Source organism: Hordeum vulgare, chromosome 1H (assembly GCF_904849725.1).
Source record: "Hordeum vulgare subsp. vulgare chromosome 1H, MorexV3_pseudomolecules_assembly, whole genome shotgun sequence".
In the NCBI taxonomy this organism is placed as follows: Eukaryota; Viridiplantae; Streptophyta; class Magnoliopsida; order Poales; family Poaceae; genus Hordeum; species Hordeum vulgare.
In genome coordinates, this window is record NC_058518.1 from 472704207 (window position 1) to 472848385 (window position 144179).

The window sequence follows — 144179 nt, forward strand, 5'->3', positions numbered from 1 at the left end:
CCCAAAGAGCCTCTTTGATCTCTTCCAAGCTAAAAGGCCGAGAAAGTTCCAAGGCTTCAGTGTGATTAATGGAAATTGGAAAGAGGAAGCTCTGGAGATCAAAAGGAGTTGAGACAGTAGGGCACACACCGACAAGATTTTTGAAGAAATCTAAGAGAACGGTCTCCTTGTCATGGTGCGCCCTGAACGTAGTTCCATTGTCTTCAAGGGATTTAATTTATTTCTTGTGATAGCATGCTGAAGCACAAATGTGAAGGTAGGCCGAATTTTCTCACCTAAAATGTAGTCTTTTAGCTTTGCCTATTGCCGCCAGTGCACGGAGATGGTAGCATTATGCCGGTGAAGCGAAATTTTTACCGCGGCCCTAAGCTCAGATTCCAGAGGAGACAACGGTCGCGATTCCTCGAGCTTATCAAGAAAATTGATAGTAGCATGGCAATTAAGCACGATTATCTTGGGGGAGCGGTGGTTTGACTCCCATTTTTTTTTCCATGTTACGAGTGCACTTAATCTTAAGAGAAAGCGTGCCGGCAGAGCCAAGATTGGTAGGACGCTGACCCACACTTGTCCAATTTGCTGCCACCCAATCTTTAAAAAGAGGAATGTCAAGGAGGGAGCGATCCAGACAGAAGACCTAATACTTAGGGATTGATGTGGCAGCCGTTAATCGAATTGGGACGTGGTCAGAGGTTGTCGTGGTGACCAAAGAAATCGAGGTATCCGGAAACTTAGTGACCCAGTCGACGTTGGCGAGCACTCGGTCCAAACAGACAAGAGTGGGGACGTTCTGCTAGTTCGACCATGTGAAACGTCGATCGAGCAAAGGGAGGTCTTGCATCTGCAGGGCATGGATGGTAGAGGAGAACAAGTTTGCCTTGATCATGTTAAAGTGGGGAGTAGATTTGTCACGTGGTCGAAGTGTGATGTTGAAATCCCCAATGATCACCCAAGGGGCGGGGATCTTAGGCTTTAGATCGACAAGCGATTGCAAGAAATCCTGCTTGGACGTGTGATCACATGGTCCATAGACATTGATAATCGCAAAAGAGAGATCGTCTGCTCGAGCCTCAAACCAACAAGTGAGGACAAAGGAGTTTCCCAGCATTTGAGTGCAAGCAGTGAACTTGTCATCCCATGCCGTGACGATTCCGTCGGCGGATTCGATGGCGGGAATAAAGTGGAAGTTTCGAAGACTCGAAGGGAGGAAGGAGATACCTTTGAGCTGCGAGATATATTGAAGTTTTGATTCCTGAAGACAAATTACGGAGATCAGGGATGATGTTAGAGCAACCTTAACATCGGTGCACTTTTTGTGTCTACCTAAACCTCGAACATTCCACGAAGTAATAGTAATTTCTCTAATCATGGGAAACAAGGCCAAACAATAGAGCTCGACATGCAATGGCAGCCACAGTGATACGTTGGAACAGTCGAGTACATTAATAAGGGTGGAACAACAATAAGAGAAATGTAGAGAAACACAGGAAAAGAAGGACACCAGACGTGGGGTTGACGATGGTAGGTGGGACTGCATGCAAGCGGCGCGTCCTACATTGTAATATGCAGCTAAAATTGTGGTTGCAGATACAATCCGAGACATAGCCAAGTAGGGAGTTGCGCCGCCAACAAGTAGGGCCTCGAGGGTCTTCACACATCATCACCAGATGACACCATGTTGAGGTCTAGCTCGGAGATGCCACAGGCCACAGCAAGCTGCATAGCATCCTTACGCGGCAACGGTGGGGCACCCTCAGCGGCGATCTCCATGAGTTCCACCGTCGGGAGTAGCATCTCGGAGCATGGAGCAGCCTTCTTCTTGCCCTCAAGCTTCTGCTCCTTCAGGAGTGTTGCCTTCTCCAGCACCGTCATGCAGTTGGTATTAGCTAATAACCTAGCGTGACAGGTCGCCAGGGCTCATAGTTTTTGAATGTTACTACAACTGCAGGTGTAGTGTTAGTTTCGTCAGTTAGAGTGGTTCTCGCGTTTCTGTTTGACAGCGCCTGAGGACGCGACATGTGTGATCCCGAGGCCCTTAGTTCGCGGCATGAGCACGCCCATGATCGTGGGATGGCATGATCCAGTAGTGGGGGTTGTTCCTGATCCGTTTTTCCCGTTCAACAAGTGAATAAGAAGAAAGAAGCAGAAAAACAGCAGGTGATTGCGCTGCACAAAAACCCATCGTCTACCTCGAGCTCATGTCGCCATAGCCAGTAGTTCCTTGGTTTGGGAGGGATAAGAGATAACAATTAGCATCAGAGCAAGGCTTCGATCTTGGGAATGGCAGGCCCAGACGACTCTGGTGGTAGCAAGTCGCCGGCCACTCCGCGGGCACGGGTCTCCGACGGCAAGCTTGCCGTGGCTGAGAGGTCTACGGCGCGGATGGCTCGGGACATCGGCAGTGCGGCATGGCCGCAGCTGACTCGGACCAACTACACCGACTGGGCCGTCCTCATGCAGGTCATGATGGAGGGGCGACACCTATGGGACGTTGTGCAAACAGGCACGGCAGAGCGGAGCGATGATCGGCTCGCGCTCGAGGCGATCCTGCGCGGGGTGCCACCAGAAATGGCACCCACTCTCGCCGGCAAGGCCACGACAAATGAGGCATGGGATGCACTAAAGACGATGCGTCTCGGAGTGGCGCGCGTACGCGAGGCGAAACTCGCGACCATCACCAAGCAGTACAACGACATCCGTTTCGCCGACGGCGAGACCATTGACGATTTCGCCATGCGGATCACGAACATGGTGGCTCAGATGGCGCAGCTCGGGGAAATCGTTCAGGAGAAGCGAATCGTCAGCAAGTTCCTCTCCTTTGTCACTAAGAGGTACTCACAAATCACACTATCAATCGAGACTCTTGTTGATCTGGACACACTCTCCATGGAAGAGCTCACTGGGCGGCTGAGGGCTGCCGAGGAGAGGTACGACATCGACCAGGTGGAGACAGGTGTTGGGCGTCTCCTGCTCACGGCGGAGGTGTGGAACGCACGCCAACACCAAAACGAGAACGACGGATCCGGGGGGAGCGGCTTCGGGTCAGGGCGCGGCAGTGGACGCCGTGGGCGATGCCGCGGACGAGGTAGTGGACGCGGCTCCAACAGTCGTGCAAAGCCTACAAATCAGTGCCGTCACTGCAACAAGTACGGGCACTGGGCACGCGAGTGCAGGACCCGCATTCGCGAGGATTGCGCGCAGGCGAACCTCGTCGAACAAGGTGGGCACGCCACAGGCGGGCATGATGACGACCCGACGCTCCTGATGGCGGTGATCGCCGCGACCCCGACACAGATCATGGGGGAGCGCGTCATGCTCAACGATGAGCGTGCAGAGGCGAACCTGGGCGCCGAGGAGGCGCCGTGCGACGGTCACTCATTCTTGGACACCGGTGCATCCAACCACATGATCGGCGATCGGTCTGTGTTCGCGGGGCTGGACGAGGGCGTCACGGGCAGCGTCAAGTTCGGGGATGGCTCCAGCGTGGCTATTCGGGGCCGCGACACGGTCACGTTTACCGTGCACAGCGGCGACCACCGTGCCCTGATACGTCTCCATCGTATCTACTTTTCCAAACTCTTTTGCCCTTGTTTTGGACTCTAACTTGCATGATTTGAATGGAACTAACCCGGACTAACGTTGTTTTCAGCAGAATTGCCATGGTGTTGTTTTTGTGCAGAAATGAAAGTTCTCGGAACGTCCTGAAAATTTACGGAGAATATTTCTGGAAAATATGAAAAATACCTGCGCAAAGATCCACCGGAGGGGACGGGCCAGTGGGCCACAAGCCCTGTCGCCGCGGCCCCCATGGCCGCGGCGACCAAACTTGTGGGGCCCACGTGGCTCTGCCGCCCCCAAACTCAGCTCTATTTATTCCCTTTCGTCCCGGAAAAAATCAGGAGAGAAGATTTCATCGCGTTTCACGATCCAGAGGCGCCGCCACATCCCGTTCTTCATCTGGAAGGCAGATCTGGAGTCCGTTTTGGGCTCCGGATCAAGGAGATCGTCGCCATCGTCATCATCAACCTTCTTCCCTCTCCAATTCCATGAAGCTCTTCATCGTTCGTGAGTAATCTATTCGTAGGCTCGCTGGGCGGTGATGAGTAGGATGAGATCTATCATGTAATCGAGTTAGTTTTGGCGGGGATTGATCCCTAGTATCCACTATGTTGTGAGATTGATGTTGCTACTGCTTTGCCATGCTTAATACTTGTCACTAGGGCCCGAGTGCCACGATTTCAGATCTGAAATTATTATGTTGTCACCAATATATGTGTGTTTTAGATCCGATCTTGCAAGTTGTAGTTACCTACTATGTGTTATGATCTTCAACCCCGGAGTGACAATAACCGGAACCACTCCCGGTGATGACCATAGTTTGAGGAGTTCATGTGTTCACCAAGTGCTAATGCGTTGTTCCGGTTCTTTATTAAAAGGAGAACCTTAATATCTCGTAGTATCCATTTGGACCCCGCTGCCACGGGAGGAATGGACAATAGATGTCATGCAAGTTCTTTTCCCTAAGCACGTATGACTACACACGGAATGCATGCGTACATCACATTGACGAACGGGAGCTAGCCACATATCTCTCCGTGTTATAACTGTTGCATGATGAATATCATCCGACGAATCACCAATCCGTTGCCTATGAGTTTGTCCCAGTGCTGTTGTTACTTGTTTTGCTCTGCTGCTGTTACTACTGTTGCTGCTACTGTTACTTGTTGCTACTGTTAGTTGCTTTTCCCTGCTGCTACTTGCTACTGCTGTTACTTACTACTGTTGCTACTCGCTACTGTTGTCACTACTGCTGTTCCTTGCCACTGATGTTACTCGTTACACTGCTGCTACCTGCTACAATACTTTTTCTTGCACTGTTGCCGGGAAAGAATATTTCCCGTCCACGGGCAACTTACTAGCGCCATTGATACAACCGTTAGGAATAGTCTGCCGTCAACAGATCCTTTCTGGCACCGTTGCTACCATACTACTTTGCTACTGATACTTTGGTTGCAGACACTAATCTTTCAGGTGTGGTTGAGCTGACACCTCAACTACTAATACTAGAGAATATTCTTTTCCTCCCGTTGTGCAAACCAACAAATTTGGGTTTAATACTCTACCCTCAAAAACTGCCGCGATCCCACGCGCTGGTGGGCTATTGCAAGATAATTTCTAATTGTTGAGCAACTGGAAGCAGCTCTTTTCTCGCTCCGTTGCCGTGGAGGCATCAAGTCAGGAATAGTTGCACGTCAACAGCATTTTTCTGGCACCATTGCCGAGGAGGTTAGCTATATTCTCTGAGTCACTTGGGATTTATATCTGCTGATCACTATGAAGAATCTAAAAGATCCAAGAACCAAAGTCTTGCCCTCAACTACGAGGGGAGGTAAGGAACTGCCATCTAGCTCTGCACTTGATTCACCTTCAGTTATGAGTAAGTTTGTGACACCACCTCCTGCTAGAAATCTTGATATGTCGCCTGTGCTTGATGATACTATGCCTGATACTGCTAGAGATGCTATGCCTGATACTGCTAGAGATGCTATGCCTGATACCGCTAGAGATACTATGTCTGATGATGCTAGAGATGCTATGCTTGATACTGCTTTGCCTGATGATGCTAGAGATGCTATTTTTCCTGATGATGCTATGCTTGATACTGCTAGAGATACTACTTTGCCTGATATGCCACTAGGGGTGTTCCTTAATGCTCATATTTCTAGAGTTACTCCCAATGCTCGTGATGCTTCTGAAACTGCCGATACTATTGAGATAGAACCTGCTTTTGCTCCTGCTAGATCTAGCTCTCCTAGATATGAATTGCCTGATATACCTAAGGGTTATGTTATGGAGGGAGAGATAGCTGAGGATTTTCTTGCGTGTAAGGATGCCTATGACGCTGAGAAATTACTTCTCATGTGGAAGGAAAAATCTCTGAAAGCTAGGATGAAATACGACCCGAAGTTTGCCACTTCACCTATCTTTATCACCGATGAGGATTATGAATTCTCTGTCGACCCTGAGATAATCTCTCTAGTCGAATCTGATCCTGTCCACGGTTATGAGTCTGAGACGGTTGTAGCCCATCTTACCAAACTATACGATATAGCCACCCTTTTCACTAGTGAGGAGAAGATCCGCTACTATTATATCCTTAAGTTGTTTCCTTTCTCTCTAAAGGATGACGCTAAACCTTGGTTCACTTCTCTTGCCCCTAGATGTGTGAGTAGTCCCCAGGAGATGGTCTATTACTTCTATGAGAAATATTTCCCTGCCCATAAGAAGCAAGCTGCACTGCAGGAAATATACAACTTTGCTCAACTCAAAGAAGAGAGTCTCCCACAAGCTTGGGGGAGGCTCATCCAGCTACAGAATGCTTTGCCTGATCACCCTCTTAAGAAGAACGAGATACTTGATATCTTCTATAACGGACTTACCGATGCTTCTAGAGACCACCTAGATAGTTGTGCCGGTTGTGTTTTTAGGGAACAAACTGTAGAACAAGCTGAGATCCTACTAAATAACATCTTGATCAACGATAATGCTTGGACTATTCCCGAACCACCTCCTAAGACAACTCCGAAGAAAAGAGGTATTCTATTCCTCAGTCCCAAAGATATGCAAGAAGCCAAGAAATCTATGCAAGAGAAAGGGTCTACCACCTATCGAAGAGATCCATGGTCTCGATAACCCGATAAAAGTAGTAGAAGTGAATTATCGGCGTAGGTTTGATGAGAGTGATATTCCTTTTGACAAACCTGCTAGCCTATGCTTTGAGGAATTTGATAACTTCGTTGCCAAACAACAGAGTTTCAATGATTATGTTAGCAGACAATTGGAACAAAGTACTCGTATGCTTAGTCATTTAAGTGTTTGTGTAGACAGAAATGTCAATGATCTGAAGCTTCTGAGTAAACATGCCTCTATGATTACTACTCAGGTAGAACAAGTACTTAAAGCTCAAAATGACTTGCTCAATGAATTAAATGACAACTCTGTCAGAGTCATTACTAGAGGAGGCAAAATGACTCAGGAACCTTTGTATCTTGAAGGCCATCCTAAGAGAATTGATCAAGATTCTCAAGGAATTAATGCTGACACACCCAGTCATTCTAAGAAGAAGAAGGATGATAGAAAACTACATGTCAGTTCACCAAATACTGTCACACCTGAAGAACCAAATGATATTTCTGCGTCTGATGCAGAAACACAATCTGGTGATGAACATGAACCTGGTGACAATATGGACAGCGATGTTCATAATAATGCTCAACCTAGCAATGATGAGGATGTGGAGATTGAACCTACGGTTAATCCTGATAACCCACAACCTAAGAGATACGATAAGAATGACTTCACTGCTAGGAAGCATGGTAAAGAAAGGGAGCCATGGGTTCAGAGACCTATGCCCTTTCCGCCTAAGCCATCCAAGAAAAAGGATAATGAGGATTTTGAGCGCTTTATTGAAATAATAAGACCCGTCTTTCTGGAGATGCGGTTAATTGATATGCTCAAAATGTCTCCATATGCCAAGCACATGAAAGATATCGTGACCAATAAGAGGAGGATACCTGAGGTTAAAATTTCCACCATGCTTGCCAATTATACTTTCAAAGGTGGAACTCCTAAGAAACTAGGTGATCCCGGTGTGCCCACTATACCTTGCTCCATTAAAGAAATCTACGTTAGAACTGCTTTATGAGACCTTGGAGCCGGTGTTAGTGTTATGCCTCTCTCTCTCTTTATCGTAGACTTGAACTGGATAAGTTGACACCCACTGAAATTTCTCTGCAAATGGCCGACAAATCAACTGCTTTCCCTGTCGGCATTTGCAAGGATGTGCCTGTTGTGGTTGCTAACACCACTATCTTAACAGACTTTGTTATCTTGGACATTCCCGAGGACGATGCCATGGCTGTCATCCTCGGAAGACCCTTTTTAAACACTGTAGGGGCTGTTATAGACTGCAACAAAGGCAATGTCACTTTCCATGTCAACGGTAATGAGCATACAATGCACTTTTCGAAGAAACGATATCAACTACATTGCATCAATGCTATCAAAAAAACTTCATCGGTTCTTATTGGGAGCTTTGAATGCCCTATTCCTCGTGTTAATATGAAGTATGATTTGCTTGTTGGGGAGATTCATATCCCCATTGAGGTGACTTAGTGGCTATTCGACAATTCGCCGTTTCCTTTTTGTGATTTGAAAAGGTTTTGTCATGAGGATTTGATCAACCCCACTGACGGATTTCTTTCGATGACCATGAGATGGATGAATCGAGGAGTCACAAACCTGTGTTTTAAGATTTCATTTTATGTTGCCTAGAAGAAAAATGATAGATTTAGTTTAGTTTTCCCTGTTTCCCGCTTTAGCGTCCCAGAGAAAAGTACCCCAAAAATAAAAGTTCTCCGATGGTCCTGAAAATCAAATATGATTTTTTCTAGATTTTTTGAAAAATATTGGGACTGAGAGCTGGCCTGGGGCCACACCAGTGGGCCACAAGCCCTGTCACCGCGGCCACCCCCCTGGCCGCGACAAGCAAGCTTGTGGGGCCCACAGGGACCCCCTCCACTCATTTCAGCTCCCATCCTCTTCTTCTACCTCCAGAAAAAAATCGTTTCGCAGCTCAAACCCGTGTTCTTGCTCATTTGGGTGTGATTTTCGATCTCCTTGCTCAAAGCACCATTCTCTGAACCATTTTGGGGAAATTACTCCTTGGTAAGTGACTCCTCCATTGGTCCAATTAGTTTCGACTGTAGTGCTTTATCCTTCGCGTATTCTTGCTACCTTGGTGACCGTGTTCTTGAGCTTGAAATGTTGATTTCAGCTGGTACCAAGTAGTTTTCGCGCGTGATACAGTCTCTAGGCACTAGTAGGAGTAGTTGCTACAAGGTGTGGTTGGTCTTTATTCACTTTTCTCTTGAACTTCAAAAATTTCAGCAAAAAGATATTATGTTCACGAGGAAGTTTCATGGTGGTTCCTCAAGTAAGAAGGGTCCCCGTATTTCTATTCGGGAGCCCGATCCTTATCAACTAAGGGACACACCGGTACAACCATGTGAATGGCCTTCCGATGAGTTCATGATCGAAGCAGGCTTCAAGGATGAGTTTGGTAGACTTGTCCGCAATGCCGGGTGATAACCCACAAGTATAGGGGATCAATTGTAGTCTTTCTTGATAAGTAAGAGTGTCGAACCCAACGAGGAGCTAAAGGTAGGACAAATATTCCCTCAAGTTCTATCGACCACCGATACAACTCTACGCACACTTTACGTTTGCTTTACCTAGAACAAGTATGAAACTAGAAGTACTTTGTAGGAGTGATAGGATAGGCTAGCAAGAAAGTAAAGAACACGTAAATAAAACTAGGGGCTGGTTAGATAAAGAAACAACTACGAGTGTCTAACGAGTGTGGAAAAGTGGTGGTAGGAGTTGCGGAATTGTCCCTAAGCAATTGACTACGTTACTAGATCGATATCAAGTATCATGTGGGAGAGGCCTCTGCTAGCATGTCATCCCTTACTTGGAATTCTATGCACTTATGATTGGAACTATTAGCAAGCATCCGTAACTACTAACGTTCATTAAGGTAAAACCCAACCATAGCAATAAGATATATTGGTCCCCCTTCAATCCCATATGCATCAATTTTTATGCTAGGTTTGAAGCTTCTGTCACTCTAGCCTGCCAATACATAGTCCTATCAACATACAACTAACCCTATGGTGTGATCCACGCGCGCGATCATATGATGGGCACCAAAGGACAACAACATAACCACAAGCAAATTAAACCAATCATAGCAATTCATCAATCACCGATAGGACAACGATAATCTACTCAGACATCCTAGGATAGCAACACATCATTGGATAATAATATGTAGCATAAAGCACCATGTTCAAGTAGAGGGTACAGCGGGTTGCGGGAGAGTGAACCGCTGAATATAGATGGGGGAAGATGATGGAGATGATGGTGAAGATGACAGAGGTGTTGGTGTAGATCGCCGTCACACGATGATGTTCCGGGCGGCGTTCGGGCGCCGCCGGGAGAGAGGGGGAGAGAGCCCCCCTCCTTCTTCTTCTTCCTTGACCTCCTTCCTAGATGGGAGAAGGGTTTTCCCTCTGGTCCATGGTCTCCATGGCGGCGGAGGGGCGAGAGCCCCTCCGAGATTGGATCTCTCTCTCTGTGTCCTTCTGTTTCTGCGCTCCCAGATTCTGCGTTTCATCGTTTCTTAAATTCCCGGAGATCCGTAACTCCGATTGGGCTGACATTTTAACACGATTTTCTTCCGGATATTATATTTCTTGCGGCGAAAGAAGGGCTCCAACCGCCTTAAGGAGTGGCCACAAGCCTGCCTGTCGTGGGCCCACCCCCTGGCCGCGGCGACAGGGCTTGTGGGCACTCCGTGCATCGCCTCGCGTTCATTCTTCTTCCCAAAAATCATAAATATTCCAAAAAAATCCCCATAAGTTTTTATTACGTTTGGACTTCGTTTGGTATGGATATTCTGCGAAACAAAAAACATGCAACAAACAGGAACTGGCACTGGGCACTAGATCAATATGTTAGTCCCAAAAATAGTATAAAAAGTTGCGAAAAGTATATGAAAGTTGTAGAATATTGGCATGAAACAATAAAAAATTATAGATACGACGGATATTTTTGTATTATTTTGTCATAAAGCTTTCAAAGAGCCAAATTATTTTGTCTTCTCCTTTGTGTTTGCTTGCAGATTCAGCTTAGTCCAATGCGCTTATTATCATTTTCATCGTTCGATCGTGCAAATGAAAGGCAATAATGATGATATATGATGTAGTGACTGAGACTGGAAAAGCTGGTATCAACTCTATCTATTTAGTTTTTGTAAATATGACTAGCTTGTCGTTCCAGATTCAGCTTTGTTGAGAGAGAACCATGTTTGCAATGACAACTTAGAGATCATAGTTTCTGATGCCATGCTTAATTAGCTAGGAGCTTATAATGGTTTGTATTGAATGCCAACATAGATTTTGAGATGACTATGATGTTGTATGATAGGATGGTATTCTCCTTTGAATGATTCCAGTGGCTTGACTTGGCGCATGTTCATGCATGTAGTTGAAACAAAATCAACATAGCCTCTATGATGTTCGTGTTCATGGTGATTTATATCCTGCTCATGCTTGCACTCAATGTTAGTCAAACTCATTGCATCTTGATGACTGTTGTCGCTCTCTAGATTGGCCGCTTCCCAGTCTTTTGCTAGCCTTCACTTGTACTAAGCGGAATACTGCTTGTGCATCCACTTCCATAAACCCAAAAGTTTTTCCATGAGAGTCCACCATACCTACCTATTTGCGGTATCTACCTGCCGTTCCAAGTAAATTTGCATGTGCCATTCTCTAAACCTTCAAGAAATAATCTGTTTTGCATGCCCGAACCGCTCATGTGGTGACAGGGGCTATTGGTATCTTCCATGTTAGGCGTGTTATCCTTGACATGTGTTTATTCACTGTCATTCACGAGAAAGGGGCCGGTAATTGGAATGCCCAGTTCCACGCGTAAATCGAAAACATAACTGTAAAATAAGACTCCCCCCGGATTGATGTTAGTATGGACGGTACCCGAGGATTCGGCTAGCCGTGGAGTGTGATTGATTGGTGGTGGGGTAGTTAAAACTTTACTTTTCTGTTTGGGAACCGCCTATAGCATGAGTAGCATGGAAGATATTGAGAACTCTTGGTCATTGCGTTGACAATAAAAGCATGCCACCCAAAATTATTATCTCTATTTTCAAAGCTTGAGCTCTGGCACCTCTGCAAATCAATGCTTCCCTCTGCGAAGGGCCTGTCTATTTATTTTCCTGTTGAGTCATCCTCTTCTTATAAAAGCACCAATTGGAGAGCACCTCTGTCATTTTTATGCTGTGCTTTTGATTGATATTGAGTATGACTATGACTGGATCTTCGTTGCTATGACTTACAATGTTTAGTCAACCCTTGATCTTTGAAAGTGCTCCGCATTTATGTTTTGCGGTCCCAGAAAGAGCTAGCGAGATACCACCTATTCATATTGCTTCATGCTTATTTTGATTGAATTGTTGGTATCTGAAACTCATTATTATTTGCTCGCTAGCTGATTATGCCATTGATATTAGTTTACCATGAGACCTTTGTGTCACTTGCTTATGTGGTTAACTTGTGATCTTGCTGAAATTCTGGTTATGAGTTAGACATAGTTTCAACAACAAGATCAAACAGAGTTTATCAAAGTTTTTCTTTCTCTTTCAGTTTGTCAACTGAGTTGCTTGAGGACAAGCAATGTTTTAAGCTTGGGGAGTTTGATACGGCTCCATCGTATCTACTTTTCCAAAATCTTTTGCCCTTGGTTTGGACTCTAACTTGCATGATTTGAATGGAACTAACCAGAATGATGCTGTTTTTAGCAGAATTGCCATGGTGTTGTTTTTGTGCAGAAATGAAAGTTCTCGGAACGTCCTGAAAATTTACGGAGAATATTTCTGGAAAATATGAAAAATACCTGCGCAAAGATCCACCGGAGGGGACGGGCCAGTGGTCCACAAGCCCTGTCGCCGCGGCCCCCCTGGCCGCGGCGACCAAGCTTGTGGGGCCCACGTGGCTCTGCCGCCCCCAAACTCAGCTCTATTTATTTCCTTTCGTCCCAGAAAAAATCAGGAGGGAAGATTTCATCGCGTTTCACGATCCAGAGGCGCCGCCACATCCCGTTCTTCATCTGGAGGGCAGATCTCGAGTCCGTTTTGGGCTCTGGATCAAGAAGATCGTCTCCATCATCATCATCATCAACCTTCTTCCCTCTCCAATTCCATGAAGCTCTTCATCGTTTGTGAGTAATCTATTCGTAGGCTCACTGGGCGGTGATGAGTAGGATGAGATCTATCATGTAGTCGAGTTAGTTTTGACGGGGATTGATCCCTAGTATCCACTATGTTCTGAGATTGATGTTGCTACTGCTTTGCGATGCTTGATACTTGTCACTAGGGCCCGAGTGCCATGATTTCAGATCTGAAATTATTATGTTGTCACCAATATATGTGTGTTTTAGATCCGATCTTGCAAGTTGTAGTTACCTACTATGTGTTATGATCCGGCAACCCCGGAGTGACAATAATCGGAACCACTCCCGGTGATGACCATAGTTTGAGGAGTTCATGTGTTCACCAAGTACTAATGCGTTGTTCTGGTTCTTTATTAAAGGGAGAACCTTAATATCCCGTAGTATCCATTTGGACCCCGCTGCCACGGGAGGGATGGACAATAGATGTCATGCAAGTTCTTTTCCCTAAGCACGTATGACTACACACGGAATGCATGCCTACATCACATTGACGAATGGGAGCTAGCCACATATCTCTCCGTCATGATGAATGTCATCCGACGAATCACCGATCCATTGCCTACGAGTTTGTCCCACTGCTGTTGTTACTTGTTTTGCTCTGTTGCTGTTACTATTGTTGCTGCCACTGTTACTTGCTGCTACTATTACTTGCTTTGCCCTACTGCTACTTGCTACTGCTGTTACTTGCTACTGTTGCTACTCGCTACTGCTGTCACTACTGCTATTCCTTGCCACTTCTGTTACTCGTTATGCTGCTTCTACCTGCTACAATACTTTTTCTGGCACCGTTGCTCGGAAAGAATATTTCCCGTCCACGGGCAACTTACTGGCGCCATTGATACAACCGTTAGGAATAGTCTGTCGTCAACAGATCGTTTCTGGCACCGTTGCTATCATACTACTTTGCTACTGATACTTTGCTTGCAGACACTAATCTTTCAGGTGTGGTTGAGCTGACGCCTCAACTGTTAATACTGGAGAATATTCTTTTCCTCCCGTCGTGCGAACCAACAAATTTGGGTTGAATAGTCTACCCTCAAAAACTGTCGCGATCCCACACGCTGGTGGGCTATTGCAAGACAATTTCTAATTGTTGAGCAACTAGAAGGAGCTCTTTTCTGGCTCCGTTGCCGTGGAGGCATCAAGTCAGGAATAGTTGCATGTCAACATGCCCTCACCGATGTGTACTACATCCTGTGCCTCAAGACGAGCATCATCAGTCTCGGACAGCTAGGCGAGCATGGCTGCACCACCAAGATCCACAACGGCGTCCTGACGATGTACGATCGCCGTTAGAACGAATTGGCCCAGGTACGCCGGAATGGCAGACGCTTGTATGTTGTGCGCCTCGACATTGCGCACCCTGTTTGTCTCGCAGCACACGGCGGCGATGAGGCGTGGAAGTGGCATGCCAAGTTTGGTCATCTGCACCTCGACGCGCTCCGGCACATGGGGCGTGCTGACATGGTGCTCGGGATGCCGCCGGTGGAATATAATGAGCAGATCTGCGATGCATGTTTGGTGGGGAAGCAACGGCGTGCTCCGTTCCCTTCTCAGGCGCGATACCGAGTGACTAGGCCGCTCGAGTTGGTTCACGCCGATCTCTGTGGGCCCATCGCTCTGGCCACTCCCGACGGCAAGCGCTATTTCATGCTCATTGTTGACGATCACAGCCGCTACATGTGGGCTATGATGCTGCCGGCAAAGGACGCTGTCGCGGCCAACATCAAACACTTTGTCGCCGCGGCTGAGGCAGAGCAGGGTGCAGGACTGCGTGTGTTCCGAATGGATCAGGGCGGCGAGTTCACATCCAGTGCGCTTGGAGAGTTCTTCGCAGACCAAGGCGTGCAGAGGCATGTGACGGCGCCCTACTCGCCGCAGCAGAACGGCGTGGTGGAACGGCGCAACCAGTCAGTCGTCGGCATGGCGAGGAGCATGCTCATGGCGAAGAACATGCCGAGTTGCTTCTGGGGGGAGGCCGTGGCGACTCCGGTGTTCATCCTCAAGAGATCCTACGCCCGCAGCATCGACGGAAAAACCCCGTGCGAGGCCTGGTACGGCAAGAAACCCGCCGTGCACTTCCTGCGTGTCTTCGGCTGCATCGCCTACGTCAAGAACACGCGGCCCGGGCTGAAAAAGCTCGACGACCGTAGCACAAAGATGGTCTTCATCGGCTATGAGGTGGGCTCAAAGGCGTACAGGGTGTACGACCCGCTCAACAAGCGCGTGTACGCCTCACGCGACGTGGTATTCGACGAGGGCGCGAGCTGGCACTGGGGTGCCATTGGCGAGCACACGGCGGAGCCGTTCGTCGTCCAGCACGAGCTCCCGCCCACCACTAGAGGGCGAGCGTGCACACCGCAGCAAACGAGCCGAGCGAGGACCAAGGAGGTGACCATGACACCGTGTTGGATTCACCAGCGATGCCCAATAACGAGACCGTGGCTACTTCTCCCGCCACGCCCCAGAGCGCGCCCACGTCCGGCTCTCCAGCAACACCGTGGACCGACGTGTCTACGGTCCCGGTCCCCTCGGACCGGTCGGGCAGCAGGACGCCTCCGGACGAGGCCCCAGAGGCGGTGGAGTTTGTCACACCATCCGTGATGTGGTACGACTTATACGCCGCCGCTGACGATCAGTTCGCGGGGCATCGCTTCCGCCGTCTTGCGGATGTGTACAGCGGCCCAGCCAAGTCGTTTGTGCCGACGGAGCGTCTGCTGGCTGAAGAGGAGCCAGCTACCTTTGCCGAAGTTTCGTCCCATGAGAGCTGGCGGAGCGCAATGCTGGAGGAGCTGGCATCCATCGAAGAGAACAGCACCTGGACGCTCACCGATTTGCCTGCAGGTCATACTGTCATCAGCCTAAAATGGGTGTTTAAGCTAAAGAAAGACGCCTCTGGCGTCATCGTCAAGCACAAAGCAAGACTTGTGGCAAGGAGCTTCGTGCAAAAGGAAGGTGTGGACTACGATGATGCGTTCGCGCCCGTGGCGAGGCTCGATTCAGTGCGCGTCATGGTGGGCACGGCAGCAGAACACGGCTGGGAGCTGCACCACCTCGATGTCAAGTCAGCGTTCCTCAACGGCAAGCTCAAGGAAGAAGTCTACGTCACCCAGCCACCAGGTTTCGCACGGAGAGGCGAGGAGCACAAGGTGTTCTGCCTTCACAAGGCGCTCTATGGGCTGCGGCACGCGCCGCGAGCTTGGAACAACAAGCTTGACTGCACCATGCAGCAACTTGGGTTCACAAGCTGTCCGTCAGAGCATGCCATGTATGCGCGAGGAAAGGGCCAAGCGCGGCTCCTGGTTGGTGTCTACGTCAACGATCTCGTCGTCATCATAGCCGACGCCGAGGCGATCCGAAACTTCAAGAAGGAGGTGATGGCCAGGTTTCACATGAGTGACCTCGGTCTACTTAGCTTTTACCTGAGCATAGAAGTGAAGCAGGGAGCTGGAGACATCACCCTGTCGCAGGCGGCGTACGCTGGGGAGCTGTTGGAACGAGCGGGCATGGCGGACTGCAACCCAACGAACGTGCCCATGGAGCCACGCCTCAAACTAAGCAAGGAGGGGCCAGAATCGCGTGTGGACGCCATGGACTACAGAAGCATCATCGGGGGACTCCACTACCTCACCCACACGCGGCCAGATATCACCTTTGCGGTGGGTTATCTGAGCCGGTTCAAGGAGGCACCGAACACGACGCATCTGGCCGCCGTCAAGCATCTCCTTCGCTACATCACCGGCACCCGCAGGTATGGGTATAAGTACATCAAGGGAGGAAATGGCGGTCTAGTTGGGTACAGTGACTCGGACATGGCCGGCGACATTGACGATCGCAAGAGCACATCCGGCAACATCTTCTTCCTCGGAGGAGCGCCGATCACTTGGCAATCGCAGAAACAGAAGATCGTCGTGCTTTCCTCATGAGAAACCGAGTACGTGGCCGCAACGACTGCGGCATGCCAGGGCGTCTAGCTGAGCAGGCTCTTCGAAGACTTGCTTGTGGAGGAGGCCGGCGCCATCACCATTTTCATCGACAACAAGTCGGCCATCCAGCTGTGCAAGAACCCCTTCTTCCACGACCGAAGCAAGCACATTGATGTGCGATACCACTTCATTCGAAGGTGCGTGGAGGAGGGGAAAATCAGAATCAAGCACATCGCTACCGACGATCAGCTCGCAGACATCTTCACAAAGTCACTTGGGCGCACGCGGTTCCTGGAGCTGCGCTCACGCATCGGCATGGTTGAGGTTTAGGTCTTCTATCACAACTAGCTTAGGGGGAGATTGTTAGCTAATAACCTAGCGTGACAGGTCGCCAGGGCTGATAGTTTTTGAATGTTACTACAGCTGCAGGTGTAGTGTTAGTTTTGTCAGTTTCGTCAGTTAGAGTGGTTCTCGTGTTTCTCTTAGACAGCGCCTGAGGACACGGCATGTGCGATCCCGAGGCCCTTAGTTCGCGGCATGAGCACGCCCATGATAGTGGGATGGCACGATCCGGTAGTGGGGGTTGTTCCTGATCCGTTTTCCCGTTCAACAAGTGAATAAGAAGAAGGAAGCAGAAAAGCAGCAGGTGATTGCGCTGCACAAAAACCCATCGTCTACCTCGAGCTCCTGTCGCCATAGCCAGTAGTTCCTCGGTTTGGGAGGGATAAGAGATAACAGTTGGGGGCCTCTCCTTGCATGATGTGGGCGTTGCGACGCGTGCAGAAGATTGATGGTGGGGCCGTGCGTGGAGGGAGCTCGGCGGTCTCGAGGGGGTGGTTTGCCGGGGTCGTCATTGTCCCCGAGATCGAGCAGCAACAGTTGTGGGGCTGGGAATGCAGGGATACCAGCGTCAAAGCGAGCCAAAATGTGTGTGACCTTATCCTCTGTGTCGCAGCCCGGAGTGAAATAGGTGTCGTGGAAGTCACGACAGATGACCTCGGCATGAGTGAAGGGAGCGTGCAATGGGCCGACCAAAGCCACCTGGTCGAGGAAGCCGATAGATCAAGCTGCCAAGTTGGCGACGACGATCTTTGATGGGCCCGCCGAGCTCATCGGGATGCGGTAGAAGTCGCGCTCACCATTTGCGCCATGGACACGCACATCATAGAACCCTTTGAATAGCTTGACCTGCACAGACTTGGGGCGCACCATGAGTGGGACGACGCACACCAGTGGCTTGTGGTTCGTCATCATGGTGAGGCCGCCAGGCAGCTGCACGACCCGGTCGTCATGGCCCTCATCATTTGATGGTGGTGGAGGGTCTCATAGGTTGGGGTCCATGCCGTCGGGGAAGTCAGAGGTCCCCCTATCCCGCCCAACCACTATTGTTATCGTCGTCGAAGTCTAGGCCCACGAAAACAGGGTCAGGCGAGAGCTCTTGGGAGTGCACGACGAGGACGGAAGCAATGGCACCAAGGCTGGAGAAGCCGTGGACGGGGATGGTGTGTGGCACATCGCTTAGGGTGCAAGTCTTGACGGAGATGAGGACGGCTGAGTAATCAACCCCGGTGAGGCAAACAGGGTCAATCGCAATGGGACAAGAAAAAGGAACAATGGAGTTTATGATAGTTGGAGTGAACCAATACTCAAGCAGGAAGTCTTCGATGTGGAGAGCGGAGACCGTGCCAAGGCGGAAGAGGAAACGATTCTCAGTGTCTTCATGACGAACAAGGCTAGCAACATTGATTGTGCAATTTAGAGGGCTGTTTAGTATGGATATCTCACGCTCATAGGCCGAGCCAAAGACGACCAAGCATGCCCCGTAGGAGGAGGCCCTAATGAGCATGGGTGAGTTTCCGGCCCCAGTATGAAGGGAGCGGCGGATGCAAGATTGCGGAGAGGGCTGAGGAGGGTTGACATGGGAAAAAGCAAGGTTTTGGAAGTGTTCCATGGGGGTGAACGGCATGAAGACATTGGAGAAATCATGGCGGTGCCTAGGGGGAAAGAGAGGAAATCATGACATGAAGACGTTTTTTGCATAGTCATGTTGTATTAAGTTGTTGTAGAAAAACCAAGTAATTAGTTGCCCCATTATCTTGTAGTTAATTTGTGGATATACATATTTTCGGTCAACTTTGATGTGACTGTGTTTCAAAACTAGTTTGAAGCAGCAAGAGTGAAGATGTAATGTGGATCTAAGAACTCAAGAGGGACTTGAAAGACCGCTTCTTTGTTCCCTCCACCCCTTCTCTACGTTCCTTGGAGATCATCCCATATATCCTCTCTCCCATCCCATCCCCCAATAAAAGTGTTCGGGACCACCTCATCAACCATCTTGTTCCAATACATACCTTACCCTAGAAAGTATCATGGGTCACTATTGAACGTGATAAACGTGCTGGATAAATTGGATATTCCGCACAATTTCACATGCCACTTCTAATGTCAGGGTTGCTAAAAGGAAAATTTGGGAAAAGGAACACCGCACTTCGTTTGTGAGTTGGGCGAGGAACCGATTGAGTAGTAGGATTGTTTTTCGTCATGCATGGTAGTTCAGGGGTTCGTCTTTGAAAGCACATGTTCTCCCTTGGTGGTTTTGATAATTCATGACAACATACATTATCTCTTGGATTAACACTTTTACCTAGTATATTTCGGGCATAGTCCACAGAGAGCCTTGGTTATAGGATTGTGAGGAGATTCCCCTTGATGCAAGAAAGGAATAGGATTGGCTCAAGCTTCAAGTAAGAAGACTCTACATTTTATATTTGTGAGAAATCACTTTGAGTCAATAGGACAGCCAATACTATTAAAAGGAGATGAGCTATTATGATGAATTGGTTGCTCAAGTTCTTAGAGGTAGCCAACAAAAATACTCAGCCATTCTCCCTCAAAATATCTCTATCCAAAGCCAAACCAGCAAAATTGGTGCCTCCAACAATGTCCACTCGACCCTACCGATTTTACATTTGATAGATCCTATGCCAAACCCTACCGTCTCGGTACCACCAACTTTCACATTGGTGCCACTGAGATTCAAGACCAACTCTCTGTTGAGAAGATTTCAAGAATCAGAATTTCCGAGTTTGAAATCGGTCTCACCGAGATTTGGAAACTGGTCTAGGTCATCGTATCGGTATCACCGAGCTTCATATATTGGTCTCACCGAGAATTCAAAGTTGCCACATTTAGTGTAACTTGATACGATCGAGAATATTTTCGGTGTCACTGAGTTGGGCAATAATGTTGTAACGGTTGGATTTTGGGGGATGCCTATATACACCCCCACCTACCTCTCATTCGAAGAGGAAGCACTTAGAACACACTTACACTTACCAGATCCATTTTTCTGACAGACAGCCACCTACTCATGTGTTGAGGTCAAGAGATTCCATTCCAATCATTTGAACCTTGATTTCTAGCCTCCCCAAGTTGCTTTCCACAAGATCAATCTCTCCTACCCCTGCCAAATCTGAAAGAGAGTGATTGAGTGTTGAGGAGATTATCTTTAGAAGCACAAGAGCAAGGAGTTCATAGTTCTACCAGATCTATTACCTTTTGGAGGGTGGTGCCTCCTAGACTGGTTAGATGTCGCTTGGGAGCCTCCTACTTTGTGTTGTGGTGTTGAACCAAGATGTTTGCAAGGGCAAGGAGATTGCTTACTTCATGAAGATCTACCATGAGTGAGGCTAGTCCTGTGTGGATGAAAGTGATGGTGGAATAGACAAGGTCGCTTCTTCATGGACCCCTTGTGGTGGAGCCCTCCATGGAATCCCACAGCCGTTATCCTCCGCGGGTTGAAGTTTCCACTAACATGGACGTACGATAGCGCCACCTATCGGAACCATGCCAAAAATTGTCGTGTCAACTTCTTTGCGTTTGATCTTCCTAAACTCTACTCCTTACTACATATGCAAAGTCTTTACTTTCCACTGCCATATTTGTTGACTAGCATGTGTAGGGTGCACTAGACTTGTTGGAAATGCTAAAATCTACCAACCACTAAAATTGGGAAAATGCTAGGATTTTAATTTATGCAAGTATTCTATTCACCCCCCGCCCCTTCTATCGATCCCACAATTAGTATCAGAGCAAGGTCTCCATAACCTTGGTTTAAATACCATTGGAGGAAGATGGATGTGCCTAGTTTGGGGAATATTAGTTGTAGAGTGCATGTTCTTGATGGGGAATATTATAAACGATGTAAAGATGAAATGCTTGGTATATTTGATGCATTCCATTTACGCAAGTATGTTGAATATCCCTATGAGACTCCCATTGATCCATCACATCCTTCCCATGATGAAGAACTTGATATGCTTGGTAATCTTAAAACTGTAAATTTAATCATTAGAGGACTGCCAAGAAATGTGCTTAATCAATTGCAAAATTTTGAGTGTGCTCACACTTTGTGGAAAAACTTAGAAAAAAGATATCCCGACTATTCACTGAAAAATCTTGAGATCATTTTCCATAAATGCATTGCCTTTCACAAAATGAAGTCAACTGGTCCTAATTTTGATGAATGCCTATTTGAGCTTCGAGACCTCATGCGTGCTAAAGGAGATGTCATCACCATTAACAATGTCATTGTTGCAGCTATTCGCATGCATAAACATGAACTTTGTCATAGTCAATTTTCTGATGAAATTCTTGTTTCTTATGACGAGGATATTTCGTCCGACGATGACAATATGGAGCATGGCTACTATAATGAAGATGAGGAGTTGACATCGAGTATGAGAAGACCATGAGGAACCTTAGTATTATGGCGAACCTTAAAGACTACATGGCCAGAGGAAAAGAGTGGATACTTGATAGTGGATGCACTGATCACATGACCGGAGATAAAGACATGTTCCCTCATATCACACCAAACCATGGAGCTCAAAGGTATGTGACTTTTGGAGATAACTCCAAGGGTAAGGTACTTGGTCTTGGTAAGGTGGCCATATCTCATGATAGTTCCATTCAAAATGTCATGCTTGTTGAATCCCTTGGCTACAATCTTCTTTGTGTATCTAGACTAGCAGACTTTAGTCTCAATGTGCTATTTATGGAAGTTGACTACCAAGTGTTTCGCCATGATAACTATAACATGGTCTTTACTGGCTATCGCAAGGGTGATCTATACATTGTCGATTTCACTAAAAAATCCAAAGCCCGTACATGTCTTATTGCAAAATCTTCTAAAGGTTGGTTATGGCATAGAAGGTTAGGACAGATAGGTATGCGTAACCTTGACAGGCTTATCAAAGGTGATCATATTCTTGGCGTTAGAGATGTTATCTTTGACAAAAATAGACGTTGTAGTGCTTGTCAAGCAAGAAAGCAAGTTGGTGGAAGTCATCCCGTGAAGAACATCATGACTACAAGAAGGCCACTAGAACTTCTTCACATGGATCTTTTTGGTCCCAATGCTTACAAGAGCCTCGGTGGAATTTATATGGTCTAGTTATTATTGATGATTTTTCTAGATTTACGTGGGTACTCTTTCTTGACGATAAGTCACAGGTACAAAATATCTTCAAGAACTTTGCCCGAAAAACCCAAAATCAATTCGAAGTGAAGGTCAAGAAAGTTTGGAGCGATAACGAAACAGAGTTCAAGAACACAAAAGAAGCCGCGGAACCAGCTTGTCACGCCATAAACCGACTCTACTTACACAAGCTTCTCGGTAAAACGGCAAACGACCTACTCACCGGTAACAAACCCCAAGTTGGATACTTTTGAGTATCCAGATCTAAGTGCTACATTCTTGATAAGCATAGTCGCAATAAATTTGCTCCTAAATCTCTTGAAGGTTTCCTACCCGGTTATGGATCGAACTCTCACACTTACCGTGTCTACAATAGCTTCACTTGAAAATTTGAAGAGATGGTAGATGTGAAGTTTGATGAATCTAATGGTTCGCAATTCAAACAAATGCCAAATGATGTAGGAGATAAGGAACCTTTGGAGGCCATCCAAGATCTACCTATCGGTAAGATTCGTCCCATGGAGGTGAAGGAAAGTACTTCATCAACTCAAGTGGAAGCTTCTACTTCGCGTCAAGGCAAACCAAAAAACGACATGGAGGCATCCACAAGCGATACACGACATGATGAAGAAGAGGAAGAAGTACATTGTGATGATCCACCTCAACCTTCCTCACCACCACCTCAAGGAGATGACACCGTCAATGACAATGAGCAAGAACATGATGATGAAGAATCTCCACCATCCAACAAGAAGAAGCTATCATGAGTTCGAGCAAGAGTGGACAAAGATCATCCGCTGAGTCAAATCTTCGGTGACATACAAACCGGGTGAATCACTCGCTCCATATCTCGTGTAGCTAACTTTTGTGAGCATTATTCATTTATCTTTAGCATTGAGCCTATGAAGGTTGAAAATCCCTTCAAGACCTGGATTGGGTGAATGCCGTGCACGAAGAGCTACGCAACTTTGAGATGAATCAAGTGTGGACACTTGTTGAAAAGCCCGAAGACGAGCACACATCATTGAAGATGGACAAGTTGTATGCAACAAGGCGCGTCTCATAGCCCAAGGATACATGCAAGTCGAATGTATGGACTATGGTGAGACTTATGCACCCGTTGCTAGACTTGATGCCATTCACATTCTTCTCAATTATGCCAATCACCATGATATTACTCTTTACCAAATGGATATAAAAAGTGCTTTTCTAAATGGTGAAATTCAAGAGGAGGTTTATGTCAAACAACCCCCCGGCTTTGTGAACCCCAAGAAACCTAATCATGTTTACAAACTTTGTAAAGCTTTATATGGTCTTAAACAAGCCCTTAGAGCTTGGTACAAATGCCTAACAAAGTTTCTTATAGAAAAGGGTTTTGAAATTGGTAAAATTGATGCAACCTTATTCACTAAAAGAGTTAGTGGAGAACTATTTTTGTGCCAAATATATATGGATGATATTATCTTTGGTTCTACTAACCCACATTTTAGTGAGAAATTTGGAAGGTTGATGTGAGAAAAATATGAGATGTCAATGATGTGCAAGATGAAATTCTTCCTTCGATTGTAAATCAAAAAATCGGGAGAAGGTACGTTTATCTGTCAAACCAAGTACACCAATGACTTAATCAGGAATTTCAACATGCAAGAGTGCAAAGGTATGATAACCCCCATGCCTACTAGTGGACATATTGACCTCACTAAGGATGACAAACCGGTTGATCAAAGGGTTTAACAATCAATGATCGGTTCATTGCTATATCTATGTGCCTCCCATCCTAACATCATGTTGAGTGTTTGCATGTGTGCCCAATACCAAGTGTCACCTAAAGAGTGTCATCTATTGGGTGTGAAAAGAATCGTGATATACCTGATACATACACCAAACTTTGGTGTATGGTATCCCACGGGATCTTCTTTTAATCTTGTTGGCTATTCCGATTCAAACTATGCCGGAGACAAGGTTGATGAAAATCCACCTGGGGTACATGTCAATTTCTTGGGAGATCTCTTGTGTCTTGGTAATCCAAGAAAGAAAACTTGGTATCTTTATCTACTGTTGAAGTGGAATATATAGCCGCGAGATTATGTTGTGCGCAATTACTATGGATGACTCAAACTCTTAAGGATTATGGAGTACATGTTAAAAATGTGCCATTATTGTGTGACAATGAAATTGCTATTAAAATTGCCTACAATCATGTGCAACATTCTCGAACAAAACATATTCAAGTGCGACATCATTTCATTTGTGATCATGTTGGTAAGGGAGATACAGATCTTAAGCATATTCGTACCAACAAACAATTAGCTGATATCTTTACCAAACAACTTGATGAGAAAGTATTTTGTCATTTGAGGAGTGAGTTGAACATCAGTGATGCTTCAAACTTGAGCTAGACTCACTCGGATGCATGCAAGGGCATGAGCTTGATTGACAATTCCTTGATGCCATTGATATGACACTATCTTATATCTTGGAAAACTATGCTCCCTTGTATAGTATCTAACCTTTTTGTAGATACTTGGATGAATACACCTCACAAGGCTACCACCAACTCACATCAAGAGAAATCTTTTCATGGTCAAGTATCAACAACCCCTTCTTCGGAGATGGAGGAAGAAGACAAAAAAAATCATATCCTTGACAACTATATGATAATGAAATTCACTCATGTCATTTGGATATATTATGTTCTTGCTTGCATGACTAACCATTAAAGGTGAAAAGAGAACCAAAACGACAAGGATAGCTCCCAACTCAAGGTGATCACCATCAACGTTGAGCATCCACGTCAAGTTCACCTACATGCCATGTCATCAACATCATTCGAAGGTATGTACTCATATACTTGATAAAGCTTTGCACCAAGTCATGATGTAAAGCAACTCAAGTCATATGAAGACATTAAAAAGCTTAATCAAAAAATGACAACCCCATTTTGCACTTAATGATGGGTATGACCTATGATCAAGCATTCTTGCTTGACTCCTCAAGTCAAATACTCTAATATAGGTGACATAGTCACCGCCCCACATCTAGATGGAGTTTCATGTATGGTTCACATTTGTCATTGCATGCTTTCGTGGAACCATTCAATCCTCATCTATATGTATGTATATATTTTCACAAAAAACAAAAAATAATTGGTGCTAATTTTAGTTTTCTACAATTGGTATGTTATAACAATATTTAGATTTTTTGGTAAAGGAGTTGATCTTCATTGCAACTCGGTTTCAACGATCTCGGAAACTCGGTCTAACCGATTTCTCCCAGAGGCCTGATATCATTCTCGGTTCTACCAAACCGTATTGCCTCGGTGACTCCAAAATTTACTACCGCTTATGCTTTTCAGATATTTTTTGGACTTTTGCCTTAGGGGAGAAAGATTATCAATTATCCCAAGTTACATTACCTCCTAAGATCTTATTGAACATTTTGGGAAACAATATTAGATTCAACATTATGTTCGAGGGGGAGAAATCGTGAGTGATCCCACAATATAAGAGCGAGAAACATCTAGGATCCCTAACACAAGGGAGATAGTTCAAGGAACTCTTATCTATTCTTAAGGGGGAGAAAAGTCAAATTCAAGGAACCCTTATCAAAAAGAGAAGAATCAAGGATCCCTTTTCTCTCAATGATCCCTTACTCTCTGACCTTTTGGAAATTAATGCCAAAGGGGGAGAAATATCAAAGCTTCCAACAAGCTTACACAAAAGGGGGAGAAATATCAAAAGGGGGGGATATATGTTCCTAAGGGAAGGTCTGCCTAAGGGGAGATGAACCTAAGGGGAGACATATCAAACCTTACATACTCAGGGGGAGCAACACCATTAAGGGGGAGGGAGATAAAATTATTTCTGATGGGAGTAAAACAATATCTACATTCTACCACTATCTTTGGATTGAACTTGTCTTACCCTACCTACTCCCAATATCTACATGCTATGATTCAGGGGGAGAGGTAACCTTACTTATTCATTCTTAAGGGAGAAAGTTCTAAATTCTCTTGGAGACATATCTATCATCAAATTAGATTTCTCATATGTCTTCAATATCTTGGTACCTTTTAAGCTCTTTGCGTCCTTACAATAGAGTACTCTTGTGTTATCTAACATTTGTTTTCCCAAGTGTACTCCTACTGCTAAGACGCTCAAGAACCTCAAGGTAAGTATATGCATTATATCCTTGTTCACGATGATCTCTTGTCTCTTGCACATATTGTCTGCAAGAGTGAGTCTTGAACATGGAAGTTCTTCATTCACATATGTTTGATGCATATAGCAAAGATTTATATGGCTTGTCTTGTCCTTCTACCATGTGTGTGCCCATGCAGTCCAAAGCAACTATCCTTTAAAAGGGATTGTGCACATCTAGGGGGTCTTGCACTAGTCATGTATCTTTCAAAGCTGTCATATTCTAGTGCTTATATTTATTTGAAGCTTTGATTGTATGTTGTCATCTGTTACCAAAAAAGGGGAGATTGAAAGCACATATGCTCCGTTGGTGGTTTTGATAATTCATGACAACATACATTGTCTCTTGGACTAAGACTTTTACCTAGTATATTTCACGCATAGTTCACAAAGAGCCTTGGCTATAGGATTATGAGGAGATTCCCCTTGATGCAAGAAAGGAATAGGATTGGCTCAAGCTTCAAGCAAGAAGACTCTACATTTTATATTTGTGAGAAATCACTTTGAGTCCATAGGAAAGCCAATACTATTAAAAGGGGACGAGGTATTATGATGAATTGGTCGCTCAAGTGCTTAGAGATAGCCACCAAAAAAACTCGGTCATTCTCCCACAAAATATCTTTGTTCAAAGCCAAACCGGCAAAATCGGTGCCACCAACAATTTCCACTCAGCCCTACCGATTTTACACTTGGCAAATCCTATGCCAAACCCTACCATCTCGGTACCACCAACTTTCACATTGGTGGCACCGAGATTCAGTGACCAACTTTCTGTTGAGAAGATTTGAAGGATTGGAATTTCCGAGTTTGAAATCGGTCTCACTGAGATTTGGAAACTGGTCTATGTCATCGTATAGGTACCACCGAGAATTCAAAAGTTGCCACATTTAGTGCAACTCGGTACCACCGAGATTCTTTTCATCGTCACCGAGTTGGGCAATAATGTTGTAACTGTTGGATTTTGGGGGATGGCTATATATACCCCTCCACCTACCTCTCATTCGTAGAGGAAGCACTCACAACACACTTACACTTGTTAAATCCATTTTTCTGAGAGATAACCACCTACTCATGTGTTCATATCAAGAGATTCCATTCCAATCATTTGAACCTTGATTTATAGCCTCCCCAAGTTGCTTTCCACAAGATCAATCTCTTCTACCCTTGCCAAATCTGAGAGAGAGTGATTGAGTATTGAGGAGACTATCTTTAGAAGCACAAGAGCAAGGAGTTCATTGTTCTACCGCATCTATTACCTTTTGGAGGGTGGTGCCTCCTAAATTAGTTAGATCTTGCTTGGGACTTGGGAGCCTCCTACTTCGTGTTGTGGAGTTGAACCAAGATGTTTGTAAGGGCAAGGAGATCGCCTACTTCGTGAAGATCTACTATGAGCGAGGCTAGTCCTGTGTGGACGACAGTCATGGTGGAATAGACAAGGTCGCTTATTCGTGAACCCCTTGTGGGTGGAGTCCTCCATGCACTCTCGCAGCCGTTACCCTCCGTGGATTAAAGTCTCCACTAACATGGACGTACGATAGTGCCACCTATCGGAACAATGCCAAAAATCGCCATGTCAACTTCTTTCCATTTAATCTTCCTAAACTCTACTCCTTACTACAGATGCAAATTCTTTACTTTCCGCTGCCATATTTGTTGACTAGCATGTGTAGGGTGCACTAGACTTGTTAGAAATGCTAAAATTTGCCAACCACTAAAGTTGGGAAAAGGCTAGGATTATAATTTATGCAAGTAGTCTATTCACCCCCCTCTAGACACCTCTTCTATCGATTCCATAGTCTTTGTCGAAGTAGAGGATTCTGTGAGATCTAGTGGTGCTCTTACCATAGTTACAATCTGTTAGAAATATGCCCTAGAGGCAATAATAAAATGTTTATCATCATATTTCCTTGTTCATGATAATCGTCTATTGTTCATGCTATAATTGTATTAACAAGAAACAGTAATACATGTGTGAATAAATAGATCACAATGTGTCCCTAGCAAGCCTCTAGTTGGCTAGCTCGTTGATCAATAGATGATCATGTTTTCCTGATCATGGGCATTAGATGTCATTGATAACGGGATCACATCATTGGGAGAATGATGTGATGGACAAGACCCAATCCTAATCATAACACTAGATCGTATTGTTTCTATGCTAAAGCTTTTCTAATGTCAAGTGTCTTTTCCTTCGATCGTGAGATTGTGCAACTCCCGAATACCGTAGGAGTGCTTTGTGTGTATCAAACGTCACAACGTAACTGGGTGACTATAAAGGTGCACTACGGGTACCTCCGAAAGTGTCTGTTAGGTTGGTACGAATCGAGATCGGGATTTGTCACTCCGTGTGACGGAGAGGTATCTCTCGGCCCACTTGGTAGAACATCATCATGAGCTCAATGTGACTAAGGAGTTAGTCATAGGATGACGTGCTACGGAATGAGTAAAGATACTTATCGGTAACGAGATTGAACAAGGTATAGGTATACCGACGATCGAATCTCACGCAAGTTCTATACCGACACACAAAGGGAATTGTATACGGGATTAAGTGAATCCTTGACATCGTGGTTCATCCGATGAGATCATCGTGGAACATGTGGGAGCCACCATGGGTATCTAGATCCCGCTGATGGTTATTGGACGGAGAGTGTCTCGGTCATGTCTGCGTGATTCCCGAACCCGTAGGGTCTACACACTTAAGGTTCGATGACGCTAGGGTTATAGGGAACTGTTATACGAGGTTACTGAAGGCTGTTCGGAGTCCCGGATGAGATCCCGGACATCACGAGGAGCTCCAGAATGGTCCGGAGGTAAAGATTGATATATGGGATGGATGGGTTTGGACGCCGGAAATGTTTCGGGCACCACCGGCAAAGTGTCGGGACCACCGGAAGGGGCCACAAGCCCCGGAGGGCTAAGTGGGCCAAGTGCGGGAGGGAACCAGCCGCTAGGTGGGATGGTGTGCCCCCCACACCCATCCCATGCGCACCAAAGAGGGAGGAAGGGGAAACCCTAGGCGCTGGTGGGCCTAAGGCCCACCTAGGGGTGCGCCCCCTCTCCCTGCCCTGGTCACCGCCCCCTCTCCCATCTGGGCTGCCGCACCACCTAGGGAGGGAACCCTAGGGGTGGCGCACCCCCTCCCCTCCTCCTATATATAGAGAGGGTTTTGGGGCTGTTTTAGACACGGTTTTCCACCTCTCTCGGCGCAGCCCTGTCTCTCTTCTTCCTCCTCTCCCACGGTGCTTGGCGAAGCCCTGCCGGGAGACCTCGTCTCTCCATCGACACCACGCCGTCGTTCGGCCGGAGATCTTCCACAACCTCTCCCTCCTCCTTGTTGGATCAAGGTGCGGGAGACGTCACCGGGTTGCACGTGTGTTGAACGCGGAGGTGCCGTGATTCGGCACTAGCTCAGAATCACACCACGATTTGAATCGCCGCGAGTACGACTCCATCAACCGCGTTCTAGCAACGCTTCCGCTTAGCGATCTTCAAAGGTATGAAGATGCACTCTCCCCTTTCTCGTTGCTGGTCTCTCCATAGGAAGATCTGAATATGGCATAGGAAAATTTTGAATTTATTCTACGTTCCCCAACAGTGGCATCTAAGCCAGGTTTTCTATGCGTAGATTCTATGCATGAGTAGAACACAAAAGGTTGTGGGCGATGATTTGTCAATTTCTTGCCGCTACTAGTCTTATTCTTTTCTAGCGGTATTGTGGGATGAAGCGGCCCGGACCGACCTTACACGTAAGCTTACGTGAGACTGGTTCCACCGACAAAATGCACACCGTGCATAAAGGTGGCTAGCGGGTGTCTCTCTCTCCCACTCTAGTCGGATTGGATTTGATGAAAAGGGTCCTTATGAAGGGTAAATAGCTTTGGCATATCATTGTTGTGGCTATCACGTAGGTAAGAAGGCGTTCTTGCTAGAAACCCAAATCAGCCACGTAAAACTTGCAACAACAATTAGAGGACGTCTAACTTGTTTTTGCAGGGTTTGACATGTGATGTGATATGGCCAAAGTTGTGATGTTGCATGTGTGATGTATGAGATGATCATGTTATTGTAATAGGGTTCACGACTTGCATGTCGATGAGTATGAAAAATGGCAGGAGCCATAGGAGTTGTCTTAATTTATTGTATGAGATGCAACACCATGTGTTAACTACTTTTACTTCATTGCTAACGGTTAGCTGTAGTAGTAGTGGTAGTAGCAGTTGGCGTGACGACTTCACGGAGACACGTTGATGGAGATCATGATGATGGAGATCATGGTGTCACGCCGGTGACAATGATGATCATGCGATGCCTGAAGATGGAGATCGAAAGAGCAAAGATGATAATGGCCATATCATGTCACTATATGATTGCATGTGATGTTTATCATGTTTTTCATCTTATTGCTTAGAACGACGGTAGCATAATAAGATGATCCCTCTTAAAATTTCGAGAACGTATTCCCCTAAGTGTCCACCGTTGCGAAGGATCGTTGTCTCGAAGCACCACGTGATGACCGGGTGTGATAGATTCTAACATTCGCATACAACGGGTGTAAGCCAGATTTACACACGCAAAACACTTAGGTTGACTCGACAAGCTTAGCATGTACAGACATGACCTCGAATACAAGAGACCGAAAGGTCGAACATGAATAGTATGGTTGAATACGATCAGCATGAAGTTGGTCACCATGACGACTAGTCCGTCTCACGTGATGATCGGACACGGGTTAGTCGACATGGATCATGTATCACTTAGATGACTAGAGGGATGTCGATTTAAGTGGGAGTTCATCAGATGAACTTAATTATCATGAACATAGTCAAATAGGTATTTGCAAATTATGAAAATTGCGCTATAGCTCTACGGTATTTGATATGTTCCTAGAGAAATCTTAGTTGCAAGATAGAAGTAGCAATTGTGCGGACTGGGTCCATTTGTTGGAATTATGCCCTAGAGGCAATAATAAATGTATAGTTATTATTATAATTCCTGTATCAAGATAATAGTTTATTATCCATGCTATAATTGTATTGAATGAAGACTCATTTACATGTGTGGATACATAGACAAAACACCGTCCCTAGCATGCCTCTAGTTGGCTAGCCAGTTGATCAATGATAGTCAGTGTCTTCTGATTATGAACAAGGTGTTGTTGCTTGATAACTGGATCACGTCATTGGGAGAATCACGTGATGGACTAGACCCAAACTAATAGACGTAGCATGTTGATCGTGTCATTTTGTTGCTACTGTTTTCTGCGTGTCAAGTATTTATTCCTATGACCATGAGATCATATAACTTATTGACAACGGAGGAATGCTTTGTGTGTATCAAACGTCGCAACGTAACTGGGTGACTATAAAGATGCTCTACAGGTATCTCCGAAGGTGTTAGTTGAGTTAGTATGGATCAAGACTGGGATTTGTCACTCCGTGTGACGGAGAGGTATCTCGGGGCCCACTCGGTAATGCAACATCACACACAAGCCTTGCAAGAAATGTAACTTAGTGTAAGTTGCGGGATCTTGTATTACGGAACGAGTAAAGAGACTTGCCGGTAAACGAGATTGAAATAGGTATGCGGATACCGACGATCGAATCTCGGGCAAGCAACATACCGAAGGACAAAGGGAATGACATACGGGATTATACGAATCATTGGCACTGAGGTTCAAACGATAAGACCTTCGTAGAATATGTAGGATCCAATATGGGCATCCAGGTCCCGCTATTGGATATTGACCGAGGAGTCTCTCGGGTCATGTCTACATAGTTCTCGAACCCGCAGGGTCTGCACACTTAAGGTTCGACGTTGTTTTATGCGTATTTGAGTTATATGGTTGGTTACCGAATGTTGTTCGGAGTCCCGGATGAGATCATGGACGTCACGAGGGTTTTCGGAATGGTCCGGAAACGAAGATTGATATATAGGATGACCTCGTTTGATTACCGGAAGGTTTTCGGAGTTACCGGGAATGTACCGGGAATGACGAATGGGTTCCGGGAGTTCACCGGGGGGGCAACCCACCCCGGGGAAGCCCATAGGCTTTGGGGAGACACATCAGCCCTTAGTGGGCTGGTGGGACAGCCCCAAAGGGGCCTATGCGCCAAGGATAAGAAATCAAAGGAAAAGAAAAAAAAGGGGGAGGAGGTGGGAAGGGAGGAGGACTCCCTCCCACCAAACCTAGTCCAACTCGGTTTGGGGGGGAGAGTCCTCCCCCTTGGCTCGGCCGACTCCTTGGGGGTCCTTGGACCCCAAGGCAAGGCCCCCACTCCCTCCTCCTATATATATGGAGCAATTAGGGCTGATTTGAGACGACTTTCTCACGGCTGCCCGACCACATACCTCTGCGGAGCTCAGGCGGAGCCCTGCTGAGACAAGGTCATCACCAACCTCCAGAGCGCCGTCACGCTGCCGGAGAACTCTTCTACCTCTCCGTCTCTCTTGCTGGATCAAGAAGGCCGAGATCATCATCGAGCTGTACGTGTGCTGAACGCGGAGGTGCCGTCCGTTCGGTACTAGATCGTAGGATTGATCGCGGGATTGTTCGCGGGGCGGATCGAGGGACGTGAGGACGTTCCACTACATCAACCGCGTTCTCTAACGCTTCTGCTGTACGGTCTACAAGGGTATGTAGATCACTCATCCCCTCTCGTAGATGGACATCACCATGATAGGTCTTCGTGCGCGTAGGAAAATTTTTGTTTCCCATGCGACGTTCCCCAACAGTGGTATCATGAGCTAGGTTCATGCGTAGATGTCTTCTTGAGTAGAACACAAAAGGTTTTGTGGGCGGTGATGTGCGCTTTGCTGCCCTCCTTAGTCTTTTCTTCATTCCGCGGTATTGTTGGATTGAAGCGGCTTGGACCAACATTACTCGTACGCTTACGAGAGACTGGTTTCATCGTTACGAGTAACCCCCTTTGCTCAAAGATGACTGGCAAGTGACGGTTTCTCCAACTTTAGTTGAATCGGATTTGACCAAGGAGGTCCTTGGATGAGGTTAAATAGCAACTCATATATCTCCGTTGTGGTGTTTGCGTAAGTAAGATGCGATCCTACTAGATACCCTTGGTCACCACGTAAAACATGCAACAACAAAATTAGAGGACGTCTAACTTGTTTTTGCAGGGTATGATTGTGATGTGATATGGCCAACGATGTGATGTGATATATTGGATGTATGAGATGATCATGTTGTAATAGAAATATCGACTTGCACGTCGATGGTACGGCAACCGGCAGGAGCCATAGGGTTGTATTTATACTAACGTTTGTGCTTGCAGATGCGTTTACTATTTTGCTAGGATGTAGCTTTAGTAGTAATAGCATAAGTAGCACGACAACCCCGATGGCAACACGTTGATGGATGATCATGGTGTGGCGCCGGTGACAAGAAGATCGTGCCGGTGCTTTGGTGATGGAGATCAAGAAGCACGTGATGATGGCCATATCATGTCACTTATGAATTGCATGTGATGTTAATCCTTTTATGCACCTTATTTTGCTTAGAACGACGGTAGCATTATGAGGTGATCTCTCACTAAAATTTCAAGACGAAATTGTGTTCTCCCCGACTGTGCACCGTTGCTACAGTTCGTCGTTTCGAGACACCACGTGATGATCGGGTGTGATAGACTCAACGTTCACATACAACGGGTGCAAAACAGTTGCGCACGCGGAACACTCGGGTTAAGCTTGACGAGCCTAGGATGTGCAGACATGGCCTCGGAACACATGAGACCGAAAGGTCGATCATGAATCATATAGTTGATATGATTAGCATAGGGATGCTTACCACTGAAACTACTCTCGACTCACGTGATGATCGGACTTGGGATAGTGTAAGTGGATCATGAACCACTCAAATGACTAGAGAGATGTACTTTTTGAGTGGGAGTTTAGCATATAATTTGATTAAGTTGAACTCTAATTATCTTGAATATAGTCTAAGTCCACTTTGAATATATTTGTGTTGTAGATCATGGCTCACGCGACAGTCATCCTGAATTTTAATACGTTCCTAGAGAAAGCTAAGTTGAAAGATGATAGAAGCAACTTTGTAGACTGGGCTCGTAATCTTAAGCTAATCTTACAAGATGGGAAGAAGGATTATGTCCTTAATGCTGCGCTAGGAGATGAACCACCCGCTACGGCTGATTAGGATGTTAAGAACGCTTGGTTAGCACGTAAGAAGGACTGCTCAATAGTTCAATGTGCAGTCTTGTATGGCTTAGAACCGGGACTTCAACGTCGCTTTGAGCGTCATGGAGCATTTGAGATGTTCCAGGAGTTGGAGTTTATCTTTCATAAGAACGCCCGGATCGAGAGGTATGAGACCTCCGATAAGTTCTATGCTTGCAAGATGGAGGAAAACTCGTGTGTCAGTGAACATGTGCTCAAAATGTCTGGGTACTCAAACCGTCTAGCTGAGCTGGGGATTGAACTCCCGCAAGAAGCTATCACTGACAGAATCCTTCAATCACTACCGCCAAGCTATAAAGGCTTTGTGTTGAACTACAACATGCAAGGGATGAACAAGTCTCCCGGCGAGTTGTTTGCGATGCTGAAAGTCGCAGAGTCTGAACTCCGTAAAGAGCATCAAGTGTTGATGTTGAGCAAGACCACTAGTTTCAAGAGAAACGGCAAAGGCAAGAAGGGCAATTCGAAGAAGAGCGGCAAGCCTGTTGCCAATCCGCCGAAGAAACCCAAGGCTGGATCTAAGCCTGAAACAGAGTGCTTCTATTGCAAGGGTACGGGTCACTCGAAGCGCAATTGCCCCAAGTATCTGGCAGATAAGAAGGCGGGCAAAGAAAAATCAGGTATATTTGATATACATGTTATTGATGTGTACTTAACCGGCTCTCGTAGTAGTGCCTGGGTATTTGATACCGGTTCTGCTGCTCACATTTGCAACTCGAAGCAGGAACTGCGGAATAGACGAAGGCTGGCGAAAGACGAAGTGACGATGCGCGTAGGAAACGGTTCAAAGGTTGATGCAATCGCCGTCGGCACAGTGTCACTTCAGCTACCATCGGGATTAGTGATGAACTTAAATCGTTGTTATTTAGTGCCTGCGTTGAGCATGAACATTATATCTGGATCTTGTTTATTGCGAGACGGTTACTCTTTTAAGTCTGAGAATAATGGTTGTTCAATTTCTATGAGTAACATCTTTTATGGTCATGCACCGAATGTGAGAGGATTGTTCATATTGAATCTTGATAGCGATACGCATATACATAACATTGAGACCAAAAGAGTTAGAGTAAACAATGATAGCACCATATTTTTGTGGCACTACCGCTTGGGTCATATTGGTGTAAAACGCATGAAGAAACTCCATCCTGATGGACTTTTGGAGTCACTTGACTTTGATTCACTTGACACGTGCGAACCATGCCTCATGGGCAAGATGACTAAAACTCCGTTCTCCGGAACAATGGAGCGTGCAAGTGACTTGTTGGAAATCATACATACCGATGTGTGTGGTCCAATGAGCGTAGAGGCACGCGGCGGATATCATTATTTTCTCACCTTCACTGACGATTTGAGTAGATATGGTTATGTCTACTTGATGAAGCACAAGTCTGAAACATTTGAAAAGTTCAAGCAATTTCAGAGTGAAGTGGAAAATCATCGTAACAAGAAGATCAAGTTCCTGTGGTCTGATCGTGGGCGTGAATATCTGAGTTTCGAGTTTGGTGCTCACTTAAGACAATGTGGAATTGTTTCGCAGTTAACACCGCCTGGAACACCACAGCGTAATGGTGTGTCCGAACGTCGTAATCGTACTTTGTTAGAGATGGTGCGATCTATAATGTCTCTTACTGATTTGCCGTTATCATTTTGGGGTTATGCATTAGAAACAGCTGCATTCACTTTAAATAGGGCACCATCAAAATCCGTTGAGACGACACCATACGAACTGTGGTATGGCAAAAGGCCAAAGTTGTCGTTTCTTAAAGTTTGGGGATGTGATGCTTATGTCAAAAAGCTTCAGCCTGAAAAGCTGGAACCCAAAGCGGAAAAATGCGTCTTCATAGGTTACCCAAAAGAGACAGTTGGGTACACCTTCTATCTCAAATCCGAGGGCAAAGTGTTTGTTGCTATGAACGGAACTTTTCTCGAGAAGGAGTTTCTCTCGAGAGAATTGAGTGGGAGGAAGATAGAACTTGACAAGGTTGTCGAACCTCTCATCCCTCTGGATGGTGGCGCAGGGCAAGGGGAAACCTCTGTCATTGCGACGCGGTTGAGGAGGAAGTTAATGATGATGATCATGAAACTCCAGTTCAAGTTTCTGTTGAACCACGTAGGTCGACGAGATCACGCGCTGCTCCAGAGTGGTATGGTAATCCCGTCTTATCAATCATGTTGTTAGACAACAATGAACCTGCAAATTATGAAGAAGCAATGGTGGGCCCAGATTCCAACAAATGGCTAGAAGCCATGAAATCCGAGATAGGATCCATGTATGAGAACAAAGTGTGGACTTTGGAGATACTACCTGAGGGCCGCAAGGCTATTCAGAACAAATGGATCTTTAAGAAGAAGACGGACGCTGACGGTAATGTGACCGTTTATAAAGCTCGACTTGTGGCAAAGGGTTTTTCACAAGTTCTAGGAATTGACTATGATGAGACTTTCTCTCCCGTGGCAATGCTTAAGTCCGTCAGAATCATGTTAGCAATAGCTGCATTTTTCGATTATGAAATCTAGCAGATGGATGTCAAAACGGCGTTCCTTAACGGTTTCCTTAAGGAAGAGTTGTATACGATGCAACCCGAAGGTTTTGTCGATCCTAAAAGTGCTAACAAGGTGTGCAAGCTCCAGCAATCCATTTATGTACTGGTGCAAGCATCTCGGAGTTCGAACAAACGCTTTGATGAGGTGATCAAAGCATTTGGGTTTATACAAGTGGTTGGAGAATCTTGTATTTACAAGAAAGTGAGTGGGAGCTCTGTGGCGTTTCTAATATTATATGTAGATGACATATTACTGATTGGAAACAACGTAGAGCTTTTGGAGAGCATAAAAGGTTACTTGAATAAAAGTTTCTCTATGAAGGACCTAGGAGAAGCTGCTTACATTCTAGGCATTAAGATCTATAGGGATAGATCAAAACGCCTGATAGGACTTTCACAAAGCACATACCTTGATAAAGTTTTGAAGAGGTTCAAAATGGAACAGTCCAAGAAAGGGTTCTTGCGAGTTTTACAAGGTACGAGATTGAGTAAGACTCAGTGCCCAGCAACTGATGAAGATAGAGAGCATATGCGCTCCGTCCCCTATGCTTCAGCCATAGGTTCTATCATGTATGCGATGCTGTGCACTAGACCGGATGTTAGCCTGGCCATAAGTATGGCAGGTAGGTTCCAGAGTAATCCAGGAGTGGATCACTGGACAGCGGTCAAGAATATCCGGAAGTACCTGAAAAGGACTAAGGAGATGTTTCTCGTGTATGGAGGTGACGAAGAGCTCGCCGTAAAAGGTTACGTCGATGCAAGCTTTGACACAGATCCGGACGACTCTAAGTCGCAAACCGGATACGTATTTATTCTTAATGGGGGTGCAGTAAGCTGGTGCAGTTCCAAGCAAAGCGTCGTAGCAGATTCTACATGTGAAGCGGAGTACATGGCTGCCTCGGAGGCGGCTAAGGAGGGTGTCTGGATGAAGCAGTTCATGACGGATCTTGGAGTGGTGCCAAGTGCACTGGATCCAATAACCTTGTTCTGTGACAACACTGGTGCCATTGCCTTAGCAAAGGAACCAAGGTTTCACAAGAAGACCAGACACATCAAACGACGCTTCAACCTCATCCGCGACTACGTCGAGGAGGAGGACGTAAATATATGCAAAGTGCACACGGATCTGAATGTAGCAGACCCGCTGACTAAACCTCTTCCACGGCCAAAACATGATCGACACCAGAACTGTATGGGTGTTAGATTTATTACAATGTAATTCACATGGTGATGTGAGGGCTAGATTATTGACTCTAGTGCAAGTGGGAGACTGTTGGAATTATGCCCTAGAGGCAATAATAAATGTATAGTTATTATTATAATTCCTGTATCAAGATAATAGTTTGTTATCCATGCTATAATTGTATTGAATGAAGACTCATTTACATGTGTGGATACATAGACAAAACACCGTCCCTAGCATGCCTCTAGTTGGCTAGCCAGTTGATCAATGATAGTCAGTGTCTTCTGATTATGAACAAGGTGTTGTTGCTTGATAACTGGATCACGTCATTGGGAGAATCACGTGATGGACTAGACCCAAACTAATAGACGTAGCATGTTGATCGTGTCATTTTGTTGCTACTGTTTTCTGCGTGTCAAGTATTTATTCCTATGACCATGAGATCATATAACTTACTGACACCGGAGGAATGCTTTGTGTGTATCAAACGTCGCAACGTAACTGGGTGACTATAAAAATGCTCTACAGGTATCTCCGAAGGTGTTAGTTGAGTTAGTATGGATCAAGACTGGGATTTGTCACTCCGTGTGACGGAGAGGTATCTCGGGGCCCACTCGGTAATACAACATCACACACAAGCCTTGCAAGCAACGTAACTTAGTGTAAGTTGCGGGATCTTGTATTACGGAACGAGTAAAGAGACTTGCCGGTAAACGAGATTGAAATAGGTATACGGATACTGACGATCGAATCTCGGGCAAGTAACATATCGAAGGACAAAGGGAATGACATACGGGATTATACGAATCCTTGGCACTGAGGTTCAAACGATAAGATGTTCGTAGAATATGTAGGATCCAATATGGGCATCCAGGTCCCGCTATTGGATATTGACCGAGGAGTCTCTCGGGTCATGTCTACATAGTTCTCGAACCCGCAGGGTCTGCACACTTAAGGTTCGACGTTGTTTTATGCGTATTTGAGTTATATGGTTGGTTACCGAATGTTGTTCGGAGTCCCGGATGAGATCACGGACGTCACGAGGGTTTCTGGAATGGTCCGGAAACGAAGATTGATATATAGGATGACCTCGTTTGATTACCGGAAGGTTTTCGGAGTTACCGGGAATGTACCGGGAATGACAAATGGGTTCTGGGAGTTCACCGGGGGGGCAACCCTCCCCGGGGAAGCCCATAGGCTTTGGGGAGACACACCAGCCCTTAGTGGGCTGGTGGGACAGCCCCAAAGGGGCCTATGCGCCAAGGATAAGAAATCAAAGGAAAAGAAAAAAAAGGGGGAGGAGGTGGGAAGGGAGGAGGACTCCCTCCCACCAAACCTAGTCCAACTCGGTTTGCGGGGGGAGAGTCCTCCCCCTTGGCTCGGCCGACTCCTTGGGGGTCCTTGGACCCCAAGGCAAGGCCCCCCCTCCCTCCTCCTATATATATGGAGCAATTAGGGCTGATTTGAGACGACTTTCTCACGGCTGCCCAACCACATACCTCCACAGTTTTTCCTCTAGATCGCGTTTCTGCGGAGCTCGGGCGGAGCCTTGCTGAGACAAGGTCATCACCAACCTCCGGAGCGCCGTCACGCTGTCGGAGAACTCTTCTACCTCTCCGTCTCTCTTGTTGGATCAAGAAGGCCGAGATCATCATCGAGCTGTACGTGTGCTGAACGCGGAGGTGCCGTCCGTTCGGTACTAGATCGTGGGATTGATCGCGGGATTGTTCGCGGGGCGGATCGAGGGACGTGAGGACGTTCCACTACATCAACCGCGTTCTCTAACGCTTCTGTTGTACGGTCTACAAGGGTATGTAGATCACTCATCCCCTCTCGTAGATGGACATCACCATGATAGGTCTTCGTGCGCGTAGGAAAATTTTTGTTTCCCATGCGACGTTCCCCAACACCATTAACTGAGGACTGTCCTCATTGCTATGCAGAAGGCTTATGTCTTTAATGCACCGCTCAGTGTGCTGAACCCCAAGCATGGTCTGTAGATGTTGCGAACATCCCACATACACCCTTTTGATAACTACATGATAGTTCATTGCATATTGCTTGAATGACTTAGAATTAAGGCATTAAAGACGTTTTGAATGTCGCGGGACATACGTGATGATCCAAGATATGAAATTGGGATTTCATGCTCGTGCCCTTGTTGAGAGGTATGAGACCTCCGACAAGATTCTTTGTCTGCAAAATAAAGGAGAAGAGCTCAATCATTGAGCATGTGCTCAGATTGTCTAAGTACTACAATCGCTTGAATCGAGTGGGAGTTGATCTTCCAGATGAGACAGTGATAGTTCTCAAAGTCACTGACAGCAAGCTACTAGAGCTTCGTGATGAACTATAACATGTCAAGGATGGCTATGATGATCCTTGAGCTATTAGCGATGTTTGACACCGCGAAAGTAGAAATAAAAAAGGGAGCATCAATTGTTGATGGTTTGTGAAACCACTAGTTTCAAGAAGGGAAAGGGCATGAAGGAATACTTCATTGAACGGCAAACCAGTTGTCGCTCTAGTGAAGAGACCCAAGGTTGAACCCAAACCCGAGACTAAGTGCTTCTGTAATAATGGGAACAATCACTGAAGAGAAACTACCCTAGACACTTGGTAGATGAGAAGGATGGCAAAGTCGACAAAAGTATATTGGATATACATGATATTGATGTGTACTTTACTAGTACTCCTAGTAGCACCAGGGTATAAGATACCGGTTCGGTCGCTAAGTGTTAGTAACTCGAAATAAAAGCTACGGAATAAACAGAGACTAGCTAAAGGCGAGGTGACGATGTGTGTTGGAAGTGTTTACAAGGTTGATATGATCACACATCGCACGCTCCCTCTACCATCGAGATTAGTGTTAAACCTAAATAATTGTTATTTGGTGTTTGCATTGAGCATAAACATGATTGGATTATGTTAATGGCAAATACGATTATTCATCTAAAGAGAATAATGGTTATTCTGTTTACTTGAATGATACCTTAAATGGTCTTGCACCTAGAATGAATGGTTTATTGAATCTCGATCGTAGTGATACACATGTTCATAATATTGTTGCCAAAATATACAAAGTAGTAATGATAGTACCACTTACTGGTGGCACTGTTGCTTGAGTCATATTGGTATAAAATGCAAGAAGAAGCTCCATGCTGATGGATCTTTGTACTCACTCATTTTGAAACGTTTGAGACATGCAAACCATGCATGTTGGTATAAACGCATGAAGAAACTCCATGCAAATGGATCGTTTGACTCACTTGATTTTGAATCACTTGAGACATGCAAATCATACCACATGGGCAAGATAACTAAAGACTTCTTTTTCCAGTGAGATGGAACTAGAATGTAACTTGTTGGAAGTAATACATTTTGATGTATGCAGTCCGATGAGTACTAAGGCACGCAGTGAATATCATTATGTTCATACTTCACAAATGATTTGAGTAGATACTAGTGTATTTACTTGATGAAACACAAGTTTGAATTATTGAAAAAGGTTCAAGTAATTTCAGAGTGAAGTTGAAGATCGTCATGACAAGAGGATAATATGTCTACAATGTGATCATGGAGATAATCATATATATCTGAGTTACGAGTTTGGTAAACTTTTAAGACATGGTGAAAATTGTTTCACGTGAAAAATGTTTCACAACTCATGCCACCTGGAACACCATAGTCTGATGGTGTGTCCGTATGTCATAATCGTGCAGTATTAGACATAGTGCAAAATATGATATTTCTTATCAAATTACCATTATCGTTTATGGGTTAGGCATTAGAGACAACCGCATTCACTTGAAATAGGGTACCACGTAATTCCGTTGAGATGACACTGTGTGAACTATGGTTTAGAGAAACCTAAGCTGTCATTTCTTAAAAGTTTGGGGCTGAGATGCTTATGTGAAAGAGTTTTCAGCCTGATAAGCTCGAACCCAAAGCGGATAAATGCATCTTCATAGGACACCCAAAACAGTTGGGTATACCTCCTATCTCAGATCCGGAAGCAAATGTGTTTGTTTCTTGAAACGGGTCCTTTCTCGAGGATAAATTTCTCTCAAAAGAATTGAGTGGGAGTTTTGGTGAAAACTTGATGAGGTTGTGTGAACCATCACTTCAACCAGTGTGTGTGTAGAAGGGCGCAGGAAGTTGTTACTCTGGCACCTACACCAATTGAAGTGGAAGTTAATGATAGTGATCGTGAGACTTCAGATCAAGATACCAGAAACCTCGTAGGACGACAAGATCACGTACTGTTGCTGCAGAATGGTACAGTAACCCTGTCTTGAAGTTCATGTTGTTGGACAACAATGAACCTACGAGCTATGGAGAAACGATGGTTGGCCCATATTCCGACAAATGGCTGGAGGCCATGAAATCCGAGAGAGGGTCCGTGTATGAAAACAAAGTATAGACTTTGGAAGAACCACTTGATGGTCATAAGACTATTAACTGTGAATGGATCTTTAAAAGGAAGACAGACGGTGATGGTGAAAAGTCACCATTAAGAAAGCTCGACTTGTCGCGAAGATGTTTCCGACAAAGTTCAAAGAGTTGACTATGATGAGAATTTCTCACTCGTAGCGATGCTAAAAGTCTGTTAGAATTATGTTAGCAGTTGTTGCATCATTTATGAAATCCTGCAGATAGGATGTAAAAATATTGTTTCCTCGACGGTTTCCTTGAGGAAAGGTTGTATGTGATACAACCAGAAGATTTTGTCGATCCTAAAGGGTGCTAACAAGTATGCAAAGCTCCAGTGATCCTTCTATGGACTGGAGCAAGCATCTCGGAGTTGGAATACACACTTTGATGAGATGATCAAAGTTTTTGGTTCCATACATAGTTTGTGAGAAACTTCTATTTCCAAAAGGTGAGTGGGAGCACTATAGAATTTATGATGAATATATGTGGTTGACATACTGTTGATCGGAAATAATGTAGAGTTTCTGTAAAGCATAAAGGGTTGTTTGAAAAGAGTTTTTCAAAGAAAACCTAGATGTAGCTACTTGAGAGTTGAGCATCAAGATCTATAAAGATAGATCAAAGTGCTTAATGGAACTTTCAGCGAAATGCACGTCTTGACAAGTTTTTGAAGGAGTTCAAAATAGATCAGCAAAGAAGGAGTTCTTGGCTATGTTGCAAGGTGTAAATTTGAGTAAGACTCAAAGACCAACCACGGCAGAAGAAAGAGAAAGGACGAATGTCGTCCCCTATGAATCAGTCGTAGGCTCTACAAAATATGTTATGCTGTGTACATCACCTAAAGCGTGCCTTGCCATGAGTCAGTCATGGGGTACAAGAGTGATCCAGGAATGGATCACCAGACAGCGGTCAAAGTTATCCTTAGTAACTAATGAACTCAGGATTTTTCTCAATTATGGAGGTGATTAAAGAGTTCGTCGTAAAGGAGTTATGTCGATGCAAGCTTTGTCACTAATTCGGAGGACTATGAGTAGTAAACCGGATTCGTATAGTGGAGCAATTGTTTGGAATGGTTCCACATGGGGCGTAGTAGCATCTATAGGATGACGTAGAGATTTGTAAAGCACACACGGATCTGAAAGGTTCAGAACCATTGACTAATAAACCTCTCTCACAAGCAAGACATGATCGAACCCTGGAACTGTATGGGTGTTGGACTCATTGCAATCACATAGTGATGTGAACTAGATTATTGACTCTAGTGCAAGTGGGAGACTGTTGGAAATATGCCCTAGAGGCAATAATAAAATGGTTATTATCATATTTCCTTGTTCATGATAATCGTCTATTGTTCATGCTATAATTGTATTAACGGGAAACAGTAATACATGTGTGAATAAATAGATCACAGTGTGTCCCTAGAAAGCCTCTAGTTGGCTAGCTCATTGATAAATAGATGATCATGGTTTCCTGATCATGGGCATTAGATGTCATTGATAACAGGATCACATCATTGGGAGAATGATGTGATGGACAAGACCCAATCCTAAGCATAGCACTAGATCGTATTGTTTCTATGCTAAAGCTTTTCTAATGTCAAGTGTCTTTTCCTTCGACCGTGAGATTGTGCAACTCCCGGATACCGTAGGAGTGCTTTGGGTGTATCAAACGTCACAACGTAACTGGTTGACTATAAAGGTGCACTACGGGTACCTCCGAAAGTGTATGTTGGGTTGGTACGAATTGAGATCGGGATTTGTCACTCCGTGTGACGGAGAGGTATCTCTGGGCCCACTCCGTAGAACATCATCATGAGATCAATGTGACTAAGGAGTTAGTCACAGGAAGACGTGCTACAGAACGAGTAAAGAGACTTACCGGTAACGAGATTGAACAAGGTATAGGTATACCGATGATCGAATCTCGGGCAAGTTCTATACCGACAGACAAAGGGAATTGTATACGGGATTAATTGAATCCTTGACATCGTGGTTCATCTGATGAGGTCATCGTGGAACATGTGGGAGACACCATGGGTATCCAGATCCTGCTGATGGTTATTGGCCGGAGAGTGTCTCGGTCACGTCTGCATGATTCCCGAACCCGTAGGGTCTACACACTTAAGGTTCAATGACGCTAGGGCTATAGGGAATTGTTATACGAGGTTATCGAAGGTTGTTCGAAGTCCCTGATGAGATCCCGGACGTCACGAGGAGCTCCAGAATGGTCCGGAGGTAAAGATTTATATATAGGATGGATGGATTTGGACGCCGAAAATGTTTCGGGCACCACCGACAAAGTGTCAGGACCACCGAAAGGGTTCCAGAGGCCCACCGGGAGGGGCCACAAGCTCTGGAGGGCTACGTGGGCCAAGTGCGGGAGGGAACCAGCCCCTAGGTGGGCTGGTGTGCCCCCACACCCAACCCATGCGCACCAAAGAGGGAGGGGGGAACCCTAGGCGCTGGTGGGCCTAAGGCCCACCTAGGGGTGCCCCCCCTCTCCGTGCCCTAGCCGCCACCCCCCTCTCCCATCTGGGCTACCGCACCACCTAGGGTGGGAACCCTAGGGGTGGTGCATGATGACCCACAAGTATAGGGGATTAATCATAGTCTTTTCGATAAGTAAGAGTGTCGAACCCAACGAGGAGCAGAAGGCTCTGATAAACAGTTTTCAGCAAAGTAATAACTGCAAGCACTGAAAGTAGCGGTAACAAGTGATGGTGTAGCGAGGTGAAACGTAACAAGCCAAAAGTAACAAGTAACAAGTAGTAGAAACGGTGCAGCAAGTGGCCCAATCCCTTTTGTAGCAAGGGACAATCCTGAACAAAGTCTTATAGGAGGAAAAACGCTACCGAGGACACACGGGAATTTCTGTCATGCTAGTTTCATCATGTTCATATGATTCTCGTTCGTTACTTTGATAGTTTCATATGTGGGTGGACCGACGCTTGGGTACTGCCCTTACTTGGACAAGCATCCCACTTATGATTAACCCCTCTCGCAAGCATCCGCAGCTACGAAAGAAGAATTAAGACAACGTCTAACCATATCATCAAACTAGTGGATCCAAATCAGCCCCTTACGAAGCAACGCATAGACTGGGGTTTAAGCTTCTGTCACTCTAGCAACCCATCATCTACTTACTACTCCCCAATGCCTTCCTCTAGGCCCAAATATGGTGAAGTGTTATGTAGTTAACGTTCACATAACACCACTAGAGGAAAAATAGCATACATCATATCAAAATACCAAACGAATACCAAAGTCACATGACTATTATCAGCATGACTTATCCCATGTCCTCAGGAACAAAAGTAACTACTCACAAAGCATTATCATAATCATGATCAGAGGTGTAATGAATAGCATCAAGGATCTGAACATAAACTCTTCCACCAAGTAATCCAACTAGCATCAACTACAAAGAGTAATCAACACTACTAGCAACCTTACAAGTACCAATCGGAGTCGCGAGACAGAGATTGGTTACAAGAGATGAACTAGGATTGGAGAGGAGATGGTGCTGATGAAGATGTTGATGAAGATGCCTCCCGTCCAACGAGAGGAGTGTTGGTGATGACGATGGCGACGATTTCCCCCTCCGGGAGGGAAATTTCCCCAACAAGATCGTCCTGCCGGAGCTCTAGATTGGATCTGCTCATGTTCCGCCTTGTTGCGGCGGAGAAACCACGAAAAAGCTCCTCCTTGATTTTTTCTGGAATGAAACCCTTCATATAGCAAAAGAGGGGGCGAGTGGGCCGTCAGGGAGCCCACAAGCCCTGTAGCCGCCACCAGGGGGTGGCGGCTACCACGCTTGTGGGGCCCTGGTAGCTCCCCTCTGGTACTTCTTTCACCCAGTATTTTTTATATATTCCCAAAAAATTCCATGTTGATTTTTAGGGCATTTGGAGTTGTGCAGAATAGAGGACTCAAACTTGCTCCTTTTCTAGTCCAGAATTCCAGCCGCCGGTATTCTCTCTTTTCAAATAAACCTTGCAAAATAAGAGAGAAAAGGAATAAGTATGGTACCACAAGTTAATATAACAACCCATAAAGCGATAAATATCAATATGAAAGCATGATGCAAAATGGACGTATCAACTCCCCCAAGCTTAGACCTCGCTTGTCCTCAAGCGAAAACCAAGTTCCATAAACATGTCCACATGTTTAGGGATGAAGGTGTCGATAAAACAAAATACGGACAAGAGGGCATCGTGATCACACATAGAACAACAATACATCATAAAGATTCTTATGGGAAAGTAACAATTCCTTCACAAGGCAAAGTATGAAGCAAAGACCTTACCGAGAAGTAGCCAACAACAGTCCATAGTCATTGAAGCAATTGCAATTTATCATAACATCAGAAAGAGTCAAATAAGAGCTTGTAAAGCAAACCCACATGCTCAATCATCTCTTTTATTTTCCACAATTGTTACAACTCACGTGGTACTCATGGTATCAAAGTTTCAGCTGGACACAGAGGAAGATAGGGGCTTATAGTTTTGCCTCCCAACCATTTACCTCAAGGGTAAAGTCAACAATAATAAAGCATAAGTACTCATATCCAAGTTGATATATGAATATAGATCTTTCCCAAGCATGTGACGGTAGCCAAGACAAAGGCAAAATAGGGAATTGGTGAAGATCACCATGACTCTTACAAGGGCAAAAAGTAAAGGTACAAGATTGGCCCTTCGCAGAGGGAAGCAGAGGTTGTCATGCGCTTTTGAGGTTTGGATGCGTGTCCTCTTAGTGCGGAGGAACGTCACTTTATACTGCCTCCTGTGATAAAGAACTTTTTATGCAGTCTGTCGCTTTTATGTCTTCCTCATCACAGGTTCGTACAAAGCTTATTTTGCACACACTAATAGATCATACATATTAGAGAGAAATTTTTATTGCTTGCACCGATGACAACTTACTTGAGGGATCTTATTCAATCCATAGGTAGGTATATATGGTGGACTCTCATGGCCAAACTGGGTTGGAGGTTTATGGATGCACAAGTAGTATCTCTACTTGGTGCGGGAGTTTTGGCTAATACGAGGTGGAAGCAATCATCACATGCTAAGGGATCTCTAATCATATAACATTGTTTGGAACCAAGCAAACACAATTCATTATGTTGTCTTCCTTGTCCAACATCTACTTCTAAGCATGTAATCGTTTGGTGAGTGCTCACAATTATAGAAAGTGTCTAAGATGATATATTTATATGTGAACCTCTCTTTCCTTATTACTTCTTATTAATTGCAACAATGACTGAGGTCTATGTTGGTTTATTCTCAACAAGTTTCAATCATCATACTTGTTATATGTGAAGCTATCACTTTCCATCAGATCATCTCATGATCTTTCATGCTATCTTTCTTTTCATACTTTTGATGACGGCACAAAGCAAAGTCCTTGACTAAGATACTCTTTATTATATCGCTCGCAAGCTCGAATACATCGGGGGAGACACAAGGCAAAAGACTCAAAATAAACACTAAAGACTTATTCCACTAAAAGAAGAAATAAAAACTGAAAAGGAAAGAACTCAAACAAAGGTAAAAGCAAAAGATAAAGGTGATACGATACCAGGGCAACTCCCTCAAGCTTGGCGAAAGCCAAGGGGATTGCCCATACCAATTCTTAGTTGTCTTCCTTTCATGGTGATGGTGCTGGAGTCCTTGCCTTTGATTCCAAGAGAGCTATCAATCTTTGATGTATACCTTTGAGATCAGCGACATGGTTTTCCAGCAAAACAACTTCACGAGAAAGGGAAATATTACGAGCACGAGTTGTTTCGCAAAACCTCAAGAGTTCAATCAAGGATGGAGACAACACGTGGAGGAATGGTTGGAGAAAATCTACTCCTTCAACGTCTTCAATGTTGAACATAGGTTGAACTTCCTCCCTAGCTTGGGTTTTCTCCTTAGCTTTGTCCCTAGCTTCCGTGACTTCTACTCTTTTCAGATCAGCATCTACTTCTTCATGAACTTGGGGGAGATCATTCTCCCCAACAGATTCCTGAGACATCTTTGCTCTAAATCTGCGGCACACAACAGGCTCGAAACGAAAACACAGGAAAACTGCGCGATACGGATATCAAAACCCTCGGGCGTATATATAATGATTTTTTCTGGACCAGAAGGAGTGCTTCGCAAGAAAACAGAGTCCGGGAGGCACACGAGGTGCCCACAAGCCCTGTAGCCGCCGCTAGGGGGGTAGGTGGCAGCTACCAAGCTTGTGGCCGCCTCGTGCGCTCTCCGGACTGTTTTTTATTTTTATAATTTTCCAAAAATTCCAAAACGGAGGAAATTTCCTACTGGAAAATCTTCGGAGTCCAATTGCTTACCGAAACACATACCTCTTTGTTTTCATGGTCAGAAACAGGCTGATAAACATCCCTTATGTACTCCTCTGGAGTTATGATATTGATGATATTGGTCTCAACATTTATGGGAGTACCAGAGATATAATGCTTGATTCTTTGCCCATTTACCACTCTAGGAATATTTCCTTCCGTGTTATTGATTTTGATGGCACCGGAACGATATACTTCCTCGACAACATAAGGACCTTCCCATTTAGAGAGAAGCTTGCCTGCGAAGAATCTTAAGCGAGAATTGTATAGCAGGACATAATCACCTACATTGAACACTCGTTTATGTATTCTTTTATCGTGCCATCTCTTAACCTTTTCCTTGAACAAATTGGCATTCTCATATGCATGGGCCCTCCATTCATCTAATGAGCTGATATCAAACAACCGCTTCTCACCGGCAAGTTTGAAATCGAAGTTGAGCTCTTTGATTTCCCAATAAGCTTTGTGTTCCAGCTCAAGAGGTAAATGACAGGCCTTACCGTAAACCATTTTATACGGCGACATGCCCATGGGATTCTTATAAGCAGTCCTATAAGCCCATGGTGCATCGTCAAGTTTGCTAGACCAATTCTTCCGAGATCTATTGATAGTCTTTTGTAAGATCAATTTGATCTCCCTATTACTCAACTCCACTTGACCACTAGACTCAGGATGATAAGGAGATGCAACTCTATGGTTGACATCATACTTAGCAAGCATCTTGCAGAAAACACCATGAATGAAGTGTGAACCGCCATCAGTCATCAGATATCTAGGGACTCCAAATCTTGGGAAAATGACTTCTTTAAGCATCTTGATAAAGGTGTGGTGATCGACATTTCTAGTGGGGATAGCTTCTACCCACTTAGTGACGTAATCCACAACAACTAAGATGTGAGTGTACCCCATGGAACTCGGGAAGGGTCCCATATAATCAAAGCCCCAGACATCAAACGGTTCAATGACAAGTGAATAGTTCATAGGCATTTCCTGACATTTACTGATGTTCCCTATTCTTTGACATTCGTCACAAGACAAGACAAACTTATGGGCATCCTTGAAGAGGGTGGGCCAAACCTGATTGCAATACCTTATGAGCAGTTCTATCTCCAGCATGGTGTCCTCCGTAGGATTCAGAATGACACTTCTGCAGGATCTGTCCATGTTCATGTTCAGGCACACAACGTCTAATAACACCATCTACTCCCTCCTTATAAAGGTGAGGATCATTCCAAAAGTAGTGTCTCAAATCAAAGAAGAATTTCTTCTTTTGTTGGTAGGTGAAACTGGGTGGTATGTATTTGGCAACGATATAGTTTGCGTAATCAGCATACCACTGTGCACTATGTGAAGTGCGGATGACATTTAATTGCTCATCAGGAAAGCTGTCATCAATAGGTTGTGGGTCATCAAGGACATTCTCTAGTCTAGACAAGTTATCTGCTATAGGGTTATCAGCACCCTTTCGGTCAACAATGTGCAAATCAAATTCCTGTAGCAGGAGAACCGATCTGATTAGCCTAGGCTTAGCATCCTTCTTCTCCATAAGCTACTTAATAGCAGCATGATCAGAGTGAATAGTGACTTTGGAGTCAACTATATAAGATCTGAACTTTTCACATGCAAATACGACTGCTAAAAACTCCTTTTCCATAGTGGCATAGTTTCTTTGGGCACTGTCTAGAGTCTTACTAGCGTAGTGAATAACATTCAACTTCTTGTCAACTCTTTGTCCTAGAACAGCACCGACAGCATAATCACTAGCGTCGCACACGATTTCAAAGGGCAAGTTCCAGTCAGATGGTTGAACAATAGGTGCGTTTATCAAGGCCTTCTTAAGTATTTCGAAAGCTTCCTCACAATCCTCATCAAAAACAAAAAGGAACATCCTTCTGCAAGAGGTTGGTAAGAGGCCTAGAAATCTTAGAGAAGTCTTTAATGAACCTTCTATAGAAACCAGCATGACCTAAGAAACTTCGTATACCTCTGATATCTGTGGGGCTAGGCATTTTCTCAATTGCATCAACCTTAGCCTTATCAACTTCAATGCCTCTTTCAGAAATTTTATGTCATAAGACGATGCCTTCATTAACCATAAAGTGGCACTTCTCCCAATTCAAGACGAGGTTGGTGTCTTTGCATCTCTGTAAGACTCGATCAAGGTTGCTGAGGCAATCATCAAAGGAAGACCCGTAAACGGAGAAGTCATCCATGAAAACCTCGACAATCTTTTCACAAAAGTCAGAGAATATAGCCATCATACATCTTTGAAAGGTGGCAGGTGCATTGCATAGGCCAAAAGGCACACGTCTATAAGCAAAGGTACCGAAGGGGCATGTGAAGGTGGTTTTCTCTTGGTTAGATTGTGCAACAAGTATTTGCAAGAAACCTGAATAACCGTCTAAAAAGTAGAAGTGTGTGTGTTTGGATAGCCTTTCTAGCATTTGGTCGATAAACGACAAAGGATAATGGTCTTTCCTGGTTGCCTTGTTCAGTTTCCGGAAGTCTATCACCATCCTATAGCCAGTAATAATCCTCTGTGGGATTAGTTCATCCTTATCATTAGGAACGACGGTGATACCTCCCTTCTTAGGTACGCAATGTACTGGACTTACCCAATCACTATGAGCAACATGATAAATGATTCCTGCTTCTAGAAGCTTTAATATTTCTTTTCTAAGGACCTCTTTCATCTTAGGATTTAATCTCCTTTGATGATCAGCAACTAGTTTGAAGTCAGGATCAGTTTTAATCTTGTGCTGACATAGAGTGGGACTAATACCCTTAAGATCATCAAGAGTATATCCAATAGCCGCACGGTGCTTCCTCAAAGTTTTTAGTAACTTCTTCTCTTCGTGATTCTAGAGGAGACCACTAATAATAACACGATATATCTCCTTTTCATCAAGATAGGCATACTTAAGAGTATCAGGCAACTGTTTAAGCTCGAACACAGGATCACCCTTCGGTGGGGGAAGTTCCCCAAGCAGTTCAACAGGCAGATTATTCTTGAGAATAGGATATTGCTCTAAGACAATTTTATCTATCTCATCTCTTTCATCCATATGCATATCATTTTCATGCTCAAGCAGATATTGCTCTAAAGGATCCGTAGGAGGTACGACAATACAGGCAAGATCAATGATTTCATCCCTACCAGATGACTCTTTTTCATGGGGTTGTCTTCCAAACTTGGAGAAGTTAAATTCATGAGACACACCCTCGAAACTAACACTGACAGTCTGCTTAATGCAATCAATGTGAGCATTGACAGTGTTGAGAAAGGGTCTACCGAATATGATGGGACAAAAGCTATCTTGTGCAGTAGCAAGGACGAGGAAATCAGTAGGATACTTCGTCTTACCACACAAGACTTCTACGTCTCTCACAATTCCTAGAGGGCAGATAGTGCCTCTATTAGCTAGCGTAATAGTGACATCAATGGGTTCTAACTCAGCAGGTGCAATCTCATCTTTGATTTCATCATATAGGGAACGGAGTATTGCACTAACGCTAGCACCCATATCACATAAGCCATGATAACAGTGATCTCCTATCTTGACAGAAACAACGGGCAGGCCAACTACAGGTCCGTATTTGTCTTTCATGTGAGGTTTAGCAATTCTAGCGGAGTCTTCACAGAATTTGATAACATGCCCGTCTATGTATTCGGCTAAGAGATCTTTGATAATAGCAACACTAGGTTCAACTCTAATTTCCTCAAGCGGTGCAAGTGGTCTAGTGTAACCCCTACGTATCACAGTTGGAGCTTTAGAATAATCCTTTTTCCTAGTAGGGTAAGGTGGTTTCTCAGAGTAGGCACAAGGAACAACGGGATCACTAAAGGCAATGACTTTCTCCTCAACTAGATTGGGTTTAACTATGTTGATTTCTACAGGAGGATGATACTTAAACCACTTCTATTTAGGAAGATCAACATGAGGAGCAAAAGATTCACATAGAGAAGCTACTATCTCAGAGTCAAATTCATACTTAGCACTAAAATCTCTAGAAGTGTTGGTTTCAACAAAAGATTTAACGCAATCGATCTGGAAATTCATACCTGACTCCTTACCTTCTTCAAGCTCCCAATCTTCAGAATTACATTTGATTCTTTCCAATAAATTCCACTTGTGGTCAATATCCTTCTTCATAAAAGAACCGGTACAAGAAGTATCAAGCACGGTACGATCTTCATGAGAAAGCCGAGCATAAAAGTTTTGAGTGATAATTTCTCTCGAGAGCTCATGATTGGGGCTTGAATATAGCATTGATTTAAGCCTCCCACAAGCTTGAGCTATGCTTTCCCTGTCACGAGGCCAAAAGTTAAAAATATAATTCTGATCACGATGTACTAAATGCATAGGATAAAACTATTTATGAAATTCCAATTTCAACCGATTGTAGTCCCATGATCCAGTATCATCACATAGCCTCTACCATGGCAATGCCTTATCCTTCAAAGATAAAGGAAAGACTTTCTTCTTTACCTCATCCTCGGGCAAACCCGCAAGCTTAAATAAACCACAAACTTCATCTACATAGATCAGATGCAAGTCTGGATGTGAAGATCAATCTCCTGTAAAAGGATTAGCGAGCAGTTTCTCAAGCATATCCGAAGGAACTTCATAAAAGATATTTTCAGTAGGTACCTCAGGTTGAGGAACAACTCCTCGTGCTTCCGTTCGCGGTGAAGATACCCCGAACAAACTCCTCAAAGGAACAGTTTCCATAGTGACAAGTGACAATAAATTTCAGCACAGTATATAAATGTTTCCTTACCAAATTCCACTTACCAAAGGCGCTTCACTCCCCGGCAACGGCGCCAGAAAAGAGTCTTGATGACCCACAAGTATAGGGGATCAATTGTAGTCTTTTCGATAAGTAAGAGTGTCGAACCCAACAAGGAGCAGAAGGCTCTGATAAACGGTTTTCAGCAAGGTAATAACTTGTGTCAGCCCGAGACCGACGTTCCAGAAGATTCCCCTTTTCTTTCCGTTCCCGTCGAGTGGTTATTTTTATTTGTCGCATCATCATCGTATCATGCGCATCATCTGCATTGCATCGGCATCTCGTTGCCGCCAATTTTCAAAACTTGCATCCGTTGTTAGTTGCCGGTTCTCGTCGTTGTCCGTTCCGAGCCCGACCGCACTCGCACGCGTCGCGACATCGTCGAGATCATGTTTTCAAAAGTGTGCGTAAAACTTTCTCTGATCGGGGTGAAACTTGGCGTGCGGTCGTGATTAGTTATAGCTAGGCCGCCTATCGAATTTCGTCGCGATCAGAGTTCGTCTGGTACCTGAAGGGTCGACCGTAGCGGCACCGTATTCGGTCTACCGTCAGACGGTTGTCGGTGTTTCAAAAAAACTATTGCCATGCCGCCCGTTCTCCCTCTCGTCTCCGGATATCCCCTCTACACGTCCTCGTAACCGTTCCCACGTTCGGAATTATCCGAATCCGACCGCACGGTTGGATCCGGAACGCAATTCCGATTAACCTAGCCCCCCTATTTGTCTATAAATAGACCCCCCGGGTATTTTAGACAGCCCCTCTCCTCTGCCTCGGGATCCGTGCACCTACCCCCGAAACCCTAGCCCTCACTCTCTCCCCTGAGGCTCCCACCAGCCCCACGGGCCCGCCGAGCCCATCGCAGGCCCGCCCGGGGCCCAAGCCGCCGCCGCTCCCGATCTCCATGGCCACGCCTCCCGTGGAGCCGCAGCCCCGCGCCTCCTCACCGGCTCGTCGCCCCGCCCCCAACCAGCATGCCGCCGCACCAGCTCGCCGGAGCTCCTCCCGGGTTTCCTCGACCGAGCCCGAACCCATGCCTCCGTCGGTCGCCGGGGTGCTGTCGAGCAGCCTCCGCCCGATCCACAGCCCCATGCTCTCGTCGCCTCCGGCCACCGTCGCAGCGTGTTCCCCCGCGCCAGGTCCGGTCACCGCCGCCCCGACCTCGCCTCCCCCGGTCGGATCCGCCACCGCCCCGGGTTCCTCGCGACGCGCACCGCCGTGTGCCTCGAGCCGCCGTCGGCAGCCGCTCGCGGGATCCAGTTCAGGGCAATCGTCGCTGGCGTGGCCAGATGCGCTCCCCGCCGCCGTGGGTCGCGCCCCCAGACCCAATTGGCCCGAGCCAGGCCGAGGCCTTCCCCTCTGTTTGTTGCAATTATTCCCTAGAGGCAATAATAAATATAGTTATTATTATAATTCCTGTAACAAGATAATCGTTTATTATCCATACTATAATTGTATTGAATGAAGACTCATTTACATGTGTATATACATAGACAAAAACACCACCCCTAGCAAGCCTCTAGTTGGCTAGCCAGTTGATCAAAGATAGTCAGTGTCTTCTGATTATGAACAAAGTGTTGTTGCTTGATAACTGGATCACGTCATTAGGAGAATCACGTGATGGACTAGACCCAAACTAATAGACGTAGCATGTTGATCGTGTCATTTTGTTGCTACTGTTTTCTGCGTATCAAGTATTTATTCCTATGACCATGAGATCATATAACTCACTGACACCAGAGGAATGCTTTATGTGTATCAAACGTCGCAACGTAACTGGGTGACTATAAAGATGCTCTACAGGTATCTCCAAAGGTGTTAGTTGAGTTAGTATGGATCAAGACTGGGATTTGTCACTCCGTGTGAAGGAGAGGTATCTCGAGGCCCACTCAGTAATACAACATCACACACAAGCCTTGCAAGCAATGTAACTTAGTGTAAGTTGCGGGATCTTGTATTATGGAACAAGTAAAGAGACTTGCCGGTAAACGAGATTGAAATATGTATACGGATACTGACGATCGAATCTCGGGCAAGTAACATACCGAAGGACAAAGGGAATGACATACGGGATTATATGAATCCTTGGCACTGAGGTTCAAACGATAATATCTTCGTAGAATATGTAGGATCCAATATGGGCATCCAGGTCCTGCTATTGGATATTGACCGAGGAGTCTCTCGGGTCATGTCTACATAGTTCTCGAACCCGCAGGGTCTGCACACTTAAGGTTCGACGTTGTTTTATGCGTATTTGAGTTATATGGTTGGTTACCGAATGTTGTTCGGAGTCCCGGATGACATCACGGACGTCACGAGGGTTTCCGGAATGGTCCGGAAACGAATATTGATATATAGGATGACCTCATTTGATTACCGGAAGGTTTTCGGAGTTACCGGGAATGTACCGGGAATGACGAATGGGTTCCGGGAGTTCACCGGGGGGGCAACCCACCCCGGGGAAGCCCATAGGCCATGAGGGTGGCGCACCAGCCCTTAGTGGGCTGGTGGGGCAGCCCAAAAGGGCCCTATGCGCCTAGGAAAGAAAATCAAAGAAAAAAGAAAAAAAAGAGGAGGTGGGAAGGGAAGGAAGGACTCCCACCCACCAAACCAAGTCCAACTCGGTTTGGGGGGGGAGCCTTCCCCCTTGGACTCGGCCGACCCCCTTGGGGCTCCTTGAGCCCCAAGGCAAGGTCCCCTCCCTCCCACCTATATATACGGAGGTTTTATGGCTGATTTGAGACGACTTTTCCACGGCAGCCCGACCACATACCTCCACGGTTTTTCCTCTAGATCGCGTTTCTGCGAAGCTCGGGCGGAGCCCTGCTGAGACAAGGTCATCACCAACCTCCGGAGAGCCGTCACGCTGCCGGAGAACTCTTCTACCTCTCCGTCTCTCTTACTGGATGAAGAAGGCCGAGATCATCATCGAGCTGTACGTGTGCTGAACGCGGAGGTGCCGTCCGTTCGGTACTAGATCGTGGGACTGATCGCGGGATTGTTCGCGGGGCGGATCGAGGGACGTGAGGACGTTCCACTACATCAACCGCGTTCACTAACGCTTCTGCTGTACGGTCTACAAGGGTACGTAGATCACTCATCCCCTCTCGTAGATGGACATCACCATGATAGGTCTTCGTGAGTGTAGGAAAATTTTTGTTTCCCATGCGACGTTCCCCATCAGTGGCATCATGAGCTAGGTTCATGCGTAGATGTCTTCTCGAGTAGAACAAAAAAGTTTTTGTGGGCGGTGATGTGCGTTTTGCTGCCCTCCTTAGTCTTTCTTGATTCCGCGGTATTGTTGGATTGAAGCGGCTTGGACCGACATTACTCGTACGCTTACGAGAGACTGGTTTCATCGCTACGAGTAACCCCGTTGCTCAAAGATGACTGGCAAGTGTCGGTTTCTCCAACTTTAGTTGAATCGGATTTGACCGAGGAGGTCCTTGGATGAGGTTAAATAGCAACTCATATATCTCCGTTGTGGTGTTTGCGTAAGTAAGATGCGATCCTACTAGATACCCATGGTCACCACGTAAAACATGCAACAACAAAATTAGAGGACGTCTAACTTGTTTTTGCAGGGTATGCTTGTGATGTGATATGGCCAACGATGTGATGTGATATATTGCATGTATGAGATGATCATGTTGTAATAGAAATATCGACTTGCACGTCGATGGTATGGCAACCGGCATGAGCCATAGGGTTGTCTTTATAGTAACATATGTGCTTGCAGATGCGTTTACTATTTTGCTAGGATGTAGCTTTAGTAGTAATAGCATAAGTAGCACGACAACCCCGATGGAAACACGTTGATGGATGATCATGGTGTGGCGCCGGTGATAAGAAGATCGTGTCGGTGCTTTGGTGATGGAGATCAAGAAGCACGAGATGATGGCCATATCATGTCACTTATGAATTGCATGTGATGTTAATCCTTTTATGCACCTTATTTTGCTTAGAACGACGGTAGCATTATGAGGTGATCTCTCACTAAAATTTCAAGACGAAATTGTGTTCTCCCCGACTGTGCACCGTTGCTACAGTTCGTCGTTTCGAGACACCACGTGATGATCGGGTGTGATAGACTCAACGTTCACATACAACGGGTGCAAAACAGTTGCGCAGGCGGAACACTCGGGTTAAGCTTGACGAGCCTAGCATGTGCAGACATGGCCTCGGAACACGTGAGACCGAAAGGTCGATCATGAATCATATAGTTGATATGATTAGCATAGGGATGCTTACCACTGAAACTATACTCAACTCACGTGATGATCGGACTTGGGATAGTGTAAGTGGATCATGAACCACTCAAATGACTAGAGAGATGTACTTTTTGAGTGGGAGTTTAGCATATAATTTGATTAAGTTAAACTCTAATTATCTTGAACATAGTCTAAGTCCACTTTGAATATATTTGTGTTGTAGATCATGGCTCACGCAAGTGTCATCCTGAATTTTAATACGTTCCTAGAGAAAGCTAAGTTGAAAGATGATGGAAGCAACTTTGTAGACTGGGCTCGTAATCTTAAGCTAATCTTACAAGCTGGGAAGAAGGATTATGTCCTTAATGCTGCGCTAGGAGATGAACCACCCGCTACGGCTGATCAGGATGTTAAGAACGCTTGGTTAGCGCGTAAGGAGGACTACTCAATAGTTCAATGTGCAATCTTGTATGGCTTAGAACCGGGACTTCAACGTCGCTTTGAGCGTCATGGAGCATTTGAGATGTTCCAGGAGTTGAATTTTATCTTTCAGAAGAACGCCCGGATCGAGAGGTATGAGACCTCCGATAAATTCTATGCTTGCAAGATGGAGGAAAACTCGTCTGTCAGTGAACATGTGCTCAAAATGTCTGGGTACTCAAACCGTCTGGCTGAGCTGGGGATTGAACTCCCTCAAGAGGCTATCACTGACAGAATCCTTCAATCACTGCCGCCAAGCTATAAAGGCTTTGTGTTGAACTACAACATGCAAGGGATGAACAAGTCTCCCGGCGAGTTGTTTGCGATGCTGAAAGTCGCAGAGTCTGAACTCCGTAAAGAGCATCAAGTGTTGACGGTGAGCAAGACCACTAGTTTCAAGAGAAACAGCAAAGGCAAGAAGGGCCATTCGAAGAAGAGCGGCAAGCCTGTTGCCAATCCGCCGAAGAAACCCAAGGCTGGACCTAAGCCTGAAACAGAGTGCTTCTATTGCAAGGGTATGGGTCACTGGAAGCGCAATTGCCCCAAGTATCTGGCAGATAAGAAGGCGGGCAAAGAAAAATCAGGTATATTTGATATACATGTTATTGATGTGTACTTAACCGGCTCTCGTAGTAGTGCCTGGGTATTCGATACCGGTTCTGTTGCTCACATTTGCAACTCGAAACAGGAACTGCGGAATAGACGAAGGCTGGCGAAAGACGAAGTGACGATGCGCGTAGGAAATGGTTCCAAGGTTGATGCAATCGCCGTCGGCACAGTGTCACTTCAGCTACCATCGGGACTAGTGATGAACTTAAATCGTTGTTATTTAGTGCCTGCGTTGAGCATGAACATTATATCTGGATCTTGTTTATTGCGAGACGGTTACTCTTTTAAGTCTGAGAATAATTGTTCTTCTATTTCTATGAGTAACATCTTTTATGGTCATGCACCGAATGTGAGAGGATTGTTCATATTGAATCTTGATAGCGATACGCATATACATAACATTGAGACCAAAAGAGTTAGAGTAAACAATGATAGCGCCATATTTTTGTGGCACTGCCGCTTGGGTCATATTGGTGTAAAGCGCATGAAGAAACTCCATGCGGATGGGCTTTTGGAGTCACTTGACTTTGATTCACTTGACACGTGCGAACCATGCCTCATGGGCAAGATGACTAAGACTCCGTTCTCCGGAACAATGGAGCGTGCAAGTGACTTGTTGGAAATCATACATACCGATGTGTGTGGTCCAATGAGCGTGGAGGCACGCGGCGGATATCGTTATTTCCTCACCTTCACTGACGACTTAAGTAGATATGGTTATGTCTACTTGATGAAGCACAAGTCTGAAACATTTGAAAAGTTCAAGCAATTTCAGAGTGAAGTGGAAAATCATCGTAACAAGAAGATCAAGTTCCTATGGTCTGATCGTGGGGGTGAATATCTGAGTTTCGAGTTTGGTACTCACTTAAGACAATGTGGAATTGTTTCGCAGTTAACACCGCCTGGAACACCACAGCGTAATGGTGTGTCCGAACGTCGTAATCGTACTTTGTTGGAGATGGTGCGATCTATGATGTCTCTTACTGATTTGCCGTTATCATTTTGGGGTTATGCATTAGAAACAGCTGCATTCACTTTAAATAGGGCACCATCAAAATCCGTTGAGACGACACCATACGAACTGTGGTATGGCAAAAGGCCAAAGTTGTCGTTTCTTAAAGTTTGGGGATGTGATGCTTATGTCAAAAAGCTTCAGCCTGAAAAGCTGGAACCCAAAGCGGAAAAATGCGTCTTCATAGGTTACCCAAAAGAGACAGTTGGGTACACCTTCTATCTCAAATCCGAGGGCAAAGTGTTTGTTGCTAAGAACAGAACTTTTCTCGAGAAGGAGTTTCTCTCGAGAGAATTGAGTGGGAGGAAGGTAGAACTTGACGAGGTTGTCGAACCCCTCATCCCTCTGGATGGTGGCGCAGGGCAAGGGGAAACCTCTGTCGTTGCGACGCCGATTGAGGAGGAAGTTAATGATGATGATCATGAAACTGCAGTTCAAGTTTCTGTTGAACCCCACAGGTCGACGAGATCACGCGCTGCTCCAGAGTAGTACGGTAATCCCGTCTTATCAATCATGTTGCTAGACAACAATGAACCTGCAAATTATGAAGAAGCAATGGTGGGCCCAGATTCCAACAAATGGCTAGAAGCCATGAAATCCAAGATAGGATCCATGTATGAGAACAAAGTGTGGACTTTGGAGATACTACCTGAGGGCCGCAAGGCTATTCAGAACAAATGGATCTTTAAGAAGAAGACGGACGCTGACGGTAATGTGACCGTTTATAAAGCTCGACTTGTGGCAAAGGGTTTTTCACAAGTTCCAGGAGTTGACTACGATGAGACCTTCTCACCCGTAGCGATGCTTAAGTCCGTCAGAATCATGTTAGCAATAGCTGCATTTTTCGATTATGAAATCTGGCAGATGGATGTCAAAACGGCGTTCCTTAACGGTTTCCTTAAGAAAGAGTTGTATATGATGCAACCCGAAGGTTTTGTCGATCCTAAAAATGCTGACAAGGTGTGCAAGCTCCAGCGATCCATTTATGGACTGGTGCAAGCATCTCGGAGTTGGAACAAACGCTTTGATGAGGTGATCAAAGCATTTGGGTTTATACAAGTGGTTGGAGAATCTTGTATTTACAAGAAAGTGAGTGGGAGCTCTGTGGCGTTTCTAATATTATATTTGGATGACATATTACTGATTGGAAACAACGTAGAGCTTTTGGAGAGCATAAAAGGTTACTTGAATAAAAGTTTCTCTATGAAGGACCTAGGAGAAGCTGCTTACATTCTAGGCATTAAGATCTATAGGGATAGATCAAAACGCCTGATAGGACTTTCACAAAGCACATACCTTGATAAAGTTTTGAAGAGGTTCAAAATGGAACAGTCCAAGAAAGGGTTCTTGCGAGTTTTACAAGGTACGAGATTGAGTAAGACTCAGTGCCCAGCAACTGATGAAGATAGAGAGCATATGCGCTCCGTCCCCTATGCTTCAGCCATAGGATCTATCATGTATGCGATGATGTGCACTAGACCGGATGTTAGCTTGGCCATAAGTATGGCAGGTAGGTTCCAGAGTAATCCAGGAGTGGATCACTGGACAGCGGTCAAGAATATCCTGAAGTACCTGAAAAGGACTAAGGAGATGTTTCTCGTGTATGGAGGTGACGAAGAGCTCGCCGTAAAAGGTTACGTTGATGCAAGCTTTGACACAGATCCGGACGACTCTAAGTCGCAAACCGGATACGTATTTATTCTTAATGCGGGTGCAGTAAGCTGGTGCAGTTCCAAGCAAAGCGTCGTAGCAGATTCTACATGTGAAGCAGAGTACATGGCTGCCTCGGAGGCGGCTAAGGAGGGTGTCTGGATGAAGCAGTTCATGACGGATCTTGGAGTGGTGCCAAGTGCACTGGATCCAATAACCATGTTCTGTGACAACACTGGTGCCATTGCCCTGGCAAAGGAACCAAGGTTTCACAAGAAGACCAGACACATCAAACGACGCTTCAACCTCATCCGCGACTATGTCGAGGAGGAGGACGTAAATATATGCAAGGTGCACACGGATCTGAATGTAGCAGACCCGCTGACTAAACCTCTTCCACGGCCAAAACATGATCGACAACAGAACTGTATGGGTGTTAGATTTATTACAATGTAAATTCACATGGTGATGTGAAGGCTAGATTATTGACTCTAGTGCAAGTGGGAGACTGTTGGAATTATGCCCTAGAGGCAATAATAAATGTATAGTTATTATTATAATTCCTGTATCAAGATAATAGTTTATTATCCATGCTATAATTGTATTGAATGAAGACTCATTTACATGTGTGGATACATAGACAAAACACCGTCCCTAGCATGCCTCTAGTTGGCTAGCCGGTTGATCGATGATAGTCAGTGTCTTCTGATTATGAACAAGGTGTTGTTGCTTGATAACTAGATCACGGCATTGGGAGAATCACGTGATGGACTAGACCCAAACTAATAGACGTAGCATGTTGATCGTGTCATTTTGTTGCTACTGTTTTCTGCGTGTCAAGTATTTGTTCCTATGACCATGAGATCATATAACTCACTGACACCGGAGGAATGCTTTGTGTGTATCAAACGTCGCAACGTAACTGGGTGACTATAAAGATGCTCTACAGGTATCTCCGAAGGTGTTAGTTGAGTTAGTATGGATCGAGACTGGGATTTGTCGCTTCGTGTGACGGAGAGGTATCTCGGGGCCCACTCGGTAATACAACATCACACACAAGCCATGCAAGCAATGTAACTTAGTGTAAGTTGCGGGATCTTGTATTACGGAACGAGTAAAGAGACTTGCCGGTAAACGAGATTGAAATAGGTATGCGGATACTGACGATCGAATCTCGGGCAAGTAACATACCGAAGGACAAAGGGAATGACATACGGGATTATACGAATCCTTGGCACTGAGGTTCAAACGATAAGATCTTCGTAGAATATGTAGGATCCAATACGGGCATCCAGGTCCCGCTATTGGATATTGACCGAGGAGTCTCTCGGGTCATGTCTACATAGTTCTCGAACCCGCAGGGTCTGCACACTTAAGGTTCGACGTTGTTTTATGCGTATTTGAGTTATATGGTTGGTTACCGAATGTTGTTCGGAGTCCCGGATGAGATCATCCGTTCGGCACTAGATCGCGGGACGGTTCGCGGGGCGGATCGAGGGACGTGAGGACGTTCCACTACATCAACCGCGTTCTCTAACGCTTCTGCTGTACGATCTACAAGGGTACGTAGATCACTCATCCCCTCTCGTAGATGGACATCACCATGATAGGTCTTCGTGCGCGTAGGAAATTTTTTGTTTCCCATGCGACGTTCCCCAACAGTGATGTGATATATGTTGGGGAACGTCGCATGGGAAACAAAAATTTTCCTACGCGCACGAAGACCTATCATGGTGATGTCCATCTACGAGAGGGGATGAGTGATCTACGTACCCTTGTAGATCATACAGCAGAAGCGTTAGTCAACGCGGTTGATGTAGTGGAACGTCCTCACGTCCCTCGATCCGCCCCGCGAACAATCCCGCGATCAGTCCCACGATCTAGTACCGAACGGACGGCACCTCCGCGTTCACCACACGTACAGCTCGATGATGATCTCGGCCTTCTTGATCCAGCAAGAGAGACGGAGAGATAGAAGAGTTCTCCGGCAGCGTGACGGCGCTCCGGAGGTTGGTGATGACCTTGTCTCAGCAGGGCTCCGCTCGAGCTCCGCAGAAACGCGATCTAGAGGAAAAACCGTGGAGGTATGTGGTCGGGCTGCCGTGGAAAAGTCGTCTCAAATCAGCCCCAATACCTCCGTATATATAGGTGGGAGGGAGGGGACCTTGCCTTGGGGCTCAAGGAGCCCCAAGGGGGTCGGCCGAGTCCAAGGGGGGAAGGCTCCCCCCCCAAACCGAGTTGGACTTGGTTTGGTGGGTGGGAGTCCTTCCCTTCCTTCCCACCTCCCTTTTTTTTCTTTCTCTTTGATTTTCCTTTGTATGGCGCATAGGGCCCTTTTGGGCTGTCCCACCAGCCCACTAAGGGCTGGTGCGCCACCCTTATGGCCTATGGGCTTCCCCGGGGTGGGTTGCCCCCCCCCCCCCCGGTGAACTCCAGGAACCCATTCGTCATTCCCGGTACATTCCCGGTAACTCCTAAAACCTTCCGGTAATCAAATGAGGTCATCCTATATATCAATCTTCGTTTCGGGACCATTCCGGAAACCCTCATGACGTTCGTGATCTCATCCGGGACTCTGAACAACATTCGGTAACCAACCATATAACTCAAATACGCATAAAACAACGTCGAACCTTAAGTGTGCAGACCCTCGGGTTCGAGAACTATGTAGACATGACCCGTCGGTCAATATCCAATAGCGGGACCTGGATGCCCATATTGGATCCTACATATTCTACGAAGATCTTATCGTTTGAACCTCAGTGTCAAGGATTCATATAATCCCGTATGTCATTCCCTTTGTCCTTCGGTATGTTACTTGCCCGAGATTCGATCGTCAGTATCCGTATACCTATTTCAATCTCGTTTACCGGCAAGTCTCTTTACTCGTTCTGTAATACAAGATCCCGTAACTTACACTAAGTCACATTGCTTGCAAGGCTTGTGTGTGATGTTGTATTACCGAGTGGGCCCCGAGATACCTCTCCGTCACACGGAGTGACAAATCCCAGTCTCAATCCATACTAACTCAACGAACACCTTCGGAGATACCTGTAGAGCATCTTTATAGTCACCCAGTTACGTTGCGACGTTTGATACACACAAAGCATTCCTCCGGTGTCCGTGAGTTATATGATCTCATGGTCATAGGAACAAATACTTGACACGCAGAAAACAGTAGCAACAAAATGACACGATCAACATGCTACGTCTATTAGTTTGGGTCTAGTCCATCACATGATTCTCCTAATGATGTGATCCCGTTATCAAGTGACAACACTTGCCTATGGCCAGGAAACCTTAACCATCTTTGATCAACGAGCTAGTCAACTAGAGGCTTACTAGGGACAGTGTTTTGTCTATGTATCCACACAAGTATTGTGTTTCCAATCAATACAATTATAGCATGGATAATAAACGATTATCATGAACTTAGAAATATAATAATAACTAATTTATTATTGCCTCTAGGGCATATTTCCAACAGTCTCCCACTTGCACTAGAGTCAATAATCTAGTTCACATCACCATGTGATTCCAACGAATCCAACACCCATATAGTTATGGGGTCTGATCACGTCTTGCTCGTGAGAGAGGTTTTAGTCAACGGTTCTGAAACTTTCAGATTCGTGCGTTCTTTACAAATCTTTATGTCATCTTATAGATGCTGCTACTACGTGCTATTCGGAAATGCTCCAAATATCTACTCTACTATACGAATCCGTTTCACTACTCATAGTTATTCGGATTAGTGTCAAAGCTTGCATCGACGTAACCCTTTACGACAAACTCTTTAACCACCTCCATAATCGAGAAAAATTCCTTAGTCCATTAGTTACTAAGGATAAATTTCGACCACTGCTAGTGATTCAATCATGGATCACTCTCTGTACCTCTCAACATACTTTGAGTCAAGGCACACTTCGGGTGCGGTACACAGCATGGCATACTTCAGATTCTACGGCTAAGGCATAGAAGACGACCTTCGTCTATTCTCTTTATTCTGCCGTGGTCGGGTTTTGAGTCTTACTCAAATTCACACCTCACAACGCAACCAAGAACTCCTTCTTTGTTGGTCTATTTTGAACTCTTTCAAAAACTTGTCAAGGCATGCATCTTGTTGAAACTTCTATTAAGCGCTTTCGATCTATCTCCATAGATCTTTGATGCTCAATGTTCAAGTAGCGTAATCCAGGTACTCCTTTGAAAACTTCTTTCAAACAACCTTGTATGCTTTACAGAAATTCTACATTACTTCTGATCCACAATATGTCAACCACATATACCTATCAGAAATTCTATAGTGCTCCCACTCACTTCTTTGGAAATACAAGTTTCTCATAAACCTTGTACAAACCCAAAATCTTTGATCATCTCATCAAAGTGTATATTCCAACTCCGAGATGCTTGCACCAGTCCATTGAAGGATCGCTGGAGCTTGCATACTTGCTAGTATCTTTAGGATCGACAAAACCTCCTGGTTGTATCACATACAATGTTTGCTCAAGGAAACCGTCGAGGAAACAATGTTTTGACATCCTACGTGCAATATTTCATAAATAATGCATCAACAACTAACATAATTCTAACAGACCTTTAGCATCGCTACGAGTGAGAAAGTCTCATCATAGTCAACTGTTTGATCTCGTCAAAAACATCTTTGCGACAAGTCGAGCTTTTCTTAATAGTGACTTATCACCATCATCGTCTGTTTTCCTTTAAAGATCCATCTTTACTCAATAGTCCTATGACCATCAAGTAATTCTTCCAAAGTCGACACTTTGTTTTCATCCATGGATCCTCTCTCGGATTTCATGGCTTCCAGCCATTTGTCGGAATCTGGGCCCACCATCGCTTTCTCCATAACTCGTAGGTTCACTGTTGCTCAAAAACATGACCTCCAAGACAGGGTTACCGTACTACTCTGCAGCAGTACGCGACCTTGTCGACCTACGAGGTTTGTAGTAACTTGATTCGAAGCTCAATGATCACCATCATCAGCTTCCACTTCAATCGGTGTAGGCGCCACAGGAACAACTTCCTGCGCCCTGCTACACACTGTTTGAAGTGATGGTTCAATAACCTCATCAAGTTCTACTACCCTCCCACTCAATTCTTTCGAGAGACACCTTTCCTCGAGAAAGGATCCGTTTCTAGAAACAAACACTTTGCTTTCGGATCTGAGATAGGAGATGTACCCAACTGTTTTGGATACCCTATGAAGAAGCATTTATCCGCTTTGGGTTCGAGCTTATCAGACTGAAACTTTTTCACATAAGTGTCGAAACCCCAAACTTTCAAGAAACGACAGTTTAGATTTCTCTAAACCTCAGTCTATACTGTGTCATCTCAACGGAAATACGCGGTGCCCTATTTAAAGTGAGTGTGGTTGTCTCTAATGCATAACCCATAAACGATAGTGGTAATTCGATAAGAGACATCATAGTATGCACCATACCAAATAGTGCGTGGCTATGACGTTCAGACACATCATCACACTATGATGTTCCAGGTGGCATGAACTGCAAAACAATTTCCACATTGTCTTAACTGCGTACCAAAACTCGTAACTCAGATATTCATTTCTATGATCATATCGTAGACAGTTTATCCTCTTGTTACGACGAACTTCACTCTGAAACGGATTTGAACTTTTCAACATTTTAGACTTGTGATTCATTAAGTAAATACTCCTGTATCTACTCAAATCATCAGTGAAGTAAGAACATAATGATATCCACTGCGTGCCTCAGTACCCATTGGACTGCATATATAAAAATGTATCACTTCCAACAAGTTACTATCTTATTTCATCTCAATGAAAACAAGGCCTTGCTCATGTGGTATGGTTTGCATGTCACTAGTGATTCGAAATCAGGTGAGTACAAAGATCCATCAGCATGGAGCCTCTTCATGCAATTTATACTAACATGACTCAAGCGGCAGTGCCACAAGTAAGTGGTACTATCATCATTAACTAGTATCTTTTTGGCACCAATATTATGAACATGTGTAACACTACGATCGAGATTCAATAAACTATTGAAGGTGATTATTCAAGAAAATAGAGTAACCATTATTCTCTTTAAATGAATAATCGTATTGCAATAAACACGATCCAATCATGTTCATGCTTAACGCAAGAACCAAATAACAATTATCTAGGTTTAACACCAATCCCGATGGTAGAGGGAGCGTGCGACGTTTGATCATATCAACCTTGGAAACACTTCCAACACGTATCGTCACCTCGCCTTTAGCTAGTCTCCGTTTATGCCGTAGCTTTCATTTCGTGTTACTAATCACTTAGCAACCGAACCGGTATCCAATACCCTCATGCTACTAGGAGTACTAGTAAAGTACACATCAACATCATGTATATCTAATATACTTCTCTTGACTTTTGCCAGCCTTCTTATCTACCAAGTATCTAGAGTTGCTCCGCCTCAGTGACTGTTCCCCTCATTACAGAAGCACTTAGTCTCGGGTTTGGGTTTAATCATGGGTCTCTTCATTAGTGCAGCAACTGTTTTGCCGTTTCACGAAGTATCCCTTCTAGCCCTTGCCTTTCTTGAAACTTAGTGGTTTTACAAACCATCAACTATTGATGCTCCTTCTTGATTTCTACTTTCGTAGTGTCAAACATCGCGAATCGCTCAAGGATCATTGTATGTATCCTTGATATGTTATAGTTCATCACGAAGCTCTCACAGCTTGGTGGCAGTGACTTTGGAGAACTATCACTATTTCATCTGGAAGATTAACTCCCACTTGATTCAAGCGATTGTCGTACTCAGACAATCTGAGCACACGCTCAATGTTTGAGCCTTTCTCCTTTACTTTGTGGACAAAGAATCTTGTCGGAGGTCTCGTACCTCTTAACAAGGGCACAAGCATGAAATCACAATTTCATCTCTTTAGAACATCACTTATGTTCCGTGACGTTTTACAACGTTTTCGGCGCCTTGCTTCTAAGCCATTAAGTATTTTGCACTGAACTATCGTGTAGTCATCAGAAACGTGTATGTCGGATGTTCATAGCATCCACAAACGACGCTCGAGGTGCAGCACACCGAGTGGTGCATTAAGGACATAATCCTTCTGCGCAGCAACGAGGACAATCCTCGGTTTTACAGACCCAGTCTGCAAAGTTTTGCTACTATCAATTTTCAACAAAATTTTCTCTAGGAACATATAAAAAACAGTAGAGCTATAGCGCAAGCTACATCGTAATTCGCAAAGACCATTAGACTATGTCCATGACAATTAGTTCAATTAATCATATTACTTAAGAACTCCCACTCAAAGAGTACATCTCTCTAGTCATTTGAGTGGTACATGATCCAAATCTACTATCTCAAGTCCGATCATCACGTGAGTCGAGAATAGTTTCAGTGGTAAGCATCTCTATGCTAATCATATCAACTATACGATTCATGCTCGACCTTTCGATCTCATGTGTTTCGAGGCCATGTCTGCACATGCTAGGCTCGTCAAGCTTAACCCGAGTGTTCCGCGTGCGCAACTGTTTTGCACCCGTTGTATGTGAACGTTGAGTCTATCACACCCGATCATCACGTGGTGTCTCGAAACGACGAACTGTAGCAACGGTGCATAGTCGGGGAGAACACAATTTCGTCTTGAAATTTTAGTGAGAGATCACCTCATAATGCTACTGTCGTTCTAAGCAAAATAAGGTGCATAAAAGGATTAACATCACATGCAATTCATAAGTGACATGATATGGCCATCATCACATGCTTCTTGATCTCCATCACCAAAGCCCCGGCACGATCTTCTTGTCACCGGCGTCACACCATGATCTCCATCATCATGATCTCCATCAACGTGTCGCCATCGTGGTTGTCGTGCTACTCATGCTATTACTACTAAAGCTACGTCCTAGCAAAATAGTAAACGCATCTGCAAGCACAAACGTTAGTTATAAAGACAACCCTATGGCTCCTGCCGGTTGCCGTACCATCGACGTGCAAGTCGATATTAACTATTACAACATGATCATCTCATACATCCAATATATCACATCACATCGTTGGCCATATCACATCACAAGCATACCCTGCAAAAACAAGTTAGACGTCCTCTAATTTTGTTGTTGCATGTTTTACGTGGTGACCATGGGTATCTAGTAGGATCGCATCTTACTTACGCAAACACCACAATGGAGATATATGAGTTGCTATTTAACCTCATCCAAGGACCTCCTCGGTCAAATCCGATTCAACTAAAGTTGGAGAAACCGACACTTGCCAGTCATCTTTGAGCAACGGGGTTACTCGTAGTGATGAAACCAGTCTCTCGTAAGCGTACGAGTAATGTCGGTCCAAGCCGCTTCAATCCAACAATACCGCGGAATCAAGAAAAGACTAAGGAGGGCAGCAAAACGCACATCACCGCCCACAAAAACTTTTGTGTTCTACTCGAGGAGACATCTACGCATGAACCTAGCTCATGATGCCACTGTTGGGGAACGTCGCATGGGAAACAAAAAATTTCCTACGCGCACGAAGACCTATCATGGTGATGTCCATCTACGAGAGGGGATGAGTGATCTACGTACCCTTGTAGATCGTACAGCAGAAGCGTTAGAGAACGCGGTTGATGTAGTGGAACGTCCTCACGTCCCTCGATCCGCCTCGCGAACAATCCCGCGATCAGTCCCACGATCTAGTACCGAACGGACGGCACCTCCGCGTTCAGCACACGTACAGCTCGACGATGATCTCGGCCTTCTTGATCCAGCAAGAGAGACGGAGAGGTAGAAGAGTTCTCCGGCAGCGTGACGGCGCTCCGGAGGTTGGTGATGATCTTGTCTCAGCAGGGCTCCGCCCGAGCTCAGCAGAAACGCGATCTAGACGAAAAACTATGGAGGTATGTGGTCGGGCAGCCGTGAGAAAGTCGTCTCAAATCAGCCCTAATTGCTCCATATATATAGGAGGAGAGAGGGGGGCCTTGCCTTGGGGTCCAAGGACCCCCAAGGAGTCGGCCGAGCCAAGGGGGGGAGGACTCCCCCCCCCAAACCGAGTTGGACTTGGTTTGGTGGGAGGAGTCCCCCTCCCTTCCCACTTCCTCCCTCTTTTTTTTCTTTTCCTTTGATTTCTTTTTCTTGGCGCCTAGGCCCCCTTGGGGCTGTCCCACCAGCCCACTAAGGGCTGGTGTGTCCCCCCAAAGCCTATGGGCTTCCCCGGGGTGGGTTGCCCCCCACCCCGGTGAACTCACGGAACCCATTCGTCATTCCCGGTACATTCCCGGTAACTCCGAAAACCTCCCGGTAATCAAATGAGGTCATCCTATATATCAATCTTCGTTTCCGGACCATTCCGGAAACCCTCGTGACGTCTGTGATCTCATCCGGGACTCCGAACAACATTCGGTAACCAACCATATAACTCAAATACGCATAAAACAACGTCGAACCTTAAGTGTGCAGACCCTGCGGGTTCGAGAACTATGTAGACATGACCCGAGAGACTCCTCGGTCAATATCCAATAGCGGGACCTGGATGCCCGTATTGGATCCTACATATTCTACGAAGATCTTATCGTTTGAACCTCAGTGCCAAGGATTCGTATAATCCCGTATGTCATTCCCTTTGTCCTTCGGTATGTTACTTGCCCGAGATTCGATCGTCAGTATCCGCATACCTATTTCAATCTCGTTTACCGGCAAGTCTCTTTACTCATTCCGTAATACAAGATCCCGCAACTTACACTAAGTTACATTGCTTGCAAGGCTTGTGTGTGATGTTGTATTACCGAGTGGGCCCCGAGATACCTCTCCATCACACGGAGTGACAAATCCCAGTCTTGATCCATACTAACTCAACTAACACCTTCGGAGATACCTGTAGAGCATCTTTATAGTCACCCAGTTACGTTGCGACGTTTGATACACACAAAGCATTCCTCCGGTGTCAGTGAGTTATATGATCTCATGGTCATAGGAATAAATACTTGACACGCAGAAAACAGTAGCAACAAAATGACACGATCAACATGCTACGTCTATTAGTTTGGGTCTAGTCCATCACATGATTCTCCTAATGATGTGATCCCGTTATCAAGTGACAACACTTGCCTATGGCCAGGAAACCTTGACCAGCTTTGATCAACGAGCTAGTCAACTAGAGGCTTACTAGGGACAGTGTTTTGTCTATGTATCCACACAAGTATTGTGTTTCCAATCAATACAATTATAGCATGGATAATAAACGATTATCATGAACTAAGAAATATAATAATAACTAATTTATTATTGCCTCTAGGGCATATTTCCAACACCTAGCTCATGATTCCCCTGTTGGGGAACGTCGCATGGGAAACAAAAAATTTCCTACGCGCACGAAGACCTATCATGGTGATGTCCATCTACGAGAGGGGATGAGTGATCTACGTACCCTTGTAGATCGTACAGCAGAAGCGTTAGTGAACGCGGTTGATGTAGTGGAACATCCTCACGTCCCTCGATCCACCCAGCGAACAATCCCACGATCAGTCCCACGATCTAGTACCGAACGGACGGCACCTCCGCGTTCAGCACACGTACAGCTCGATGATGATCTCGGCCTTCTTGATCCATCAAGAGAGACGGAGAGGTAGAAGAGTTCTCCGGCAGCGTGACGGCGCTCCGGAGGTTGGTGATGACCTTGTCTCAGCAGGGCTCCGCCCGAGCTCCGCAGAAAAGCGATCTAGAGGAAAAACCGTGGAAGTATATGGTCGGGCTGCCGTGGAAAAGTCGTCTCAAATCAGCCCCAATACCTCCGTATATATAGGTGGGAGGGAGGGGATCTTGCCTTGGGGCTCAAGGAGCCCCAAGGGGGTCGGCCGAGTCCAAGGGGGGAAGGCTCCCCCCCCCCAAACCGAGTTGGACTTGGTTTGGTGGGTGGGAGTCCTTCCCTTCCTTCCCACCTCCCTTTTTTTTCTTTCTCTTTGATTTTCCTTTGTATGGCGCATAGGGCCCTTTTGGGCTGTCCCACCAGCCCACTAAGGGCTGGTGCGCCACCCTTATGGCCTATGGGCTTCCCCGGGGTGGGTTGCCCCCCCCCCCCCGGTGAACTCCCGGAACCCATTCGTCATTCCCGGTACATTCCCGGTAACTCCGAAAACCTTCCGGTAATCAAATGAGGTCATCCCATATATCAATCTTCGTTTCCGGACCATTCCGGAAACCCTCGTGACGTCCGTGATCTCATCCGGGACTCCGAACAACATTCGGTAACCAACCATATAACTCAAATACGCATAAAACAACGTCGAACCTTAAGTGTGCAGACCCTGCGGGTTCGAGAACTATGTAGACATGACCCGTCGGTCAATATCCAATAGCGGGACCTGGATGCCCATATTGGATCCTACATATTCTACGAAGATCTTATCGTTTGAACCTCAGCGTCAAGGATTCATATAATCCCGTATGTCATTCCCTTTGTCCTTCGGTATGTTACTTGCCCGAGATTCGATCGTCAGTATCCGTATACCTATTTCAATCTCGTTTACCGGCAAGTCTCTTTACTCGTTCCGTAATACAAGATCCCGTAACTTACACTAAGTCACATTGCTTGCAAGGCTTGTGTGTGATGTTGTATTACCGAGTGGGCCCCGAGATACCTCTCCGTCACACGGAGTGACAAATCCCAGTCTCAATCCATACTAACTCAACGAACACCTTCGGAGATACCTGTAGAGCATCTTTATAGTCACCCAGTTACGTTGCGGCGTTTGATACACATAAAGCATTCCTCCGGTTTCCGTGAGTTATATGATCTCATGGTCATAGGAACAAATACTTGACACGCAGAAAACAGTAGCAACAAAATGACACGATCAACATGCTACGTCTATTAGTTTGGGTCTAGTCCATCACATGATTCTCCTAATGATGTGATCCCGTTATCAAGTGACAACACTTGCCTATGGCCAGGAAACCTTAACCATCTTTGATCAATGAGCTAGTCAACTAGAGGCTTACTAGGGACAGTGTTTTGTCTATGTATCCACACAAGTATTGTGTTTCCAATCAATACAATTATAGCATGGATAATAAACGATTATCATGAACTAAGAAATATAATAATAACTAATTTATTATTGCCTCTAGGGCATATTTCCAACAATATATTGGATGTATAAGATGATCATGTTGTAATAGAAAATATCGACTTGCACGTCGATGGTACGGCAACCGGCAGGAGCCATAGGGTTGTCTTTATACTAACATTTGTGCTTGCAGATGCGTTTACTATTTTGCTAGGATGTAGCTTTAGTAGTAATAGCATGAGTAGCACGACAACCCCGATGGCAACACGTTGATGGAGATCATGGTGTGGCGCCGGTGACAAGAAGATCGTGCCGGTGCTTTGGTGATGGAGATCAAGAAGCACGTGATGATGGCCATATCATGTCACTTATGAATTGCATGTGATGTTAATCCTTTTATGCACCTTATTTTGCTTAGAACGACGGTAGCATTATGAGGTGATCTCTCACTAAAATTTCAAAACGAAATTGTGTTCTCCCCGACTGTGCACCGTTGTTACACTTCGTCGTTTCGAGACACCACGTGATGATCGGGTGTGATAGACTCAACGTTCACATACAACGGGTGCAAAACAGTTGCCCACGCGGAACACTCGGATTAAGCTTGACGAGCCTAGCATGTGCAGACATGGCCTCGGAACACATGAGACCGAAAGGTTGATCATGAATCATATAGATGATATGATTAGCACAGGGATGCTTACCACTGAAACTATACTCAACTCACGTGATGATCGGACTTGAGCTAGTGTAAGTGGATCATGAACCACTCAAATGACTAGAGAGCTGTACTTTTTGAGTGGGAGTTTAGCAAATAATTTGATTAAGTTAAACTCTAATTATCTTGAACATAGTCTAGGTCCACTTTGAATATATTTGTGTTGTAGATCATGGCTCACGCGACAGTCGCCCTGAATTTTAATACGTTCCTAGAGAAAGCTAAGTTGAAAGATGATGGAAGCAACTTTGTAGACTGGGCTCGTAATCTTAAGCTAATCTTACAAGCTGGGAAGAAGGATTATGTCCTTAATGCTGCGCTAGGAGATGAACCACCCGCTACGGCTGATCAGGATGTTAAGAACGCTTGGTTAGCACGTAAGGAGGACTACTCAGTAGTTCAATGTGTAGTATTGTATGGCTTAGAACCGGGACTTCAACGTCGCTTTGAGCATCCTGGAGAATTTGAGATGTTCCAGGAGTTGAAGTTTATCTTTCAGAAGAACGCCCGGATCGAGAGGTATGAGACCTCCGATAAATTATATGCTTGCAAGATGGAGGAGAACTCGTCTGTCAGTGAACATGTGCTCAAAATGTCTGGGTACTCAAACCGTCTAGCTGAGCTGGGGATTGAACTCCCACAAGAGGCTACCGCTGACAGAATCCTTCAATCACTGCCGCCAAGCTATAAAGGCTTTGTGTTGAACTACAACATGCAAGGGATGAACAAGTCACCCGGCGAGTTGTTTGCGATGCTGAAAGTCGCAGAGTCTGAACTCCGTAAAGAACATCAAGTGTTGATGGTGAATAAGACCACTAGTTTCAAGAGAAACGGCAAAGGCAAGAAGGGTAATTCGAAGAAGAGCGGCAAGCCTGTTGCCAATCCGACGAAGAAACCCAAAGCTGGACCTAAGCCTGAAACGGAGTGTTACTATTGCAAGGGTATGGGTCACTGGAAGCGCAATTGCCCCAAGTATCTGGCAGATAAGAAGGCGGCCAAAGAAAAATCAGGTATATATGATATACATGTTATTGATGTGTACTTAACCGGCTCTCGTAGTACTGACTGGGTATTCGATACCGGTTCTGTTGCTCATATTTGCAACTCGAAACAGGAACTGCGGAATAGACGAAGGCTGGCGAAAGATGAAGTGACGATGCGCGTAGGAAACGGTTCCAAGGTTGATGCAATCGCCGTCGGCACAGTTTCACTTCAGTTACCATCAGGATTAGTGATGAACTTAAATCATTGTTATTTAGTGCCTGCGTTGAGCATGAACATTATATCTGGATCTTGTTTATTGCGAGACGGTTACTCTTTTAAGTCAGAGAATAATGGTTGTTCTATTTCTACGAGTAACATCTTTTATGGTCATGCACCTAATGTGAGAGGATTGTTCATATTGAATCTTGATAGCGATACGCATATACATAACATTGAGACCAAAAGAGTTAGAGTTAACAATGATAGCGCCATATTTTTGTGGCACTGCCGATTAGGTCATATTGGTGTAAAGCGCATGAAGAAACTCCATGCTGATGGACTTTTGGAGTCACTTGACTTTGATTCACTTGACACGTGCGAACCATGCCTCATGGGCAAGATGACTAAGACTCCGTTCTCCGGAACTATGGAGCGTGCAAGTGACTTGTTGGAAATCATACATACCGATGTGTGTGGTCCGATGAGCGTAGAGGCGCGCGGCGGATATCGTTATTTTCTCACCTTCACTGACGATTTGAATAGATATGGTTATGTCTACTTGATGAAGCACAAGTCTGAAACATTTGAAAAGTTCAAGAAATTTCAGAGTGAAGTGGAAAATCATCGTAACAAGAAGATCAAGTTCCTACGGTCTGATCGTGGGGGTGAATATCTGAGTTTCGAGTTTGGTGCTCACTTAAGACAATGTGGAATTGTTTCACAGTTAACACCGCCTGGAACACCACAGCGTAATGGTGTGTTCGAACGTCGTAATCGTACTTTATTAGAGATGGTGCGATCTATGATGTCTCTTACCGATTTGCCGTTATCATTTTGGGGTTATGCATTAGAAACAGCTGCATTAGGATGAATCACGTCCCTAGCAAGCCTCTAGTTGGATAGCCAGTTGATCAAAGATAGTCAGTGTCTTCTGATTATGAATAAGGTTTTGTTGCTTGATAACTGGATCACGTCATTAGGAGAATCACGTGATGGACTAGACCCAAACTAATAGACGTAGCATGTTGATCGTGTCATTTTGTTGCTACTGTTTTCTGCGTGTCAAGTATTTATTCCTATGACCATGAGATCATATAACTCACTGACACCAGAGGAATGCTTTGTGTGTATCAAACGTCGCAACGTAACTGGGTGACTATAAAGATGCTCTACAGGTATCTCCGAAGGTGTTAGTTGAGTTAGTATGGATCAAGACTGGGATTTGTCACTCCGTGTGATGGAGAGGTATCTCGGGGCCCACTCGGTAATACAACATCACACACAAGCCTTGCAAGCAACGTAACTTAGTGTAAGTTGCGGGATCTTGTATTACGGAACGAGTAAAGAGATTTGCCGGTAAACGAGATTGAAATAGGTATACGGATACTGACGATCGAATCTCGGGCAAGTAACATACCGAAGGACAAAGGGAATGACATACGGGATTATATGAATCCTTGGCACTGAGGTTCAAACGATAAGATCTTCGTAGAATATGTAGGATCCAATATGGGCATCCAGGTCCCGCTATTGGATATTGACCGAGGAGTCTCTCGGGTCATTTCTACATAGTTCTCGAACCCGCAGGGTCTGCACACTTAAGGTTCGACGTTGTTTTATGCGTACTTGAGTTATATGGTTGGTTACCGAATGTTGTTCGGAGTCCCGGATGAGATCACAGACGTCACGAGGGTTTCCAGAATGGTCCGGAAACGAAGATTGATATATAGGATGACCTCATTTGATTACCGGAAGGTTTTCGGAGTTACCGGGAATGTACCGGGAATGACGAATGGGTTCCGGGAGTTCACCGGGGGGGGCAACCCACCCCGGGGAAGCCCATAGGCCATGAGGGTGGCGCACCAGCCCTTAGTGGGCTGGTGGGGCAGCCCAAAAGGGCCCTATGCGCCTAGGAAAGAAAATCAAAGAGAAAAAAAAAAGAGGAGGTGGGAAGGGAAGGAAGGACTCCCACCCACCAAACCAAGTCCAACTCGGTTTGGGGGGGGAGCCTTCCCCCTTGGACTCGGCCGACCCCCTTGGGGCTCCTTGAGCCCCAAGGCAAGGTCCCCTCCCTCCCACCTATATATACGGAGGTTTTAGGGCTGATTTGAGACGACTTTTCCACGGCAGCCCGACCACATACCTCCACGGTTTTTCCTCTAGATCGCGTTTCTGCGGAGCTCGGGCGGAGCCCTGCTGAGACAAGGTCATCACCAACCTCCGGAGCACCGTCACGCTGTCGGAGAACTCTTCTACCTCTCCGTCTCTCTTGCTGGATCAAGAAGGCCGAGGTCATCATCGAGCTGTACGTGTGCTGAACGCGGAGGTGCCGTCCGTTCGGTACTAGATCGTGGGAATGATCGCGGGATTGTTCGCGGGGCGGATCGAGGGATGTGAGGACGTTCCACTACATCAACCGCGTTCACTAATGCTTCTGCTGTATGGTCTACAAGGGTACGTAGATCACTCATCCCCTCTCGTAGATGGACATCACCATGATAGGTCTTCGTGCGCGTAGGAAATTTTTTGTTTCCCATGCCACGTTCCCCATCACTGTTGCACCAGGCCGGCCCAACCGAGGTAGCTCTCCCCCCCTCCTTGTAGCATTATAATAGTTCGGCCCATTTAGGAATTTTAGAAGTCCGGTAAAATAGACGTAAATTAATATGCCCGTAACTTTTAATCCGTAAGTCGGTTCGAGACGTATTGTATATGGCTTTGGTGTAGAATTTCGCATAGAATCCGATTATAAAACTTTCATATTTGTTTGATGTCGTTTAGCGTGCCATATGCCTAGAAACGTGTGTTGTCTTTATTGTTTCATCCCGTAGATATTTTTCGCGCAAGACCGGATTGCTCGTATGCCGTAGTAGAAATGCCCGTGTTTTAGGAACCACTTTTCCATGTATTCTAGAGTAGACATTGGTATTTTTGCGTGTAGGGATTGCCGCTAGTTTATTTTTCCGTGTTTAGGATTATTTCTCGCATTTACGTGTGGTGAAATTAATGTTGTGCAACCCCACATATTTTATATGTTTTCGGGGTAGATTTTTCTGGGTATTTAGTTTTAGCTTTTGAGCAAGTTAGTTCGCGCGATATTTTGCCATGTTGCCCTCTTGTCTTTTTCGTAGGATTTATTCCGTGCTTCGTTTGATTAAGTTGTCAACTAGGGAGTTGTTCTTGGATGTTTACTCTAACCCCTGGTATTTTTGGTTGCAATAGAAATGCATGTTTAGGTGTGGTTTTATTGCTCTCAAGTTGCTAGAAATAGTGCTGATTTGGAGGTGCTGAAATATTTCTAGGTCTGGAATCTGTTATGTTTTGTTGCTGTCTTGTCTTGCTTCTATCTTGTGATCTGTAGCTCTTTTGAGGTTGGTCCAATGGAGTTAGTTGTAGACCTTGTGATTCTCTAGCATGTTGTAAATTTTCATGCCATTTGGAGTCCTATAGCTATTGGTTTTGCTGCTGTTAATATGGCTTCAGATCGAAAACTAACTTTCATGAGGTGTAATTTTCACTAAGTCTGAAATAGTGTGTGGGATGCCATTTTGTGACTTCTTTCCCTAGTGATCCATGATGCCATGCTAGTTGTTTTTAGTTGTTTGTTGTAGTGCTTCTTGCCCTCTATCGTGTCATGCCTTGGTTGAGTAGATTGGAGTTGTGTAGCTCGTAGTTGTGGGGTGTAGAAAATGTTATGGGGCTGATTTTGACAGATTGTAATGATATCTTGTTTTGCTCGTAGTTTTTGAACCGTAGCTCCGATTTGATCGTGTCCTATATGAAACTTGCTTAGAATATCGTGTAGTTTCATTTTCTCTTGCTGGTTGTATGTTTTGAAGTGCTCGTGACCGTCGTTGCACACATATTGCATTCATGCGATCATATCTTGCGGTGCTTGTATCTTTTGATCTGTAGCTCCGTTGGAGATGTTCTCTATGTGTAAATTGCTTGTCATGACACGTAGAATCACATGAACCTATTTGTTTTGCTGTTTAACAACTAATTAAATGTGTTAGTTCAGATCTGGACAGAATTGTAAATTAACATGTGAGGTCGTCTCGGAGATGCTATATGTCATTTCCGACCTCATTTAAAATGCCTAGATAGGTAGTTTAATTACGCTTCACCTCTTGCCATGTTTAACCACATTTAATATTGCCGTGTATCTAATCGGGATAGAACTAACTAAATAAACGTGGAGTTTCGTCAATATGCAACTCGTTGCATATTGAACTTCACTTAATGTGTAGTGTTTGTATGTGTGAATTGTCATGACGTGACTTGCATGTATTCAGTTGCTCATGCATCATTTGTGTTGTGCATCGTGTGGTGAATTCCGTGTGTTGATTTGTGTTTCCGGTTTGCTTCATCTCGATAGAGTTCCGCAAGCGTGTCGGAAAGGGAGGACCCGTTCGACTACGTCGGTTCGTCTGCTTCACGGAGGCATTCTTCTTCCAAGCGGGATGTCAGGCAAGCTGGCCATTTCCCCAGATACCATTACTATCATTGCCATGCTAGTTTTACCGTTTCTATCGATTATGTCTCGTTGCCTACCACATGTTAAATATCAACCTCTCAACAATGCCATGAAAACCTTCAACCTGTTCGACCTAGAAACCACTGATTGGCTATCTTACCGCTTGCTTAACCCTGTGTTAGCGTTGATAGTTGCAGGTGTAGTTGCTTCCATGTGATAACATGGGTTCCTTGTTATATCACCATATTAAATGCTATTTAATTTAATGCACCTATATACTTGGGAAAAGGTGGAAGGCTCGGCCTTTCTAGCCTGGTGTTTTGTTCCACCTTTGCCCCCTTAGTTTTGGCTACCGGTGTTATGTTCCATAATTGAGCGCTCCTAACACGATCGGGGTTGTTATGGGGACCCCCTTGATAATTCGTTTTAGATTAAAGCTGGTCTGGCAAGGCCCAACATTGGTTCTACATTTGCCCAACATAATAATTCTGATAATACTGAAATGCATAGGGAGTTAGCGCTGCCCGAGGAGTAATTCTACATAATACATGGGGGGCCGGTGCTGATGGTGTTGGTCCCAAAAGGGCAGACTGCGGGGCCACCACGGGGCAACTCAAGGTTTGGTACTTGTAGGCTTTTCCATCCGTCGTGTCCTGAGAACGATATACGCGGCTCCTATCGGGTTCGTCGACACGTCGGGCGGCCTTGCTGGATTAGTTTTACCTTTGGCGAGATATCTTGTGCATCCGGATTCCGGTGATGCTTTGGGTAATCTCAGAGTTGAGGTTTTCCACTAAGGAATCCGACGAGATCGCGAGTGTCGTGATCGAGGATTTCTATGCGGCTTGTGGTAATTTGTGATGGACTAGTTGGAGCCCCTACAGGGTTAAATCTTTCGGAAAGCCATGCCCGCGGTTATGTGGCAACGTGGAAACTTTGTTTAACACTGGTTCTAGATCACTTGAAGTTAACTTAATTAAAATATGCCAACTGTGTGCGTAACCATGACTGTCTCTTTCGTGAGTTTTTTCTTCGATCGAGGACACGGTGGGGTTATGTCTGACGCAGGTAGGTGTTCAGGATCATTTATTTGATCAACAGTAGCTCACGTTCGTTATGCGTAGATCTTCCCCCTCTTATTTCTTGTACTTGTAAGTTTAGCCATCAAATATATGCTTAGCCGCTGCTGCAACCTCACCACTTAACCATGCCTCACCTATTAAGCTTTGATAGTCTTGATACCTTTGGAAATGAGATTGCTGAGTCCCATGTGGCTCACAAATTACTACAACACCAGTTGCAGGTACAGGTAAAGGTTACTTGACGCGAGCCCGTTGATTGTTCATTTGGAGTTGCTTCTTCTTCTTCTTCATCATCGATCTAGGATGGGTTCCAGGCCGGCAGCCTGGGATAGCAAGGATGGACGTCGTTCTTCTTTTGTCGTTTGTTTTCGTCCGTAGTCGGACCCTGCTCTTACTCTTGATGAATATGTAATGTACTGCTGTGATTCTGATGTAGCTTGTGGCGAGTGTAAGCCAATTCTATATATATATATATATATATATATATATATATATATATATATCTTCTTTTCAGTACATGTGCTTGTAATGATATCCATTCTTGCGACACGACGAGACACGCTTCTATCCCTGACGAGGCCTTCGTGCCAAATTGAGGATAGGGTCGCATCGTGGGCGTGACATAACTGCAAGCACTGAAAGTAGCGGTAACAAGTGATGGTGTAGCGAGGTGAAACGTAGCAAGCGAAAAGTAACAAGTAACAAGTAGTAGCAACGGTGCAGCAAGTGGCCCAATCCCTTTTGTAGCAAGAGACAATCCTGAACAAAGTCTTATAGGAGGAAAAACGCTCCCGAGGACACACGGGAATTTCTGTCATGCTAGTTTCATCATGTTCATATGATTCGTGTTCGTTACTTTGATAGTTTGATATGTGGGTGGACCGGAGCTTAGGTACTGCCCTTACTTGGACAAGCATCCCACTTATGATTAACCCCTCTCACAAGCATCCGCAACTACGAAAGAATAATTAAGACAACGTCTAACCATAGCATTAAACTAGTGGATCCAAATCAGCCCCTTACGAAGCAACGCATAGACTGGGGTTTAAGCTTCTGTCACTCTAGCAACCCATCATCTACTTACTACTCCCCAATGCCTTCCTCTAGGCCCAAATATGGTTAAGTGTTATGTAGTCGACATTCACATAACACCACTAGAGGAAAAACAACATACAACATATCAAAATACCGAACGAATACCAAATTCACATGACTATTGTAAGCATGACTTATCCCATGTCCTCAGGAACAAAAGTAACTACTCACAAAGCATAATCATAATCATGATCAGAGGTGTAATGAATATCATCAAGGATCTGAACATAAACTCTTCCACCAAGTAATCCAACTAGCATCAACTACAAAGAGTAATCAACACTACTAGCAACCTTACAAGTACCAATCGGAGTCGCGAGACGGAGATTGGTTACAAGAGATGAACTAGGGATTGGAGAGGAGATGGTGCTGATGAAGATGTTGATGAAGATGCCTCCCCTCCGACGAGAGGAGTGTTGGTGATGACGATGGCGATGATTTCCCCCTTCGGGAGGGAAATTTCCCCAGCACGATCGTCCTGCCGGAGCTCTAGATTGGATCTGCTTAAGTTCCGCCTCGTGGCGGCGGCAAAACCACGAAAAAGCTCCTCCTTGATTTTTTGCTGGAACGAAACCCTTCATATAGCAAAAGAGGGGGGCCAGTGGGCCGTCAGGGAGCTCACAAGCCTTGTAGCCGCCACCAGGGGGTGGCGGCTACCAGGCTTGTGCGGCCCTGGTAGCTCCCCTCTGGTACTTCTTTCGCCCAATATTTTTTATATATTCCCAAAAAATTCCACGTTGATTTTCAGGGCATTTGGAGTTGTGCAGAATAGAGGACTCAGACTTGCACCTTTTCCAGTCTAGAATTCCAGCTGCCGGTATTCTCCCGATTCAAATAAACCTTGCAAAATAAGAGAGAAAAGGCATAAGTATGGTACCACAAGGTAATATAACATCCCATAAAGCGATAAATACCAACATGAAAGCATGATGCAAAATAGACGTATCAACTCCCCCAAGCTTAGACCTCGCTTGTCCTCAAGCAAAAACCAAGTTCCATAAACATGTCCACATGTTTAGGGATGAAGGTGTCGATAAAACAAAATACGGACAAGAGGGCATCATGATCACACATAGAACAGCAATACATCATAAAGATTCTTATGGGAAAGTAACAATTCCTTCACAAGGCAAAGTATGAAGCAAAAACCTTACCGAGAAGTAGCCAACAACAGTCCATAGTCATTGAAGCAATTGCAATTTATCATAACATCAGAAAAGAGTCAAATAAGAGCTTGTAAAGCAAACCCACATACTCAATCATCTCTTTTATTTTCCACAATTGTTACAACTCACGTGGTACTCATGGTATCAAAGTTTTAGCTGGACACAGAGGAAGATAGGGGCTTATAGTTTTGCCTCCCAACTATTCACCTCAAGGGTAAAGTCAACAATAATAAAGCATAAGTACTCATCTCCAAGTTGATATATGAATATAGATCTTTCCCAAGCATGTGACGGTAGCCAAGACAAAGGCAAAATAGGGAATTGGTGAAGATCACCATGACTCTTACAAGGGCAAAAAGTAAAGGTACCAGATAGGCCCTTCGCAGAGGGAAGCAGAGGTTGTCATGCGCTTTTGAGGCTTGGATGCGTGTCCTCTTAGTACGGAGGAACGTCACTTTATATTGCCTCCTGTGATAAAGAACTTTATTATGCAGTCTGTCGCTTTTATGTCTTCCTCATCACAGGTTCGTACAAAGCTTATTTACCACACACTAATAGATCATACATATTAGAGAGCAATTTTTATTGCTTGCACCGATGACAACTTACTTGTGGGATCTTATTCAATCCATAGGTAGGTTTATATGGTGGACTCTCATGGCCAAACTGGGTTGGAGGTTTATGGATGCACAAGTAGTATCTCTACTTGGTGCGGGAGTTTTGGCTAATATGAGGTGGAAGCAATCATCACATGCTAAGGGATCTCTAATCATATAACATTGTTTGGAACCAAGCAAACACAATTCATTATGTTGTCTTCCTTGTCCAACATCTACTTCTAAGCATGTAATAGTTTGGTGAGTGCTCACAATTATAGAAAGTGTCTAAGATGATATATTTATATGTGAACCTCTCTTTCCTTATTACTTCTTATTAATTGCAACAATGACTGAGGTCTATGTTGGTTTATTCTCAACAAGTTTCAATCATCATACTTGTTATATGTGAAGCTATCATTTTCCATAAGATCATCTCATGATCTTTCATGCTATCTTTCTTTTCATACTTTTGATCACGGCACAAAGCAAAGCCCTTGAATAAGATACTCTTTATTATATAGCTCGCAAGCTCGAATACATTGGGGGAGACACGGTTTTCCATCTCTCTCGGCGCAGCCCTGTCTCTCTTCTTCCTCCTCTCCCACGGTGCTTGGCAAAGCCCTCCCGGGAGACCTCGTCTCTCCATCGACACCACGCCGTCGTGCTGCCGGAGATCTTCCTCAACCTCTCCCTCCTGCTTGCTGGATCAAGGTGCGGGAGACGTCACCGGGCTGCACGTGTGTTGAACGCGGAGGTGCCGTGATTCGACACTAGATCGGAATCACACCGCGATTTGAATCGCGCGAGTACGACTCCATCAAACGCGTTCTAGCAACGCTTCCGCTTAGCGATCTTCAAAGGTATGAAGATGCACTCTCCCCTCTATCATTGCTGGTCTCTCCATAGGAAGATCTGAATATGGCGTAGGAAAATTTTGAATTTATGCTACGTTCTCCAACACAATCTTCGTCATGCTCGACAGTGGCTCCTCTTTAGCGAGGCCCATATCACCTCATATTAATGGTGTCGTCGTATTTGTCCTTTTTAGATATGCCCTCCTAACCTATGGTTGAAATATTTTTTGTCAAAATGTCGTGGATTGTGTTGTTTACTTTTAACCTCCTCGCTTCCTTTCTCCATCTCCCTTGTCGAATATGTCTTATTCCAACCTTCCTTGACAGGCATGCTTCCATTGTTTTACCGATGATTTATCAAGATCAAGTTGTTTAGAGGATCGAGCGAGTTATTGGGAATTCAAAGCATGTTTTCATACTTTCTTTGGTTGTGCCCCTGTATTTTGTGGTGATCATATTTTAACCCTTTTTTTCTCATGCACCAAATCAAAGTCGACTCTTGTTTGTCCCATGTGTGGCGCCTTCTACCCTGATTTGGGGCTTCCTCCTCTAAAGTTGGTTGTCAGCATCCAACTGGAGACTTCACTAGCAAACCCGTTTCCCTTCTTTGTTGGTTGTCGCGTCTTTATTTTGGGTGGAGTCAAGGTGCTTGACGGCATCTATACGTTGGTGTTAGTGAGAGAGGTGGTTTGGAGTCAACAACACCCACCCCACTCCCATCGGTTAGCATGGATGCTTTTATGGAACAATGACAACAATCTCCTTGCAGATGACATCCGCGTGTATGCACAGTGATAGTGCAAACGACACATGCCGTGTATGTAATCTAATATAATCCTTTGTGTTTCAGCTTGGTTGCAGCCCAACAATTCACCTGTGAAAAGTCAAACAATAGTCGTCGTTGAGATTTGTATCATCTTTTTTTTCGGCAAACTATATTTGGAAAGGCATAATAGTATAGGAACCAAAGCATCCCTTTGTAGTTACAACCTTTTGGAACAGTAAAGTTACACAAATACCCAAGGAATACACATAAATAATGCTCCTTTGAAGGGCAATGTACATGTTGAATGACGAGGTTGCATCGAGCACATACAAAGCTCCCATGTGTCGCTGCCACTGACCTGGATTGGCTTGTAGATGACCATCATGAGCTCAAGATTATAGAAATATAACACCAACGTTGGAATACTCCCACATCTCACTTGCGACCTCACGTGACGACGAGCATTGTTACATCTCCAATGACAGACGTGACTGGTGGAATGTTGCCTTTAGTACAACAAAAAGAGGAGACATATCAAAGCAAAAATATCCAGCATCCAAATATAAACTAGAAGGAGTACTTAAAAAACAAACGTACAACAAGTCATGCAAGTGTCGGTACAAGGGAAAAGGGTGTAACATCATCATCATCACTTGAAACATTCGGCACCTTGAGCATGTCTTGGATCCATGCACCAAATATAACCCTTCCCGCCCCTATAAGAGTTGATACAAAGCACCACATGCTGGTTGGTGTTAAAAGATTCTAGATAACAGATGGTAGTTCCGGTTGGGTGTCCTCCTTGTCCTCTTAGGCATCAACCACATTTACATTGACTTCTCTGCTAGTCGTTTCGATGCTCCCATTGTCGTCTCCACCTCCCCTACTTCTAACTTCGTCGCGCTTGCCGACAAGCTCGATAGAGTTGCCCCACCACCACGATGCTTTACACCAAGCTGCATGTGTTGACTAAGCTTGAGTAGACTTGAGGAACCTCCCCATCAATGATGCTCGTTGCGCTCTAGAGCAACGCTCCTGGTGATGACGCAATGACTTGTGGTGCCTAATAGGCACCTTGCTTTGAAAAGTGGACCTATGACAAGGTTGTGGTCGTTACTCACATATACCACATGCCATCCTTCTAGTCTTTAACCTTTAATCTAACAAAAATAAAACTAATAATCAACTCAATTACTCGATGAGGAAGAACACAAAGAGGATGAGAAAGAATAAACACATGAAAATGATATTAAGGCTTCATTTGAGGTGTCATATATAGCGAGGGGGTTATTGCAGAACAAACTAACCGATTTTGACAGAAATTGTGCTATCAAATTTATCTTGTCCTTCACTGGTCAATGCTTCAATTGATATATTTAACTTCATTGTGGTGGTTTTGAACCTTAATGGCTCACCCTTTACACTTCGAGGACCTCGATGACGATTTGCAAAGTTCAAGAATCACTCAAATAGTTTAGAGACATAGTACAATGCACTTCACTCTATCATATAGACCTCCTTTTTAGGAATGTTGTAGGAATTCTATAGGATATGATTTCCAACGAAGAATTTACTATATGGCATTTTGAGTTGTAGGAACGCATTTCTATTCCTATGTAGAATCGGTTCCTATCTTTTTGCATTTCAATGAAAAGAAAACATTAGCTCGAACCCAACAACAAACTTTTGGTTGGATGGTTAGAGGGACAGTGGTATCTTCAGCCCACCAGGATTCAAATCGTGGTGGTTGCATTATCCCTGAATCCTAGAGCGACTTCGTAAATCTTAAGATGATATGCCGGCTTAGTGTATCGAAGGTGCCCATAGGGATGAGTGTATGCGCTTGCGTATGTACTATGTTAAAAAAAACCATCGTCTCTTTTTCTATGAACCAAACATTGACTCTTTCTCTATAGGAACTGAAATATATGTATCACTATCATCTCTTGTGACTTTTTTTATTTCTATGTTTTCTGTATATCGTCTGAATCATAGGAGGCCATAATGTGAGGCCCCGAGGGCATAATTGTCTAGTTCTACTCCAGTTTGTGAGATGAGATCCATCCAAGCATCCAACGACCAACAAACAACTCCCACGGCTCGACGGATCTCTGATCTCCCCCCTCCTTTATCTCTCCAATCTTTTCACACGCCGGCAGCAGCGCCAGCAAACACATCCGGGGTCTCCCCTTCTCCGTCACACCTACCAGCAGAGAGGAGAGGAGAGGAGAGGGATCTCTCTCTGCTCCCCGCCTCCCCATCCATGGCGGCGCCGAGCTGGATCCGGCTGCCACGCGCCACCATAATCCTGCTCCTCCTCGCCCTCCACCTCTCCCTCTCCCTCGCCGCCCAGTTCGAGGGGTTCGACTCCGACGAGCTCCCCTCCTCCGCCGCCGGCGACGTCGCGTCCTCCGACGATGATGACGAGGGGCTCGACCTCGACCTCCCGCCCCCTCCGCCCATCTCCCTCTCCGTCTCCGCGCCTTCCCCTCCCGTGACCACCACCACCACTGCCGCAAACCCTAGCCTTAACCCCAACCCCGCGACCACGCCCCCGAATCCCACCCCCTCGCTCGATTTCTGGGACGAGGACGAGTTCGAGGGCATCCCTGTCCCGGAAGCGGCGGTCTCCGGCGACTCCTCCGCGCCGGCCGAGTCCGCCCCGTCAGATCCCTCTGCTGAGGAAGCGGCCGAGGCGGCGCCGGCCACGCCGAGGGGCCCGGCGGAGCTCATCCGCGCGTTCGCCGTCGAGATCGCGTGCGTCAGCTTCCTGATCTGCTTCGTGCTCAACTACTTCACTGGGAAGCGGCAGAACGAGGCGATCGCCCTCGCCTGGGCCACCAAGTTCGCCACCAGAGACTCCATCTTCGACAAGAACTTCAGTCTCCTTGGCACCGGCGACGGGAAGGATACACCTCTCCTCCTCAAGGAAGGACAGGACGTGTTCAAGTTCTACGCCAGCGGCAGGCGGTTCTGCCAGGGGGTGCTCGCCACCATGGAGATGCGTGCGCGGCATGACCTGCTGACAAAGCTGCTGGAGCTCGTCTTCCCCAGGAAGGATACCATCACGTTCGAGGTGGTGATGAACGAGGAAGCCATGGACCACGTGATGGTGGCCGTGGCTAGGAAGAAGGCGGCCAAGGGGATGCAGAAGGAGGAGAGGGATCTGCAGAAGTTTGCCTCTGTTCTCGCTTCTGCACCTGCTGGGAAGAAGTGGGTTGCAGATGAGCTTTCAGTGGTTGCTGAGTCAAAGGAGGTTGCTGGGGATATGATCACTGAGGCTGTGCTGGATCAGGTGAGAGTTTACTTGCTTACCTCCATTCAGAATTTTGGTCTTATAGATACAGCTGAACTGGGTAACTGGTTCCTTCTTAGTTAACATAGACACTGATTTAGATTTTCTTTATGGAAGCATCATAGATGCATCTCAATTAAGATTGGGCTAGTATTACTTTTGAATTGTTTAAGAATAACTCAAAAGCAGAAAAACGGAATGTTTGTGATTTGAGAACCCAACATACTTTTCTTGAATGCCATTAATCACAGATATATGATTCAGATTATGTGCAAGATATATTTTAAAGTACTGAATTGAGCTTGAACTTACAGGGAGAATTAGCACCAATTGTTTCCCATGTTTATAACTAACATCCCAATGGGTAACTTATTGTAAGATAATATATTGGTGCTATATTATCAAGCGGTGAGAAAATCACCTGTTTTTATGCTAGCAATGATTTTATAACTGTAGAAGTAATGTATGAACATATCCTGTTAATGTCTTTAAGAGTTTAAGTAAGGTTTTGTTGATTTTCAGCATGCCATATTTGTCTTGAGAATGGTTTTTAGAGCAACTTTTGTGCCTATGATGATTTTGTGCATGATGAAGCCTCGTTTAGATATGGAAGGAACATCTGGGACTTTTACTATCATTGTCAATAGTTCAATCATGCTAAGACTGTACCTAGCAACCGTTTTGTGTGTGTTACTTAAGTAACTCTTCAATGTTAGTACAAGAACAAAGTTATGTGCGTCGTGTAGCCATTCTGCTTGAGAAACAGACGTTTGTAGTTAAGACCCTGCTTATCTTAGTTTTTTTTTTTGTATAAGCTGGCCTTGGTATGGAGCTTTATTGAAAAGGTAGTTTTTGAACTCAAACAATATGTACAATAGAAACAAAGCAAAATTTGGCCCCTCACCCTTCCCTGAGCTTAATGATCTTCCATAAAATCTGAAGAAAATCAATAGAACCTACCAAGAGGTTATTGTATTTAGTGTGATATTACCATGATTGAGCAATGCTACACGGTGCCCTACATCTATATAATGTTCTCATTTTTTTTTCTGCAGGTGCTTGGTGAGAAAGCATTCGAGAAAATGGGAAAGTGGTTCATCTCACTTCATTTTTCAGATCAATTGGCAGGCTCTTACAAGAAAGTCCTCTCGTTCAAGTTTGTGCTGCCAGATGCAAACAACATGGCTGATATGACAAAATTAGTTGCTCTTGTGCCATTCTACATTGATTTGGTTGGACGTTACAAGCTGAGCTCACATGTAAGCACCAACTTTGTTTTTTCTTCCCCTTGGTTCACAGGATTTTCAGTCATATATTTTCTTAATCTTCCTACCCATGCTGAACTGCAGGCACGCTCGAAAACTGATGCTGCTAGGACAAAGGCTGCCCAGGAGGCTTTCAGGGAGCTTCAGGGTGTGAGGCAGGAAACCCTGCTGAGGAAAAAGGCTGAAAAGAAAAAGCTTATGGAAGAGGCAGAGGCCAAACTGAGCGCCGAGGTACTCCGGAAGAAAGAGGAGAAAGAACGGAATCGGCAGATGAAGAAGGGGGCGCCCAAAGTTAAAATGCTGCGGTCTTAATAACATGAAGAATCTGTCGTAGTTACTGGCTTCGCTGTTCACTCGCTTATTAGCCAATCTATAGTTCAGCATTGTCTAGACTCTTTTATGTTCCAATTTTGGGCCATCAGGGTCCGTGTTACGAGAATCAAGCGCAAGGAAGAAAAAAAGAAATGCTGACAAAGATGCTGCGGTGCACTTTGGTTCACTCTTATCCGATTCGTGCACACAGCACAACAGCTCATTTGTAAGGAAAAACTCAAGAAGACACTTCCCTGATTTGCTGTGTAATACGTTGATAGATCTGTGGTCAGAAACTACACTTGGATCACGTGGTTTTATGTTTGAGCCGACTTGCTTGCTGTTAATGTTCGGTTTACGCGGATCTTCTACTTGCAGGATAACCGTGGCAGCATGTTTTATCTGTTTCAGGCTTATACCTTTATAGATATATTTATAAATAAAAGAAAATGCGGTTTGATCTGTGGGTTGATGATTTCTTCCGTAGGTAAATAATACTCCCTTTGTATCAAAATATAAGGTGTTTTGTGGGTTTAAATCTAGACAGGAAACGTCTTATATTGTGATCATACTCCCTCCCTATCAAAATATAAGTCAACAGTTGATGCTATGCGTGTTGCTCTTGAGGCGGGCATTCTTTCTCTCCTCTTTCATTTCCTGCAGCAGCGTCTCGCTTCCTTGCCGTCGCTAATGATCGATGGCAAAGCCAAGATCGGTAAAGACCAGCCTGCATTTTCCCTCCAAGTAGGGCCCACCTCTCCTGTATAAACTTCCCTTCAAGCAGGACCCATCTGTCATTGGATCATAACTTCTTCCCCAATAATCCCCGTTTCAGAGCAAAGCGCGTTTCATTTCAGAGAAGCACACATTTCAATCATAATAGGGGGCAAAAAATTAGTAGCATTGCAACTTACAATAATTGAACAACTTTGCTTAGAACTAAACTACTTGATTTGAACTAAAATACCTGCGTCTACTGTTAAATAGATAAATGTGTGGATGTTCTAACAGCGGAAGCTTGGGCTCTTAGATTCGGTCCATCCCTAGCGCATCGGGCGGGGACGCGGGGTGAAATCCTCGTTATTAATTCTGATAATCCAGAGGTCACTGAAACCATGAATAATGGCGGATGGTCGACATGAGCGGCCGCGCTCGCCCCTCCCCTCCTCTCGCCGGCCGCCGCGCTCGCCCCTCCCCTCCTCTCGCCGGCCGCCGCGCTCTCCCCTCCCCAGCTCCCCTCCCGTCGGCCGCCTGCTCGCCCCTCCCCTCACTGCTGCCTGCCCTCCTCCCGTGGCCGCCGCGCCCGCAGCTCCCCTTCTCCCATCGGTCGCCGCGCCCGCAGCTCCCCTCCTCCCGTCGGTCGCCGCGCTCGCCCCTCCCTTCCTCTCAGTCTCAGGCCTCAGCCGGTCGGTACAGATCCCCTCCTCTGTCTGGGAATCACACTGGGAACAGAATTTTAGGTCTTCCATTTTTTCTCTGGCTGTAGCCTGTAGGATTTCTCATTGCAGCCTCTGTGAAGATATAATCACGCACTCACATTGGATATAATTGCAGACTTGCAGTTGCAACTTGCAAAGCACAACATGAAGAGGAAAAGTGCCATTCTGGATCTTTTTAAAAAACATGAAGAGAAAGTGAGGAAGATTGCTACTGAACATCACACTGAAGATATTGAAAATGCGGGGTGTCCTAATTCCCCATCTCCTATCCATTCGGATACTGAAATCGAAGAGGCAACACCAAGTCTTCCATCACCTCAACAACCAAGTGCACATGTCTTTTCAGGTGATCCAGCGAAAAGAACTCCTATTTTCAGAGTATGATTTTAATGATCAAGATAGTGTTCGGAGAAGATATATTGCAAAAACAGCATGTCGTCCATATGGACATGCTTTTGAAGTCAGGAAAATCTATGGTAAAAACTGACACTTTAGTTTTGTTTGGTTTGAAAAGTATAGTTGGCTAGAATATAGTGTCTCAAAGGAAGCGGCGTATTGCTTTGTGTGTTATTTGTTCAAAGAGAAAACTAATGGGGGGCCTAGGGGTGATGCCTTTGTTAAAAATGGTTGGAGAAATTGAAACAAACCTGATGCATTGGACAAGCTTGTAGGTGGTATTGATAGCATTCACAACCAAGCTCAAGAGAAGTATAATTCATTTGTGACACCTCAAACGGCAATTGATAATATCATTGTGAGGGTGTCTAAAGAGGATATGTGTCTTTACAAGGCTAGGCTAACCTATTCACTTAGATGCTTGAGGTTTCTTTTGAACCAAGGATTGGCATTTCGTGGACATGATGAGAGTGAAGAATCTAGTAATAGGGGGAACTTTCTTGAACTTCTAAAATGGTTTGCAGAAAATGATGAAGAAGTTGATAAGATTGTTTTGCACAATGCTCCTGGAAACTGCATATTGACTAGTCCAACGATACAAAAACAGATTATTCAATGTTGTGTTGTACTAACTACAAAACAAATTATTGAAGATCTTGGTGATGAGCACTATGCAATCCTAGCTGACGAGTCTAGTGATGCATCTCACAAAGAGCAACTTGCTATTTGCATATGTTATGTTGATAAAGTTGGAAAGGGGTGTGAGAGATTTCTTGGTGTTGTTCATGTTGCCAACACAACTTCCTTGTCACTTAAAGCCGCAATTGAATCTTTGCTTATTGATCATCATTTGTCTCTTACTCAAATCCGTGGGCAAGGATATGACGGGGCTAGCAATATGAAAGGGGAGATAAAAGGGTTGAAAACTTTGATCATGAATGAGTCACCCTCTGCTTATTACATTCATTGCTTTGCACATCAACTTCAATTGGTTCTTATTGCCGTGGCAAAGGGAAATGAACCATGTAAATGGTTTTTTGATCATGTTTCTTACTTGCTCAATATTGTTGGAGTTTCTTGCAAGCGCCATGACATGCTTCGAGATGTTAGAGCTCAAAAGGTTTTGGAAGCACTTGAAATGGGTGAAATTGAAAGTGGAAGTGGTTTAAATCAAGAGATGGGATTACCTAGACCCGGTGATACTCGATGGGGTTCTCATTTTCGAACCATTTTGCACATTGTTACCATGTATCCCACAATACTAGAAGTACTTGATGCTATTGGAAAAGATCCTTCACAAAGGGGTGAGTGGACAAGAATACGTACAGTGACTTTTGCCTTGGAATCATATGACTTTGTTTTCAATCTTCATGTGATGCTTGTTATTCTTGGCCACACTAATGAGTTATCTCAGTCATTGCAAAAGAGGGATCAAGATATTGTCAATGCAATGGCACTTGTTAGTTTGGCAAAGAATAAAATGCGGCATATGAGGTCTCATGGTTGGGAAGAATTTCTTGCAAACGTAACATTGTTTTGCAACAAACATGGCATTCAAGTTCCTACACCGGAGGATAGTTATGTGCCTCATGGAAGATCACCTCGGTATTATGAAGTGCAAACAAATGATGATCGTTATAGAAGAGAAATATATCTTGGTATCCTTGATCAAATCATTCAAGAGCTTGACAATAGGTTTGACGAGGTTAATATGGAGTTGTTGATTTGCATGTCTGCTTTGAACCCCGCCAATTCATTTGCTTCTTATGATGCACTCAAGGTAATGAAACTTGCTGAATTCTACCCTCAGGACATATCAAACATGGATTTGGTAAGGCTAGAATTCCAACTTGCTACTTTTATTGATGATATGAGACAAGATGCTAGGTTCAGATATGTGCATAATATTGGTGAACTGTCTGTTATGCTTATTTGTACAAACAAATATGTTCTCTATGATTTGGTCTACATGCTTATCAAATTGGTATTGATCTTACCGGTCGCCACAGCGAGTGTTGAAAGAGTATTCTCGGCAATGAATCTAGTGAAAAATAAGTTGAGAAATAGTATGAGTGATGATCTCCTGAATGATTGCTTAGTGACATTCATTGAATGAGATGTGTTCTTGAAAGTAAGCGATGACGACATAGTTGAAGCTTTCATGGCAAAGGAACGTCGTAGAGTTACTTAGTGTAGTAGTTTGCTACATATTTGTATCCATGTAAGACTTTGTATTTGCAACGTTGCAAATTTGCTACATGTGGGAACTATAATGTTGTCTGACTTTTGAGCTATATGTATTATATTGTTGCCAACTTTTGTGTGACACTTGGATTAGGTAGGAAAAAAAATTAGGTGTGCACACCCTCCATTTCATTCCTGGCTCCGCCACTGGGCGGGGTGAAATCCTCGTTATTAATTCTGATAATCCAGAGGTCACTGAAACCATGAATAATGGCGGATGGTCGACATGAGCGGCGGCGGCAGTTTTTTATGATTGCCATTCTTTGGCTCATGATTTTTCTATTTCTAGGTTCAAACATTGTGATTTTCCTATTTCTAGTTAAGTTGGCTAGATTTTCTTTTACTGTTGATTGGTTTGAGGAGCTATGAATGAAATTATACCATTCCTCACAAATGATGCACTGTTATCTCGGTTTAATAAAGTTCATATGTCATTAAGAAAAACTTGTGTCTACAGCGGCGGCTAATAAATAGCCTATAACTAAACTACATGCCGATGTTGGACGTGCCAACTCTCGCTGAGGCACTTGGACTTGCGGCTATAGAAGCGTCGTCAGGATGTGCCGATGCTGGAGAGGCTAGCTTGGAATGCGTTATTCGATGCAAAAAAAGCCTAGCCAAAACTTGCCTTAACGACCTCGTCCCATGCCAGCCATGCGCGGGTGTCAGCCATGCGTGGGCGACGGTATTGCATGCCGCGATGGCACAGAAACGGGCATATGTGGCCTCACCCACGTTGGCATTCACCATAGTTAGTGTCGGGGGTGGACGCGCAATCCGAAATTCGTCATTCCCGCTCTGAGTCCACCCTCCGACCAACAACCGGGGCGCGGTCAAAGTCGGCCCCAAATGACAACAAGTCTTCCTGCAGCATTGATAAGTGAAAGTGTTGGATGGGGAGGCAAGAGAGAGGTTTATTCTATGAAAATAAGGGAGGGCATCAAAGAAGGGATTGAATGAGGGTGAGAGTGGGGGCCGCCAGCCTTTTGTAACCACGAGTGGTGGGAGGTGGCACCATTGAGGGGGTAGTTGGGCGAGACGGCAGACGACCATTAAGGGGCACATTTCCCAGTGAGAAACATGATTGCGCCATTCACATGGGCTCAGAAGCGAGGGGGTGCGAGAGGAAGTGTAGGATCCAAAGTATGTCTAGAGGGGGGGGGGGGGGGTGATTAGACTACTTGACCAAATAAAACTTAGCATTTTCCCAATTTTAATAGTTGACAAGTTTTATCAATTGTAGCAAGTCAAGCACACCCTACACATGCAAGTCTAAGAGTATAGCAGGAGAAAGTAAAGACATGCACATGTAAGTAGAGGGTAGTGATAGGAAGATCAAACGCAAAGGGGGCACGGCGATTTTTACAGAGGTTCCGATAGGTGGTGCTATCGTACGTCCACCTTGATGGAGACTTCAACCCTGGAGTGTAATGGTTGCGAGTCCATGGAGGGCTCCACCCAAAAGGGGTCCATGAAGAAGTAACCTTGTCTATTCCACCATAGCTTATGTCCACGAAGGACTAGCCTCACTCGGGGTAGATCTTCACGAAGTAGGCGATCTCCTTTCCCTTACAAACTTCTTGGTTCAACTCCACACAAAGTCGAAGGCTCCCAAGCGACACCTAACCAATCTAGGAGACACTACTCTCCAAAAGGTAATAGATATGCTATGAATGATGAACTCCTTGCTCTTGTGCTTCAAAAAATAGTCTCCTCAACACTCAGTCACTCTCTCATAGATTTGGCTTGGTAGAAGAGATTGATTGGTTGGAAAGCAACTTGGGGAGGCTAGAAATCAAGATTCATATTGTAGGAGTGGAATATGTTGATCTCAACACATGAGTAGGTGGTTCTCTCTCAGAAAATAGATGGGGCAAGTGTTGGCTTGTTATGAGTGCTCTCTCTATGAATGAGAGGGAGGTGGATTACTATATATAAACATCACCAAAGATCCAGCCGTTACAACATTATTTAACAACTCGGTGAAACCGAAGTAAAAACTCGGTTGCACCGACTAGTGCAAAATGTGTCAACTTTTGGCGTTTCGATGATACCGATATATAATTCTCGGTGAGTCCGATTTGGCTGGCGTAGGCAGTTACCCTAACTCGGTGGCATCGATCTGCAAAAATCCAAAACTCCAATTTTTAGCAAATGGACACGAGGGAGTTGGCCACTGTTTTTTAGTTGCACCAAATCAAACTTGGTGGCACCGAGAAGGATAGGGTTTGGCTCTGGATCTGTGAAGGATGAAACTCGCCAGGGACGATTTGGAATAGTTGGTGGCACTGAATTTGTGTGTTAGGATTTAGACAGAATATTTTGTTTGGAGACTTTCATGAGAGTTTTGGTGTCTAACTCTAAGCACTTCAGCAACCAGATCATCATAGATACCTTATCCCTTTTAATAGTATTGGCTTTCCTATGGACTTAGTTGTGATTTCTCACATAAAAGCAAAATGTAGAGTCTTGAAGCTTGTTGCCAATTGATGTTCCTTGCATCTAGGGGATTTCCTCACAATCCTTTGCTAGTCCATTCATTAAACTTTTCCTGAGATATACTTGGTAGAATCATTAGTCCAATGAAATATATGTTGTTATTAATTACCAAAACCACCTAGGGAGAAGTTGTGCTTTCAATCTCCCCCTTTTTTGGTAACTGATGACACCATATAGATCAAACCTTCGATGGGGATATAAACAATAAATAACATCATCGCCTTGAGAAGTATGTGATAAGAAAGAGCTCCCCCTAAATGTGTGCATTATTTTAGATTTGTGTTTGAATGCAAATGCACAATCGATTAGGATCATGGGGTATTCTTCCATGTCAATTACATCTTGGTGGTATGCATCAATGCTATGAATGGATTACAACGCACATAACACCAAACATGAGTGAACGATTATCATATAAACATCACACGGATATAGGAAATAGTATCAACATTCAAAAAGTGTATGATCAAACATCACGAAGTTTAAGACAAACAAAAGATATGTCATATGTTTTGAAAACAAAGAAGAGCAACCAAAATACAACACACTCTCTCTCGAAGCCCTATGATATGTAACACTTCTCCCCTTTGGCAACAAGTTACCAAAGAGTTTGAAGGTATAGAGCTAGTTGTCGCTCTAGGTGTGGTCTCCTTCATGGGGTGATGAAACTACATCAGTCGTCGTGGAAGGATTCGACAAGAGAGCATCGACAAAAGCATCACCAGAAGTTCTCTGGGCTGGTGGAGTCGACACTCGAGGTGCTGAGGGAGGCATGGTAGTATTAGCCAGTACAGACACTGAAGATCGCACATCTTGAATAGGCACAACAGCAGATCGAGCCTGAGTATTGAACTGGGTCTCGACTGGCAGTGTGGGGCTCTCATCATTGTCATCTGAGCTGGGTGGAGGCACTGTATAATCATCTCATCATCATTCCAAGCTGTCATCTCTCTGCCAACAAATTCATCAATGCCAATGGCCTTAAAGTTTTCTAGCACATGAGTGAAGTACTCTTCATTCTCCTTGATGAACTTCCAATCAACGTATCTCATGTCACTTACAACTAGACTCTTGTCTAGCAACAGAGTCTCATAAAAATCTTGCTGCTCCTTAGTGTGGAAGCGAGCATCAACACCGGTCCTTCTCCTGATAGCATAGGGATCCTCAGCTCTCCACTTTTCGAGCCCTTGATCCTTTCTCTCCTTCATGTTCTTTGCTAATGGATGATCATTTTTGTGGTCTAGCAGGTGAGGCCCTCGCTTCCTCAAAACATCAATCTCTTCATCATGTGCTCCAGCATCTCTTGAAGCCGGACTCTTGTTCTTCTAAGCACCAGGGATGTCTCTAGTTGTCCCCTAAGGCTTGGAAGTGGCTGGCTTGGTTGTTGTAGGCTTGGCCTTGGGAGTTGAGGGCTTTGCCTTTGGAGCAGGATTTCTTGGTATAGCATCCCTTCATAAGCTTTCTTTGCTTGGAAGGAGGAGGGTTAATAGGTTCCTCATCTTACTCTTGCTCTTGCTTAGTGGATCTTCATACATAGAAGTTGGCGTACCCTACACATGAACGATCATATTCCTTGCTATCTTCTTTGCAGGCTTCTATGCCATAGCCTTGGTTTGCGTGGATGTGTTGGGGGACTCTAGAGATGTTGACCCCCCTTGACAGACCCATGAGCCTTCCTAGCATCAAGGGTAGCATACTACTTTATGACGGTTCTCCTTTTGAGCACATTCTCCACTGGAATGAAGTATGCATCCTCCTCATCAGAATTTCTCTTGTTCCTAGCCCTGGTGGATGCCTTGGGCAAGCCATGTGAGCTGGGGGTGCCTGGGTCTGGAAAACTAGCTTCTGTACTAGTGCCAGCATGAAGATGTGCACTTAGCTCTCTGAAATCATCCTGACCGTCATCCGATCCTGACATAGCCGAGAACCGAACCTTTGAATAAATTTAGAAGAGTGGAAAAGATGAGCATCACAAACTATAGACATTTTGCAAATTATGAACTCAAAAACTTAGTATTAGATTTCCACTATATGGGTTTTGGTTCCACCCACTTCAGATTTTTGGAGCTTCCGAGACAAACAACTTCTTTAACACAGACTTGGTCACGGTTTTCGTTTTCACTGAAAAGTGACTCGATCTCACCGAGACTGTTGTGAGAAACCCCAAAACCAGATCGGTGACACCTATTCTTTTCCACTCGGTTAGTCCAAGACTCGTACGATGGAAACCTAAACCTAACTTTTCTTGTTTGCCTATCTCTACGGAATTCTCTCGTGGATGAAATTGTTGCAATCGGTGGCAAGAAGGGGAATACATCCTAATGCACAAGAATCGGCGGTTGGAGCCCAAAAGGGATCAAAATCTTACCCAAACTCGGTGAAGACTTTGCTATGGCACCAACGGAGGGGAGGATTCTCGTTGACGGCGGCAGACTCCTGCGGCGAGGGCGCACGTGAGGCAAGGTAAAAGATCCATGGACACGAGCGGCGACAATAGTGGGGTGTGGGGTCATCATTTGAAGATTAATTTCAAAGTTTGGATCTGCATGATATATATACCCGCCTGCTGTGGGTGACACCAAACCAAAAAAAATTGGTTCCACCGAGATGCTTAAGTGCCTATGGACAGGGCAACTCGGTGACGCTGAGATTTTAAGATCGGTGGTACCGAGATTGAAAACCTAGATCAACCCTTGTGCTTCGGTAGAACCGAGTTTTGAGAGTTGGTTACACCAAGTGTCACATGGGAGGTTTTGGAATTTAGCCCTTGTCAAATCGGAACTCCGAGTGCTCCTCACACAAAGGGTCCGAGAAGTGCTTGCTCAAATTTTGTGATGAAGCATGAATAGAATTTGAGACGAGAAAGAATATATAGCTAGAGGGGGGTACTTAGGCATTCTTTTACACCCAATTGGCCAAAGAAAAAAATGAAGAAAAATATGCATACCAACATGCTCACACATTAAGATGTCAGATAAAATATGGTCAACATGCAAAACCACTCTAGTATCTACCAAGCACTTTGGCGATGATGAAGTCATCTATATATGAGTATATTAACTTAAGAAGCCAAGTGAGAATAGTTGATCGTAGTTAATACTCATCGTTTAAGAACAAGTGGGGTTGCCACTTTTACATAAAGCTTTTAATGTGTTCACAACTTGTGAGATGCTTTGTCTCAAGTCTTAGAGTAAAGCTCCCCTTGATGTGACATCCCCCCTAAGAGGGATAAACTAACCTTGGGTTTGTCGTTGAAGACTTCATGTAGGTGTTGTAGTCGTGGATGCTCATAGTTGATGAATATCATCTTGAGTTGGGAGCAATCCTTGTTGTTTTGCACTCTTCTCACCTACATGGGTTAGTCCCATAGAAGGAACAAAGACAAGGATATCTATGTACATAGAGTGAAACACATGTAAGATGATGTCCATTGATACATTAATTACCTTGTACCTTGCTTACGTATGAGGGAATGTGTGACTCCTTGTACTATTGCATTAGGTTGAAGTTAATTGCAAATAGCTCTTGCCAAAAATGAGTGTGAATGAACTTTGTTTGCGGAGTCACCACTCAATAACTTCTCTAGTTCTACTTCTTGGGGACCCACATAAACTTGGTGGGAATCCTTGGAGTTGAGGTTGCACTTGATGAAGTAGAGCTAGTGGTGGCCTTGGGGACCCACTTGACCATGGCTTGTGATTCTTCTTCAAATGAGTGAGTGTATTCTTGAAGCTTGTCCTTGCCCTTTGATACGTCTCAAACGTATCTATAATTTTTTATGGTTTCATGCTGTTATCTTGTCATCTTTGGATGTTTTATGTACCTTTTATATCTTTCTTGGGACTAACTTATTAATTCAGTGCCAAGTGCCAGTTCCTGTTTTTTCTGTGTTTTTGGCTCTTTTCAGATCTGATTTTGGAACGGAGTCCAAAGGGAATAAAATCCCCGAAATGATTTTTTCCCGAACGGAAGAAGATCAGGGGGCTCGAGGACCAAGCAAGGAGGGCTACAAGGGGCCCACAAGCCCCCTATCCGCCACCAGGGGGGCGGCGGCCAGCAGGCATGTGGCCTCCCTGGCGCCCCGTGACCTAGCTCCTTTGCCTATATATTCCCTAAAATATAGAAAAAAAATCAGGGGATCCATAAAATACTTTTCCGCCGCCGCAAGCTTCCGTTTCCGTGAGATCTCATCTAGAGACCCTTCCCGGTGCCCTGCCAGAGGGTACTTTGGAGTTGGAGGGCTTCTTCATCATCATCATCGCCCCTCCAATGACTCGTGAGTAGTTCACTTCAGACCTACGGGTCCGTAGTTAGTAGCTAGATGACTTCTTCTCTCTCTTGGATCTTCAATACAAAGTTCTCCGTGATCTTCATGGAGATCTATCCAATGTAATCTTCTTTGGCGGTGTGTTTGTTGAGATCCGATGAATTTTGGATTTGTGATCAGATTATCTATGATATATATTTGAGTCTTTACTGATTTCTTATATGCATGATTTGATATCCTTGTAAGTCTCTTCGAGTCTTGGGTTTTGTTTGGCCAACTAGATCTATGATTCTTGCAATGGGAGAAGTGCTTGGTTTTGGGTTCTTACCGTGTGGTGACCTTTCCGAGTGACATTAGGGACACCAAGGCACACATTGTGTAGTTTCCATCAAGGGTAACAAGGTGGGCTCTGTTGTAGATATGAGATTGTCCATCTACATCATGTCATCTTGCTTAAGGCGTTACTCTGTTCTTTTGGACTTAATACACTAGATGCATGCTGGATAGCGGTCGACGTGTGGAGTAATAGTAGTAGATGCAGAAAGTATCGGTCTACTTGTTTTGGACGTGATGCCTATAGATATAATCATTGCCATAGATGACATCACGACTTTGCGCGGTTCTATAAATTTCTCGACAGTAATTTGTTCACCCACCGTCTACTTGCTTTCATGAGAGAAACCACTAGTGAACACTACGGCCCCCGGGTCTATTCACACCTATCGTGTACACCTCCGCTTTTACTTTGCTTTGTTACTTTGTTGCTTTCAGTTCTCACTTGGCAAACAATCTATAAGGGATTGACAACCCCTTTATAGCGTTGGGAGCAGGTTCTTTGTGTTTGTGCAGGCACTTGTGATACTCCTTCACTGGATCGATACCTTGGTTCTCAAAACTGAGGGAAATACTTACCACCGCTGTGCTACATCACCCTTTCCGCTTCGAGGGAACACCAACGCAAGGCTCCAAGGCCACGGGGAAATCCTTTGCATATTTGCCTAGGAAGTCCCTAAAGGCGTAGCCATAGCAGAAGGATTCCTGGTGCCGTTGCTAAGGAGAATCAAGACAAGAACAGTCTCCCGTCAGCACGTGTTTCTGGCGCCGTTGGAATGTCTTTTATTGCAGTAGCAGAAGTATTTCTGGCGCCGTTGCCGGGGAAGGAGAGATCTATCCAAGTAGGTCTCACAAACTCATCTCCTGCATTTACTTTTTTGCCAGTTGCCTCTCGTTTTCCTCTCCCCCACTTCACATTTGCCGTTTTCATTTGCCTTTCTTCTTTGCCGTTTTCTTTTGCCTTTTTGCCGTTTTCCTTTGCCGGTTTTCTTGCTTGCTTGTGTGCTTGTTTTTTTGTTGAAGTCATCATGGCTGAAAACACCAAACTTTGCGACTTCTCGAGTACCAATAATAATGATTTTATTAGTACTCCGATTGCTCCCGTCACTAGTGCGGAATCGTATGAAATCAACGCAGCTTTGCTGAATCTTGTTATGAAAGAGCAATTCTCTGGCCTTCCTAGTGAAGATGCCGCATCCCATCTCAATACCTTCATTGAGCTTTGTGATATGAAAAATAAAAGAGATGTGGATAATGACGTGATTAAGTTGAAGCTTTTTCCTTCCTTGTTACGAAATCGCGCAAAAACTTGGTTTTCTTCTTTGCCTAAAAATAGTATCGATTCTTGGGATAAGTGCAAAGATGCTTACATATCCAAGTATTTTCCGCCGGCTAAGATCATATCCTTACGTAACGATATCATGAATTTCAAGCAATTTGATCATGAACACGTTGCACAATCTTGGGAGAAGGAACTTATAGTTAATGATTCTTCTAGAATTGGCAAACTGGAAGATGTCATAACCAACTTGGGTTCCGCTTTTGCCGCTGTGCACAGTACTCCAAATTTCACTCTCAAAAACACCGCCAAGCCTGTTTTTGTTCCTAAAGCTAGTGGTGAGTCATCCAATAAATATGAAGATCTTAAGATGATAAATGATCACACTACTTATGGTTTGAGCACCAAAGATGACTATACGTGATTCCATCACCTTTTGCCTAGCTAAGGGCGTTAAACAAAAGCGCTTGTTGGGAGGCAACCCAACGAATTTATCCTTTTTCTTTCTGTTTTTTGTTTTCCACACTTTCATAATTCTGTTATGATTGTGTTTTTTGTGTTTATTTTTGCGTTTGTGCCAAGCAAAACCGTTATGATTAGTCTTGGGATGATCGTTTGGTCATGCTGGAAAAGACAGAAACTTTCTGCTCACGAAAAGAATTTTCATTTTTTTTCTGCAAGAGATTTTGAGTTGATTCTTTTTGCTGCTGATTTCTATGCAAATTATTCAGACTGTCGTAATTTTTCAGAATTGTTGAAGTACCAGAAGTATACGAAGTATACAGATTGCTATAGACTGGTCTGCTGTTAACAGATTCTGTTTTTGTTGTGTTGGTTGCTTATTCTGATGAAACTATGGATAGTATCGGGGGGTATTAGACATGGAAGATTGAAAATACAGTAACCCAACATTAGCATAAGTAGAATTTAAGTTTGCTACAGTACCTAAGGAAGTGGTGGTTTGCTTTCTTATACTAATGTTATCACGAGTTTCTGTTTAAGTTTCGTGTTGTGAAGTTTTCAAGTTTTGGGTGAAGTTCTTATGGACAAAAAGATAAAGAGTGGCAATAGCTCAAGCTTGGGGATTCCCAAGGCACCCCAACATATTCAAGGATGTCATAAAAGCCTAAGCTTGGGGATGCCCCGGGAAGGCATCCCCTCTCTCGTCTTCAATCCATCGGTAACGTTACTTGGGGCTATATTTTTATTCACCACATGTTATGTGTTTTTGCTTGGAGCGTCTTGTATCGTAGGAGTCTTTTATTTTTGTTGTGTCACAATCATCCTTTCTGCACACCTAGAGAGAGAGACATGCACTCACCGTGATTTTGTCGAGCTTCACTTATATCTTTTGGTAGACAATTCAGCTCACATGTGCTTCACTTATATCTTTTGAGCTAGATACTTTTGCTCTATGTGCTTCACTTATATCTTTTAGAGCACAGCGGTGCATGGCCTGGTAGTTGATCTATGCTTTGAAAGTAGTCTCAAAAGGGGTAGTTATCCAAAGGGATACGAAAACTTCCACCTTCATGTGCATTGAATAGTTAGAGAAGTTTGATTCATATCAATTAGTTTTGAGTTGTGGTTTTGGTAATATTGAAGTTATGCTAGTAAGGTGTTGTAGATCTAGAAATACTTGTGTTGAAGTTAGTGATTCCCGTAGCATGCACGTATGGTGAACCGCTATGTGATGAAGTCTGAGCATGATTAGTCTATTGATTGTCATCCTTTGCGTGGCGGTCGGGATCGCGCGATGGTTTATACCTACCAACCCTTCCCCTAGGAGTATGCGTTGAATGCTTTGTTTCGATTACTAATAAATTTTTTGCAACAAGTATATGAGTTCTTCATGACTAATGTTGAGTCCATGGTTTAGATGCACTTTCACCTTCCACCATCACTATCTTCTTAGTGCCGTGCAACTTTCGCCGGTGCACAAAACCCACCATTAGCCTCCCTCAAAACAGCCACCATACCTACCTACTATGGCTTTTTCAAAGTCATTCCGAGATATATTGCCATGCAACTACCACCATGACATGTGCCACCATGTGTACATTGCCATTGCATGATCGTAAGATAGCTAGCATGATGTTTCCATTAATGTCTATGCCATGCTAGATCATTGTCACAGTACACTACCGGAAGCATTCCATATAGATTCGTCGTTGCTCTAAGCTTTGAGTTGAAAGTGTACTGATCATCATTGATGGAGCATTGTCCCATGTGAGGAAATAAAAGAGGACAAAGATGCCCACCAAAAAAGAGAGGCCAAAGAGCCCATTCAAAAAAATTGAGAAAAAAAGAGAGAAGGGACAATGCTACCACCTTTCCACACTTGTGCATATTAAGCACCATGATCTTCATGATTGAGAGTCTCTCATTTTGTCACCACCATATAGCTAGTGGGAAATTTTCATTATATAACTTGGCTTGTATATTCCAATGATAGGCTTCCTAAAAATTGCCTTAGGTCTTCGTGAGCAAGCAAGTTGGATGCACACCCACTAGTTTTATTTAAGAGCTTTCACATACTCTTAGCTCTAGTGCATCATTTGTATGGCAATCCCTACTCATTCACATTGACATCTATTGATGAGCATCTCCACAACTCATTGATATGCCTAGTTAATGTGATCATCTTCTCCTTATTTTGTCTTGCAACCTCCACCACACTCCACACCACTTATAGTGCTAAAACCATGGCTCACGTTCATGTATTGCGTGAGAGTTGAAAAGGTTTGAGAAAGTAAAGGTGTGAAACAATTACTTGGCCAATACCGGGATTGTGCATGATTTAAATTCGTTGTGCAATGATGATAGAGCATAGCCAGACTATATGCTTTCGTAGGGATAACTTTATTTTGGCCTTGTTATTTTGAAAGTTCATGATTACCTTGCTAGTTTACTTGAATTATTATTGTTTCCACGTCAATAGCAAACTATTGTTTTGAATCTAATGGATCTGAGCATTCTCGTCACATAAGAGGAGTTACAAAGGACATCTATGCTAGGTAGCATGAAAACATCAAAAATTCATTCTTTATCACTTCCCTACTCGAGGACGAGCAGGAGTTAAGCTTCAGGATGCTTGATACGTCTCAAACATATCTATAATTTTTTATGGTTTCATGCTGTTATCTTGTCATCTTTGGATGTTTTATGTACCTTTTATATCTTTTTTGGGACTAACTTATTAATTCAGTGCCAAGTGCCAGTTCTTGTTTTTTCTGTGTTTTTGGCTCTTTTCAGATCTGATTTTGGACGGGGTCCAAACGGAATAAAATCCCCGAAATGATTTTTTCCCGAACGGAAGAAGAACAGGGGGCTTGAGGGCCACGCCAGGAGGGCTACAGGGGGCCCACAAGCCCCCTATCCGCCACCAAGGGGCGGCGGCCAGCAGGCTTGTGGCCTCCCTGGCGCCCCCCTGACCTAGCTCCTTCGCTTATATATTCCCTAAAATATAGAAAAAAATCAGGGGATCCACGAAAATACTTTTCCGCCGCCACAAGCTTCCGTTTCTGCGAGATCTCATCTGGAGACCTTTCCCGGTGCCATGCCGGAGGGGACTTTGGAGTTGGAGGGCTTCTTCATCATCATCATCGCCCCTCCAATGACTCGTGAGTAGTTCACTTCAGACCTACGGGTCCGTAGTTAGTAGCTAGATGGCTTCTTCTCTATCTTGGATCTTCAATACAAAGTTCTCCATGATCTTCATGGAGATCTATCCGATGTAATCTTCTTTGGTGATGTGTTTGTCGAGATCCGATGAATTGTGGATTTGTGATCAGATTATCTATGATATATATTTGACTCTTTGCTGATTTCTTATATGCATGATTTGATATCCTTGTAAGTCTCTCCGAGTCTTGGGTTTTGTTTGGCCAACTAGATCTATGATTCTTGCAATGGGAGAAGTGCTTGGTTTTGGGTTCTTACCGTTTGGTGACCTTTCCCAGTGATAGTAGGGGCAGCAAGGCACATATTGTGTAGTTGCCATCAAGGGTAACAAGGTGGGCTCTATCGTAGATATGAGATTGTCCATCTATATCATGTCATCTTGCTTAAGGCATTACTCTGTTCTTTTGGACTTAATACACTAGATGCATGCTGGATAGCGGTCGATGTGTGGAGTAATAGTAGTAGATGCAGAAAGTATCGGTCTACTTGTTTTGGACGTGATGCCTATAGATATAATCATTTCCATAGATGACGTCACGACTTTGTGCGGTTCTATCAATTGCTCGACAGTAATTTGTTCACCCACCGTCTACTTGCTTTCATGAGAGAAGCCACTAGTGAACACTACGGCCCCCGGGTCTATTCACACCTATCATGTACACCTCCGCTTTTACTTTGCTTTGTTACTTTGTTGCTTTCAGTTCTCACTTGGCAAACAATCTATAAGGGATTGACAACCCCTTTATAGCGTTGGGAGCAGGTTCTTTGTGTTTGTGCAGGCACTTGTGATACTCCTTCACTGGATCGATACCTTGGTTCTCAAAACTGAGGGAAATACTTACCACCGCTGTGCTACATCACCCTTTCCGCTTCGAGGGAACACCAACGCAAGGCTCCAAGGCCACGGGGAAATCCTTTGCATATTTGCCTAGGAAGTCCCTAAAGGCGTAGCCATAGCAGAAGGATTCCTGGTGCCGTTGCTGAGGAGAATCAAGACAAGAACAGTCTCCCGTCAGCACGTGTTTCTAGCGCCGTTGGAATGTCTTTTATTGCAGTAGCACCCTTGAGCTTGTGGTCTTGTGGCAGAAGGTCATGATGCGCATTTGTTCCCTTGGACAGAATAGGATCATACTTCTCCTTTTGGGAAACAAACTTCATCTTGGGGTGTTGACCTTCTTCCCATTCAAATACATTGGAATTGAAATAGCCAATCCCTTGGTTCTTCCGATGTCATCTTTGCTTGCATACAATCCCCTCAAAATGCTCACTTTCGGCAAGACTCTTGTAGACACCTTTTTCTGTAATTCCTTTTAATAAATTCTTTTCATGCTCAAGTGTAAGTTGGATAAGAGAATAATTAGTGGAATCAATTGAACTACTAGAAGTAATTTCATTTTATATAGCATTTTTATTGTCACTACTAGATGAAGAACCATTCTTGCCTTTGTTACTAGTTTGCTTAGATTCAACTACTGAAACAAAAGTAAACAATATTAATCGTTTGTCTAGATAAGAAGAACTCTTCTTTCATACATCGTCATTGATGGCTTTAAGAAACTCATGTTCTTGCTCTAAATTTAGCTTCTCAAAATATAACTTCTAATGAGCTCTTAGAAGCTCTCTATGATCTTATTGAGTAGATTCATGAGCTAATTTAAGAGTGTTTAGTTCTCTAGTTAGACGCTCAATCTCCTTCTTATCATCATCACATGACTTATCTTAACTAGCATGATTGTTATCAAGTTCATTTTGACTAACATCACTAGTTTTATCAAAGAGCAAGACATCATCTCTTGGTAAGTCATCCTCATCACTATCAAAGTCATGGTATTGGGGGTGTGATACCTTGGGTCCCTTAGCGATGAAGCAACTTCCAATTCCTTCATTTGGCGAATCAAATGTGTCATAGGAATTTTAAGATACAATTTCTAGTACGGAAACACTTTCATCGTGACTATAGTCGGAGTTGGAGTGGTAGCTTCTCTCGGATTGGTTGTCGGATTCGTAGCCAGATGTCCATTCACCAACATGAGCTTGATGCCTTGTTATTGTGTAGCTCTTGGTGTACTTGTTTCTTCGGGAGAGTCCTTGTTCATAACGATCTTCTCTACTCCTTCTCTCTGTATGAGGTGACTCGTCTCTTGAACTTATTATTCTAGGTGACTCTTCTCTTATCTTGGAGGGGGCCGAGCACTCATTGGAAAAGTGTCCGAGCCTTCCACAATTGTAACAATTTTGGTCACAACTAGATGACCGCTTCTCTTCATATCTTGAGTTGTAGCTTCTCTCTTTGACTTTATTCTTGTAGAACTTGTTGAATTTCTTGACCATGAGGCTTATCTCTTCCTTGGTAATAAGGTTGCCACTTGAGGTAGTTGTAGTGTCGCTTGAAGCTTTGTATGAACAGCTTGACTTGTTGTGAATCTCTTCTTTGTCCCTGAGTGACATTTCATGAGCAACAATCCTTCCAATGATTTCCATAGGCTTCAGATCATTGTAGTTTGGCATCATTTGGATCAATGTGCACATGGCGTCATACTTTCCATCCAAGGATCTAAGGATCTTCTTGATGATGAATTTCCCGGTCATCTCTTTGCTTCCTAAGCCAGCAATCTCATTTGTGATGAGAGCAAGCCCAGAGTACATTTCAGTGACTCCTTCACCATTCTTCATCTTGAACTTGTCAAGTTGACTTTGTGGAACATCCAACTTAGATTCCCTAATGGATTCAGTACCTTCGTGCATATCAACCAAAGTGTCCCAAATTTCCTTTGAATTCTCAAGATGGCTAATCTTGTTGTACTCTTTGCATTCTCATGGCGCGTGAGCTGCTGCGTTACCGTCTCACTGCGGCCGGCTACGATGTGTAGCTGGCACGCATCACCGAGATGGTCAGCACCACTAAAGATGCCCCGACTCTCACCCACTACTTGCCTCCCCCTCCATCGCAGGGTGCCAGGGTGGGGCATGGTGTTCCTCCTCCGTCAGGCGGGGATGATGGGCGGCGCTGCGGTGCATGCGCATCGGAGCCGTCCCATGGAGCGTCTTCCCAACCTCACGTGAACCCCAGCTACCAAATCATTCAGCGCACGGAGCCCGACGCATGCATGCTCCTCGAGAGGCAATGCGAGCGCGAGTACCGCACCTACCATGATGTCGCGGCCACCGGACGCTAGAGCCGCACCGCCATCGCTGGTGGTGCTCTTTCTTGCAACACGGGTTGTTGTGCCTTCACCGGTGAGCCGCGTCGCCTGGTGTGGCGTACGCCATTCCAGTTGTAGTTGCCTCCTCGCTACAACGACACCCTAAACCTCATGGAGTTCTTGGAGCTCTATGCCATCGACATTGAAGTTGTCGGCAGTGAAGACAAGGTCATGGCGAACTGGTTTCCCATGGCCTTGAAGGATGCAACGCGCTCCTGGCTGATGAACCTTCCCGAGGGATCCATATCTTAGTGGTCTGAGCTATGCACACAGTTCATCTCCAACTTCAAGGGCACGTACGAGCGTTCCTCACCCTCAATGACCTGCGCGTCATGCGCTAGTAGCCGGACGAGACCCTTCACAAGTACATCCAGCGCTTCAGCCAGGTGCCCAACTAAATCCCGCGGGCTTCTGATGTCGCGATCGTCTCTACATTCTCCTCAGGCGCCACACACGTCAAGATGCGCGAGAAGCTGTCCATTGACGACAAGCTCGACATTGTCGCCATGCTGTTCGACCTTGCTGATCGGTGCACCAAGGCCTAAGAGGGACGCCTCTTTGCCCACAACGATCTAGACGCGGCCATTAACGCCGCCATGGCCAAGAACAAGGAGGACAAGCGCAAAGGCCCTCCCGTACTTGCGGTGCAGCCGGAGCAGAAGCGAGGAATTTCCCAAGAAGCCCTTCTGCGCATACCATAACATGAGCACCGGCAACACTGAAGACTGCCACGATCTCAGACTGCTTCATGAGCAGGGGCAGAATCTTTGGTCCAACTACAACGATCGTGGCATGGGCCGCAGTGGTGGTTGCACTAGAGGCCACTGGGAAGATCGCAACAACAACAATAATAACGACAACAACCATCAAGGCTGGCTAGACCCATCGCAGCGCGCCAACCCTCAGGCTAACAACGCTCCTCCACTCCCCAACACCAACAACCGCAACCTGCCTGACGACGACGCTCGGGGCTACTAGGATCCTCATGGGATAGCATGCATCCTTGGCGGGTCTCACGCTCCGCCTCCAACTGCCACTTCAAGAAGTTCTCCCGTGAAGTGAATGCTACCCTCCCGAGACCTGAGGCCTCGGTGTACCTCAACTAGTCGCAATGTGCAGTTACTTTCTACTGTACGGACCATCCCAGATCCACAAGGATTGTGGGCACCTTCTACCTCTTGAGCTTGCGTTGGTTTTTTCCCTTGAAGAGGAAAGGGTGATGCAGCATAGTAGCAGTAAGTATTTCCCTCAGTTTGAGAACCAAGGTATCAATCTAGTAGGAGTATCAAGATGAGGCACCAATGTACCTGCGCAAAAACAGCAAACTTGCACCCAACGCTACAAAGGGGTTGTCAATCCCTTCACGATTGATTGCAAGGTGAGATCTGAAGGCGGAAAGTGCAACAAAGTAAAAGTGTAGGGCTGAAAATACGATGTGAAGTAGACCCGGGGGCCATAGTGTTCACTAGAGGCTTCTCTCAAGATAGCAAATATTACGGTGGGTGAACGAATTACTGTCGAGCAATTGATAGAACCGCGCAAAGTCATGACGATATCTAAGGAAATGATCATACATATAGGCATCACGTCCGAGACAAGTAGACCGCTATCCAGCATGCATCTAGTGTATTGAGTTCATGACAAACAGAGTAACGCCTTAAGCAAGATGACATGATATAGAGGGATAAATTCATGCAATAGATATAAACCCCATCTTTTTACCCTTGATGGCAACAACACGATGCGTGCCTCGCTACCCCTTCTGTCACTGGGTGAGGTCACTGCATGGTATGAACCCAAAACCAAGCACTTCTCCCATTGCAAGAATCATAGATCAAGTTGGCCAAACAAAACCCACAACTCGAAGAGAATTACAAGGATATGAAATCATGCATATAAGAGATCAGAAGAAACTCAAATAAGATTCATAGATAATCTGATCATAAATCCACAATTCATCGGATCTCGACAAACACACCGCGAAAGAAGATTACATCGGATAGATCTCCATGAAGATCATGGAGAACTTTGTATTGAATATCCAAGAGAGAGAAGAAGACATCTAGATACTAGCTATGGACCCGAAGGTCTATGGTGAACTACTCACGCATCATCGGAGAGGCAATGGTGTTGATGAAGAAGCCCTCCTTATCCGAATCCCCCCTCCGACCGGGCACCATAACGTGCCCCAGATGGGATCTTGCGGGGACAGAAGCTTGCGGCGGCGGAAAAGTATTTTCGTGGATCTCTCCCGTGGTTTTGGATTTTTCGGGGATTTATAGGCGGAAGAAGTAGGGCAGAGGAGCCACAGGGGGCCCACAAGCCTGCTAGGCGCGAGCCCCCCCCCCCAGGCCACGGCTAGGGGGCTTGTGTCCTCCCTTGGCGCCCTGTGCCTTGGTTCTCAAGCTCCCTGCGTATCTTCTGTTCCATTTGGACTCCGTTTGGACTCTTTTTAATATTCTCCTCTAAAAAGAGCCAAAAACACGAAAAAACAGGAACTGGCATTTGGCACTGAGTTAATAAGTTAGTCCCAAAAAAGATATAAAAGGCATGCAAAACATCCAAAGTTTGACAAGATCATAGCATGGAACCATCAAAAATTATAGATACGTTGGAGACGTATCAACACCATCCCTATGTTGTGCACTCCCACCATCAACAATGTCTGTGTCACCAAGACACTCATTGATAGCGGTGCATGCCTCAACGTGCTCTCCGTCGAGACCTTCGAGCAGCTCGAGGTGCCTTACGAGTGCTTGATGCCCATAGGGCCCTTCGCAGGCATGATTGACGGGTCCACTCTGCCTCTGGGGCAAGTGCAGCTTCCCATCACATTCGGCACCCCAAGAACTACCATGTGGAGTTCATTGACTTCGACGTGGCGCACATAGGCCTGCCCTACAATGCCATCTTGGGCTGCCCCATGCTCACCAAGTTCATGGTCATGACTCACCACACCTACAACATCGTTAAGATGCCAGGCTGCCACAGCGTCATCACTATCCACTCCGATGAGAAGGAGGATGTACGCTCCATTGAGCATGCCTACAAAGCTGCTACTACCGCATATCCTGCGGTCGAAGACGATCTCGAGCCTCCCGAGGCCGCACTCATGAAAAAGAAGCCGATGCCCTCTCAAGAGCGGTCTGAGATGAAGAAAGTGTCGCTGGACGACGGTGGCTTTGGGCCCACTGTCACCATCAGCAACGACCTCTCCTCCAAATAGGAAGGTGAGCTCGTTGCCTTCCTCTAGGCAAACACTGATATTTTTGCCCGGACATCATCAGACATGATTGATGTACCGAGGGACGTGATCGAGCACCACCTAGCTGCGTGCCCCAATGCACGGCCCATGAAGCAAAATGCACAATGCGAGGCGCGAGAGAAGCAGAAATTTCACCGTTCAAGAGACCAAGAAGCTCTAGGAGGCGGGCTTCATCCGCGAGGTGATCTACCCGAGTGGGTCACCAACCCCGTCGTAGTTCAGAAACATAGCGGAGAAGGGCGAATGTGCATCGACTTCACTGATCTCAGCAAGGCATGTCCCAAGGATCATTTCCCGCTGCTCCGCATCGACCAGTTCGTGGATTCCACCCCTGGGTGTGATCTATTGTGCTTCCTGGATGCCTTCTCAGGCTATAACCAGATCAAGATGGCAAAGCAGATATCTGCCCAAGGATCATGGAGGGTTGGGCATCTCGGCCTCCCACATTATGAATACCTTGCTCATGCTACGATGGGTATGGAGGATCCTCCAGAATGACGATGGCATGTGGCTCCAACTACTTGAGGCAAAATACCTAAGGGGTGAGCCGCTCCTTGCTTGCTCGTGAGCGGGCGGATCCCAATTCTAGCATGCTATCCAAAATATAAAAGAGGATATTCGCCTAGGAATCTCCTTTAATATAGGTAATGGGGAGGGAACCCAATTCTGGCTCGACCCATGGGTTAGGGATGAATCACTTAGGGTGGGCTTCCCGAACTTGTTCTCCATGTGGGTGGACCCATCCATCCTCGTTTCTAACACCCTCCACCAAGGGCAATGGGTTGTTAGGTTCACGCGATCCTTCGGGCCGATAGAAATGGCCGAGTGGAACTGCCTGCTAGACGCCTTGCAACAAGTGCTCTCGGATTACTCGGATATAGTGGCTTGGCGTCTATCCCCCTCGAGGGAATTTTTGGTTAGTTCGGCATATCAGGCACTTTGCCGCTCCCCCATTGATATGTCTCAAACGTATCTATAATTTTTGAAGGTTTCACGCTGTTATCTTGCCTTCTTTGTATGTTTTATGTACCTTTTTATATCTTTTTGGGACTAACTTATTAATTCAGTGCCAAGTGCCAGTTCCTGTTTTTTCCGTGTTTTTGACTCTTTTCAGACCTGATTTTGGAACGGAGTCCAAACGGAAGAAAAACCCTGAAATGATTTTTTTCCCGAATGGAAGAAGTTCACGGGGCTTTTGGGCCAAGCCAGGTGGGATCCAGGGAGCCCACAAGCCCCCACTCCGCCACCAGGGGGAGGCGGCAGTGGGCAGGCTTGTGGCCTCCCTGGCCGCCCCCTGACCTAGGTCTTTGGCCTATAAAGTCCCAAATATTCCGCAAAAAATCGGGGGAGCCTCGAAAATACTTTTCCGCCGCCGCAAGCTTCCGTTTCTGCGAGATCTCATCTCGAGACCCTTCCCAGCACCCTGCCGGAGGGGACTTTGGAGTTGGAGGGCTTCTTCATCATCATCATCGCCCCTCCAATGACTCGTGAGTAGTTCACTTCAGACCTACGGGTCCGTAGTTAGTAGCTAGATGGCTTCTTCTCTCTCTTGGATCTTCAATACAAAGTTCTCCATGATCTTCATGGAGATCTATCCGATGTAATCTTCTTTGGCGGTGTGCTTGTCGAGATCCGATGAATTGTGGACTTGTGATCAGATTATCTATGATATATATTTGAGTCTTTGCTGATTTCTTATATGCATGATTTGATATCCTTGTAAGTCTCTTCGAGTCTTGGGTTTTGTTTGGCCAACTAGATCTATGATTCTTGCAATGGGAGAAGTGCTTGGTTTTGGGTTCTGCCATGTGGTGACCTTTCCCAGTGACAGTAGGGGCAGCAAGGCACACATCAAGTAGTTGCCATCAAGGGTAAAAAGATGGGGTTTTATCATTGGTTTGAGATTATCCCTCTACATCATGTCATCTTGCTTAAGGCGTTACTCTCTTCTTATGGACTTAATACACTAGATGCATGCTGGATAGCGGTCGACGTGTGGAGTAATAGTAGTAGATGCAGAAAGTATCGGTCTACTTGTTTCGGACGTGATGCCTATAGAAATAATCATTGCATAGATATCGTCACGACTCTGCACAGTTCTATCAATTGCTCGACAGTAATTTGTTCACCCACCGTCTACTTGCTTTCATGAGAGAAGCCACTAGTAAACACTACGACCCCCGGGTCTATTCAAATCCATTGTTTACATCTCTGCTTTTACTTTGCTTTGTTACTTTGTTGCTTTCAGTTCTTACTTGGCAAACAATCTATAAGGGATTGACAACCCCTTCATAGCGTTGGGTGCAAGATTTTGTGTTTGTGCAGGATCTTGAGATACTCTTCGGTCGGATTGATACCTTGGTTCTCAAACTGAGGGAAATACTTACCGTCACTGTGCTACATCACCCTTTCCGTTTTGAGGGAACACCAACGCAAGGCTCCAAGGCCACGGGGGAAATCCTTTGCATACTTGCCTAGGAAGTCCCTTAAGGCGTAGCCGTAGCTGAAGGATTCCTGGTGCAGTTGGTACAACTATTTCTGGCGCCGTTGCAAGGGATACACAACAAACATCAGAAGTATTTCTGGTGCCGTTGCCGGGGAGGAGAAATCAAGATCTATCCAAGTAGGTCTCACAAACTCTTCTCTTGCATTTACTTTTGTTGCCAGTTGCCTCTCGTTTTCCTCTCCCCCACTTCACATTTGTCGTTTTCATTTGCCTTTCTCCTTTGCCTTTTTTGTTTGCGTTCTGTTCGCTTGTGTGCCATGTGCCTTCAATATGCTTGCATCTTCACTTGCTGTAAATCTAGTGATATGGATCCTCATCCACTTGGTAGTCTCTTTAAGAGACCCACTCGTGTGGAACAAATTGCTAGTGAGTTGAGGGCAATTGACTATTTCTTTGGAGTTTTGCGTAAGATGCATGAATCTGAAAATTGTGAGGAAGAAATTCATGAAGTGATTCACGAGGGCTCCTTGAATGAAAAGCATGATTGCAATGGTTTCACTATAAATTCTATTAGTGACAATCATGCTAAAAATATGCAAAACCCTAAGCTTGGGGATGCTAGTTTTGCTTTGTCCACTACTTGTTGCAATAATCATGATTGGGGTGATGATCTTTCTTATGATCTTGAAAATTTGTTCAAACCTCATGATGAATATGATATTTGCAACAATATTGAAAGTGGGATTGGAGAAGTCATGACTTTATTTGATGATAATCCCACTATTTTTGAAGAGCGTCAACTTTGCATGCATGTGGATCATGAAAACAATATCCTATGGGATAGCTGTATTGTTGAATTTGAATATGATCCCACATGTAATTTCTATGAGAGAGGAAAATATTGTGGTAGAAACTTTCATGTTACCAAATCACGTCTCGTGATGTTGAGATTGCTTTTGTCTCTTTCTTCTTCCTTGCATATGGTAACTATTGGTTTCTTGACAATCTGTTTTCCTATAAAATGCCTATGCATAGGAAGTGTGTTAGACTTAGATGTGATTTTCACATGCTTTAGGATGCTCTCATTGTGCTTCAATTCTTGTCTTTTGTGAGAGCATCATTGAATGCCTAGCTAAGGGCGTTAAACAAAAGCGCTTGTTGGGAGGCAACCCAACGAATCTATCCTTTTTTCTTTCTGTTGTGTGTTTTCCACACTTTAATAATTCTGTTATGATTGTGTTTTTGTGTTTCTTTTTTGCGTTTGTGCCAAGCAAAACCGTTATGATTAGTCTTGGGGATGATCGTTTGGTCATGCTGAAAAAAATAGAAACTTTCTGTTCACGAAAATATTTTTCATTTTTTTCTATAAGAGATTTTGAGTTGATTCTTTTTGCTGCTGATTGCTAAGCAAATGCTTCATACTGTCGTAATTTTTCAGAATTTTTGAAGTAACACAGGTATACGAAACATACAGATTGCTACAGACTGGTCTTCTGTTAACAGATTCTGTTTTTGTTGTGTTGGTTGCTTATTTTGATGAAACTATGGATAGTATCGGGGGGTATTAGCCATGTAAGATTGAAATTACAGTAACCCAACATCAGCACAAGTAGAATTTAAGTTTTCTACAGTACCTAAGGAAGTGGTGGTTTGCTTTCTTGTACTAATGTTATCACGAGTTTCTGTTTAAGTTTCGTGTTGTGAAGTTTTCAAGTTTTGGGTGAAGTTCTTATGGACAAAAAGATACAGAGTGGCAAGATCTCAAGCTTGGGGATGCCCAAGGCACCCCAAGAGATTCAAGGATGTCGTAAAATCCTAAGCTTGGGGATGCCCCGGGAAGGCATCCCCTCTCTCGCCTTCAATCCATCGGTAACGTTACTTGGGGCTATATTTTTATTCACCACATGTTATGTGTTTTTGCTTGGAGCATCTTGTATCGTTGAAGTCTTTTTTTTGTGTCACAATCATCCTTGCTGCACACCTAGAGAGAGAGACATGCACACACCATGATTTTGTCGAGCTTCACTTATACCTTTTGGTAGACAATCCAGCTCACATGTGCTTCACTTATATCTTTTAGAGCACAGCGGTGCGTGGCTTGGTACTCGATCTATGCTTTGAAAGTAGTCTCAAAAGGGGTAGTTATCCAAAGGGATACGAAAACTTCCACCTTCATGTGCATTGAATAGTTAGAGAAGTTTGATTCATCTCAATTAGTTTTGAGTTGTGGTTATGGTAATATTGAAGTCATGCTAGTAAGGTGTTGTGGATCTAGAAATACTTGTGTTGAAGTTAGTGATTCCCGTAGCATGCACGTATGGTGAACCGCTATGTCATGAAATCTGAGCATGATTAGTCTATTGATTGTCATCCTTTGCGTGGCGGTCGGGATCGCGCGATGGTTTATACCTACCAACCCTTCCCCTAGGAGGATGCGTCGAATGCTTTGTTTCGATTACTAATAAAACTTTTGCAACAAGTATATGAGTTCTTCATGACTAATGTTGAGTCCATGGTTTAGATGCACTTTCACCTTCCACCATCACTATCTTCTTAGTGCCGTGCAACTCTCGCCGGTGCACAAAACCCACCATTATCCTCCCTCAAAACAGCTAGCATACCTACCTACTATGGCTTTTTCAAAGTCATTCTGAGATATATTGCCATGCAACTACCACCATGATATGTGCCACCACGTCTACATTGCATTTGCACGATCGTAAGATAGCTAGCATGATGTTTCCATTGATGTCTATGCCATGCTAGATCATTGCCACGGTACACTACCGAAGGCATTCCATATAGAGTCATAGTTGCTCTAAGTTTTGAGTTGAAAGTGTGATGATCATCATTATTGGAGCATTGTCCCATGTCAGGAAATAAAAGAGGCCAAAGAAGCCCATAAAAAAAAGAGGCCAAAGAGCCCACCAAAAAATATGAGAGAAAAAGAGAGAAGGGACAATGCTACCACCTTTTCCACACTTGTGCATTTTGAGCACCATAATCTTCATGATTGGGAGTCTCTCGTTTTGTCACCACCATATAGCTAGTGGGAAATTCTCATTATATAACTTGGCTTGTATATTCCAATCATAGGCTTCCTCAAAATTGCCTTAGGTCTTCGTGAGCAAGCGAGTTGGATGCACACCCACTAGTTTTCTTTAAGAGCTTTCACATACTTGTAGCTCTAGTGCATCGTTTGTATGGAAATCCCTACTCATTCACATTGATATCTATTGATGAGCATCTCCACACCTCATTGATATGCCTAGTTAATGTGACTATCTTCTCCTTTTTGTCTTGCAACCCCCACCACATTCCACACCATCTATAGTGCTATAACCATTGCTCACGCTCATGTATTGCGTGAGAGTTGAAAATGTTTGAGCAAGTAAAGGTGTGAAACAATTACTTGGCCAATACCGGGGTTGTGCATGAGTTAGAATCGTTGTGCAATGATGATAGAGCATAGCCAGACTATATGCTTTTGTAGGGATAACTTTCTTTTGGCCTTGTTATTTTAAAAGTTCATGATTACTTTGCTAGTTTGCTTGAATTATTATTGTTTCCACGTCAATAGCAAACTATTGTTTTGAATCTAACGGATCTGAACATTCACGTCACATAAGAGGAATTACAAAGGACACCTATGCTAGGTAGCATGAAAGCATCAAAAATTCATTCTTATCACTTCCCTACTCGAGGACGAGCAGGAGTTAAGCTTGGGGATGCTTGATACGTCTCAAACGTATCTATAATTTTTGAAGGTTTCACGCTGTTATCTTGCCTTCTTTGTATGTTTTTTGTACCTTTTTACATCTTTTTGGGACTAACTTATTAATTCAGTGCCAAGTGCCAGTTCCTGTTTTTTCCCTGTTTTTGACTCTTTTCAGATCTGATTTTGGAACGAAGTCCAAACGGAAGAAAAACCCCGAAATGATTTTTTCCCGAACGGAAGAAGTCCAGGGGCTTTGGGGCCAAGCCAGGTGGGCTCGAGGGAGCCCACAAGCCCCCACTCCGCCACCAGGGGAGGCGACAGTGGGCTGGCTTGTGGCCTTCCTGGCCGCCTCCTGACCTAGGTCTTTGGCCTATAAATTCCCAAATATTCCGCAAAAAATCGGGGGAGCCTCGAAAATACTTTTTCGCGGCCGCAAGCTTCCGTTTCCGCGAGATCTCATCTGGAGACCCTTCCCGGCACCCTGCCGGAGGGGACTTTGGAGTTGGAGGGCTTCTTCATCATCATCATCGCCCCTCCAATGACTCGTGAGTAGTTCACTTCAGACCTACGGGTCCGTAGTTAGTAGCTAGATGGCTTGTTCTCTCTCTTGGATCTTCAATACAAAGTTCTCCATGATCTTCATGGAGATCTATCCGATGTAATCTTCTTTGGCGATGTGTTTGTCGAGATCCGATGAATTGTGGACTTGTGATCAGATTATCTATGATATATATTTGAGTCTTTGCTGATTTATTATATGCATGATTTCATATCCTTGTTAGTCTCTCCGAGTCTTGGGTTTTGTTTGGCCAACTAGATCTATGATTCTTGCAATGGGAGAAGTGCTTGGTTTTGGGTTCTGCCATGTGGTGACCTTTCCCAGTGACAGTAGGGGCAGCAAGGCACACATCAAGCAGTTGCCATCAAGGGTAAAAAGATGGGGTTTTTATCATTGGTTTGAGATTATCCCTCTACATCATGTCATCTTGCTTAAGGCGTTACTCTGTTCTTATGGACTTAATACACTAGATGCATGCTGGATAGTGGTCGACGTGTGGAGTAATAGTAGTAGATGCAGAAAGTATCGGTCTACTTGTTTCGGATGTGATGCCTATAGAAATAATCATTGCATAGATATCGTCACGACTCTGCACAATTCTATCAATTGGTCGACAGTAATTTGTTCACCCACCGTCTACTTGCTTTCATGAGAGAAGCCCCTAGTAAACACTACGGCCCCGGGGTCTATTCACATCCATCGTTTACATCTCCGCTTTTACTTTGCTTTGTTACTTTGTTGCTTTCAGTTCTCACTTGGCAAACAATCTATAAGGGATTGACAACCCCTTCATAGCATTGGGTGCAAGCTTTTGTGTTTGTGCAGGATCTTGAGAGGCTCTTCCGCCGGATTGATACCTTGGTTCTCAAACTGAGGGAAATACTTACCGTCGCTGTGCTACATCGCCCTTTCTGCTTCGAGGGAACACCAACGCAAGGCTCCAAGGCCACGGGGGAAATCCTTTGCATACTTGCCTAGGAAGTCCCTTAAGGCGTAGCCGTAGCTGAAGGATTCCTGGTGGCGTCGATACAACTATTTCTGGCGCCATTGCAAGGGATACACAACAAACATCACCCATCATACCATCATATCAGGCACGCGTCTCACTCCTTCTTCAAATTCCCGGACTTTATTCATCATTGAAACCCACTCTTTAGGCAGCAAGACCGGGAGCATCTCGATGGCATGCTGGTGGCTCTTCTGGCTTCGCCGCGACGTCTTGCCTCCTCATAGGACCGAGGCCCTACCACCACCAGGTGATTTTTTATCATTTCTTTTATTTTCTTTGGGCCTGACTGTGTCATTTCCCCGGGTGCTATCTATGGTTGAACTTGTATGAGGGTGTATGGACCATTGCTTTATCTATAGAGCGGGGCGAATGCCTATTTCGTCAAGATGGCAACGCAAGAATAGGAGAAAATGGCCTTCCTCACTCCTTATAGAGTGTACTGCTATGTGTGCGTGTCGTTTGTTGGAAATATGCCCTAGAGGGAATAATAAATTGCTTATTATCATATTTCCTTGTTCATGATAATCATTTATTATCCATGCTATAATTCTGTTGATTGGAAACTTAGATACATGTGTGGATACATAGACAACACAGTGTCCCTAGTAAGCCTCTACTAGACTAGCTCGTTGATCAAATATGGTTAAGTTTTCTAGCCATAGACATGAGTTGTCATTTGATAATGGGATAACTGTTGGGAACGTCGCATGGGAAACAAAAATTTTCCTACACGCACGAAGTCCTATCATGGTGATGTCCATCTACGAGAGGGGATTTCCGATCTATGTACCCTTGTAGATCGCACAACATAAGCGTTAGTGAACGCGGTTGATGTAGTGGAATGTCCTCACGTCCCTCGATCCGCCCCGCGAACCATCCCACGAACCGTCCCGCGATCCGTCCCACGATCTAGTGCCGAACGGACGGCACCTCCGCGTTCAGCACACGTACAGCTCGACGATGATCTCGGCCTTCTTGATCCAGCAAGAGAGACGGAGAGGTAGATGAGTTCTCCAGCAGCGTGACGACGCTCTGGAGGTTGGTGGTGATCTAATCTCAGCAGGGCTCTGCCCGAGCTCCGCAGAAATGCGATCTAGAGGTAAAACTGTGGAGGTATGTGGTCGGGCTGCCTTAAAAGTTGTCTCAAATCAGCCCTAATTGCTCCATATATATAGGAGGAGGGAGGGGAGGCTTGCCTTGAGGCTTGAGCCCCAAGGGCTGCGCCACCAAGGGAGGAGGAGTCCTCCTCCAATCCTAGTCCAACTAGGATTGGAAAGTGGAGTCCTTCTCTCCTTTCCCACCTCTTTTTTTTTTCTTTTTCTTTGATTTTCTATCCTTGGCGCATAGGGCCTTCTTGGGCTGTCCCACCAGCCCACCAAGGGCTAGTGCGCCACCCCCAAGGCCTATGGGCTTCCCCGGGGTGGGTTGCCCCCCCCCCCCCCCCCGGTGAACACCCGGAACCCATTCGTCATTCCCGGTACATTCCCGGTAACTCCAAAAACCTTCCGGTAATCAAATGAGGTCATCCTATATATCAATCTTCGCTTTCGGACCATTCCGGAAACCCTCGTGATGTCCGTGATCTCATCCGGGATTCCGAAAAACATTCGGTAACCAACCATATAACTCAAATACGCATAAAACAACGTCGAACCTTAAGTGTGCAGACCCTGCGGGTTCGAGAACTATGTAGACATGACCCGAGTGACTCCTCGGTCAATATCCAATAGCGGGACCTGGATGCCCATATTGGATCCCACATATTCTACGAAGATCTTATCGTTTGAACCTCAGTGCCAAGGATTCATATAATCCCGTATGCCATTCCCTTTGTCCTTCGGTATGTTACTTGCCCGAGATTCGATCGTCAGTATTCGCATACCTATTTCAATCTCGTTTACCGGCAAGTCTCTTTACTCGTTCCGTAATACAAGATCCCGCAACTTACACTAAGTCACATTGCTTGCAAGGCTTGTGTGTGATGTTGTATTACCGAGTGGGCCCTGAGATACCTCTCCGTCACACGGAGTGACAAATCCTAGTCTCGATCCATACTAACTCAACGAACACCTTCGGAGATACCTGTAGAGCATCTTTATAGTCACCCAGTTACGTTGCGACGTTTGACACACACAAAGCATTCCTCCGGTGTCAGTGAGTTATATGATCTCATGGTCATAGGAACAAATACTTGACACGCAGAAAACAGTAGCAACAAAATGACACGATCAACATGCTACGTCTATTAGTTTTGGGTCTAGTCCATCACATGATTCTCCTAATGATGTGATCCCGTTATCAAGTAACAACACTTGCCTATGGCCAGGAAACCTTGACCATCTTTGATCAACGAGCTAGTCAACTAGAGGCTTACTAGGGACAGTGTTTTGTCTATGTATCCACACAAGTATTGTGTTTCCAATCAATACAATTATAGCATGGATAATAAACGATTATCATGAACTAAGAAATATAATAATAACTAATTTATTATTGCCTCTAGGGCATATTTCCAACAATAACACCATTAGGAGAATGGTGTGATGGACAAGACCCAAACCGTGAGCATAGCATTTGATTGTATCACTAAGTTTATTGCTATTACTTTCTGCATGTCAAAGTATCTGTTCTTAAAACTATGAGATCATGCAACTCCATGAAACCGGAGGAATGCCTTGTGTGTATCAAACATCACAACATAACTGGGTGATCATAAAGATGCTCTATAGGTATCTCGAAGGGTGTTTGTTAGGTTAGCATGGATCGAGACTATGATTTGTCACTCCGTACGACAGAGAGATATCCATGGGATCTCTCTGTAATACAACATCACAAGAAGCTTGCAAGAATGTGACTAAGGAGTTAGTCACGGGATCGTGTATTACTGAACGAGTAAAGGGACTTGCCGGTAACGAGATTGAACTAGGTATGGAGATACCGACGATCGAATCTCGAGCAAGTAACATACCGCTGAACAAAGGGAACTGCATACGTGATTGATTGAATCCTTGGGATCGTGGTTCGACTGATAAAGTTCTTAGTGGAATATGTAGGAACCAATATGGGCATCTAGGTCCCGCATTGGTTATTGACCATAGAGGTTTACCGGTCATGTATGCATAGTTCTCGAACTCACAGGGTCCACACACTTAACGTTCGATAACGATATAGTATTGTTGACTTATATATGTTGGTGAACGAAAGTTGTTCAAAGTCCAAGATGAGATCCCGAACATGACGAGGAGCTCCGGAGGTAAATATTCGTATATGGGAAGTTGGTATTCGGGTTCTGGAATAGTTCCAGGATTTGTCAGATTTCATCGGAAGTGTCGGAAGGAGTTGTGGGGGTCCACCTACCCCGAAGGGCCCCATGGGCTGATAAGGAGGCTCACTAGGACCCTAGTGGGCTGGGCGCCCCTCCTCCCCTAAGGCCCATGCGGTCAAAGGGCTAGGGCCAACCCATGGGTGGCTACCACCCCCTCTCCTTGTGGGAAAAGGCAGCCCCTTTGGCTGCCACCCCAAACCCTAAGGGAAACCCTAGGGTGGCCACACCTCCCCCTCCCCCTATATATATGAGAGGAGAGAAGGGCACATAACACACCAAAGCGTTGGCAGCGCCTCCCCCCTATCTCTCTCTAGTAGTTTTTCCCCTCCGCCGCGTCGTGACATCGCTTGGTGAAGCCCTACCGAGATCGCACCACACCACCATCACCATGTCATCGTGCTGCCGGAGAACTCATCTACTTCTCTGCCTATGCTTGCTAGATCGAGGAGGTGGAGATGTCGTTGAGCCATACTTGTGCTGAACATGGAGGTGTCATCCGTTTGGCGCTAGATCGGGACGGATCATGATTGGATCGCGAAGACACTCGACTACACCAACGCGTTTCTTAGTGCTTCCGCTTAGCGATCTAGAAGGGTATGTAGATGCACTCCCCTTTTCATAGCTATACATATCCATAGATAGATCTTGGGTGCACGCAGGAATTTCGTTGGTTTCCCATGCGGTGTTCCCCAATAGTGGTATCAGAGCTAGGTCTATGCGTAGATGATATGCACGAGTAGAACAAAAAGTGTTTGTGGGCATTGATGTTCTGATTGTTTACTTTGATTTGGCGGTATTGTGCGACGAAGCGGCCCAGACCAACTTTACTTGTCCATGTACAAGAGACTGATTTCATCGACTGACATGTAACTTGGTTGTATAAAGGTGGCTGGCGGGTGTCTGTCTCCCACTTCAGTTGAATCGGATTCAATAGATGCAGTCCTTGTAGAAGGTTAAATAGCAACTTGAATTTCACCATTGTGGCTTTGCGTAGTTCAGAACCGTTCTTGCTAATTTCCAATAGCAACCACATAAAACTTGCAACAACAAAGTATAGGACGTCTAACTTGTTTTTGAGGGCATGTTGTGATGTGATATGGCCAAAGAATGATTTGATATATGTGATGTATGAGATGATAATGTTTTTTATAAATTATCATGACTTGCATGTCAATGAGTACGGCAACCGGCACGAGCCATAGGGTTGTCTTTAATTTATTTGTGCCATTTGCTTTACTTTATCGCTATGAGTTATCAATAGTTGTAGAAGCAATAGTTGGCACGACAACCACATGATGACACGATGATGGAGATCACGATGATGGAGATCATGGTGTCATGCCGGTGATGATAGAGATCATGCCGGTGCTTTGGAGATGGAGATCAAAAGCACAAGGTGATGATGGCCATATCATGTCACTTATATGGTTTGTGTGTGATCTTTATCTATTATGCATCTTATTTTTCTTAGGACGACGGTAGAATTATATGAAGATTCCTCATTAAAATTTCAAGAAACAATTGTGTTCTCCTCAAGTGTGCACTTTTACAAAAGTTCGTCGTTTCGAAGCACCTCGTGATGATCGGGTGTGATAGACTCTACTTTCACATACAACGGGTGTAAGCCAGTTTGCACATGTAGAACGCTTGGGTCAAACTTGACGAGCCTAGCATGTACAAACATGTCCTCGGAACACAGGATACTGAAAGGTCAAACATGAGTCATATAGTAGATATGATCAACATGGAGATGTTCACCATTGAAACCACCTCATCTCACATGATGATTGGGCTTGGGTTGGTGGATTTCGATCATGTTACACTCAGACAACCTGAGGGATGTTGATTTGAGTGGGAGTTCTTTAGTAATATGATTAATTGAACTCATTATCATGATTATAGTCTAAGTTGTCTTTGCAAATTATGTTGTAGATCAATGGCTCATGTAGTAGCTCCCCTAAATTTTAATGCGTTCCTAGAGAAAGCTAAGCTAAAAGATGATGGAAGTAACTATGAGGATTGTGTCTGTAATCTGAAGATTATCCTCATGGCTTCGCAGAAGGCTTATGTCCTTGATGCACCGCTTGAGGCGCCACCCCCTCAAGTGTGTCCTATGGATGTTGTGAACGTCTGGCACGCGTGTGCTGATGAATACTCGATAGTTTAGTGCACCATGTTGTATGGCTTAGAATCGGGACTTCAAAAGCATTTTGAACGCCATGGAGCATATGAGATGTTCCAGGAGTTGAAGTTACTATTTCAAGAAAACGCACGGATCGAGAGGTATGAGACCTTCGATAAATTCTTTGCCTCCAAGATGGAGGAGAATAGTTTTGTGAGTGAGCACATACTCAGAATGTCTGGGTACTACAACTTCTTGAGTCAGCTGAAAGTTGAGCTTCTGCGTGAGACGGTCACTGAGATAGTTCTCCGATCACAACCACCTAGCTACAAAGGCTTCTTGATGAACTATACTATGAAAGGGATGAACAAGTCCATCTGTGAGCTATTCGCGATGCTGAAAGTCGTGAAGTAGAAACCAATAAGGAGCATCAAGTGTTGATGGTGGATAAAACCACTAGTTTCAAGAAAGGCAATGACAAGAAGGGAGACTTCAACAAAATGACAAGCCAATTGCCGCTCCCATGAAGAAACCCAAGACTTGACCCAAGACTAAGACTGAGTGCTTCTATTGCAAGGGTAGTGGCCACTAGAAGCGGAATTGCCCCAAGTATCTCGCCAATAAGAAGGCTGGCAACGCCAACAAAGGTATATTTGATATCCATGTTATTGATGTGTACCTTACTAGCTCCCGTAGTAGTGCCCGAGTATTTGATACCAGTTTGGTTGTTCATATTGTAATTCGAAACATGAACTACAGAATAAACGGAGGCTGGCAAAGGACAAAGTGATGACGCGTGTCAAAAATGGTTCCAAGGTTGATTTGATCATCGTCGGTACGTTCGCTCTTCGACTACCATCATGATTAGTTATGAACCTAAATAATTGTTATTTGGTGCATGTGTTGAGCATGGACATTATATATGGATCATGTTTAATGCGAGACAGTTACTCATTTAAATTATAGAATAATGGTTGGTCTATTTATATGAGTAATATCTTTTATGGTCATGCACCCAATGTGAATTGTTTATTCTTGTTGAATATCGATTGTGATAGACATGTTTCTAACATTGATCCCAAAATATGTAGAGTTAGTAATGATAGTACCACTTTCTTGTGGCACTACCGCTTAGGTCATACTGGTGTAAAACGCATGAAGAACACCATGCTGATGGACTTTTGGAATCACTCAATTTTGAATCTTTTGATACATGTGAACCATGCCTCATGGGCAAGATGAAGAAAACCCTGATTTTCAGAACAATGGAAAGGGCAAGTGACTTATTGGAGATCATACATACTGATGTGTGCGGTCCAATGAGTGTTGAAGCGCGCGGTGGATATCGTTATTTTATTACCTTCACTGGTGATTTGAGTAGATATGGATATATTTACTTGATGAAGCACAAGTACGAAATGTTTGAAAAGTTCAAGCAATTTTAGAGTGATGCTGAGAATCATCGTAACAAGAAGATAAAGTTTCCGCGATCTCATCATGGAGGAGAATATCTGAGTTATGAGTTTGGTATGCACTTGAGACAGTGTGGAATTGTTTCACAGCTCACACCACCTGGAACACCACAATGTAATGGTATGTTCGTACATCGTAATCATACCATATTAGATATGGTGTGTTCTATGATGTCTCCTACCGATTTGCCACTATCATTTCGGGGTTATGCATTAGAGACAACTTCATTCACTTTAAATAGGGCACCATCTAAATCCATTGAGACGACGTCGTATGAATTGTGGTTTGGCAAGAAACCTAAGTTGTCGTTTATTAAAGTTTGGGGGTTTAAGCCGTCGTTTCTTACAGTTTGGGGCTGCGAAGCTTATGTCAAAAGGCTTCAACCTGATAAGCTCGAACCCAAAGCAGAGAAGTGTGTCTTCATAGGATACCCAAAGGAAATAGTTGGGTATACCTTCTATCTCAGATTCGAAGGTAAGGTCTTTGTTGCCAAGAACGGGTCCGTTCTAGAGAAAGAGTTTCTCTCAATAGAATTGAGTGGGTGGAAGGTAGAACTTGATGAGGTTACTGAACCGTCACATCAATTAGAGAGTAGCACGACACAGGAAGATGTTTCTGTTACGCCTACACTAATTGAAGAGGGAGCTAATGATGATGATCATGAAGCTTCATATCAAGTTACTACCAAACCTCATAGGTCGACAAGGACATTTACTGCTCGTGAGTGGCACGGTAATCCTGTCCTGGAGGTCATGTTGTTGGACACCAATGAACCTATGAGCTATGGAGAAGTGATGGTGGGCCCGAATTCCAACAAATGGCTAGAGGCCATGAAATCCGAGATAGGATCCATGTATGGAAACAAAGTATGGAATTTGGAAGTATTACCTGATGGTCGAAAGGCTATTTAGAAAAAAATGGATCTTTAAGAGGAAGACAAACGCGAACGGTAATGTCACTGTCTATAAAGCACGACTTGTTGCAAAGGGGTTTTCACAAGTTCAATTAGTTGACTACGATGAGACTTTCTCACCCGTAGAGATGCTTAAGTCCGTCAGAATCATGGTAGCAATAGCTGCATTTTTCGATTATGAAATTTGGCAGATGGATGTCAAAACAACGTTCCATACTGGTTTCTTTAAGGAAGAGTTGTATATGATGCAACCAGAATGTTTTTTTGATCCTCAAAATGTTGACAAAGTATGCAAGCTCTAGCGATCCATTTATGGGCTAGTGCAAGCATCTCGAAGTTGGAATCTTTGCTTTGATGAGGTGACCAAAGTGTTTGGGTTTATACAAGTTTATGGGAAGCTTGTATTTATAAGAAAGTGAGTGGGAACTCTATAGCGTCTCTAATATTATATGTGGATGACATATTGCTCATTGGAAACAATATATAACTTTTGGAAAGCGTGAAGATATATTTGAACAAGAGTTCTTCAATGAAAGACCTCAAAGAAGCTGCTTACATATTAGGCATCAAGATCTATAGAGATAGATCAAGACGCTTAATAGAACTTTCACAAAGCACATACCTTGATATGGTTTTGAAGAAGTTCAAAATGGATCGGTCCAAGAAGGGGTTCTTGCCTGTCCTGCAAGGTGTGAAGTTGAGTAAGACTCAATGCCCAACAACTACAGAGGATAGAGAGAAGATGAGAGCCATCCCCTATGCCTCATCCATAAGCTCTATAATGTATGCAATGCCATGCACAAGAGCAGATGTCAGCCTTGCCATAAGTATGGCCGGAATGTTTCGAAGTGATCTAGGAGTGGAACACTGGACAGTGGTCAAGAATATCCTTAAGTACCTAAAAAGGACTAAGGAGATGTTTCTCATTTATGGAGGTGTTCAAGAGCTCGTCGTAAAGGGTTACGTTGATGCTAGATTTGACACAGATTCGGATGACCCGAAGTGTCAAACTAGATACATATTTATTATGTATGATGGAGCGGTCAGCTGGTGTAGTTCGAAGCAAAGCGTGGTAGCGAATTCTACATGTGAAGCAGAGTACGTAGCTACTTCGGAAGCAGCGAAGGAAGGTGTCTGGATGAAGCAGTTCATGACGGATCTTGGAGTTGTGCCTAGTGCACTGGTTCCAGTGACTCTATTTTGTGACAACACTCGTGCCATTGCTCTAGCCAAGGAATCAAGGTTTCACAAAAGGACCAAACACATAAACCATCGGTTCAATTCCATCTACGATTATATCAAGGAGGAGGACATAAAGGACATAAACATTTGCAAAGTACATACATATCTGAATGTTGCAGACCCATTGACTTAACCTCTTCCACGAGTAAAACATGATCATCACCAGAATTCTATGGGTGTTAGATTCATTACCATGTAATACTAGATTATTGACTCTAGTGCAAGTATGAGACTATTGTAAATATGCCCTAGAGGAAATAATAAATTGGCTATTATCATATTTACTTGTTCATGATAATCGTTTATTATCCATGTTATAATTGTATTGATTAGAATCTCAGATACATGTGTGGATACATAGACAACATAGTGTACCTAGTAAGCCTCTACTATACTAGCTCGTTGATAAAAAATGGTTAAGGTTTCCTAGACATAGACATGAGTTGTCATTTGATAAAGGAATCATACTTTGGCATAGCATTTGATCGTATCACTAAGTTTATTGCTATTGCTTTCTGCATGCCAAAGTATGTGTTCCTAAGACCATGAGATCGTTAAACTCCCTGACATCGAAGGAATGCCTTGTGTGTATCAAATCTCACAACATAACCAGGTGATCATAAATATGCTCTACACGTATCTCCGAGGGTGTTTGTTGGGTTGGCATGGATCGAGACTAGGATTTCTCACTCATTATGATGGAGAGGTATCTATGGGCCCTCTTGGTTATACAACATCACAAGAAGCTTGCAAGCAATTTGACTAAGGAGTTAGTCACGGGACCTTGTATTACGGAACGATTAAAGAGACTTGCTGGTAACGAGATTGAACTAGGTATGGAGATACCGATGATCGAATCTTGGGCAAGTAACATACCGCTGAACAAAGGTAACTGCATAAGGGATTGACTGAATCATTCGCATCGTGGTTCGACCGATAAAGATCTTCATGGAATATGTAGGAACCAATATGGGCATCTAGGTCCCTCTATTGGTTATTAACCGTAGAGGTGTCTCGGTCATGTCTTCATAGTTCTCCAATCCACACGGTCCGCACGCTTAACATTCGATGATGATATAGTATTGTTGATTTATATATGTTGGTGACCTAAGGTTGTTCGGAGTCCCGAATGAGATCTTAGATATGACGAGGATCTCCGAAATGGTCCGGACATAAAGATTCATAGATGGTAAGTTGGTATTTGGGTTCCGGAATAGTTTCAGGATTTGCTATATTTCGTCGGAAGTGCCGGAAGGAGTTACAGGGATCCACCGGCAGGGTCCACCTGCCTCAGAGGCCCCTATGGACTAAGAGGGAGGCGCACCAGCCCCTAATGGGCTGGGCGCCCCTCCTCCCCTAAGTCCCATGCGGCCAAAGGGATAGGACCATCCCAATGGTGGCCGCCATACCCTGTTCTTTGGGGCCAAGATAGCGACCTTGGCTGCCGCCCCAAACCCTAGGGGAAACCCTAGGGCAGCCACACCTCCACCCTCCCCCTATATATATATGAGAGGAGGGAAGGGTGATACTCATGATCTGACTTGGGTTTCCCGTGAAGAGGAACGGGTTATCACAACACAAAGTAGGTAAGTATTTCCCTCGGTTACAAAACTAAGGTTTATCGAACCAATAGGAATATCTAGTACAACCGTGTGCAGCACCTGCACACAAAAGAACAAAAAACGTGCACCCAACGAGGGAAGAGGGTTGTTAATCCTATTGTCTTGTTATTTAAAAGCAACTGAGATGTGTAGATAATTGTAGATAGCAAGATAAAATAAAAATAAGTAAATAACAACAAGGTAATGAAGGTTTTATAAATATGTTGTGAATAGACCCGGGGGCCATAGCTTTCCCTAATGGCATCTCTCATGAAAAATAGCATACGGTGGGTGAACAAATTATCGTTGGGAATTGACAGAAAAGCAAATAGTTATGTGATATTCACGGCAATGATCATGTATATATAGGCATCACGTCCATAAACAAATAGGGCAAATCATGCCTGCACCTATTACTATTACTCCATTCATTGACCGCTATCCAGTCTGCATCTAGAGTATTACGTAAAACAGAGTAATGCATGGAGAACAATGACATGATGTAGACAAAGTAAACTGAAGCAATATGAATAAACCCCATCATTTTATCCTTAGTAGCAGTAACACAAAGACACATACTTGTCCCCGTCTGTCATTGGGATATAGAAATTCGCCAGGTTTAACCTACCACAACGCACCTCTCTCACCGAAGAAATATCGATCTAGTTGGCCAAACTATTTCAATAGATCGGAGAGAATTATGAAGCTATCATAATCATGCACATAAGAATCATATAAGTATTGAGAGGTGACTCAAATATTTATCAAGAATGATCTGAACATAAACCCATAATTCATCGGATCCCAACAAACGCACCGCAGAAAAGGAATTACATCATATGGATCAACGTGAAGATGCGATCATCATTGTATTGAATATCAAAGAGAGAGAGAGAGAGAGAGCGAGATTGCCATCTAGGTATTGACTATGGACCTACAAGTCTTTGGTGAACTACTCACACATCATCATGAGGGCAGCAAGGTTGATAAAGAGGCCCTCCGTGATTGATTCCCCCTTCGGCAGGGTGTTGGAACGGAGCTCCAGATGGCCTCTGATACGTCCCAAACGTATTTATAATTTATGATTGTTCCATGATCTTTTGGCTAACATTGTTATATTTTTGCTACACTTTTATACCTTTTTACACATATTTGGACTAACCTACTAACTCAGTGCAGCCAGTGCCAATTTTTGTGTGCTGATGTCTTTTTTCCACGGACTTTTACCCCAATTTAGAGAGTCCCAAAAATCCCAAGAAAAATATATAAAAATCAGCGTGACGGAAGCTTCCGCAGCACCAAATATGGGCCAGAGGGGAGCTAGGGCTTGCCTAGGCGGCCTCCCTGCGCGCCATACCCCCTGGTCGCGCCCGCGGGTCACCTGGGTGGGTCTCACCTCCTCTGGTGCCCTACCTTGGCTCCTACTTTTACCCCCGTGGAGGAAACGCTGATTCCCGAACCCTTTTCTCCAGAAGCAATTTCGATCTCCGCCGACATCGCCAACAAGTTTCGGGGGACCAGAATTCCTGTGCCGGCACCCTGCCGGGACGGGGAAGTGCCCCCAGATTCATCTCCATTGATGTTGCTTCCTCCCTCCATGAAGCGGGAGTAGTTCCTCCTTAGGGCTGAGGTCTTCTATAGTAACCATGTGGTTAATTCTCTCTCCCAAGATGTGATCTTGATTGTGATCATAGGCTATAACCTAGGGTGATCCCATGATGTTTCCCTTCTTCTATGTATTGGGTTGATGTACTCACTTGATCTTATGTAGTATAATCCCCGTGACCATGGTGACATCGGTCTGTTGGACATGGATTAGAAGAATATTTTCATGAGTGATTTCCTCTTTTGTGAATTGATTGAAGATTGAGAGTCTCTTGGTTCTTGTCTTTGACTATCCTTGAGATACGTTGTGGTGATTGTGGTACTCTCTTTGGATGGCCGCAGTGACATTGGGAAATCCATAGATGAGAACTACGAACTCTGAGGTGTACTTTTGTAGCCCTACAAAATTCTCGTCCTCTCTTGATCATAAAGGAATGACCTCCGAGTACGTCACCATTCCATGTTTTAGTGGAAATATCATGTGATTAGACTATGTTAATGTTGTTGGGAGTTGCCACTAGTGAAAGTATGAAGCCTCGGCCTTGTTTCTCACCATTGTTACACCGTTTATGCTCACTTTTGTCACTTGCTACCTTTCTGCCATTTTTATTTCAGATTTACAATACCTTGTTTTACCATCCATATCACTTGTATTTTAACATCTCTTCGCCGAACTAGTGCACCTATACAACTGACAATTGTATTAGGTGTGTTGGGGACACAAGAGACTTCTTATATCTTAATTGCAGGGTTTCTTGAGAGAGACCATCTTCAACCTCTACTTCCGTGAGTTCGATAAACCTAGGTCATCCACTTGAGGGAAATTGCTGCTATCCTACAAACCTTTGCGCTTGGAGGCCCAACATAGTCTACAAGAATAGACGCGTGCGTAGTCATCAAGCTATTTCTGGCGCTGTTGCTGGGGAGATGAGTGCTTGAAAGTATATCTTTAGATCTTGCAATTAAATCTTTTCATTTCTTGTTTTTATTTTCACTAGTTAGGCTTATGAAAAAATGCACTCTTAGTTCGCTGCTTGGGCAAGGCTGCTTTACCACACCCGTGGTAGAGAAGTCTCCTCCACCTACTAAATGTATCCCATTCGAAATACCACTTGGGATAATTGAAATAATTAGGAAAGATTGTTATGCAGGAGATGGAACAATCGATCCTAGTATTCATTTGTAGAAACTTACAGAACTTTGTGAGTTGTTTAAGATTTCAGGTTTGACAAGAGAGGAGTCATAATGAAATTATTTTCCTTGTCACTGAAAGGAAAAGCATTGGAATGGTATAGTCTACTAGATGATTCTCACCTACGGGATTGGGAAGAGATCCAGACTCTATTTTCCTCCAAGTTTTATCTTCTTCATGAAGTCCATGAGAATAGGAATTATGTTTATAATTTCTATCCTCATGACAGAGAAAGCATAGCTCAAGCTTGGGGGAGACTGAAAACTTTAATGCTAAAATGTCCTAACCATGGGCTCCCCAAAGATATGATTATTACTAATTTCTATGCTAGGCTCTCTCGACAGGATAAAGACTTGCTCGATGCTTACTCTATGGGTTCTTTCACAAACGAAAGGATTGATGCCAAATGGGAACTCCTTGAAAGAATTCAACGCAATACTAAAGGTTGGGAGATCGACAAAGGTAAAGAGTCAGGTATAAATTATGAGTATGATTTCATTAAGGCCTTTGTTGAAACTGCAAGTTTTAATAAGTTTAGTGCTAAGATTGGGCTTGATTCTCAACTCCTTGTTGATTTCCTCAAATCTTTTGCTTCACAGCTTAATATGCCTAAGGAGAATTGGATCAAGCATCATGAACCTTTTAAAGAGATTTGCAAAGAAAATGAGATTTTTAATGATAATTGCAACATGCAAGATCCAATTCCTAAAAATGAAGTTTTATATAAGCATGTTAATTTTGGTGGAGTGGATACACCTTGTGAAAGTCCTATGATTGAAGAAGAGGAGTATTGTAAGCAACATAAGCATGAAAGAAAAATTACTTGGGTTAGAGATTTAAATGAAATTGCTAGAGAATTGTGTGACCTTTATCCTTTTACTTGTGTACTTTGTGGTATAGAGGGTCACTTTAATTTTCAATGCATGTACTTTAGAAACATAACCGTTAACCAGTTGTGTGATAACATGGTCACTTATGATCTTTATGATGAACTTATGTTATTTTTGATGTGTGAAGAGTTACCAGAAAAAACTTCTTGGCTAGATGATAATGCCTTAGGAATAAACAACACTTTGCAAAAATTCCATCTCTATTGTGTTGTTAATTTCCATGAAAATGATTACATAAGTAAGATTAGAAAGAGGGAACTTTACCAAAGCATAAAAATGTCTCTTATGTTTCCACTAATAAAAAGGAGAGTTTCTCCCAAGTTTCCCCTATTGTTTCTAATGATAAACCAGAATATTTGGAGAAGCTTCCTCTCAAACCACTCCCTCCTAAGGTGAAGAAGAAGAAAAGGAAGAGGAGGAGGAGGAACAATAAGGAAGAAGAATGGGTATCAACCTGGCCTGAGCATATTCCTCGCATCAACTTTTATCCTAACATACATAAATTTATGAAGGATAGTGAGCTTGATTGTTATTATCTTGATGATAAGTCCGTAGGTACTATTGAAGATGATTTTGATTATGATATGCATGTTACTTATTGCGATTGGGAAGATGATGATAATGCTACTTATGATCTTGAAAATATTTTTGGTACCAACTTTGAAAATGATGATATGGAAAGCTCTAAGCTTGGGGATGATAGGATTGCAAGTCCTTTACCCATTAGTGATGTGATAATTAATAATTCGTTTCCTAGTAAGAATAAAGACAACATGTTTACAAATATAGTTGCTAGCGACAATAGTGCTCTTCTCTACCATGATGATGTTATAACTCCTATCTATAGTGATTGTAAAGATACCTATGACACAAGGAGAAATTATCCATATGAAACTTGTCATAATCATGGAGGTAATTACTCCCTTGTTGAACACCATCTCCCCAATACACAATTAATCTATAGTGTTCAAGTTGTTTATGATAGTCCTACTCCCACTATTACCAATGAGAAAGATTATGCTTATGTGGAGAGTAAGAGTACCTTTTTGCATGTGGATCATGGTAACAATGCTTTATGTGATACTTATATTGTTGAGTTTATTCATGATCCCACTGAAAATTATTATGAGAAGGGAACATATGCTTATAGATATTTCAATAATATCAAGTTCCCTTTCTTTATGTTGAAGGTTTTGAAGCTGCACTTGTTTTGCCTTCCTATGCTTATTGCTTTGTGCTTCAATGAATTATTCTATTGCAATATTCCTATGCATAGGAAGCATGTTAGACTTAAATGTGTTTGGTATTTGATTCTTGATGCTCTCTTTTCTTCTACAACTCTTATTCCTACGAGAGCATCATTAAAATCTTAAGCCTATCTTTATGGCTATAAAGAAAGAGCTCTAGGGAGACAGCCCTTGTTATCTTTACTTTGAGTTTTTACTTTCAGTTTTTAGTGGTATTGATGTGTGTTAATACTGTAGAAACATCATTGTATCTTTATTTTTAAGCTTTGTGCAAAGTTTTAGCCTCCGATTGCAAGAAATTTCAAAAGTTGTGACATGTTGTCCAGAAACAGATTTTGTCTGCTTGACGGAAAAATTCACCAAAAATCACCATATCATCTTTTTGATCTGATTTGTTTTGATAGTATGATCTATACAATTGGCTTTCTGGCGACGGTTCTGAGTTTTTCGATTTGAGTTGCAGAAGTGCCCTAAAAAAATTATTTACTACCTGTTGGTCTGTTTTTCACAGATTCTGCCACGTTTTGCGTTTTCATCGTTTTGCAAATATTAAGATTGCTTTTTCTTTGCGATTTTTTTTGGCAATCTTTAGAAACAATAGCTCTTCATGAAAATCTTTATTTCCAGTGGAGAAAAATATATTTTATTATGGGTACTAACCACTCTAATCAGCTTATGATGAGTTTCGTATGAAGGGAGTTTTGAAGTATGCGATGGAAGATGATGAAAGAAGATCCAGGAGTGTCAAACGCTCAAGCTTGGGGATGCCCCCATGCACCCCCAAGAAATATTCAAGGAGACTCAAGCGTCTAAGCTTGGATATGCCCCCGTGCATCCCCTTCTCCATCAACAATCATCAGTTCGTCCATCTCCATGCCATATTTTTATCACTTCATATGTTATGTGCTATGCTTGGAGCGTACCGCTCTTTACTTTTTAGTTTGTTTTAGTTTTTATTGCTGTTCAGAACAAGTCAGAACCTAGCCTTCTTTGTTTGGGAGAGAAACACGCTCCACTCCACCTTAGAACACAACATAGGTTTTCATGCTTATCTTTTTTATGTGTTCTTTATCTTTTCATAGCTATTGTCATGCTTAGCTCTTACTTTTCATGCTTTATCTTTTTAATAGCTTTTATTTAAATTGCTTTGGAACTCTCTTGAGTTATCATGCTTATCTTGTTAAGAGAGTTGGCTTGTTGCACTGAGTTGTGTGTCTTGCATGAGTAGGTAATTGAGGTTGTTATTTAAGTATAGTAGTAACTTGCAACAGTTTTAAGGTATTGATTTGAGGAATATTTGGACTATTGGTGCCAAGAGCTTGAGCCTATTAGTGATAGGTGTCGTATTTTGGGAAATCTGTGTGTCTTTCAAAACAAAACAAAAAATAGTTGAGAACTCTAGCTACTAGATGGATCGCTAACCTCTGGAGGGGTTGGAATATATAGAGTACCTTCGCGTTACCATGGGTCGAGGATGCGCAAGGATAACCAAACCCCCAAACACTCCTCCTTGAGGTGCTTGTCTCTTTGTGAATCTCCTGACTAGATAGAGCGTTACCGATAATAACTGCATGATTTCTTTGGACTAATGTGAGTATTCGATTGTTGGCACTTCCACCATCCATATTTTGCTAGCCTCTTCGGTACCGTGCATTGCCCTTTCTCATCTTGAGAGTTGGTGCAAACTTCACCGGTGCATCCAAACCCTTGGCATGATACGCTCTGTCAACATAAGCCTCATTATATCCTTCCTCAAAACAGCCACCATACCTACCTATTAAGGCATTTCCATAGCCTTTTCGAGATACATTGCCATGCAACATCCACCATCTCATGACTTGATCTTCATGTCATACATGCTTTTGCGTGATAGAGGAGCCGCATGCTAGTTGGGCCTTGCCCTTATTATTGCTACATGACGCGCTAGTATCATTGCATATCCTGCTACATTGGCAGAGGCATACATTTGCATACATCATGATAGTTTTCATTTGCCTTTATGTTGAGTACTTCTTATAAAGTGTGAAGATCTTCTTTTTATTCTTGTAAAACATAGAGTGTTGCCCTTAAGTGAGGAAAAGATCCCAAAGAGGACAAATTAAATGATCCCAAAAGAGGACACATGAAAAGATCCCAAAGAGGACAAATGAGAGATAAATAGAAAGAGCCAAAGAGGCCACACAAAAAGAAAAAAAGAAAAAAAGAGAGAAAAGGGGGCAACACTACTATTCCTTTTGAAAGATCCACACTCGTACTCCATTGTTATATTTGTACTCCATAGAGATTATCATTCATGCATAACTATGTGGGGACCCTTACACTATAGAACTTGGCTTCTATATTCCAATGATGAGCCTCCTCAAATGAGCTCTAGGTCTTCATGAGCAAGCAAGTTGGATGCACCCCCACTAATTCCATTGGAGAGCTCACCTTAGATCATATGTGCATCCATTGCATGGCAATCCCTACTCCTCACATCATATCTATCATTTGTTTTTATCTCGCCTATGGTTGTCCTCATTGATGTGAGCCTTTCACACTTTTTTTGTCTTCCTTCCCCATCATTATTCTCTTTGTCGTCCTAAGTGTCAACATATCTTGCTTGCGCTCATCCATTGCATGAGTGCTCAAAATCAAAAGGGAGAGGATCATTTTGACTTGTGTCTGACTAGTGGTCTCGGGATGAGTCAAAATAAGATTCCGAAGGAGACCAAGTGTGAAGTTTTAGTAGATTGAGTTCTCAATTAAAACTACAAAATATTTTATGCTCTTAACCCATCTCCCACTTCTTGCACGCAAACACCATTTGGAGACATTCGAGTCACGGACAGCGAGAGATCTTGCACCTTTATGTTCTTACTTTGCTATTTTCAATACTAAATATAGACTCTTGCTTGTTATTGTCTTGACTTGAATTGCATATCTTACTTGCTTTACTTTGAAGTTCTTATATGTGTGTTAGCATGTCACCACATAAATTATTTGTGTTATCATTTACCTACTCGAGGACAAGTAGGAATTAAGCTTGGGGATGTTGATACGTCCCAAACGTATCTATAATTTCTTCTTGTTCCATGATCTTTTGGGTGACATTGTTATATGTTTTTCTACACTTTTATACCTTTTTACACATATTTGGAGTAACCTACTAACTCAGTGCACCCAGTGCCAGTTTCTGTGTGCTGATGTATTTTTTGCAGGGACTTTTATCCCAATTTACAGAGTCCCGAAAATCCTGAGAAAAATATATAAAAATCAGCATGACGGAAGCTTCCGGAGCACCAAAGATGGGCCAGAGGGGAGCCATGGCTTGCCTAGGCGGCCTCCCTCGGCCTACCCCCTGGACGCGCCCACATGTCGCCTGGGTGGGTCCCACCTCCTCTGGTGCCCTACCTTGGCTCCTATTTTTTACCCTCATGGAGGAAAGGGTGATTCCCGAACCCTTTTCTCCAGAAGCAATTCCGATCTCCGTCGCCATCGCCAACAAGTTTCGGGGGACCAGAATTCCTCTGTCGGCACCCTTCCGGGACGGGGAAGTGCCGCCGGATTCATCTCCATCAACGTTGCTTCCTCCCTCCATGAAGCAGGAGTAGTTCCTCCTTGGGGCTGAGGTCTTCTACAATAGCTATGTGGTTAATTCTCTCTCCCATGATGTGATCTTGATTGTGATCATAGGCTATGTTAACCTAGGGTGATCCCATGATGTTTCCCCTTCTTCTATGTATTGGATTGATGCACTCACTTGATCTTATCTAGTATAATCGCCGAGACCATGGTGACAGCGGTCTATTGGACATGGATTAGAAGAATATTTTCATGAGTGATTTCCTCTTTTGTGAAATGATTGAAGATTGAGAGTCTCTTGGTGCTTGTCTTTGACTATCCTTGAGATACGTTGTGGTGATTGTGGTACTCTCTTTGGATGGCCGCGGTGACATTGGGAAATCCATAGATGAGAACTACAAACTCTGAGGTGTGCTTTTGTACCCCTACATAATTCTCGTCCTCTCTTGATCACAAAGGAATGACCTCTGAGTACGTCACCATTGCATGTTTTAGTGGAAATATCATGTGATTAGACTATGTTAATGTTGTTGGGAGTTGCCACTAGTGAAAGCATGAAGCCTCGGCCTTGTTTCTCACCATTGTTACACCGTTTATGCTCACTTTTGTCACTTGCTACCTTGCTGCAATTTTTATTTCAGATTTACAATACCTTGTTTTACCATCCATATCACTTGTCTTTTAACATCTCTTCGCCGAACTAGTGCACCTATACAATTGACAACTGTATTAGGTGTGTTGGGGACACAGAGACTTCTTTGTATCTTAATTGCAGGGTTGCTTGAGAGAGACCATCTTCAACTTCTACTTCCCTGAGTTCGATAAACCTAGGTAATCCACTTGAAGGAAATTGATGTTGTCCTACAAACCTCTGCGCTTGGAGGCCCAACATAGTCTACAAGGATAGACGCATGCGTAGACATCAGCCTCTCATTGGAACCGAGACTTGCGGTGGCGTAAAAAGTGTTTCAGGACTCCCTCTGGTGTTTTTAGGGTAGATGAGAATTTATAAATCAAAGAACAGAGTCGGGAGGGCCACGAGGAAGGCACAAGCTATCACGACACCCCCCAGGACGAGCCCTGTTGTCTTGTGGGCCCCTCGTAAGGTCTCCAACTTTCTTTCGATGCTTGTTGGTCTTCTTTTGGTCCATAAAAAATCACCAAAACGTTTCAGGGCAATTGGACCTCGTTTGGTATTGAAAACCTGCAAAGTGAAAAACACGCAGAAAACAACAACTCGCACTAGGCACTCGGTCAATAGGTTAGCGATAAAAAATAATATAAAATGGTAAATGGATACCCCAAAAGTATTATAGATTGATAATATATCAGCATGGAATAATCAAAAAATTATAGATACATTGGAGACGTATCAAGCATCCCTAAGCTTATTTTTTGCCCATCCTCGAGTAAATGATAAAAATAGAATTTTTTATGCGACATGCTACCTAGTATGTAACCTTGTGCATGTATGCTCATTAAGAAACGATGAATTACCAAACATTAACATAGCAATACTTATAGGTATAAGGAGCAAATCATTAATCTTTCAAAGTATATGATCCTCACAATTTTTTTACCCCCATCCATCTTTATTATATTAGCAAGGCATGGCTCCATATTCACCACATTAATACAAATGTAAAGCACCACTGTGTCCATGTCAGGCAATTGGATCGTACTTTTTCAATACTCATCAACTTTTTATTCTTCACGCAATACATGAGCGTGAACCATTGGACATAGCATAAAGATGTAATAGAATATGGTGGTAGGTTTCAAATGGGTAAAAGTGGAGAAGATAGTCTCACATCAACTAGGCGTACCAACGAGCTATGGAGATGCCTCTCGATAGATATCAATGCAGGGACTAGGGGTTGCCATGCAAATGCTGCACACGAGCTATAAGTGTATGAAATCTCCATTGAAGCCAAGTGGGGTGTGAATCCAACTTGCTTGCTCACGAAGACCTCAGGAATTTGAGGAAGCCCTTCATAGGAATATACAAGGCAAGCTTATGAAAAAGTGATTCCCACTAGCATATGAATGATATAACATGAGACTCTCTATATGAAGAACAAGGTGCCACTTTGAGGCACAAGTGTGGTAAAGGATAGCAGCAAAGTCCGTTCTCTCTTTTTCTCTCATTCATTTTTATGGTGGGCCCATTTGGCCTCCCCCATCATCACACTTTTATTTACTTACAAGTCAATATGAAAAATGATAGGACTATATGACTCAGAATGAATGCCTCTGAGAGTGTACCAGGATGTGCAAAGATGTAGCATGACATGTATCAAAAACATGATGAACGGTGACTTTTCCACAAATACTATGTCATCTCTATATGATCATGCAAATCATTATGATGATGAACGAACTAGTCATGTGAAGTGACGATGGTATTTGCATCGCAATATATCTCGGAATGGCTATGGAAATGCCATGATAGGTAGACATGGTGGCTGTTTGGAGGAGAATATAAAATGTTTATGTCAAATAGAGCCTGTCATGTCACGGGGTTTGGATGCACCGGCAAAAGTTGCATCGATCCTCAAGGTGAGAACGGGCGATGCACCGTACCGAAGAGGCTAGCAAATATGAGGAGGTCAGAGTGCATATGTCCATGGTGTCATATTAGTCATGAAGAACTCATATACTTATTGCAAAGTTTTATTAGTTTTATCACAAATCAAAGTACTACTCGCATGCCCCGAGGGAGAGGGTTGGTGGGAATTAACCATCGCGCGACTCCGACTCAAAACAACACAAGGATTTCAATGAGGAATAGAAATGCTCACACATCATCACCATGCCTTTTAATTTTTTAAATGAACAAGAAGTTTAACATCTCTTAATATCGACACCTATCTGAATTAATAATAATGAACTCACACCTTTTTCACATCACCACATCAATATCATTAACCCACAATTTCTCTATATGTGCTACATGATGGTTTTTTATCATCATTCATTGGATACTCATTATTTTTGATCTAGTCTTATGACCCATGAAAATTACCGTCACTATTTTTTCCAGCTCTAAAAAAATATAAGTGAAGAATGAGAGCATAATATTTCTATAAAATCTACACGCCACTGTGCTCAAAAAGATAAAAGTGAAGTACTAGGGCAACTGCTAAGCTCAAAAGATATAAGTGAACCACATAGAGTATTCTAACAAATTGTGATGATGTGGTATGTCTATCATATAGGTGTGCTTGGGAAACAATGATTGTGGAAAACAAAAATTAAAAGCAAACAAAAGCAAACAACGTTCCAAGCAAAACTCATATCATGTGATGAATAAAAATATAGCTCCAAGTAACATACAGATGGATTAAGACGAAAATAGGGGATGTCGTCCGGGGCATCCCCAAGCTTAGACGCTTGAGTATTCCTAGAATATTACCTTAGGGTTCCTTGGGCATCCCCAATCTTAATATTTTTGTGCTCCTCAATCCTTTGTCCATTGGGACAATACCCAAAACTTGAAAACTTCAAGCACACAAAACAAAACTTCGTGAGAATCGTTAGTATAAGCAACATATCAAATACTTTCATGTGCTGTTAAAAATTTATTATTATTTTATTTTAGAATAGGTTATTGTATCTTAACTCCTCCATGGCTTATACCCCTGATATAATCCATAGCATCATCAAAACAAGCAAACTACACATGCAAAAACAGAATCAGACTGAAACGGAACAATCTGTAGTAATCTGTAATGACCCTATACTTATGTAATGCCAACAATTCTGGAAAATTAGGACGACTTGAGGAATTTGTATATCAGTACTGCATAAAACATTTAGCTTAAAAATACGTTCCAGT

General features: G+C 44.3%; 1 protein-coding gene across 1 annotated transcript; it reads left to right on the forward strand.

The window, feature by feature from the left end:
* The first annotated feature begins 88066 nt into the window (after positions 1-88066).
* Positions 88067-91190, forward strand: LOC123446485 (uncharacterized protein At5g49945). Its single transcript, XM_045123068.1, has 3 exons — positions 88067-89249; positions 90305-90508; positions 90599-91190. The coding sequence occupies exons 1-3, from the start codon at positions 88218-88220 to the stop codon at positions 90824-90826; spliced, it is 1464 nt and encodes a 487-aa protein (XP_044979003.1). The 5' UTR covers positions 88067-88217; the 3' UTR covers positions 90827-91190.
* Positions 91191-144179: the final 52989 nt, after the last annotated feature.

What these genes read in the sequence shown, in the direction of transcription:
- LOC123446485 (XM_045123068.1), top strand. Translation starts at nt 88,218, where the DNA reads ATGGCGGCGCCGAGCTGGATCCGGCTGCCACGCGCCACCATAATCCTG. An exon ending in CTGAGGCTGTGCTGGATCAG is followed by an intron (nt 89,250 to 90,304) that starts GTGAGAGTTTAC and finishes TTTTTTCTGCAG; the next exon opens with GTGCTTGGTGAGAAAGCATT. An exon ending in GTTACAAGCTGAGCTCACAT is followed by an intron (nt 90,509 to 90,598) that starts GTAAGCACCAAC and finishes GCTGAACTGCAG; the next exon opens with GCACGCTCGAAAACTGATGC.